The 144,179-nt window shown below is 40.3% G+C and overlaps 7 protein-coding genes, 1 long non-coding RNA gene and 1 pseudogene across 14 annotated transcripts; 2 read left to right on the top strand and 7 right to left on the bottom strand.

The window, feature by feature from the left end:
* The first annotated feature begins 4,819 nt into the window (after positions 1 to 4,819).
* On the top strand, positions 4,820 to 5,758 carry LOC123600452 (putative olfactory receptor 52P1). Its single transcript, XM_045482506.1, is given in 1 exon segment — positions 4,820 to 5,758. A coding segment is annotated over 1 exon segment (939 nt).
* Positions 5,759 to 12,127: 6,369 nt separating this feature from the next.
* On the bottom strand, positions 12,128 to 13,105 carry LOC123600451 (putative olfactory receptor 52P1). The gene has a single exon (XM_045482504.1). It carries the CDS (start codon positions 13,103 to 13,105, stop codon positions 12,128 to 12,130), a length of 978 nt encoding a protein of 325 aa, XP_045338460.1.
* Positions 13,106 to 26,665: 13,560 nt separating this feature from the next.
* LOC123602530 (putative olfactory receptor 52P1) lies at positions 26,666 to 27,761 on the bottom strand. Its single transcript, XM_045487016.1, has one exon. The coding sequence runs from the start codon at positions 27,678 to 27,680 to the stop codon at positions 26,703 to 26,705; it is 978 nt and encodes a 325-aa protein (XP_045342972.1). The 5' UTR covers positions 27,681 to 27,761; the 3' UTR covers positions 26,666 to 26,702.
* A 10,217-nt stretch (positions 27,762 to 37,978) lies between these two features.
* Positions 37,979 to 38,935, bottom strand: LOC123602529 (olfactory receptor 52D1-like). The gene has a single exon (XM_045487015.1). The coding sequence runs from the start codon at positions 38,927 to 38,929 to the stop codon at positions 37,979 to 37,981; it is 951 nt and encodes a 316-aa protein (XP_045342971.1). The 5' UTR covers positions 38,930 to 38,935.
* A 13,564-nt stretch (positions 38,936 to 52,499) lies between these two features.
* On the bottom strand, positions 52,500 to 53,749 carry LOC123602528 (olfactory receptor 52H1-like). Its single transcript, XM_045487014.1, has one exon. It carries the CDS (start codon positions 53,523 to 53,525, stop codon positions 52,500 to 52,502), a length of 1,026 nt encoding a protein of 341 aa, XP_045342970.1. The 5' UTR covers positions 53,526 to 53,749.
* An 8,197-nt stretch (positions 53,750 to 61,946) lies between these two features.
* On the bottom strand, positions 61,947 to 66,400 carry LOC123601261 (olfactory receptor 52H1-like). The gene has a single exon (XM_045484280.1). It carries the CDS (start codon positions 63,521 to 63,523, stop codon positions 62,582 to 62,584), a length of 942 nt encoding a protein of 313 aa, XP_045340236.1. The 5' UTR covers positions 63,524 to 66,400; the 3' UTR covers positions 61,947 to 62,581.
* A 12,831-nt stretch (positions 66,401 to 79,231) lies between these two features.
* On the bottom strand, positions 79,232 to 88,920 carry LOC123601259 (annotated as a pseudogene).
* On the bottom strand, positions 80,615 to 140,133 carry LOC123601256 (tripartite motif-containing protein 34-like). Of its 7 annotated transcripts, XM_045484267.1 has the most exons (19): positions 139,839 to 140,098; positions 132,982 to 133,463; positions 132,284 to 132,379; positions 131,243 to 131,473; positions 125,468 to 125,490; positions 123,906 to 124,006; positions 123,574 to 123,600; positions 110,497 to 110,969; positions 109,757 to 109,852; positions 108,886 to 109,116; positions 104,616 to 104,638; positions 103,473 to 103,576; positions 100,922 to 102,880; positions 96,704 to 96,826; positions 88,518 to 88,987; positions 86,976 to 87,933; positions 84,381 to 84,403; positions 83,041 to 83,141; positions 80,615 to 82,736 (listed from the first exon to the last, which is right to left on the bottom strand). In XM_045484267.1, the coding sequence occupies exons 2-13, from the start codon at positions 133,399 to 133,401 to the stop codon at positions 102,861 to 102,863; spliced, it is 1,845 nt and encodes a 614-aa protein (XP_045340223.1). In that variant the 5' UTR covers positions 133,402 to 133,463; positions 139,839 to 140,098; the 3' UTR covers positions 80,615 to 82,736; positions 83,041 to 83,141; positions 84,381 to 84,403; positions 86,976 to 87,933; positions 88,518 to 88,987; positions 96,704 to 96,826; positions 100,922 to 102,860. The 7 variants fall into 7 exon arrangements, with proteins under 7 accessions (XP_045340223.1, XP_045340221.1, XP_045340224.1 ...); XM_045484265.1 differs by having other exon boundaries at positions 80,615 to 83,141; positions 84,363 to 84,403; XM_045484268.1 differs by lacking the exon at positions 123,574 to 123,600 and having other exon boundaries at positions 80,615 to 83,141; positions 84,363 to 84,403.
* LOC123601260 lies at positions 103,044 to 108,590 on the top strand. The gene is made up of 4 exons (XR_006714028.1): positions 103,044 to 103,104; positions 104,980 to 105,110; positions 105,837 to 105,934; positions 108,480 to 108,590. It is a non-coding gene; the product is annotated as an uncharacterized LOC123601260 (long non-coding RNA).
* Positions 140,134 to 144,179: the final 4,046 nt, after the last annotated feature.

Below are 144,179 nucleotides of genomic sequence, written 5' to 3'. Positions count from 1 at the left end.
GAAAGACCAGTGAGTAGGTTATTTAAGTGGTCCAAAGGAAAACAGAATGTGTATTGGCTACAATGGTGGTGGTGTAAATGACAATAGTCAGAAGTCTCACTAGAAAAAGGGAAAGTCCATTGCCCGAAAGAGGAGTACAATTGCAGGAACAAGTTTTTGCATGAGGGAAAGGAAGTATGATTCGGTTCAGAAGCAGATGAGTAAACTCTAAATAGGAATGAGGCAGACATCCACTGTAGTAGGAAGGCACAACCTATGGGTACCAATGCAGTCTATTTTGTGGTGGGAAGAGTAAAGTATCATTGGGTTTCTTGTTTTTCTTACGAAAAAGAAAGATCATCTTCTGAATTTTGAGGAAGGAGGTATGCATATTGGGAGATTAATAATAAAAGCAATAAAATGTCTAACGGGATGAAGTACGAATAGAAATACATTATGGTTGCCTGGCTATACTGAGAACTCATCTAAGGACTGTGTAAACCAGAATCAATGATCATGCTGTGTGTTTTTTGAAAGTCATGTTCAGCTGCTCAGGTATAGATGTAAAACCAAGTTGGATTATTTTTTTAAATTTTTTAATGTTTATTCATTTTTGACAGAGAGAGAGAGACAGAGCATGAGTGGTGGGGGGGGGGGGGCAGAGAGAGAGGGAGACACAGAATCTGAAGCTCCAGGCTCCTGGCTGTCAGCACAGAGCCCGATGTGGGGCTTGAACTCACAGACGGCGAGATCATGACCTGAGCCAAAGTTGGACGCTCAACCGACTGAGCCACCCAGATGCCCCAAACCAAGTTGGATTTAACAAGGATTAATCTTTTATTATATTAGTACAATTAAGGGAATAAGAGCAAAGATGTGGAATATAAGCACAAGGAAGTGATTATAGTAATAGAAAGTGTTTTCTGACCTGTGAGGAGGTAAGATGGTGATAAGAAAACATGGTAGCTTTGATGGATTAGAAAGCCTAATATCAGAGGATTATAGAAGTGGAAGGCACTAGGGAGGGTCAACAGGAAAAATGTAAGCTTAGGTATAAGAGAATGGATCCTTAGAACAAGATTTTAAAGATGGCTATTCTTGGGGCAGCTGGGTGGTCAGTTGGTTAACTATCTGACTCTTGATTTTAGCTAAGGTCATGATCTCAGGGTCATGGGATCAAACCCTGTGTCAGGCTCTATTCTGAGCATGGGGCCTGCTTAGGATTCTCTCCCTCTCTCTCTCTCTGCCCCTCCCTGTTTGCTCTCTCTCTCTCTCTCTCCCTCCCTCTCAAAAAAATTAAAATATTAAAGATGGCTATTCTAGTGCTCTATTTATGATATTGTGAATGGCTGAAGTAGTGTAGACAAAACAACCATTGAGAATTGAGATCAAGAAATAAAAGACTAAGCTTTTTATCAGCTTGTCTATATGAACCAATTATAAGCAATCATTATGGCAGAAGTAGTAACAGAGGGAAAGGCAGTAAGAAAGGTACAAAACATAACTTGATAGGGAAGGAGGCTGAAGGTATAATAGGTAATTGCTAAGAGAGTAAGGAAAGGTAGTATGATCTGACAGCCTGAATTTCAAAGGGGCCTGTATTTTTCAAGTAGAAGGACAAAGATCTAGAAAGTACAATGAGGAATAATAGGGCTCTAACACATTCCTCATTTTCAGACTCTATAGTCTGTGAACAACAAAACTTATAAAAACAGCTTCCATTTGATGTGGCTGCACAGAATGTAATGTGCTCAGAACATAGTCTGGTTTCTGTTAGAAGAAGAAACTAAAGTGAATTTTCAAAAAAAAAGGGAAGCTTTTGACAATAATCTATAAATTCCAAAAAGTACAGTGTAAAGATTTGGGAAGTGATGAGTAGGTAGGGAGCTGAATATAATTAGGAGATGTCTTAACTATTTGGTAATTGAAATTCTGATCATAAAGACTGCGAAGGCTAAGTTGGCTTAAGATGACAATAGAAAACAGGAATGGGAACTATGATGAGATTTGTTCTGAAGGTATCTGAGGGGAAAATGGATGTTCAGATAGAATTTAATTATTTTGTTCAGATCTAATTTATTGTTTTAATGTTCATTTTGAGAGAGAAAGAAAGAGAGAGTAGAGGAGGGGCAGAGAGAGAGGGAAAGAGAGAATCCCAAGCAGACTTTGTGCTGTCAGTACAGAACCTTGCACGGGGTTTGATCCCACAAACTGTGAGATCATGACCTGAGCTGAAATCAAGAGTTGGACGCTGAACCAACTGAGCCACTCAGGTGCCTCAGATTCTTCTGTCTCTTTAATGGTACCTCCCACCTCTCTCTTCATATTTCCATTCTCATTCTGCCTCTGGGTCTTATTAGCTCTGGAATACATAGACACTAGTTAATGCCCAGTTATTCTCTCTTTTGAATACTTAGAAAACCAAACCTAGTCAAGTTTCAAGAATGTGGAAGAATCTAGCAACATAAATTTTGTGGAGTCTTTTTGTAGCAAATTTAACAAATTGATTTTGAGTGTCACATTTTAATTGAACTAAGTATGACTAAGAATAATTTGTAAAGGGTGTTGTTCTCTGAGTTTTAACTGTCGGATCATAAACATTTTAACTGTAGTAGTCAGTTAGGGTCAGATACCTATATGAAAATCAAAGGAAATTTTTAATCTTTTGTATTTGGCTGTATGAACGAGTTTATAAAATTGTATAAATGTATGCGACCTGTATAAATTTGATTGTATAAAAACAATAGTGATAATATGAATGAACCAAATCCTAGGAGGAGAATTAGAATGAGGCATGCCTATAGTTTTTTAAATCATGCACAAAATTCTTAGTATAAGCAAATTTAATTGTGTTCCTACTACATTTAGGAAAGTCCTGACGGTCCTGGTGTGTGGTACAGAACTTAAGTGCAGAGTGCATTTCAATAACACTGCAGATAACCTGAGACGTGTATTTCTGGAATCATATGTTCTAAAGGAGTACCTTAAGTATCCAGGCATTTCCCTGAATTGTGTAATAAAAATAATAACCTGTGATAGTATTAGTGACACAAATAATTCTCAGGATTTATCCTCTACAATTGACTTCTAACTAAGAAGCTCCTAGCCTTATGACTAGATAATTGTCTCTGTTTTCATCTTAACCTCTTCTCCTTGAATTGTACAGGATCTACAGACTCTCTTCAGCAAACCCCATCTGGGATGTTGCTTGATTGTATCAGAACTAGCTGTTGTCAGGGTCTGCACGGGCAAGAGTGCAAAGTCCTTTTAAGTTACACCCTCTATCACTACTTTCCAAGGAGGACTATTCCATCTAGTACATTCTACAAAATGCTAGTGACAGTGTTAACTTTATTTGGGCAAAGATTCTTCACTTTGTGTTATTGGTCCTGGTTGTCTTCCCCTCCCCCCACCACACACACACCTCTATTATAAAAATTAGCTTCTGAAGAGCCTAGATGGTTCAGTCAGTTGAGCATTCGACTCTTGATTTGGGCTCAGGTCATGATCACAGGGTCATGGGATAGAGTCCCACATCAAACTCTGTGCTGAGCATGGAGGCTGCTTAATAGTGTCTTTCTCTCCCTCTGCCCCTCTCCCCAGCCTGTGCTCTCTCTATATATATCTCTCTCTCAAAATAAAATAAAATAAAACGTTTTTTAAAAGTTAGCTTCCTTTTAGAAGGCTAAGTTTAAGACAAATTTCCACCATAATGCAAACATATGCATACCTACTTCTTATAGGAATCATAAATCATCTCCATGAGTGAAACTGCTATGAGGACTTTCTAAATATATTTTACATGATAATATTAAGTTCCCTAAAATGTGGGACTATGAGTAGTGGCTATAGGCACAAATTGGATTTGCATGACCTGAAAAATACATGAAATGGAAAACATGTGGAAGATGAAAAAAATAGATACAGTACAGGCAGGTATTTGTGAAAGGGGTTCTTGCTTTATTGCTTAGAGTGTCTATGGAAGGTCTTTGGAAGGAAAGAGAAATTCAGCTAATTCATGATAGGAACTGAAGAATGAAAGAGGACAGTGGGCTGATTTGAAATAAATCCCTCATGGTTAAAGGCAATTCAATCTATACATGAATGAGGGCTAGTTGAAAAGAAATAAATATGCTCAATTCATACAAAAAAACTGCAAAGGACTGTCCATCAAGTGCATTGATGGGAGCTAGTGGGAAGAAACCATCTGATGGTGTTCTTATTTGAACAATCTATCTTTCACATGTCTGAAAAGCAAAGAGACCCAGAAGGAGAAACAGGATCATAACCAGAGAGTGGATTCCTGGAAGATGGACAACACATGAAAGCAAAGAAACTCAAAGGAAATTTCCCCCAATAGCTAAGCCCTCTTACAACAAGGGGTGAGTAAGTATATTTCTTCTCTAACTGGGAAGCTTCCCAATGATATGATCATGGGTCTTGTATCAAAAATGTTCATCCTTTAATCAAGAATAAAAATATTTTCTCCTTTTCTAACTCAGAAGTCCAGAAAAATTGTTTGAAGTGTAGAGTTGCTGAACTGTGACAGGTGAGAGGAAAGGTCCACTACAACATCCTCTATCCAGAAAAGAAGCCTGAGGCTCACCTCACAAAGAAATGAGTGTGAAAACAATATAGATGTTTAGAGATAGATCTGAAGCCAGAATGAAGACTCCATTTCCCCAAAGAGGTATTTTTCCATCTTTCCCATCTCAGCAAGTCATTAAAAGCCAAACTGGTAAAAAAACAAAAAACAAAAAACAAAAAACAAAAAAACAACCACCATGCACGTCTCATTGACAGATGTCTAAATTTCACTTAACAACCACCAACAGTATCTATGAGGCTAATCTTCAACCATTCCAGCATCCTGAACTTCACTTTGATGGGCATACCAGGCTTAGAGTCACAGCACTTGTGGTTATTTCTTCCTTTCTCCTCCATGTTCTTGGCTGTCCTCATTGTCAATGGTGCTATTCTCTTTCTGGTGGCCACAGAGCCCACATTTCACATCCCAATGTACCTGCTCCTGGCCTTGCTGATGGCAGCTGACCTCATATCTACTCTGGCTCTATTGCCCAAGTTCCTTTGCCTCTTCTGGTTCAATGATGGGGATATAGCTGCCAATGCCTGTTTCACCCAGATGTTTTTCATCCATGGAACATCTGTGGTATGATCAGCCTTACTTGTCACAATGGCCTTTGACCACTTTGTGGCTGTATGTGAGCCGTTACGCTACAACACAATTCTGAGCCATTCCTTAGTTGGATGCCTAGGACTGATGGCTCTGGCCAAGGGTGTGATTCTTATCCTACCCATGCCACTTCTACTTCAAAGGTTGACATTCTGCCACATGGTCATTCCTCATACCTACTGTGACCACATGGCTTTGGTGAAAATGGCCTGTGACCATACCAGACCTAACCATATCTATGGGCTCTTTGTGATTCTGCTAGTGGTGGGACTTGATCTGCTGCTCATTGGCTTCTCTTATGGCTTCATTCTTCAGGCTGTGGTATGTCTCAACTCTCAAGATGCTACCTATAAAGCTCTCAACACCTGTTCAGCTCACCTCTTTGTCATTCTTGTCACTTATGTTCCTGCACTCTTTTCATCTCTCATGAACCGCATTGGTCACAATATCCTACCTCATGCTCGTGTTCTCCTTGCCAATCTCTACCTTCTTCTACCCTCAGTGCTCAACCCCATCATCTATGGTTCAAAAATGAAGGAAATATGGCACAAGGTGACCAAATGCCTTTGCAGAGGACCTGCATAGACTATGAGTGCTGACAATATACCTGTGAGTAAATAAACAGTGAGAACAACTGACAGTGCTTTGCCCAACCATCCAAGACCCAGTTATATCTTTAAATGGACTGTGGACCAAATCAGAAGGAACGTTTGTGTGTGGTGGTTTCCCACATTTTGGCTTGTTTGTTTGTTTGTTTGCTTTGTTTTGTTTTGGCTTGCATGAAGAAGTGATGTTTGTCCTTTCATTGAGCTATGAACTAAAAAAGGAAGAGGCCCAGACGGCTCTTTCTATGTCTGTTTAAACAGAAGCGCTCTTATGGCATGGGTCTCCTGATGACTTTCACATCTGTGTTCATGTTCATCAGCTACACACAAGATTTTTCTGTAGATGAGCCAAGATCATCTTTCCTTGTCTGGCTGGAAAGTTTATACTTACTTTGGCTTTCTATTTTCTAATTTTTAAATTCTGTGTCTGTTTCCAAAGAATGTCTTACTACTGAAAGCACCTAACATACTCACTATCTTTGGATACCACTTTAACACGGAAATTTGTCTTGTCACCAGGATTATTTCTAATGCAACAGCAGTGCAACATGTTCACGATATTAATTAGATGATTGTGATGATTATAACAAAAATGGATGAATTTGAAAATGACATATAGACACAGGTTGTGGGATTATTGAAATACATATCACAGGTTTCATTGCAAGGGAAAACGTGTCTAGATGCCTAATTCGAAAGACTTCTGTGACCAGGAAATTTACCTTAAAAAAAAAGATATATGTTAACAGGAAGCTACCTGTTCCATAAGTGATATTCCAGGGTAACTTGGATCATGAACAAAGACCAACTTATGTGATGAAGCTTTGCCACTTTGAAATATTTGAGTCATTGTAGTGCTTTCTATCTAATCATTTTAAGTACGTAGTCATCATAGGGTCAATTGCATAATGTAATAAGGCAAATACAAGATTGGATATTTAAGCAGAAATGACTCCATTTACAAAAAAAAATTTTTAATGAATCCATGAAATATAAGAACTACTAAAAAATAAGATAGTTACAGTTTTAAAGTTAAATAATTGTTATTATCGTAAACTCAGGAAAAAGAATCCTAAATTTTTAAATCCTTTTTAAATCTCTATCCTGTGCTTGAGATTCTTAAAAAGATAATGACACTGTGAGAAGGAGTTGTGCATGTACTTTTTATCCCTAGCCAGGACTTCTGACCAATCCTGACCTCCTCTCTACTCTGTTCAGCTCACCAGTCTATAAACCTTAAGAACATCCTCAATTCATGTGACTTTGACAGAGAGAGCCCTCTGTACTAAATACTCCTTTTCCTTCAGTTTCCACTGGTCTTGCGTAGCTTTCAGTGTAGGGGGATGCCTACAAAACGGGAGTGAATCATATTATCCACACAAGAAAAGAAAGAAACCATTATCTCTAGCCTGTTCTGCTATTTGACTCTCTTAGTAAAGAAATATCCTAACTCATTCTTAACTATGAAAGTATTTTTTTGTAGAGAGTGTGTTGGGGAAGTTTGGACTGAGGGGAAGGAAAAAGGGGAGAGTCAGATAACTAATCTATAAAGGCTTCCCTGGCCTTTTTGTGCTTCATAACCCAGATTTCCCATCGAAGGTTGGATCATAGAGAGAGGATTTATGCCTGATACTGACTTTCAGCCACCATCATGGTCAACATGTCAGAGTTTTAAAAAAGCAACAAAATAAAGGACTGAGTATTCTACTGTCACCAATATAATATCAGTGATGGAGAAGAATGATAACATTCAAACCTTGGATAAACATGTGAGGATACTGGGTAATAAGAAACCATAAAGTTCAGGGCAATAGCTAAGGTTGAGGTGGTTCTATCCTAGAATAGGAGTGAATGGAAGAGGCCTATCTTATGTTTCTCACATTCTATCAATTTCAGCAGAAATACCATCTGTTTAAGTGGCTCTGTGCCACTCGGCTAGTTATGCTGGGTTTTTTAATATATAATAGCTTAGGGAACCATTTCAACTTTAACTCGTTATGTAATAATATCCATTTTGCAGGTAAATTTACAGAAGTTCAATTTCTTTGTAATTTTCCCATAATTAAACAGGTAGTAAGTGATTGATCCTAAATTCTCTTTTTGATGATAAAATGTCTTCCCATGCTATTATGCCCATGTTGTCTCTTTAAAGATAACCAAGAAGTTGTGCAGCGAGACTAAGTGTAACATTGATCAAGAATGGTGTTAATCATAAAAACATGGCAACTATTATGTGCCTACCTCATTCCTAACACTCATAATTAAGTAAGAGTATGTACGTTGTAGAATAAACATTGCCACTATTTGGAAAACTGAAAATATCTTCCTTTTCTAGTTACACTGTTTTTAATGCCCCACCTCACCTCCATCCAATCTCCACTGTTATGATACACGTTGTACCCCTAGAAGTTGGCTTTGATGGGATGCATCAGCCAGTCACCATGACACCTGCCTTCTTTTTGGGTTTGCCCAAGAGAACTATGTTAGTCTGGGTCCTCAGAGAAGGAGACTCTATGACAAAATTAAACATGGAAGAATTTTATTAGTGGAAATACCTGTGTGGATGAAGCTAGGGAGACAGGGGAGACTGGGAAAATCATCAGACTACAATCCAAGTTTGACCATGAGTGAAGGAGGGAGAAAATATTGAGTGAAAGCAACCTGGATTTCTGTGCAGCAAAATCACTGGGAAGTCTTGAAGCTAAAGTCAGAAGACTTTTTTTTTCTTAACCTTCCAGGTGTGGCTCTGCCCTTAGTATCTCCAGGGTCAGTCCTAATCATTCCTGGAAGCAATCTCTGGTAGGCATGACTTTGGCAAGCAGAGGGGCCCTCATCTGGTTACTTTTTCTGTAGGATGAAGTCTGCAATCTACCTTCTCCTGGCTGCCATAATTTACCCTTTATACAGCTCAGCTCCACTCCCCAAGGGTTCAAGAAGTTCCCTTCTCCCCTGAGAGGAAACTCAGAAGACAATAGTGGGATGAATTCTGCAGTTGATCTCAGGGCTGCAACTAATGCTCATCATTGCCCTCCTCCACTCTCCAATCTGGATTTCCCTCACCATTGGCTATCTCCAAGGCAGGTGTTGTGACTTACCTGTGTGGCCCCAAACTTCATTCTGAAAGTGTCTAAACACTTGAGGGTCATATCTCCTTTTTAGTTCAGGATGTTTTCACATGTTCATTTAGTCTTATGATAGGGCAAGGGAGTACCAGTATGTACCCAAGTAAATCACCTGGTTTCACATGATTCCTTCCTGCTGACTTGAGAAAGAAGCCATACCTCTTCCTGCTAATTAGGTTCAAAGTGGAAAGAAGCCCTGAACCTTCAAAATTCTACTGGCAAGAAACAGGCTAAAAATTACTCAGCTGCAAACATATGTAACTATTCACGAAAAAGTAAGGATCACTAAGGGTGAAACCATGAACCAAGAAGATAGAACTAAGTTCCCCACAGGGGGGAGCCAAGAGTCCTAGAGAATTAGCTGTAAAACGTAAAACCTAGTCAAGGAAGTCCAGCTAGAGTTTGCTTGCTCAGCTTCTTCTGCCCCAATACCTGAGACTCCATTCAGATGTGTTGCCTCCCTCATAGTTTATGAGAAAATTGTTTATTTATAAGACCATTATTTATATGAACATTTGCATAGTTATAATTTGTTTTGAGAGACTTAGGACATCTCAAGGCAAAAATTCCTCAGTGGAGATAATGAAAATGAAGAGGACTTGGCATTAAATTAGCCTCCAAAGACTTGAAAGCCAAGCAGAGACTGATTTAAGCTTGACCAGGATATCAATCATATGAACATTGTTCTAATTTTTGCATGGCTAGGAACAATTCTATAGGCATGAAGGGTAAACTAGTCAGTTAACATATTTGTCATTAACAGCACTGCAACCGGTTTCAAGGGTTAATTGCTGCAAGCTAATGCACACCTTGTGTGCTGACATAAGTCCTTTGGTTGTAGCAGAACTCATTTGCTTTCCTTGACAATTGCAGACCACTAGCCTTGAGGAGTAAAGGGCCAGAAATTTCCCACATGATAAGGCCTAACTATACTCAAAACAGCCACCAGGGATGCCAGCAGGTCTGTTCAGGGTCATGTCTGCATACAACTAAATGCCTGGGTACCTGTTTCTCCTGCACATAGCCCCCCTACCTGCCCTATGCCTTCCTTTAAATCCCTCTAGTTATACCTGGACAGGAAAGACAGTCTCTGAGACATTAGTCCACCATCTTCCAGGGTGGCTGGCTTCTGGAATAAAGCAATCTTTCCTCACCCACCATCATTTATCTCTCCAGTGTTGATTTTTCAAGCAGCATGCAGCTGAACCGGAGTTCGGAACCAGTTCGTTGTCCAGTAATATCAACTGTCACATTTTCAGCAAGGCCACAGGAGAGAAGTCAAGGCCACAGGAGAGAAGACATACTGCAGTAAACACAATCAACCATAGATTAATAACACTTGTGAAGAAAGAAAAATACCAGTGAGAAAAGAAACACAGTCAGGCTTCCTTTCCATGCCTTCTCTGATTTTCAGTTTCCCAAGTTTTCACAGAACCAGGTGCTGCTGCCAATTTCCCAGTACATTTTCCCAAGGTGTGCTGTGTTCAGACCTTAATAAATCTTTAGCCCATAATTTCAGCAAAAAAAAAAAAAAAAAAAAAAAAAAAAAACCCAAAAACAAAACAAAATAAGGCTATTCATGTTTAGAGAATATCTCACCAAAACAAAACAAAAAAATGTTTACAGCATGTGGATTCCCTTCTGTATCTCAAATCCTTTCAAATAAGATTAAAAGAAAATCACTCTCTGATCTCAGCAACAACTAAGCCTCCTGTTATCACAGCTCTTCAGGCTAATGAATGCCTCAGTCCCCTTCACTACTGACATATATAGGTCATTTACATCATAAGCCATTGAGCTGAATAGTTTGGCTTTGGTTTGAATTTGGTCTGTTTTGTGGAGGATTAACTAACTGACCTTGGTCCTCTAACCAGACAGGCAGGACTCTTCCTCAAACCTACTGCTACTATTTCTTCCATTCATAGAAAAGGCACTTCCTGTTCAATCCTCATTTTTTTTCCGCCTCAAGCCTGTGCCCTTTATTTCAAGTTCTGAAATGTCCTAGCCCTTGGTATCCAACGGTTCAGCATACTGGAAACATTTGTTATTATTTCTTACCGCAGGCACGACACTCTGGAGAAGGTTCATTTCTTTCCCTCCTGGTAAACTATTGTAAGAGACTCATTTAAATAGTGGTCATGTGGCTATAACCATAGGCATCCTTTTTACTGAATTCTGCCTCATCTATTAGTTATACAATATGATGAACAACACTAGAGTCTTTCTGGTTTCAGCTTCATGAAATTTACACTATTCGCCATTATATCTACAATAACCTTCTAGAACGAGAAACGATATCCTCTGAATTAATGAATTCCCACACATGGGCACAAGACCAGAACTCCACAGCTGCCACGAGTACCTGTTCAGGACGTCCTCCTGGGCACCCATAGAAATTGCCTTACAGAGGTCTGCATTCAAAGGTTTCCAGTATAAAATCGATTTTTGTAGCTATAACTATTTGCAGGGCATTCTCAGACATTTTCTTTCTGGGAGAATCTTGTCAAACAGTGAATTCATTCGGAGGAGCAGAACAGTTGACTCTGGGAGTTTCTACGAGTAGGAAATTAGGTCCAATGCTTGTAAACCTTTACGGTCAGGAGCTTCTCCTTTTTCCTTTTCCTCTGAGAGCTGTCTGAGACTGGCAGCTCAGGTCTCCTGTGCATATTCCTTTGTTCTTCATGGAAATAACCAGTCTCTTACCCAAACGTAAGGTGAACTAGCGGAGAAAATAAAGCAGTGACTGTAAATATTAACTTACTCTTCCTTGTCCTTTCTCATTGCCCCCAATCTCCACCCCCCGTTTCCCCTGAAGCAAACAAATACAATGCATGCTCACACCCACATAATTCTTGCTCTTACATGGTAAAGTGGTGGGCCAGTTATTTTTGCTCAATGTTGTCTCCATATGGAAGCATCCTAACTTATTTTCTATGCACTCTTTGTGTGTTTTGTTGAAAGTGCTTTTAAAAACATGATCAATTTAATTTTCCCAACTGGCATGTCAAGAAAGGAGAGAATATGTCATTATTTTAACTTCATAGGGAATGATTCTTCCTTTAGACCTTTAGAGTTACTGAGAGCAAGGAGGTCTCCTGTGACATAGCCTCTCTGTCCAAGAGTGGGGCAGTCAACCTGCCCAATACGACATATCTCATCACTAGTAAATACTCCCAGGAACTGCCTCCACTAAACATTTTTTCCTCACACCCACTACTGCTGGATGATCAGACAGCCTTCTGGCCATGGTTTATGGTTACAGGGTCCTTCTTCCAGCACCCATATTTGGTCAATTTGTCCCGAAACTCTTTGGTTTTCACTGCGTAAATAATAGGATTGAGCATTGGAGGAACAAGGAAGTAGAGGTTCCCAAGAATGGTGTGTACATGGGGTGCAATTCCCCTACCAAAGCGGTGAGTGAGAAAAGAGAACAGCGAGGGAGTGTATGAGATAAGCATGACACAAATGTGTGTGGTGCAGGTGTTGACTGCTTTGTGGTGGGCTTCCTTAGAAGACAGTCGCAGTACAGCCCGGATGATAAGCACGTACGATGAAGCAATAGCTGAGATGTCCAGCCCGATAACCAACAAGGCCACCACCAGACCATATATCCTGTTGACTGTGGTGTCCACACACACCATCTTCACCACAGCCATGTGCTCACAGTAGGTGGTGGGGATGACGTGATTTACATGAAAGGGCATCTTCTGGAGGAGGACCGGCATGGGCAGAATGAAAAGAATGGCTCTCACTAAACTCACCAGGCCAATGAGCCCAATGCGACTATTGGAAAGGATGGTGGCATAACGCAGAGGTTCACAGATGGCTACATAGCGGTCAAAGGCCATGGTCATCAGGATGGCTGACTGCAACACAGATATGAAGTGGATGAAGAACATTTGGACCAGGCAGCCCACATAGCTGATCTCACTCTGGCCAAACCAGAAGATGCACAGCACCTTAGGAATGGTGGTAGTGGACATGCCCAGGTCTGTGAGGGCCAACATGCAGAGGAGCAGGAACATGGGTTTGTGCAGGGAGCGCTCTGTGCAGATGGTGAAGATGATGGTGCAGTTCCCAAGGATGGTGATGAAGTACATGGAAGAGAAGGGGACAGAGATCCATCTGTGCTTGTCCTCCATCCCAGGAATGCCTTGGAGAATGAAGAAAGGTGGGTGACCCAGGGACCCATTGCAAACGGTCATGGTGATTCTTTGGGGAAATACCTGAGAAGAACAATAAAAAAAACTTCATGAGCCTCAAATTCCAAAAGAGTCAATGTTTTCAAAATGGAAAACTAAAAAGGTGGAATGTGTAGACACTCAAAAAGGATTCTGGAATCAAGCTAACATATGTCATGTAGTATAGTAGAATGCTGTCATGTTAGAGTTATAATAATGTGGTGTAACATCTGACAAATACATATTTCATTTTGAATGTGTTATTCATGATGAACTGAATCATTATTCACACAAGACATCATTTTCACAAAAATTATTATGTGTAATGTTGAATGTGTATCCATTTAGAGAATGTCACTTGAAGCCTGTGCGGCAAATGTGGATAGAAATACCAACCACTGTGACAGAGTATTCAAAACCACTCTCAGTCCACTTAAGATGAAATAAGTCCACAAAAGAGCTGTTCAGTGAGGACCAAGAATGAAGCAAGTGACAGGGCTCTGGGAACCTGAGACCAGGATACCAGGATGGAAGTGCGAAGCCACCTCACCTGAACCACTTACCGGAATAGGAGGCAGGCAGAGTGTGGCAAGCTGGTCCTGGACACCTTCTTCAAATGTGTGTGTGTGAGTGTGTGTGGCTGTATGTTGCTATATCTACACATACATCCGTGTGGCTCGTGGGGAACACACTCTGTGCCCGGCATGTCTCCACTTGTCACTCTCAGCACGCACAATCCATGGTATGGCCCTTTAAGTAACCTAAGGAAAGTCCCCCTAGATGCCCAGAATTAGCTCTTTGCTACTACCTCCTTCCCAAAGGCATACTCTCAAGGCACCACTGCTATTTTGGATAAACTTGACCCTGGAGGTTTCCCTAAGCTCCCAGGGGATGAGGCTGGTTGACCCTAGCAGTTCTGGGCATGTTCCAGTCTTTGGCAGTCCTGGAGGAGCCTGAGAGGAGACAGTGAAATTAAAGCTAAATCTGGAAGTAGAGGAGGTCCTGGCTGCTTGTATTCCAAAGGCTCTCTTTCCCAGATATGTATAAGTGTGGGAAGCCGGTAGGACCTTACTCCATGACTGGGGTAGTCATGCTCCTGAAGGCGTCAGAGGTACAGCCCCTGTTGTTGGATACCCTGGTAAAATGTTAGCAGCTCTAGCTCCATCTATCCTTATTGTCTTCCAGGTTTTTTACTCTAACATGTTTCCTAGGCCAATGGCTTTACCATAGACGTTCCCTCAGGGTATGTTCTGCAATCCCACTTCTCATATCCCAGCAACCCCTCAGCTTCTGGGTCAAGATATAGCATATTTGTTTTTCATTACGTCAGAGGAAGAAAATTTGCCCGAAATAATCTAACACATCCATTGCATAATGCAAAGGACAGGTTCAACTACTCTCAAAATCATACAAAGACAATTCAGAAGTAAGACTCAAAGGGCTAGATTCTAAATTGTAATCTGTTGGGGCACCTGGGTGGCTCAGTCAGTTAATGATTGGACTTCAGCTTAGCTCATGATCTCGTGGTTCATGAGTTTGATCCCCACATGGGGCTCAATGCTGGCAGTTCAGAGCCTAGAGACTGTTTGGATTCTGTGTCTCCCTCTCTCTCTGCCCCTCCCCTGCTCATGCAATTTTTCTCTGTCTCCCTCAAAAATAAATAAACATTAAAATAGAATTTTAAATTGAGATATCTAAATTGTAGTGCAAGTTCTGCCTTAGCCTAGCCCTGTAGGGAAACTTGGTCAAAGTCAGGTGTCAGCAGGAGTAAAGCAGGGGCTGAGGGAAGGAGTGGCAGAATGAAGAGCCTGGAACAATCAATACATCAACAGAAAGAATCATCAACAAATGTGGACAAGCACCGGGGTACCTGATCATAGTCATATCCACACAGCTTTCCCTGCAGAGAGCTGTGCTCTGGTACCACATAAGAATCCTGCATCAGTCATTCTTTCTTCTCTGTCCCAGCGAGATCCTGATGGATGACAATGACAGGTAGCAACCAGAAAGAATCCTTTCTTCCTAGCCTTGCTTTCTCACTTTTACATCCATGGTCCGGTGAATTCCCTGCATAGAACCTCTAAAGAATCTCTTCTTGTAGAGTGTCCCCAAAGTCCTATCAAGTGCTGACATAGTACTGCATCCTTGACCTCTCTTTCACAACTTTTAATCTTGGTCTTTGGATAAGCACACTACCCAGGGAGAATAGCCCTGGTCTGATTTCTTCCAAAATCCTGTATCCCAGTCACTAGCATCATGCTTGGCATTAGTGGGCAGATTAGAAGAGTCAAATAAATGAATAAGTTAGTGAATAAGCAAACAAAATAATTTATTTTAAATATGAACTAATTATGTGTCATAATTTATGAGATCTTACATGGTTTTGTTTTCTAGTGTCATAAAAACCAAAAACAGAACTATATTTGAAGGCTATGCCTTCTCCTTCAAATGAATTCATAAATCAGTGCCAATCCAAACAAATTTCAATTATTCACTTTCCTTGTAATCTTGACAAAATAATTCTGAAATCCAACTGGAATAACAAATATCTGAAAATAATAATGATATAACACAGGGACTATTGTCCTACTAGATATTAAAATGTATCATAACATGGTTCTACTTTAAATAATTTATGGTACAGGCACCATACCATAAAAAAGGTATGGTACAGGCACAGGCAGATTATTTGAGCAGAATAGCATCAATACAAATGCCTAAGTCCATATACCATAAGTTACATAATAAAGACAGTATCTCCAAACCATGGAGAAAATATGGATTATAGATAATATAACTATATAGAAATAACTCTGTATATTTCATATAACTCATGATATTTTCAAGCCTGTCAATGATAATATGGGTTACTCTTATTTTCATCTGTTAGAAACAGAAAGGTTATACAGAATAATATAGGATGTATCCATATATTCACAATATAGATTAAGAAATGTTACATGGCAACACAAACAGACACTCAGATCAATGGAACAGAGTAGAGAATCCAGAAATGGACCCACAAATGTATGGCCAACTAATCTCCGACAAAGCATGAAAGAATATCCAGTGGAATAAAGGTAGTCTCTTCAGCAAGTGGTGCTGGGAAAACTGGACAGCAACATGCGGAAGAATGAACCTAGACCACTTTCTCACACCATACACAAAAATAAACTCAAAATGGATAAAAGACCTAAATGCAAGACAAGAATCCATCAAAATCCTAGAGGAGAAAGCAGGTAAAAACCTCTTTGACTTTGACCACAGCAACTTCTTACTCAACACGTCTCTGGAAGCAAGGGAAACAAAGGCAAAAAGGAACTTTGGGGACCTCATTAAAATAAAAAGCTTCTGCACAGCAAAAGAAACAATCAACAAAACTAAAAGGCAACTGACAGCATTGGAGAAGATATTGCAAATGACATATCAGATAAAGGGTTAGTATCCAAAATCTATAAAGAACTTATCAAACTTATCAAACTCAACAACCAAAAAACAAATAATCCAGTGAAGAAATGGGCAAAAGAAATGAATAGACAGTTTTCCAAAGAAGACATCCAGATGGGCAACAGACACATGAAAAAATTCTCAACGTCACTCATCATCAGGGAAATACAAATCAAAACCACAATGAGATACCACCTCACACCTGTCAGAATGGCGAACATTAACAACTCAGGCAACAGCAGATGTTGGTGAGGATGTGGAGAAAGAGGATCTCTTTTGCACTGCTGGTGAGAATGCAAACTGGTGCAGCCTCTCTGGAAAACAAGATGGAGTTTCCTCAAAAAATTAAAAATAGAACTACCCTACAACCCAACAATTGCAGTACTAGGTATTTATCTAAGGGATACAGGTGTGCTGTTTTGAAGGGGCACATGCCCTCCAATGTTTATAGCAGCACTATCAACAAGAGCCAAAGTATGGAAAAAGTCCAAATGTCCATCGATGGAAGAATGGATAAAGATGTGATATATATATATCTATATATATAATGGAGTATTACTTGGCAATCAAAAAGAATGAAATCTTGCCATTTGCAACTATGTGGATGGAACTAGAGTGAATTATGCTAAGCAAAATTAGTCAGAGAAAGACAAATACCATATGACTTTACTTATATGAGGAATTTAAGATACAAAACAGATGAACATAAAAGAAAGGAAGCAAAAATAATATAAAAACAGGGAGGGGAACAACACATAAGAGCCTCTCAAATATAGAGAACAAACAGAGGGTTACTGAGGGGTTGTAGAAGGGGGGATGGGCATTAAAGAATCTACTGCCGAAATCATTGTTGCACTATACGCTAACTTGGATGTAAATTAAACATTTAATTAATTAATTAATTAATTTAAAAAATAATAAATGTTACAAAAAGAGTAAGAGACTTGGGGCTCTTTACTTGTGGGGCAAGTAGTTTACTTGTGGAGTTTTTTTTATCTTTGAAAGATGAATTGTATCATTATAACTCCTTCAACATTTTATACTTCTTAAAAATATTTTTACCACATAAATGTGAATCCTAATTTAATGAATAACATTGTAACATATATTTTTGGAACATATATTTTTAAGCTCTTTGTAAATGGTGTTATGCCATGCCAGTTTACAAATCTTTATTTTTCTCAACGTTATATTTATGAGATACACTCATGTTTTGCATGTAGGTCTGGTGAAGTACTTATTACTTCTAAAATTGTATATTTATTATTACTCAATAGAGGTACTATGGGACATATACATTTTAATGAGTGAAGATACCACAATTAGTTATTATTATTTGAATGCAGATATTATACTTTATTCATTGATTCTTCTTTGCTGAATATTTAGTTGGTTTACAATTATTTATAATTATAATGTTGTTATTAATATTCTTATATAAAGCTGTCTTCCTGCTTTATTGATTGGCCACATCCTTTAGTTGAATTATAAAACTTAGCCATCTCAGTCTATTTTGTGTGCTTTAAATTATGACCGGTCAGGCCCAGAGTATGAAGTCTCTAAGTGAAGCGTGCCATGGGAATAGAAGAAAGCCATAGATCAGGGGTTTACAAGTGAGTAAACCAAGGGAGATTTCTGGGAGTGACTGGGCCATAGATTGAGATTATGCCCATAGCAAAAGAGAAAAGAGTAAAAGAGGCATCTCTTCCTGGAGCCATCTCACCTTGAGAGATCCTTATGAGTGAGGTCAGATTCATCATTCTTAACTTACTGAAGTCCAGTCTTGAGGACTCACAGACCCTCCTTTTTATTTATTTATTTTTTTAATGTTTATTTATTTTTTAGAGAGAGAGAGAAAGAGAGAGAGAGAGAGACATGAGCAGGGAAGGAGCAGAGAGAGAGGGAGACACAGAATCCGAAGTAGGCTCCAGCCTCTGAGCTGTCAGCACAAAGCCCAATGCAGGGCTCGAACTCATGAACAATGAGATCATGACCTTAGCCAAGTCTGATGCTTTACTGACTGAGCCACACAGGTGCCCCACAGACCCTCCTTTTTAGAGGGGACGTGAAGTTCACCCAATTGTTCTCACTTCAAAAGAATTTTAGAATTCTTACCTGAGATAAGATCCAAAAGTTCTGTAAAAATTCTGTAAAGATACCTAAGAATCAACCTAACTAAAGAGGTTTACTCTGAAAACTATAGAACACTTATGAAAGAAATTAAAGAGGTCACAAAAAAAAGGAAAAACATTTCATGCTCATGGATTAGAAGAACAATTCTAATTGCTTAAGACGTTAAGACATTGCTTAATGTCTATACTTCCCAAAACAATCTATACATTTAATGCAATCCCTATCAAAATACCACCAAGATTTTTCACAGACCTAGAACAAATAATTCTAAAATTTGTATGGAACCACAAAAGATCCCGAACGCCCAAAGCAATCCTGAAAAAAAAAAAGGAAACTGGAAGCATCAAGATTCCGAATGTTAAGCTATATTACAAAGATGTAATCACCAAGACAGTATAGTACTGGCATAAAAACAGACACATAGATCAATGGAACAGAATAGAAAACCCAGAAATGGTCAACGCATCTTCAACAAAGCAGGAAAAAATATCCAATAGAGAAAAAACTGTTTCTTCAACAAATGGTATTGGGAAAACTGGATGGTGACATGGAGAAGAATGAAACTGCACCACTTTCTTACAGTGTACAGAAAAATAAATTCAAAATGGATGAAAGACATGAATTTAAGACAGAAAATGATCAAAATCCTACAGAACAGAAGGAGCCATCTCTTTGACCTTGGTGGTAGCAACTTCCTATTAGACACATCAAGGAAAGCAAAAGAAACAAAAGCAAACATCAACTATAAAGACCTCCTCAAGATAAAAACTTCTGCACAGGGAAGGAAACAATCGACAAAACTAAAAGACAGTCTACAGAATGGGAGAAGATATTTTCAAATAACATATCAGATAAAGGGTTACTATCAAAAATCTATAAAGAACTTATCAAACTCAATACCCAAAAAATAACCCAGTTAAGAAATGGGCAGAAGATATGAATAGACACTTTTCCAAAGAAGACATCCAGATGGCCAACAGACACATGAAAAATGCTCAACATCACTCGTCATCGGGGAAAAACAAATTGAAACCACAATGAGATACCACTTTACACCAGTCAGAATGGCTAAAATTAACAACACAAGAAACAACAGGTATTGGTGAGAATGCAGAGAAAGGGGAACCCTCTTGCACTGCTGGTGGGAATGCAAACTGGTGCAGCCACTCTGGAGAACAGTATAGAGGTTCTGCAAGAAACGAAAACTAGAACTACCCTATCATCCAGGAATTGCACTACTAAGTATTTACCCAAAGGATACAACATTACATATTTGAAGGGGTACAAGCACCCCAGTGTTTATAGTAGCATTATCAACAATAGCCAATCTCTCTCTATGGATATATATATATATATATATATGCACACATATATATGCATATATATAATATTCCATTATATATAATAGAATATTACTCAGCCATCAAAAGAATGAAATCTTGCCATTCGCAATGACGTGGATGGAGTTAGAATGAATTATGCTAAGTGAAATAAGTCAATCAGAGAAAGACAAATTCCATATAATTTCACTCATATGTAAAATGTAAGAAACAAAATAGATGAACACATGGAAAAGGGGGAAAAGATAAGAGAGAGAAACAAACCACAAGAGACTCTTAATGATGGAGAAAAAACTATGGGTTGATGAAAGGAGGTAGGTGGGAGATGGGCTACATGGGTGATGAGTATTAAGGAAGCACTTGCGATGAGCACTGTGTTTTGTATGTAAGTGATGAGCCACTGAATTCTACTCCTAAAACTAATATTGTACTGTATATTAACTAACTAAAAATTTAAAAACATATAAAAAGAAAAAAAAGAAAAGAAAAAATAAAATAGTCTGACAAATGAATTCAGTAAGGTCATAGGCTACAAAATTAACGTTATAGAAATCTGTTGCATTTCTATACACAAATAATGCAGCAGCAGAAAAAGAATTTAAGAAAACAATCCCATTTACAGTTGCACCAAAAATAATAAAATACCTTGGAATAAACCTGACCAAGGAGATTAAAGACCTGTACTCCAAAAGTTATAAAACATTGGTGAAAGAAATTGAGGATGACACAAAAAATGGAAAGACATTCCATGTGCATGAATTGGAAGAATAATTGAGTTATTGAGCTCATAATGTTTGTGCTATTAAAATAATTTTAAAATAACCTTTTAGAATATCTAAATCCACAATTTATTGAATTTGCCCTAAATATTGGATTTAAGAAATTGGCAGACCCTTTGGCAGACCATTCAATAAAATGGGATCAAAGGAAGACTTGATTCAAATTGAAATCATTTACTTGTCACCTGAAAAACATTGCTTAAACTTTCTCTCACCAAATTCTAGGCAGGTAGCTCTGTAATCCAAAGTGGAACTTCCCTGGAATCAGACCACTTCTGAGACAGCTCTGCTACACATGATGGGTACCAACAGCCCACAGTTCCCATCGAAATCTACTGAGGTCGGATGCAGTTTCCTTCCATTGCAGTCAGCATGGTTTTGCATGACCTGCTTGACTGTATTTCCATTCTTTTATTAACTATTTGAATGAATATTTAAATACTCAATGTCTGTCCTTTGTCCTGTACACATTTGACAAAGTATCAAATCCGTAGCTTCTTCCATAGAACGATAACATATAAGCGCTAAGAACTTCCTAATAATCCCTAAAACAGTAAAAGCACTTTTTTTTTGTCATTGAGCTTTCTTAGTTTAAATAAACACGCAAGCAGTCAGTATCTGTCAAAAGCTGAAGAACTGACAACAGGAACACAAGACCCTCAGTTGGTGGCACATATTCAAGCTATTAATGTCTCAAATTTAAACACACACACGTGTGTGTGTGTGTGTGTGTGTGTGTGTATCTGTGTGCACATACATATAAATGTCTAAATCTCTTTCTCTCTCTCTCTCTCTCTCTCTATATATATATATATATATATACAGACATCATTGCCACAGAATCGAGTATTGACATGTTTGATACAGTTACTGGTATGTAAGACTCCAAGACCCAAGAACGTGATATTTTAAAAACACTAAGGCAAAATGCAACAAAGGATAGTGAATAAGTATCTTTGGTTTGCCGATGTGAATTCAATAAAGCTAAGAAGTTGTAAAGATGCTAGCATATTCTCAGGTGTATTGGTCTATTAAAACACCCACATGACTGAAGTTTTAAGAACAGAACCTCAAAGCAGTGGTATTTTAAGTAGAGGAAGAAAAAAACACTCCTGAAAACCCATTTTAAACACTGATAGTAGGTATGTTTGGAAAAAGCATTTTCAGCCTCAGAGTACCGAATTTTGTATCACACAAGCAGAAAGAAACTATTTAAAAATACAAACTAAATAAGCTCACAAAGCCACATTTGGCACTACAGATAAGAAGAAAAGAATACCACCAAGTTCCCCCCAGTGTCCACTCTTGTGCACACTCAGGAGAGGGTTGTAGTGGTGCTTTCACTTTTATCAAAATGGAGCATGAGCTCAACATGGGAAGTGTTCACAACCAAAGGAAAATGTAGAAAGCACTTTAGGAAAAGGAGTCTGCAGTGAGAGAAGAAACATGCTCTTTCCCAGAACTACAAGACAGTGACTTGGGGACATAGTGAGCAAAGGGAGGGACACCACCAGCTTCATTTGTCTCTATTTTTCACTTCTCCTAGGTCTGTTTTGTTACATTTGCACTGGAGAAGACTGCCCATGGGGAAGAAAGTGTGATTTACCAAAGAAATAAAGGAGAAACATCCAGGACTGAATGAGTCAAAAAAGAAAATACGGGGAGCCTGGGTGGCTTGGTTGGTTGAGCGTCTGACTCTTGGTCTAGGCTCAGGTCATGAGTTTAAGTTGGTGGGTTCGAGCCTCACGACAGGCTCTGTGCTGAGAGCATGCAGCCTGCTTGGGATTCTGTCTCCCTCTCTCTCTCTGCCCCTCCCCTACTCATTCTCTCTCTCCCTCCCTCTCTCTCTGTCTCTTTCTCCCTCTCTATCTCTCAAAATAAATAAATAAACTTTAAAAATAGTAATAAAAATAAAAGAAAAGAAAGAACATGTCCCTTGGCCCATGTCAAAGAACAGGAAAGAGAATTCATAACTGGCAACAGGGAGAAATTAAGAAAAAAAAAATGTTGCAAGTAAAAGATCAAAGCCAAATAAATGTCTAGGAATATGGATAGGAGAGTACAAATTGTGAGAGAGGGACTTATACCCACATGTTTGTTTATATGCGTTATTTTAAATATATAAGACAATTATGAGTACACCTAATACATGTGTAAGGGGTTGACTTCATGGACTGAGATCACGTAGAAGTAGAAAAACGATTTTTGTATATCCTACCACATTTGATTACTTTCCAAGTGCATGTATTATTTTAGCAGCAACAACAGAAAATACAGTACCAAACATAAATAATATTCTCATTCACTTCTATGTGAAAAAGAAAACTAAGAGAAAAATAAGGATTAAGGAGAACCATGCACATCTATAGGAGCTCTTTCTAGGAGCTCTTTTAAATATTTTTAATATTTTTATATTTTATTTTATTCATTTTTAAGTTTTTATTTTAATTCCATTTAGTTAACATACATTTGAGAATATCTTTATTATTTATTTTTTTAATGCTTATTTATTTTTGAAAGAGAGAGAGAGAGCACGCGTGAGTGAGCATGTGTGGGGGAAGGGCAGAGAGAGAGAGGGAAACACAGAATCCGAAGCAGGCTCCAGGCTCTGAGCTGTCAGTGCAGAGCCCTACATGGGGATGGAACTCGTGACCGCAAGATCAGGACCTGAGCTGAAGTCAGATGCTTAACTGACTGAGCTACCCAGGCACCCCGAGAATATTTTTAGACAATATCTGCCAAGGTTACCTGAGTTAGCTATAATTGTGGACACTGAATTATCATAATAAAGATAGAAAATTTTGTTATGAAAAGTTAGAAAATTAAAATCATAATTCTGTTGGATGGGCTCAAGGTATGAGCTCCCTGTTAATCTCAAAACAAGCCCACAGCCTACTGTGAGGCCTCTGTCATGTGGACTGTTTCAGTAGGTAATCCCCATGCCACTTCCTAATGCCCTGGGCCACACTTTCAATTCAGGCACTGGTGCTGTGACCAGTTCCAGGCAGGTGTAATCAGATAGTGGACATCAGGTCATACTCAGTACCTGGAGGTCCTTGCCATGGGCTTCCCCAACTCATGGCATGGGACACCCAGCCACCAGCTATGCTGTCATGGGTACACAACCCAGAAGGAAAGGGGTTGAGGACAGGCACCCCACAGGAGCCACTGGGCAGAATCTTCTCTCTCAGGGAGGACAATTCTGAAATGCATTTTCTAAGGCTCTTCAACTGGTCCACACAGGGTGGAAACCAGTCTGTGCTAGCCCTGTACAACTGGATAGAAAATCCCTGTACTGTTTTTTCTTCTTTCTTCATTTTACTCCACCTGTTTTGTGCACCCAGTCCCTGTGATCACTTTTCTAAATAAACTCCAATATGCAAGCTTTTATCATAGGTCCTCCTTCCTGGGGACACCAGGGTTACCTTCCCCAATGCTGAAAATTTTTCTGCCCCAATATCTGAGACTCCACTCAGAGATATTGCCTCCCTCATAGTTTCTGAGATACACTTTATTCATAAAACCATTATATAATCATTCATACAAATATTTATAATTTATTTATTTGACAGGACATCTCAAACCTCATGTTCTCTAAAACTTGAGATAAGGATAGTTAAGTGAAGTGGCCTATATTCAAATTCCAAATGCCTGATAGAAAGAAGAAAATGCTTTATACTTAACTAACATATCAAACGTATAAACATTTTTCTAGTTTTTCATGACTAGGTATCATTCTATAGATGTGAAAAGAAAACTAGGCAATTAACATGTGTGTCTCTGTCCCACTTACAGCAAGTCCACAAGAGACAAATCAAGGTCATCCTTCAGTAAAAACAATCAACCATAAATTAATACATTTGTGAAAAAGGAAAACAGCCCAGTGAGAAAGGCAGACACATTCAGGCATCCTTCTGGTGGCTTCTCTGACTTCCAGTTCCCCAAGTTTTCCTATTTTCAGCTGCTGCTGCCAGTGTCCCCTGTAAATTCTCCCAAGATGTCTTGTGTTAAGGTGTTAGTAAATTTTTAGCCTATTATTTCATTAAAGAGACCACTCAGGGAACCTGAGTGTCTAACTTGGTTAAGCAGACAAACCTTAATTTTGGCTCACGTCATGATCTCACAGTTCATGAGACTGAGTTCCACATCAAGCTCTGTTCTGAGAATGTAGACCCTGCTTGGGATTCTCTCTCTCTCTCTCTCTCTCTCTCTCTCTCTCCTCTCTCTCTCTTTCAATAAATAAATAAATAAACTAAAAAAAGTCTTTTCATGTTTACAGAACATTTCACCAAAACACAAAAGGAAAATGTTACATCATGTAGACACCTTTCTATACCTCACATCCATTCAAATCTGAAGAAAATCAATCTCAGAACCCAGCAAAAACGAAGCCTCCTACTACCACAGCTCCCCAGGCTAATGGGCCCCTCAGACCTGTTCACTCTCTGCTACTTATTTGTCAGTTACAATACTAATCATAAGACATTGTGCTGAGTCATTTAGTTTTGGTTTGAATTTTGTCTATGTTCTGTGGAGGATTAACTATCTGACCTTGGTCCTCTAACCAGACAGGCAGGACTCTTCCTCAAACCTACTGCTCCTATTTCTTCCATTCATAGAAAAGGCACTTCCTGTTCAATCCTCATTTTTTTTCCGCCTCAAGCCTGTGCCCTTTATTTCAAGTTCTGAAATGTCCTAGCCCTTGGTATCCAACGGTTCAGCATACTGGAAACATTTGTTATTATTTCTTACCGCAGGCACGACACTCTGGAGAAGGTTCATTTCTTTCCCTCCTGGTAAACTATTGTAAGAGACTCACTTAAATAGTGGTCATGTGGCTGTAACCATAGGCATCATTTTTACTGAATTCTGCCTCATATATTAGTTATACAATATGATGAACAACACTAGAATCTTTCTGGTTTCAGCTTCATGAAATTTACACTATTCGCCATTATATCTACAATAACCTTCTAGAACGAGAAACGATATCCTCTGAATTAATGAATTCCCACACGTGGGCACAAGACCTGAACTCCACAGCTGCCATGAGTACCTGTTCAGGACGTCCTCCTGGGCACCCATAGAAATTGCCTTACAGAGGTCTGCATTCAAAGGTTTCCAGTATAAAATCGATTTTTGTAGCTATAACTATTTGCAGGGCATTCTCAGACATTTTCTTTCTGGGAGAATCTTGTCAAACAGTGAATTCATTCGGAGGAGCAGAACAGTTGACTCTGGGAGTTTCTACAAGTAGGAAATTAGGTCCAATGCTTGTAAACCTTTACGGTCAGGAGCTTCTCCTTTTTCCTTTTCCTCTGAGAGCTGTCTGAGACTGGCAGCTCAGGTCTCCTGTGCATATTCCTTTGTTCTTCATGGAAATAACCAGTCTCTTACCCAAACGTAAGGTGAACTAGCGGAGAAAATAAAGCAGTGACTGTAAATATTAATTTACTCTTCCTTGTCCTTTCTCATTGCCCCCAATCTCCACCCCCCGTTTCCCCTGAAGCAAACAAATACAAATGCATGCTCACACCCACATAATTCTTGCTCTTACATGGTAAAGTGGTGGGCCAGTTATTTTTGCTCAATGTTGTCTCCATATGGAAGCATCCTAACTTATTTTCTATGCACTCTTTGTGTGTTTTGTTGAAAGTGCTTTTAAAAACATGATCAATTTAATTTTCCCAACTGGCATGTCAAGAAAGGAGAGAATATGTCATTATTTTAACTTCATAGGGAACGATTCTTCCTTTAGACCTTTAGAGTTACTGAGAGCAAGGAGGTCTCCTGTGACATAGCCTCTCTGTCCAAGAGTGGGGCAGTCAATCTGCCCAATATGACATATCTCATCACTAGTCAATACTCCCAGGAACTGCCTCCACTAAACGTTTTTTCCTCATACCCACTACTGCTGGATGATCAGACAGGCTTCTGGCCATGGTTTATGGTTACAGGGTCCTTCTTCCAGCACCCGTATTTGGTCAATTTGTCCCGAAACTCTTTGGTTTTCACTGCATAAATAATAGGATTGAGCATTGGAGGAACAAGGAAGTAGAGGTTCCCAAGAATGGTGTGCACATGGGGTGCAATTCCCCTACCAAAGCGGTGAGTGAGAAAAGAGAACAGCGAGGGAGTGTATGAGATAAGCATGACACAAATGTGTGTGGTGCAGGTGTTGACTGCTTTGTGGTGGGCTTCCTTAGAAGACAGTCGCAGTACAGCCCGGATGATAAGCACGTACGATGAAGCAATAGCTGAGATGTCCAGCCCAGCAACCAACAAGGCCACCACCAGACCATATATCCTGTTGACTGTGGTGTCCACACACACCATCTTCACCACAGCCATGTGCTCACAGTAGGTGGTGGGGATGACGTGATTTACACGAAAGGGCATCTTCTGGAGGAGGACCGGCATGGGCAGAATGAAAAGGATGGCTCTCACTAAACTCACCAGGCCAATGAGCCCAATGCGACTATTGGAAAGGATGGTGGCATAACGCAGAGGTTCACAGATGGCTACATAGCGGTCAAAGGCCATGGTCATCAGGATGGCTGACTGCAACGCTGATATGGAGTGGATGAAGAACATTTGGACCAGGCAGCCCACATAGCTGATCTCACTCTGGCCAAACCAGAAGATGCACAGCACCTTAGGAATGGTGGTAGTGGACATGCCCAGGTCTGTGAGGGCCAACATGCAGAGGAGCAGGAACATGGGCTTGTGCAGGGAGCGCTCGGTGCAGATGGTGAAGATGATGGTGCAGTTCCCAAGGATGGTGATGAAGTACATGGAAGAGAAGGGGACAGAGATCCATCTGTGCTTGTCCTCCATCCCAGGAATGCCTTGGAGAATGAAGAAAGGTGGGTGACCCAGGGACGCATTGCAAACGGTCATGGTGATTCTTTGGGGAAATACCTGAGAAGAACAATAAAAAAAACTTCATGAGCCTCAAATTCCAAAAGAGTCAATGTTTTCAAAATGGAAAACTAAAAAGGTGGAATGTGTAGACACTCAAAAAGGATTCTGGAATCAAGCTAACATATGTCATGTAGTATAGTAGAATGCTGTCATGTTAGAGTTATAATAATGTGGTGTAACATCTGACAAATACATATTTCATTTTGAATGTGTTATTCATGATGAACTGAATCATTATTCACACAAGACATCATTTTCACAAAAATTATTATGTGTAATGTTGAATGTGTATCCATTTAGAGAATGTCACTTGAAGCCTGTGCGGCAAACGTGGATAGAAATACCAACCACTGTGACAGAGTATTCAAAACCACTCTCAGTCCACTTAAGATGAAATAAGTCCACAAAAGAGCTGTTCAGTGAGGACCAAGAATGAAGCAAGTGACAGGGCTCTGGGAACCTGAGACCAGGATACCAGGATGGAAGTGCGAAGCCACCTCACCTGAACCACTTACCGGAATAGGAGGCAGGCAGAGTGTGGCGAGCTGGTCCTGGACACCTTCTTCAAATGTGTGTGTGTGAGTGTGTGTGGCTGTATGTTGCTATATCTACACATACATCCGTGTGGCTCGTGGGGAACACACTCTGTGCCCGGCATGTCTCCACTCGTCACTCTCGGCACGCACAATCCATGGTATGGCCCTTTAAGTAACCTAAGGAAAGTCCCCCTAGATGCCCAGAATTAGCTCTTTGCTACTACCTCCTTCCCAAACGCATACTCTCAAGGCACCACTGCTATTTTGGATAAACTTGACCCTGGAGGTTTCCCTAAGCTCCCAGGGGATAAGGCTGGTTGACCCTAGCAGTTCTGGGCATGTTCCAGTCTTTGGCAGTCCTGGAGGAGCCTGAGAGGAGACAGTGAAATTAAAGCTAAATCTGGAAGTAGAGGAAGTCCTGGCCGCTTGTATTCCAAAGGCTCTCTTTCCCAGATATGTATAAGTGTGGGAAGCCGGTAGGACCTTACTCCATGACTGGGGTAGTCATGCTCCTGAAGGCGTCAGAGGTACAGCCCCTGTTGTTGGATACCCTGGTAAAATGTTAGCAGCTCTAGCTCCATCTATCCTTATTGTCTTCCAGGTTTTTTACTCTAACGTGTTTCCTAGGCCAATGGCTTTACCCTAGATGTTCTCCCCAGGGTATTTTGTGAAATACCCTCTCATGTGTTATAGTATCCTCTCAACTTCTGGGTCCAGATATAGCATTTGTCTTTCTCATTAAGTCAAAAGAAGAAAGTTTGTCCAAAACAATCTTCCACATCCATTGCAGAATGCACAAGACAGTACTAACCACTCTCAAAGTCATGAAAGACCATTCATAAGTCGACTCAGATGGCTGGATTCTAAATTGTGATGTCCAAATGGTACTGCAAGTTGTGCCTACAGGACAGGTCCTGTAGGGAGACTTGTTCAAAGTCAGGTGTCAGCAGAAGGAAAGCAGGGGCTGAGGCAAGGAGTGGCAGAATGAAGGGCCTGGCACAATCAATACATCAACAGAAAGAATCATCAACAAATGTAGACAAGCATGGGGGTAACTGCTCATAGTCATATCCACACAGCCTTCCCTGCAGAACGCTGTGCTCTGGTACCACATCAGAATCCTGCATCAGTCATTCTTTTTTTCTGTCCCTGCGAGATCTTGATGGATGACAATGACAGGTAGCAACCAGAAAGAATCCTTTCTTTCTAGCCTTGCTTTCTCACACTTACATCTATGGTCCGGTGAATTCCCTGCATAGAACTTCTTTTTTTTTAATTATTATTTTTTTTAATTTTTTTAAAATATTTATTTATTTTTGACAGAGAGAGAGAGAGCATGATAGGGGCAGGGGCAAAGAGAGAGAGAGGGAGACACAGATCTGAAGCAGGCTCCAGGCTGTGAGCTGTCAGCACAGAGCCTGAAACGGGGCTCAGACTCACAGACCATGAGATCATGACCTGAGCCGAAGTGGGACGCTCAACCGACTGACCCACCCAGGCACCCCTCTGCATAGAACTTCTAAAGAATCTCTTCTTGTAGAGTGTCCCCAAAGTCCTATCAAGTGCTGCCATAGTACTGCACAGAATCCTTGACCTGTCACAACTTTTAAGCTTGTTCTTTGGATAATCACACTACTCATGGAGAATGGTGCTGGTCGGAATTCTCCACAAATCCTGTATCCCGATCACTAGCACCATGTTTGGCATGGTGGTCGGATTAGAAGAGTCAAATAAATGAATAAGTTAATCATAAATGAACCAAATAAGTTCTTTCTTGGGATTCCTGGGTGCTTCGTCGTTTCAGCCTCCAACTTCAGTTCAGGTCATGATCTCACGGATCATGAGTTCAAGCCCCGCGTTGGGCCCTGTGCTGAGAGTCCAGAGTCTAGAGCCTGCTTCAGATTCTGTGTCTCCCTCTCTCTCTCTCTCTGCCCCTCCCCTGCTCATGCTCTATCTCTCTCTCTCTCTCAAAAAAGGAATAAACAATAAAAAAATTTTAAGTTCTTTTAAATAGGAACTAATTATGTATCCTAGCTTATGAGATCTTACATGGTTTTGTGTTCTTGCATTAATAAAAACCAATAACCAACAATGTTTGAAGGCCATGCTTTTTCCATCAACGAATTCATAAAATCAAGGCCAATCCAAACAAATTTCAATGATTCATTATTAGAATCTTGACAAAATAATTCTGAAATTTAAGTGGAAGAACAAATCATTGAAAATGATATAACCAGGGACCCCTGCCCTACTAGAATTTAAAATGTATTATAAAATGTTGCAAAATATGAAGCTAATTGCAGGAAAAGACAGCTTATTTGAGCAGAATAGCATCATTACAAATGCCCAAGTATATATGCCATATATTATACAATAAAGACAATAACTTAAAACAGTGGAGAAAAGATAAATATTAAATAATATAATTATACAAAAATAAATAAATCTGTATATCTCACATCACTCAGGATGCATAATACATAACCAGAAGCCTTCAGTTCCTGGATGGTGATCTCTAGACCTCTGGAATGTCCTGTCTTACAAAAGTGTCTCCAATTTGCCTGGTGGCTTTGGCCACTGGACAGTCTATCAGTGTGATTTACGATGAGGGTTTTGGGTCACATCATATCAGTTCTGACCTCAACAATAGCTGAAGACTAGAGGTATAGCTTGACTTCCTGGAGGGACAGGAGAATAAAAGCCACCACATGAGCAATATGTAATCAAGCCCCAACAACAATTCTGGACACCAAATACTCAAATGAGCATCCCTGGTTGGCAGTAACACTGTGTAGTCACATATGGTGACCAAGAGGAGCTAACACCCATCCATGACTCCACAGGGAAAGGACAACCAGAAACTTCACACTTTGAACCCTTACTGGACTCTGCTCAATGCATCTCCTACTTCTGCTATTTTAATCTGTACCTTTTTGTGATAATAAAACTTTAATTCTGAGTATAGTGCTTTTCTGAATTTTGTAAATTTGTCTAATACATTATTGAACACAATGGTGATTGTGATGACCCCCCCCCCAAGTTTATAGCCAGCTATAAAATGGTGGAGGTCCTGGGACCCCTGAGTTCATTGGAAGCATCTGAAGTAAGGGTGGTCTCCTGGGGACTTTTCTCTCAGACCTTACAGTTTGACCAATGGAAGGTAATTCTAAGCATTGGGTAGAGATGCATTTTCTGAGTTTTATTAGATTGTTATTAATCATATAGAAAATTGTTTAAGTTAGACATTGTTCCAGCTTGATTAGGCTGTTTGTATAGCAAATCACTCCAGACTTAGTAGCTTAAACCAACATTATTTTGCTCACAAATGTGGAATTTTAGTCAGTGCTCAGTAAAGACAACTTGTTTCTCTTCTTCTAGCAGCTGGTGAAGACATCTTGACTACTGGCTCTACTTAACATCAGAGAAGGGGCTGGAATCATCTGGTACTGGCTTACTCCAGGGTGTGGGGCTGGGCCAGGAGAATTTAATAGCTAAAGGCTGGAACAGCCAGGAATCCTCATTAATCTCTCTTCATCTCTAGATGATATCATGGCAATTTCAAGAAAATTGGAATACTTACATGTGAATGAAAGAAAAGAAATAACCAGAAGGAGGGGAGAAGGAGGGCAAAGGTGAAAGGGCAGTGGAAAGGAGAGAGACAAGTCTGTATTTCTTTCCACAACCTGGCTTCAGAAGTAAGTCATATTCTATCACTTCCAACATATTCTTGTCACTGGAAGTGAGTCACTAAAGCCAGCTTTATGTGAAGGGAACATAGCTTGTATCTTTCATTGGAGTGTCAATATCATTTCATAAGAAGAGCATGCAGAATGGGATACATTGGTGTAATTATGTTTTTATCATATGCCATGGACATCATTAAATTTAAATTTTTTTCTAAGGCGAATTGGATACATAGTTATGAATATTTAGATATATATACACAGAGATTATGATATTCCCAATCCTGATTCAAACCATCTCCCTGATTCTTTGGTTTATTAAAGTATAATTCACATAGAAAACTGAGGGTTGATGGGGGGGCCATGGGGGAGAAGGGAAAATGGGTGATGGGCCTTGAGGACGTCACTTGTTGGGATTAGCAATGGGTATTATATGCAAGCGATGAATCACAGTAATCCAAAACCAAGAGCACCCTGCATACACTGTATGCTAGCCAACTTGACAATAAATTATATTTTTTAAAAAGTATAACTAACATACAATGTTATATATATTCCTTTCAGGTGTACAATATAATGATTCAACAATTCTATATATTTCTCAGTGCTCATCAAGATAAGTGTACTCTTAATCCTCTTTAGCTGCTTCACCCTTCCCCCACCACCTCCCCTCTAGAAACCAGCAGGTTGTTCTCTGTATTTAAGAGCATGTTTTTTTTATGTCACCTTGTTCATTTATTTTTGTTTCTTAAATTCCACATATGAGTAAAACAATGTAGTATTTGTCTTTCTCTGATTGACTTATTTCATTTAACATAATACCCTCTAGGTCCATCCATGTTGTTGCAAATGGCAAGATTTCATTCTTTTTATGACTGAGTAATATTTCATTATATACATATCTATATATATCTATATCTATCTATCTATCCATCTATCTGTCTATCTATATATACACACACACATCTTCTTTATCCATTCATCTATGGGTGGATATTTGGGTTGCTCCCATATCTTGGCTAAAGTAAATAATGTTGCAATAAACATTTTCAAATTATAATGTTGCAATAAACATTTTCAAATTACTGTGTCTGCTTTTTAGGGGGTAAGTATCCAATAGTAGAATTATTGAATTGTATAGTACTTCTATTTTTTAATTTTTGAGGAATGTCTATACTGTATTCCACTGTGCTACACCAATTTGCATTCCCACCAATAGAGCAAGAGGGTTCTTTTTTGTCCACATCCTGGCCAAAACCTGATATTTCTTCTTCTTTTTTTTTTTTTTTTTTTTATTTTAGCCATTCTGACAGTTGTGAGCCAATATCTCATTGTAGCTTTGATTTGCATTTCCCTGATGATGAGTGATGTTGAACATCTTTTCATGTATCTGTTTGCTATGTGGATGTCTTTGACAAAAGGCCTATTCAGGTCCCCTGCTTATTTTAATTGAATTATTTGCTTTTTTGGTATTGAGCTGTTGTGAGAAATAATCCTACTGGCCCAATGAAAGAAGGGATGAAGAAACTCTGAGCACAGTGAAGCGAGGCTCTAATTAACATTCTTGCAAGAGTGGGTGTCTGATGGAAAGGCACACTCAGGAAGGTTACAGCAGGCAATTAATCTTCTAGCGTGAAGTCCCTCCCCTGATTCCTCTTTGGCCGAGTACTACAGAGGTTACAGTGTTACTCAGAAGTCACCTATGCCCATGTATGGCCAAAAAGTAGTCTGATTGGAACAAATATACATTCCTTGAGGTGACACAGAGACTTCAGTTCTTTGGTGCATGCTCATTGCAAAGCCCACAAAAAGGAGAGGGGAAGAAGAATCAGGAAGTGAAGTGTCTAAAGGCTTGGGACTCCATTGTGGGAAGAGGAGGGGTTCATACATATTTCCAATAGTTTGTAAACCTATTGTTAACTAGATAGCACAGCTTTTATTTGGTATTTCTGAGAATCATCTCACTTACTTTTCACAACTCTATAAGTTCTTTACATAATCAAGGAAGTGAAAGACCTTTCCTCTGAAAATTATAAAAAATTGATGAAAGGAATTGATAACACAAACAAATGGAAAAATATTCCATACTCATGGGTTAGAAGAATTAATATTGTTAAACTGTCCATAACACCCCAAGCATTCTACAATTTAATGCAATCCATATCCAAACACCAACATTTTTTTCACAGAACTAGAATAAGTAATCCTAAAATTTGCATGGAACTACAAAAGACCCTAAATCTCTAAAGCAATCTTTAAAAAGAACAAAAGCTGGAGGTACCACAATCCGATTTCGAGATAGATTACAAATCTGTAGTAATCAAAACAGTATGGTATTGGCACAAAAACAGACACATAGATCAATAGAACATAAGAGAGAGTCCAGAAATAAACCCATGATTATATTGTGATAGAGGGTAGATCCCCTCCCTAAGGAATGTGATGGAGGCCTTCTCAGAACAAAGAAAGGCAAAGTGGCCCAATCAACTCCTATACACATTTGCATAACTCTAACACAACTCTGTAACTTTGTATCCAATCAGACTATATGTGTCACCATATATGGGAGACAAAGAAGTAGAAATTGCATAAAAGCCTATACCCTGCTCTGCTCAGCGTTCAGCCTTTTGAGTTTTAGCCCACTGAATCCCTGCTAGCGTGAATAAAGCTGCTTCCTGGGAAGAAAGGCCTTAATGTCCCATCCCTCTGTGCGAGAATCCTTCTACAATATGGCCAATCTACAACAATGGAAGCAAGAATACGCAATGGGTAAAGATGGTATCTTCAACAAATGTTGCTGGGAAAACTGGATAGCTACATGCAAAAGAATGAAACTAGAACCATCCTCTTACACCATATACAAACTAAACTCAAGATGGTTTAAAGACCTAAATATGAGACCTGAAACCATAAAACTCCTAGAAGATCACATATGATGAGGTTTTGGGGTGATGGTGAGGTTCATGGGTTTTGGAGCTGATGGCCAAAAAAGAATTCTTGAAGACATCTTTGGTGCAAAAAGGTGATTTTATTAAAACACAGGGACAGGACCTATGGGCAGGAAGAGCTGCACTGGGGTTGTGCAGAATGACTGGTTATATACTCTGGACTTGGAGAGAAGTTTCCAAAGAGGCTTTTATATGCTAAAGACTCACAGATTACTGAAGGCCTGACTATTATCAAGCTAAATTTGTTTTTCCCTCTAGCAAAGCATTAACATTAAGACAGTGGGGAATTCCTGGAGAAATGTTAAACTCTGTATTTGCCTCACATATTTGTCAATGGGCTACAGGTTATAAGGAAATTTACTTTTACCTGCCATTTCCTTCTTGCCTTTGTTCCCCATATCACTATGGAGAGGTGATGTGGGGCTCCAGGAAATAGAGTCTATAGGTTTTTGGAGATTAGACTATTGATAAGATTTTCTTTTTCTTGTAATTTACTAAGATATTTGTAAACTGATGGAGACTCTATCAGCTTAACCATTTATTTTCTGTCCTTTCCTTTGTCCTTGAGCAGCCAGGAGTGCCTGAGGAATGTCACACATATCCGACACATATCCCACCTGGGATGGGGGGTATGCTAGGTTGTATTTTGCCCTCAGCTTGCCTTATGGTCCCCCATCACATCAGTAATTTCTCTGACATAGAGAGTAGAAACATTTTTCTAGATAGGTTTCCTCAGTCAAGGGAAGCAAATGCAAAAAAAAAAAAAAAAAAAAAAAAAAAAAAAGTGGGACTTCTGTGGAGTTATTTCTAGAGAGTGTATTGTAAGCCCTGGGAAGGAGAATGGGATAATTGCTGAAACATCAGCGATGTTCTGGTCTCAAGGTTGTCGAATGTGATAGCATTATGAGAACAGAGCTCCATGATCCCCCAGGAGCCAGTTAAGAAACAGACCTGCCTGGTAGTCTTTGAAACTGCACATCTTCCCTGCACGCTTTCACGTAAACACCGGATGTGTGTCTGGTTGATATCTGGAGGCTCTTTGTGTTTTCTTTCCATGCTTTGACATTCTTTGATATCTATATCTTATGAAACATAAAATAAAGACTGTGCAGACCCCCGTTGCTGCTGCTCTCTTGCAGAGCCAGCCCTGTATGTCCGCTTAGTCTGGTGTCTGAGAACTTTTTCTTGAGTGCATGGCAACAGACGACATCAATCCAAAATCTTCTGCACAGCAAAGGAAACCATCAACAAAACAAAAAGGCAACGTGCTGAATAGGGGAAGATATTTGCAAATGATATACCCAGTAAGGAGTTAATACCCTTGATTCTTTTAAAAAATAATGTAGCACAAGTATAATTTACAAACCCAATAAGAATTTGTGATGGTTAATTTTATATGTCAACTTGACTGGGATAAGGGATGCCTCAATAGCTAGTAAAACATTATCTGTGGGATGTCTGCGAGAGTGTTTCAGAGGTGGGGGTGAGATTATCATTTGAACCAGTGGACTAAGTAAGGATAATAGTCACCAATGTGGGTGGGAAACATCCAATCCATTGAGGGACTGAACAGAACAAAAAGTCAGAGAAAAGGTGAATTTGCTCTCTTTGCTTGAGTTGGGACATCGGTTTTCTTCCCTTGAACATCAGCATCCCTAGTTCTCGGGTCTCAGATCTCATACTGAGCCTCACACCATTGGCTCCTTGGTTTTCAAGCCTTCATTCTCAGGCTGAATTACACCACTGGCTTTCCCAGGTCTCCACTTTACAGACAGAAGATTGTGGGACTTCACAGTCTCTAAAATTGTAGGAACAAATTTTTTTTAAGTAGACTTCATGCCCAGCATAGAACCTAACACAGGACTTGAACTTATGACCCCGAGATCAAGATCTGAACTGAGATCAAGAGTCAGATGCTCAACTGCCTGAATCACCCAGGTGTCCCAATTTTTTTTAACCTAACTTCTTCTCTCCCTACAGCATGAGTTTCCTAAAGTCACACACTGTGACTTATTCGCCTGTGAAATTCAATGCCCATTATACCTAGTACATAATTTATTCCACAATAAATCTCCTGTTTTATCATCTATGTATCTATCTATGTATCTATGTATCTATCTATCTACCTCTGTTATCATCTATCATCTATCTACCTCCTATCGGTCCTATTTCCCTGGAAAACCTGACTAATACAAAATTCTGTAGAGAAGCCTTACTCAATGCTCTAATATAAGCTGCACAAAAGTTAGCCATTGGAGGAAATTTTGATATGCACAAGATTTTTCATTTATAATGCACCTTAAAAAAAAGATAACAAACCTCAGCTCCTAGGGAAGGTAAGCCTGTGCTAGGGCATCAAGGCCAGCTATTTGGAGAAAGATACTTGTCAAGCCTGAGTAACCTGGGTTACCCTGGTGAGGATCAGCAGGAAACTCTGTGTCCTGGGAATTCGTATATACCCAAAGCATTATTGACTAAATGAGGTTAAACAAAAGGTCAGGCTACCTCCCCATAGTAGTCCACAAAATAATTTACATAGCAGTCATCTCCATCTGTTTAAATCTGATGCCAGATACAGAGGAACCTGGGCTACCATGGCCATCTTTGGTCTCGCATTGACACTCTTATTACAAACACTCTTGGTCTAAGAAAGTACTGACAATCAATCAATTAATCAATCAGTGGTGTGTGTGTGTGTGTGTGTGTGTGTGTGATTCTCAATTTCTTGAAGCTATAAGTAAGTGGATCTTTTTTTTTATCACTTTTCCTCTTTCCAGCCCTGAGTTTTCTGTACATAGAGTAATTTACTGGTTCTTACTATCAAAATTACTACAATGCCTCCTGACCTTTTTCTAGGAAGATTCAAAACCTACAGGCCAATTAATGAGCCACATAATAGCCTTACAGGAAAATAGTCTTCTATAGATTGAGCAAGTATAAATGTGTTGTTCTAAATACTTCAGAAACTTTCAGATAATACATGATACTGGTTTGCTAGAATTAGCAGAAACAGAAACCTCTAGTCCAAGGATAAGATGTACTAGAGAAGATGAAAGATTAATTATAAAACTTTTCCCATTGGTCCTTGGGGTATATAGAGAGTCTAGCTACCTCCTTCCCATAAAAAAGCCAAATATTCTTAGGCGGATTTGTTTGGTATTGATGCCATAGACCAGGGGGTTAAGAACAGGGGGCACGAGGAGATAGAGATTTGCAAGTACAATGTGGACATGAGGAGGTACTTGGTGGCCAAAGCGGTGGGTGAAAAATGAAAAGAAGGCAGGTACATAGAAAACCAGAATCACACAAATATGGGCTCCACAAGTGCTAAATGCTCGGAATTGGGCATCCTTGGAGGGCAGGCGCAGCACAGCCCGCAGGATCAAGCCGTAGGAGGTGGTGATGAGGACCACATCCATGCCAGTGACTGAAAGTGCCACAGTGAGTCCATAAATGGTGTTGGGCTTGATGCTGGCACAGGCGAGCTTGGCAATGCCCATGTGCTCACAGTAAGTGTGGGGGATGATGTGGTGTCCACAGAAGGGTAAACGTTTGATGAGGATGACGAAGGGGAAAACAAAGAGAAGGCCACGGACCACACATGCCAGACCAATCTTCCCAATCACTGTGGCATTGAGGATGGACGTATAATGAAGTGGATGGCAGATAGCCACATAGCGGTCAAAAGCCATGGCCAGTAGAACAGCCGACTCTGTGGCAAAAATAGTGTGAACAAAAAACATCTGGGTGAGGCAGCCATGGTAGGAAATTATGTGGGACCTAAACCAAAATATTGTTAGCATTTTGGGCAATGTGGTCGAACAGAGAACCAGGTCAGTGATAGAAAGCAGGCACAGGAAGAGGTACATTGGCTCATGTAGAGTTCTATTTGTCATGACGATGTAGAGGATGGTGCCATTGCCAACCAGAGCAAGGATATACATGGAGCAGAAGGGGATGGCAGCCCACACATGCTGATCTTGCATTCCAGGGATTCCAAGTAGAATAAATGTGGAAGGATGAAAGGCAGTGTTATTGATGACAGATGTGGACAGCATAATGATGAAGAGAACACAAGGCTTTATCTTCCTAAAAGTGGTTAGAAAATGAAATCAAGTCATCTTCGATGTCATTTATTTCCCCCACATATCCATTCAGTTTCTTGCCTCTCTTTCATTCCCATCAATTCGACTCCACTTCATGCTTTTCTCATTTCTTTCCTGGGGTATTAAAATAGCTCTGTAACTAATATGCCTACTTCTAGAATTTGCATCTTCCAGTGAAACCTCTACATTGCTGTAGAAATATTCTATCATGTGAAAATAATCAACAATAATACAAATATAACCTTTCTTAGTGTATGCTGTTCAGAATATCTTGTATTACCTTCCTCTGGTCTACCCTCCACCACTTTCCATCATGTTCTTTGTCCTGGGACACTGGACTACATCCAGAGACTTCCCTGCTCTCTCACTTCTGGTTGGATTTGACTATAGGAAACAGCAACAAAGGATTAAAGGCAGGTCAGGACTTTTTTTTCCTTTAGCTGCCTCCCAGCAGGGTTGCTGCAAACTGGCTTTATCTCCCTCTGGATTTGGTTTCTTCTTCTAACCATGTCCTCCTCTTAACCCTTCAGTACAAAGGACTGTAATAGTGCCCGCGGTCACTAATCCAGGAACTTCACACGACTTTGTGATTTCCCTACACTTGCCCACATCTTCGAAAATGCCCACATATTTCACTGTCTTGCGATGTCCTAATGTAGGTGTGTGCTGCATTTCCTGCTAGGATCTTGATACGATGTGCAAAGCTCTTCTTGCTTCTGTTCTTGCTCTTGCTCACCTATCTCATATTATTTACCATCACACTCCATCATGTATTTCATGTCCCAGCCATATCTGAGTGTTTCGAAATGTCCAAAAGCATGCTTTATCACATCTGCATGCTTTTTCATACACTGCTTTCTTGGGGGCACAGAATAGCTATTCCCATTGGTCACCTGGAAAGCTACTAATAGTCATTCAAAACCCACATGAGGGGTCCCTGGATGGCTCAGTCAGTTAAGCGTCCAACTTCGGCTCAGGTCAGGATCTCACAGATAATGAGTTCGAGCCCCACGTCGGGCTCTGTGCTGACAGCTCAGAGCCTGAAGCCTGCTTTGGATTCCATGTCTCCCTCCCTCTCTCTGCGCCTTCCCCACTTGTGCTCTGTCTCTCTGTCTCTCTCTCTCAAAAATAAATATTGAAAAAAATTTAAAAAAAAACATGAATATGTTGAAGCCCTTCTAGGGTCCTTGCTGCTGTGTTAAGGGCATCATACATCTTCAGCATACCTCCCTTAGGAAATATAAACTGTTCTATAATTATGTGTATGTCTCTTGCCCCATTACGCTATGAAAATTACATCTCATTTTTTTCTCTACAACCAGCATTAATGCTTTATATACACAGGACCAATAAATAATGTTTGATAGGCAAATAGATAAAGGATTGAACCCAGCAAATGAATTTTTTAACAGACTTTTATAAGTGACCATGTCTGAAGAATGGCATATCTTCTTGCAAGTCTTCCTTATGGATCAGACGAGATCTTCCCTCACCAGATCTATGATCCGCATCATGTTCTTTTCAGTCAATATACTGCAAGACATGATCTTATTTAGCTCTTCAGTACCTATGTAGTCTAACCTAATGTATCTATATAATAAATTTTTATCTCTTTTCTTGATTGGCCACGTGATTTAGTTGGATTATAAAATATATTGCCTTAGTCTGTTTTGTCTGCTTTACAGTATGAGCTCTGATATGATCAGTCAGACCAGAAGCACACAAGTATGTGTTCCCCTAAGTCTCCAAGTGAAGCATGCCATGGGAAGGGAAGTAGAAAGTCAGAGACCAGGGGTTTACAGGTGAGGTAAATCAGAGAAGGTTTCTGGCAGTGACTGGGCCATAGATTGAGATTATGCCAATAGGTAAGGAGAAAAGAGTAAAAGAGGCATCTTTCACTGGAGACATCTCACCATGAGAGATCCCTGTAGGTGAAGTCAAAGTCATCATTCTTACCTTATTGAATTCGAGTCTCAAAGACCCTCTTTTTTAGAAGGGACATTAACATTAATTTCATCCAATTGTTCTCACCTCAAAAGAATTTTAGAATGTGGAAACACCTAAGATAAGATAAAAAAGTTTTGTAATCATTAAAAAGAATATCCTTCCTTCAATCCCCTATTCACATCCACCTGTATTATTAAAAGACCAACTAATTTTGTTTGTTTTATTAATTGCAATATGCATTTCTCATATGCTACTGCAAGTTTATTACTTCGTGCTAACAATTACTACAGCTATAAATTGTATAGGTTATAATGTTATTATAAGTTTTAATTACTAATGAAATTGTTATTTTGCTTAAATTTTAAAGCCATAAAAGAGAATTTACCACGATTCTGTTGTAATTTTTTATACCCTTAAAAATTCAATAATCAAATTATAATGGCAAGTGACTATAAATATTTCAAAGTCCATCTTAGAAGGTATAAATATTTTATTTTTTACTTCTATCCTGGAAATATCTGTGGTTTTTAAACCATAGGAATTTGATCTTATCATCTATTTGAGAAATTAGTTACAAAGCATGTATAATTTAATAATGCTATGATGCTTGGCTCCCAAATGTAATATCCTGAAATGTGGTCACTTAGAAGTTGCTTGTACAAGTCTAGTGACAGAAAGCCTATACTCTCTGGAGGAAACCATTTTCCATTTCAGACCCTCCAAGTCTGAGACTACTTATCCTTTCCTTAGGTCAATGTCTGTAAACACAATCCACATCACACAAGCATTATTCCTCTGCAGTGTCTTAGGTTTTCAATTTTATGAAGTTAATATATCTTCTAAGTCTGCTCTTTCATCTTATTACTTTCTCAAAAAATACATTACTGACTGTCTGCTATGTACCAAGCCCTCATCTGGATGTCTTATATACACCAAAGAGTAAGAATATGCATGCTCCATGATATATGAAGCTAATGAGAAGTGCTAATGAAAAGACATGATCAATCAAATAACCTCCCATATATGTGTGGAAATGATATGTTGATGTATGCTATAAGGAAAAGGTATATAACCAGTTCTTACTCAGAGAGAGCTTTCCTAAGGAAATAAAATATAGTTTCCAAATCTAAGTCTTCCTCAAATGCTCCAAACATCTCTTGTACAACTCACTTCCTAGCATTATCACCTTCTCTGTGTGGTCTGGAAAGTAAGACATCAGAAACTAAATTCAGACTGCCTGGGTTCAAAATCTGGCCTGATTGCAGTTACTTGCTAATTGTCTTATTCCTCTCTCCTCAGTTTCCTAATATAAGATTTGGATGATAATTCTTACTTTGTAAGGTTGTCAGAGAATTGAGAAAAATCATGCAAAGTATATAATGCAGTCTCTGTAATTTAATAAGCATTGGTTACAATACTCACAGATATTTCTCATGCTTTTGCACATCTCTGAGTGCATTGAAATAACTAGGTACCTGCCTCTCAGAAGAGGAAACTTCATTTAATTCGTCAACTTGAAAGACATATTGGCTTTTCCTGAGTCTGTAATCCAAGGCTGAAGGCACTGAGTTTCATCCACTTTGAAATCGAGAAATATCTTCAGAGATATCCAAGACCACTTCTCAGTTAGCTAGGTTAGGTGGTGTCTCACGAGACCTGAGATGGAATGGCTCCTCAATGATCTCAGTCTCATTGATTTCCCCTCATTCATCTTCCTTGGGATTGAGAAACAGTTGTGATATGGGGAGTCCTTCAATACAACAGGAATGAGCTGCCACCAAGAGATAATAAAGATGAAGAAAAATGTGTATCTGATTTGAGTTAAAGGAAGAAATTTGATTAGGCTGTTCAATAAGACAGTCTCCTGATTTTTCCCCAGAAAAGATAACAAAACCTGGGGATACTGCAGCAGAGATTCATGGTTTAATGGGCTTCTAAGTTCCCTGCATATGAAATTACAGGACAGAATTAGAGAATTTGATTGGGATGGTGCCAGCTGTACTAGAACCCCGGTGAGATTGGAAATTAGATGAGTTTGTTGATCTCCTAGGTTTCCTGGGGTCACTGTGAGGGTTTTAGGTATGTAGAACAGGGCGACACTCTAATATATATGTACACACATATATATATATATATATATATGTACATATATATATATATATATGTGTGTGTGTGTGTGTATATATATATATATATATATACACACACATGCTTATCCACACACTTCTTCATTTCTGCCTTACTGCTGTGAGTGAGAACAAGACACAGCTATTGTCAAGAAATTCTGAATTCATCATTGCTTTAAGAAAGGCTTTTCCTAGAGTTCTATCTGACTGGTTTGTCTTGAGGCCATAAAGAACAGAGCAAGAGACTGAAATGTCTAACTGCAACAGAAAGGACTGAGGTGCAAAGAAAAAGACTTACTGAAAATACGTTTTTTTTTTATTTTTTTAACGTTTGTTTATTTTTGAGACAGAGAGAGACAGAGCATGAATGGGGGAGGGCCAGAGAGAGAGGGAGACACAGAATCTGAAACAGGCTCCAGGCTCTGAGCTGTCAGCACAGACCCCGACGCGGGGCTGGAACTCACAGAGCGCAAGATCATGACCTGAGCGAAGTCGGATGCTTAACTGACTGAGCTACCCCGGGGCCCCTGAAAATACATTTTGATATGCAATAAGGCTATGCAAACATCGGAGGGATTCAAGGAACTGCACCTCTCATAATGGAGAAGGGGACAATCTGATATGAACTCAAGAGTGGCCAAATACATCAATGTCTTGGTATGATTGTCATCCCTCTGTATCTTCCCCTGCTTCTGCCCCTGGCTTTATAGAACTGTCCTCAACCTTATTTTCTGTCCATCTCATCCATTTAACACTCACCCCCACTTCAGTCAGTAGTCAGCCATACTAGAGAAATCTTGATCCAGCACAAGTAGCATAACTTCTGGATCTATGATTTGGTCTCTTTTATTTCCACCCTCTGAAGGCTTTTTTGACCCAGTGAGGCTATGGTGTGGCTCAGAGCACCAATGGTCACAGCTGCTAAAAGGAAAGGTGAATTTGCAAATAAGATCCCTGAGGGGACACACCAGTCATATCAGAATCTTCTCTTAAAGCCTAAAGATTTTTTTAAGGCAGGAGAAGAGTCATCACTACCCTACAGTAAGTTACTGCCTGCTCATCTCTCAAGCCAAAAAAATAAATAAAATAAAATAAAATAAATGTAGTCAAACTGTGTCAAATAGTTAGGAAAAGAAATTCAGGGAAAAAGGTGACACGGAATGATAGACTGGGAAAAGATATACTTTGAGTTGGAATTTGCATGGCTTCCTTTGGTTGCCTAATTCAATACAACATATTACCTATTCTCAAGAAAATAATCTTTCTGCTTAATCTGAATTTCTGCACATTGACCTTGAGCTCAAGCCTTTATAGCCCTTTAACAGTCTGTGTCTTCATTAGGGTAATTCTTTGTCTTTTTTCCTTCAACTAGTTAGACCAGACTATAAACTTCTTTTTTTTTTTTAATTTTTTTTAATATTTATTTTATTTTTGAAGGAGAGAGAGACAGAGTGTGAGTGGGGGAGGGGCAGAGAGAGAGGGAAACACAGAATCTGAAGCAGGCTCCAGGCTCTGAGCTGTCAGCACAGAGTCCGACCCGGGGCTGGAACTCATGACCTGAGCCGAAGTCGGACGCTTAACCGACTGAGCCACTCAGGCGCCCCAGACTATAAACTTCTGATTCAAAGAACTGCTAGTTACAGTCCGGTGTAAGATACATTCTTCTCTTATAACGCACTGAGGGAATGACAGAGTGGTCCTTTGAAATATTTCTCTTTATTCACCCATCAAAGTCTCACTCGGGCCAAGTATCTAGGTCCCCTGGAATGAAGATACAAAATTATATGTTGAATTGATTGGGTCAGGAGAGATTCCCATAAATTAAGGCAACATGGAAAGTGTGTACTTGGGAAAGATGTGAAAGGGGATGATAGCATTTCCTCCCAGAACTGGATGTCATCTGGAATTATCCAAGACTAGGGTATATCTGAGCCATGGGAAGATACCTTTCCAAGGAAGAAGAATGGACAAGGTGGATTCAGACTCATTTCAGCTATACTCACCAGGCAGATCTCACAGAATTGTAAACATCTTAGTTATGTCTCTTCTTCCTCCCTCACTCCAGACCTAAGCATCTGACACATTGGTATTGAACTATAAATACATACAATATGTACACACAATAATATTTACAATTTGTCTATGACTTCTTTCATACAAGTTGATGTGTAAATTGGCTCAAGATTTTTAGAAAGTGATTTGAAAGTATAAAGAGACGTAAAAAGTGATTTCCCTTAATCAAGTACTACCACACAGAGAAATCTACTTTATAGGAAATAAAGCAAAATAAAATGAAAGAGATGTAGATTTGAATCCCAGCTCTGGCATATACTAGCCGAGAAATTCTGAATAGATTGTTTAATTTTTAGGAACTTGGTGCCTCATGTGTAAAATAGAGCTATTAATTATACCATAAGTCTTCTGGTTCCAAAACTTTATTGTACACTGGAACTTCCTGGGGCCTTTTGAAAAATTCTGATGCTTTCATCTTACCCACAGTCATGCCAACTTAACTGATACAGCATGAAACCTGGGCATGACAGAAGGTGGATTATCAAGGCCCTGAGGAGGAATGTACTTAGTGTAGATGAGAAGATTCAAGAGGACAAGTATGGCAAAAAGCAAATCAGTCAGGGAAATGTAGTAGTAGATGAGACCAGAATAGATGACAATAAGTCAAGGTCATGTTGGATTCTGTAATAGATTTCTCATTCTCATATCTATCTTGTTTTTCTCTCCTTTCTATATATAAAAGTATTCCTGATGTTTTTAGACCAGGGCCATGTGGCATTTTATGGCCAACAGTGAAAATAGAAGTGGCAAATGTCATGTCAGGCTAAAATATTTAAGAACAAATGTGTAGACTCTATGTTTTTTCTTCATCTGCTGTAGTGACAAGGAGGCCATGCTGCCATTGCTGAGCGGCAAGTTATAAGCAGCCTAGGTCCCCGAGTCACTGTATGGAGAAAAACTACCCTTGAGAATTATCAACTGTTGTAAGACTTTGTGGACATAAGAAATAAAACAACGTAAGTGTCCATGGATAGATGAATGGACAAAGAAATTGTGGTGTATATATAATAGAATATTATTCAGCAATAAAAAAGAATGAAATCTTGCCATTTGCAACAACATGGATAGAACAAGAGTGCATTATGCCAAATGAAATAACTCAGACAAAGACAAATACCATATGATCTTTCTCTCTCTTATATGTGGAATCAAAACAAAAAAAAGTTCATGGACACAGAGAACAGATGATTGGTGGTGGTTGGTGAGGGGGTGAAAAATGAGTAAAGAGGGTGAAAATGTGACATAGCTAGCTTTTTCGGATACTTTGAGCAGCTACTAGGCACGTTCCCTGCAGTTTTTCCTTCATCTCCATTTACAGATAACAGTTATAAGATTCAGAGGACCTCTGTCTGAGGCGACTTCAATGGTTTAAGTGTCTGGAGAACCCAGGAGGCCTCTCCTTCTGGCACCCCCACATCCTAAACCAATCTTCATGTTATATGCACACATTTTGCAAGTTCTTTTTTTAATTTAGAAGTCCAGTCTGATCTATTAACTGTTGGTTAAGAATGTCTATTCCAGCCTGCCCTGCCCATTTCTCAGATGAGATACCGAAGCTCAGAAAATGAGTAGCCAGCCAGTTGGGTGGCAGAAATTTCATGACGTCACTGGTCGTTTGGCAAAGGTACCAGAGCTTTCTGGAGGTGGCTGCAGGCCCTACCACTCACCATCACCAGCCCCTTTCCTGTCTCGTAGGGCCCTTGGGTGGGCAAAGGGTAGGGGAGCTTGCAGGAGGCCATGGCCAGAGGCATGGACGCTGAGGCAGCAAGGATGCTTCATGAACTGGTAGTGTGACAGCCGCAGGGCTCTGGGTTGGTGGGGATCTGTAGGTGTGGGTGGCCACGGCCTCAGGGTGTTCAGGTGGGCAGTCCTTTGTTACTGGGAGGTGGAAAATCCCAATGGCCATGCCAAGGAAAGCTAATGAGATCCACCTACACACACCTACACACACACACACACACACACACACACGCATGCACACACACACACCAGTGGCCAGGAAATATTTTTTCCAAGAAACTAAATTTAGTAAAGTTAAGAGAATGCGCATTTAAACTTAATCACACTCCTCCCTGTGCCTTTCCCGGGCATTAAGGTGTAGTAGTTAAGAATGTGGACTTTGAGATCAGATTATGTGGGTTAAAATCCCAACTCCTCCATTTTCTAGCTTTGTGAATTTAGGCAAAGTGATACTTTCTCTGGACCTCAGTTTCCTCATCTATAAAATGAGGATAATAATAGCCCCTCATTCATAGTTTCCTTAGGAGAATTAAATAGGACAGTTGTGTTTGACACTGGGCCTGGGAGGCCCTGGAGCATGAGGACACCATAACTCCAGGCAGTGAAAGGTGGCAACACCAAGCAGTGTACAGAGTCAGAAAACTGCCCAAGGCACTCACACAGCCCAGAGAAGCAGCTACCTGCCCCAAGGGACTGTAGAGTCTGAGGGGGAAAAAACCAACAACCCTAAAACAAAACCAAAAAATAAAAAAACAATATGAGAAGAAATAGAGAAATGTGATATAATTGCCATGAATTACAAAATTTAGGTGGCTATATATCCCAGCTTGCCCAAGAAAGTCTCAATTTAGGTCTGTTGTTGTCTAAGTGAAATTATGAATAGTTTCCCTGTCATTATCAAATTATTCATGGTCCCTTTATAACTAAAAACATTCTTAGTTTAGCAATGCTAAATTTAAAATATGGTGAATCAGCATATTTACAATTTTTATCCCACAGTCACAGGCATAGAGTGGACAGTTAGATTTAGAAAAAAACTTACTAGAAAAGCATAATAAAGTGTGTGTGTTTGTGTGTGTGGGTGTGTATGTGTGTTACAAAGGGAAGGAGGGTGAAAGAGGAGAACTAATTTGTATTCAACAGTAATCCTAAGAATGAATCAGAAAATTAAAGCTGGTGACAAGGAAGGAAAAATGAGGAAAAAGAGAAAAAGTGAAAAGGTAATAAGATCAAGTTATGGTACACTCATTGAAGAAGTTGAGAGATTATTTTCTGGGATTCAAGAGAAAGTGAATTGGAAAAACAGAAGGTGATAGATCAGGAACCGAATGCCTAAAATTTGGATTATTAACAATTTGCATATATTTATGGAAATACAAATTCTAAGGTGTTTCTAAGGAATTCAGTAGATGAGATAGGGTGGTCAAGATCTTTAGAGAAAAATTCAGAGTACTATAAGTCTAATTGTTCCAAATACTTATTATTGTATAACAAACCACCCCCAAAAGTACTGGTTTAAAACAATTTTATTAATCCATGATTCTGTAGATCTCCAAGGATGATGTGGGCAGTTGTCATTTGAGGTCTCTCCTTCTTTCTCTTTCTCTCATGTGGCTGCCATAAGATTTTGGATGGAGTTGGGGCGCCTGGGTGGCTCAGTCGGTTAAGCTGCCGACTTCGGCTCAGGTCATGATCTCACGGTCTGTGAGTTTGAGCCCCGCATCAGGCTCTGTGCTGACAGCTCAGAGCCTGGAGCCTGTTTCGGATTCTGTGTCTTCCTTTCTCTGACCCTCCCCTGTTCATGCTCTGTCTCTCTCTGTCTCAAAAATAAATAAACGTTAAAAAAATTTAAAAAAATAAAATAAAATAAAAGATTTTGGATGGGGTTATCTCTAAGTTTCATAAAAAGTGACAAAATTGATTCTGGCTATTAACTAGTAGTTCAGCTAGGCTGTTAACCACATGAGCTCTCCATGTGGTCTGGGATTCTCACAGTACTGTGGCTGTGTTCTTCGGAGAGTGTCCAAAAATGAAAATATCTATCTAAAGACACCAATGAGGAAGAGTTAAGGGTTCTTATAATCTAGACTTGGATATCCTGAAATGTCACGTCCATTACATTATTTTTTCAGGGAAGTCACTGAGGCCACCCCAGATAAGAGCGGAGTGGAATTACACTACACCTCTTGGAAGACTGGCAAGATCATATGGCAGAAAAGTAAATGATATTGTTTTGTATATAAAGATGTTGTTTTGGTCATCTTTGGAAAATAAAACCTGCACTAATGCACCCTAGGCCATAATATCACAGATCTCCCTTTACATACCAAATACATTCACAAAACAAAACAAAACAAAAACAAAATACATTCACCTCTTCCCTAGTTCAAAGTCTAGGATCTCAGCCTCTAAATCAGGACATAATGTGAATAGAGCTCCTTCGGTTCAGTTCTTTGTATACAGATCCTTGAATGCAGTTCCTTTCAATCTGAAGTTGTGTGAAGAAATGAGAAGGAAATCTATTTATACAGCCAACACACTATGGTGATACAGAGATGGGTAACTGTAATAGATACTCATATGCAAAATATTGGGAGAGTCATAATACAGTCACTAGGCCATTATAGTTTCTAAAATCCAGCCAGAGATTAGTATAACCAGTTTCTTAATAAGGATAAGATCCTTCTCCCTGGGAATAATTCTCCATGGCTTTTGTCTAACCTCTAGGCAATTGTTTCTGTATTCTGTGTCATCTTTGCTTTTTATTGAGTAGTAACCTGTGTTTACATCTGAGTTCTTTTCTTCATCTGTTTCCTGCCTAATAAAGTTGGAGACCTAAAGGCCTCTTTTCATTTTGCACTAACTCTGTCCCTTTTAGTCCAAGCTGATGGTGCTTACATCTGTTCATTTCTCTTAAAAATTGTGGAATTGTGGTTCTTGGGACACCTGGTGAATCAGTTGGTTGATCTTCTGGCTGTTGATTTTGGCTCAGGTCCTGGTCCCAGGGTTGTGGGAGCAAGCCCCGCATGAGGCTCTGTGCTGAGTGTGGAGTCTGCTTAGGATTCTCCCTTTCTCTCTCTCTCTCTCTCTCTCTCTCTCCCCCTCTCTCTCTCCCTCTGTCCCTCTCTCCCTCTGCCTCTCTCCCCTGTTGGTGCTCTCTCTCTCTCTCTTTAAAATAAAAAAAAAAATGTGGTTCTCTGTGAATCTTTTAGGGTTTACTCCATTAGACAAAAATCATACCCACAAATATCTTCCAGATTGCTCTCTGTCTGATTTTGCTTGAGAGTTAATGATTCTCTGGGGAAATATCCTTGAGATTCCTAGAAGATTCTTTGCCTAATTGAAAAGATTAATTACACATACCCTTAAGTATTTCTTACTCTTAGCAAAAGATTTTATAGTCTCATCCTAGAGATAATATTACACCCTAAGGACACTTTTTTTTCCTTTGAGAGTCTTTTGTAATTTGGAGAGGCTGGAAGGAAATTTCTTTTTTATTTGAATTCAGCCAGCCATGATTCCTTCGTATTTACTCTAAGTTATGCTTGAACACTGAATAATTTCATTTTAGCTTACATCTCTCTGTACCTTATGTGGCATAAAAATATGTGGCATAAAAATAATGTTGATATTTTCAGTGTTCTGCTTAAAAAATATCCTTGGCCAAACACATCAGTTAATTAGGTATATTTTCTACTTTCTAAGTTATGGTATCTCTGAACTCTCTACAGCTGCATAGCACTTATACCTTTTTCTCCAGCCCCCAATAATAATTCTCTCACTGTCTTTCAGGCCTCCATTAACAGTTCCTTCAAGGCACTTGCAGCTTCTATGTGCTGCCTGTTCCAAAACTAATGCTACATGTTTTAGGTTTTTGCTACATCAAGAAAGACCCCACTTCCTGTTACCAATTTCTGCATCATTTATCTATTGCTGCATAACTAACCATCCCCAAGTTTATTAGCTTAAAACAGCAAATTATTACTTCTTGTGGTTCTATGACTTGGCTTCAATCAGTTGAGTAGTTCTCTCTTGAGTCTCTTATACATTATAGAGAGATGTCAGTTGAGCCTACAGATACCTAAAGTCTCAACTAGACTGGATGTTTAAGATGGCTTACTAACATGACTGGTAGTTGCTGCTGACTCAGCTGGGATCTCAACTGGGGCTGTGCACCAGAATATTTAGACATGGCTTCTCCATTTGCTTGGGATACTCGTAGCTCAGTGTTTCAGTTTGAAGAAGGAGCATACCTAGATAAAGCATTTCAAGAGACCCAGGTGGAAACTGCAAAGATTTTTGTGGCTTAACCTCAGAAACCTCACAATATCACTTACCTTGAATTCCGTTGATTAAGGAATCCTTATGTTTAGCCCCAATTCAAGAGAAGTAGAATTAAACTCCAACTATAATGTGGGAATTGTAAGTTCACACTGCAGAAAAGCATGGGAGATGGAATATAGTATTGTGGCTATCTTTAGAGAATAAACCTATCACACCAAGTTATTAATGGGTCATCTCTGTGTTCATTAAGATCACCAATAATCATCACAAAAATTCTTTGTGCCAGAAGTGAACTCCTTAAAAGACTATAATAAGTAGAGATAATTGATAATATTTTTTGAATATATGAGACTTAGAGTTGTGGAATTTTAAGGTGGATCAATAATACCTGATCAAGAAGAAGTTATGGGGAGTATAAAAGAGAGCTATGTTACTTCCAAGCCAGGAAATTACTATAAGAATCAAGTCTATGGGTTTTTCAAAGGAGCAGGACTTTTCTGATTTGGAAGGATCCAAGATTTCTCAGGTCTCAGAATCACTTAGAGAACTGTTAAAGAACACTGAGTCCCATTAAAGTAGGATAGAGCCTGGGACTTTGCATTTTTACCAAATTGCCTAGGTGATTCTGATACTCACTAATGTTTAAGAACCCTGTTTGTAGATGACTAATTTTCCTTGGTGATTCTTTTTTTTTATAAGTTTTTTTTTTTTCAACGTTTATTTATTTTTGGGACAGAGAGAGACAGAGCATGAACGGGGGAGGGGCAGAGAGAGAGGGAGACACAGAATCGGAAACAGGCTCCAGGCTCTGAGCCATCAGCCCAGAGCCCGACGCGGGGCTCGAACTCACGGACCGCGAGATCGGGACCTGGCTGAAGTCGGACGCTTAACCGACTGCGCCACCCAGGCGCCCCATTCCTTGGTGATTCTTAAAGGAAGGTAGTCATTTGCTGTTAGCTTTGCCAACTGTCATCTGGAAAATATCTAACAGAGGTATCTTAAATTATTAGACACTTAGTCATCTCTTTTAACCTTTTTATTAAGAATAATATCTATCCACATTATATATGATCAGTATCTTATCCCATAAGTCTTGGAAATCTACCTCAAAATAAGACAGAAATTACCCTCTGATCTATTGTCTCAGGAAGACATATCTTCTTCAAGTTTCTTTGTCTTTCTTGATATCTACCTCCTTACTTTGTCTTATTGATTCCTATAACACATGGAAGACTTTTAAGATTTCATATGTATTTAAATCACCATTGTAGATATTTTAGCTGTAAAAAAATAAAATGCATTCCAAAATAAACATGGTTACCTGTTTCCTTTCCCAAGCTCTCAGTCTCATGTCAATGGTTCCCTTTAGGGAAGAATGGTAGGATGATTTTTTCCCGAATCTGCTTGGTCTTCACCCCATAGATGATTGGATTGAGTGCAGGAGGGATGGCCACGTAGAGGTTGGCAGTCAGTATGTGGAAGGAGTGAGGAATATTGTGACCAAAACGGTGGGTGAGGACAGAGAACATTGCTGGTGTGTAGAATATAAGAATGACACAAACATGGGAACCACATGTGTTGAGGGCTTTCTGGCGGGCATCTCGGGATGGAAGATTAAAGATGGCACGAAGGATGAGAGTGTAGGAGATGCCAATGAGGATCAGGTCTGATGTAACAGTCATTAAAGGCACAGCAAAGCCATACCAGATGTTGATGGAGATGTCCGCACAGGCAAGCTGGGCTATGCCTATGTGCTCACAGTACGTGTGGGGGATGATGAGTGTTCGGCAAAAAGGTAGTCGTTTTAATAGGAACACACATGGGAAGATGATGCAAAAGCTCCTGCTAACAATAGCCATTACAATTTTAGTAATAATTTGACGGGTAAGAATAGTGGTATATCTTAGGGGGAAGCAAACAGCAACATAGCGATCAAATGCCATGGCTAACAGGATGGCAGAATCCATGGCAAAGCTATAGTGGAGAAAGAACATTTGAGTAAGGCATCCAGAAAAGGTGATTTCCTGAGGACCTAGCCAGAAGATGCTGAATGTTTTGGGTACACATGTATTAGATAGGATGAGATCTGTAGCAGCCAGCATGGAGAGGAAAAAGAACATGGGCTGATGAAGGCTGCGTTCCATGGAAATAAGGTAGAGAAGGACACTGTTGCTTGCAAGGGCCACAAGGTAGATAATGAAAAAAGGAATCCCGATCCAGACATGGAACTCCTCCAGCCCTGGGATTCCCAGTAGGATGAAAGGGCCTGAATTGAAGCTGCTCAAGTTGAATGTGGTCATTATGGTCTTGGACTGGATGTGTCTCATAGACTGAAAATAAAAATTTTGTGGCTGATTGTTACAATGATCTACAGACATCCACCTCTGAGTCTTCTTCAATATTATCCCCTCACTTTCAGCTCTGTAAAGGGATAAGCTATCCTTTGCCTCTTCTCTTGACTAAAAATACTTGCCAAACTTTCAGTTACAATTTTAAGTCATAATAGAAGTGGGATCAAAATAATTTTTTCACAGAGATACAAATCACATAACTCCAGTCATACAATTTTAGTCCTGCCTCCTTACCAGGAACCCAAGAAGGTTTCTAGGAAAATATGTACACAAAACACTACTAGGCAGAGAAACAATGACTAGTTAGGAATTTGCAACAAAGTTCAATGTGAAGTTCCCACCCTAGTGAACTGGAATAATAACTGTAGGGTCCCAAGGGGCTAAACAAAGGCAGGCCCAATGTCCAACACCAAACTAGACCATGCAGTCTCTTTTCTTTTTTGCTCTTTCTCTGCAGTGGAGCATCTGCCCTCGTTCTCATCAATATTGTAGCAAAGTTCACCAACATAAAGAGGGGACAAAGAATATTCTTCCCTAGAATCTAAGGTTTAAGTGGTTTACTCTGCCTTTAGATATTACCAGGTTGGAAAAGTTTCCAAGAAAAGGTATTCTCCAATAACTCACTCTGTCACATTGGTCTCAAGGAAAGAATGGAACCCTGCTCTGAACCTTCACAGAAGACATTCCAGCAGAGGGAGCCCAGTCTCCGGGTAGAGTTATGCCACAGCATTAATGCCCCTGTCTAATCTATACAATGACTCATTCTTGTGAGACTTAATTGAAACAGCTGGGGCTTTCTTCCAAAACTCTTCTGTTTGTGACATGTTATACAAATCTTTTCTCCAACTTCAGTATTCACTCATTTTTCTTTCTACCTGGTCTTAGTTAGCATTCTGTAGTGCTCTATATATGTCTGCTGCTTTCTAGGTTAATAAACTCCACCTGGCTGATAACCCCAAATGCCATGAATTTGTGACTCCTATGTTGAAGATTCTGAATTTTTTAATTTTGAAGACAATCCTCTCTCCTTAGCTTTGGAATTAGTTACCCGATGTCTGCCATGTTAGAAATCCCATGCGCATCCAACTCAGCATGTTCAAATCTGTTTCTCCTATAATGTTTTCCAATTTAGCAAATGATAGTATAACACAGTTTGTCAATCTAGAAGCCTTGAAATTATCTTAATCATATCCTCTCACACACAATCATCTTATTCATCTTCCAAACAAGTATCATGTTACAGGTTTGTTCCCTAAATATCTCTGTATTACATCCACTTATTGCTACCCTTGTATTGGCTGTTCCATCCCATGTGCTGTCATCTGTCAGCAAGACCTCTGCATTCTAACTCAAATGTACCAGTTTTCCTTGAGAAATTAAAGGTACATGTGATGTAGAGTCTATCCCAACTAGAGAGGGGGAAAAAGATGGAAAGACTGTAATTCCAGATAGGAAGAAATAGCAAGTCTGGCAGTCAGCAGCAGTAAATATCTTCAGTACTCAAATCTAAGTGCAGTTCATTTCTTTAAAAATAGATTCAGTTACAGCAGAGGCTAATGCATAGACAAGACTGAGCTAGGTTTCAGGAGCTAAGATTTCAGTTCCCTATTCACTGCCACAAAGTTATATATAAGCCACCTTGCCTACATCCCACATCCCCTACCATATGTGTGTATATATACATACATATATATATATATACGTATATATATATACGTGTATATATATATATATATATATATATATATATACACACACATACACACACACACACACACAGATTGGAAACTGGAAGGACAAACTATTACAGAGAAATAATAATTAAACAGGAAGCAAAAAATTCCATGACAAATGCACTAATTCAAATGAAAAATATATAATTCCATTTAATACATTTATTTAAAGTATTCTTAGAGTCACTAAAGCAAAGCCCTTTAATCAAGTGGAAAAAGTGACAATGGATATGAATAATCAAGTCACATGAGAAGAAACTCTAATGTTTAATAAATATGTAGAAGATTTTCAGTCTCATAAGTAATTAAGTTAAATATAAAACATGAATGATGAGGTATATTATTTACCATTAATAAAGACTTAAAAAGATTGATGGTATGAGTGATAACAGCCAATTCTGTGAAGGGTCTGAGGAAATAAGAGCTGTTATAACTCTTTTAGAAGGCTTTACTGTGTAACATTCTTAGATACTAATTTGCCAATATGAATCAAAACATAAAGTGCACATATTCATTGTCCCAAAAGTTCAAAATATATGAATGCTTCCACAGATACAGTTATATAAATAAATAAGTGGCCTAATGATATTCACAGCAGCAACATTTATAATACAAAATTTGAGTGAAATTAAAATATCAAAAAATAAAAATTGAAAAGCTGGCACCATTTTAATTTTTAACGTGGGAATGATTTTAACATTTACTGTATATAACTTCTAAAAAGAATGAGGTAGAGCCCTGTGTATAGGAATCAAAAGACACCAAAATACTGCTGGCTTCCTTAGCACACATACTGAAGTTGGAAAGATACAGAGAAGATCAGCTGGTAATATAATTAATGGGTAACAAAACTTCAGAATATTTTTTTAAAAAGTAAAAAATATGTAGCGGCACCTGGGTGGCTGAGTTGGTTAAGCATCTGACTCTTGATTTCGGCTCAGGTCATGAACCCAGGCTCATGGGTTCAAGCTCCACATAGGGCCATAAAGCTCTTTCCCATGTCAAAAGTGAGATACCTTTAGTCCACGGAATGTGTCACCCCCCCCCCAATTTAAACTTCAGCTTTGGGGAATACTCTTGTCTGATTTCTTTTCCACCTACATTTGTTCTTGGAAGTTTTGTTAGCTTGGTCCATTTCTCTCTTTCTCTAGCTAACTTTCCCTGAACAATATCCAAAGCTAGCTTTCCTGAACAATATCCAAATTAGGTAATGTTCCCAGGTACACTCCTGGCACTCCACAGTAGCCATTCAGAGCACTTCTCACACTCTTCTTTTTACTTTACTTAGCTTTCTCACTTAACAAATGGTAAACTTGAAGAGGATAGATATCATGTCTGCTTATTTCACTGTTCTATCCCTAGAACAGTGTCTGCCACAGAATATTCAACAAGTTCTTGTTGAATAAATGAGTGGCAGAGGCCCATTGGACTTGATACTAATGAACTGGATCATCCAAATAGTGTTGTGAACACCCTGTCATTCACCCACCTCTCTCTCAAGTTTATATCCTCAAAGCCTACCGTAATAATATAATGTAGGTCCCTCCATTTAAACTCTGGAAAATTAAAGATCTGGAAAAGCATGAAAACTTGCTTTCCATATTAAATACTTCCATATTTAAATACTTTGGTGAGATGAAGACTCCCACCAAACAAATCTAGGGGATTCACAGTCACCACACACTACTGAAAGATGGCTTGGAAGGAAGGACGCAGCTAAATGTGGGAAATTAGTAGCACTTTCCTCACCTAGAGGTAAGTTCTAGATACATAAAAAGTTCTAGATACATAAAAAGAGGTCTGTGGCTTTACATTTCCATTCTTGAAACCTCCCTGGTGTTACTAACTATACATTCTCTTTAATCTATTAGTACTCTTTGATCACAGTCTCTTTGATTACAGCTTCCTGAATAGGATTTTGCATTTACTTTACTTACTTACTGGTCTCTGACTGACTGCTGAGCATTTTTCTCCTCTCTCCTAAGGCCAGGAATATAGGCTATATCTCTACATTCTCTGTCTCCTCCAGCACTAAACTAAACACAGGACAGGTCCTTCAGCAATACCTTGATCATGGAGTATTATAATCCATATCTTGCCTTTATTTCTCTTTTTTATGCTAAGTGTGTCTATGTGAGTATCTTTCTTCTGCCCCATTTTAGGGAGAGGAATATCCATGGTTGGTCCGTGGGTCACAAAAGGATTCTTTTGAGACCCATTCCAGAAAGCAGCTGTTCAACTCTATTTTGTATTTGTGTCTCTCTGTGGTGTGTAGGGTGGGTGGATTTTGCCCCTATCATCCTAAAAGAACAGGACATTCAGTGCATTCATAAATGCACTCACAAATACAAAGTCACGCTTACACATATAACCTAATAATCTCTGAGGTGGCATGCGGAATTTCAATCTCCATATGTCTGGCCCCAGCCTGAAATGGTCAGTTCTGAATGTATCATGATCACTCATTCTCTTTTTTTTATTTATTTTTACATCTGTAGCACTATATTTTTTTAATTCTTTTTTTTTTAATGTTTATTTTTTGAGGCAGAGATAGACAGAGCATGAACGGAGGAGAGGCAGAGGAAGAGGGAGACACGGAATCTGAAGCAGACTCCAGGCTCTGAGCTGTCAGCACAGAGCCCGACGCGGGGCTCAAACTCACGGACCGTGAAATCATGACCAGAGCTGAAGTTGGACGCTCAACCGACCGAGACACCCAGGAGCACCTACATCTGTAGCATTATAAATTTTGACCAGAAAAACCCAGAAACATTTGAGGAAAAACAGTGAGAGGGGCTCAGAATTAAACTCCTAATAGACACCTGTCTATCATACCATTCTCTTAGCATGAGTGTCAGCTTTATAATCTATATGCAGAATTGTAATCTTGTCTATTCCTCTTCCTCAAAGCCCTGTCTTTCCCCACTCTTCCCCTCCTCTTCACCAGCTCCTATTCTCATTGGCTCTGCTCCCTGCGATTACTTCCTAATAGTTCTGCTTTCCTCACCACCGGCTTATACCTTGTAGATCCTGGTCCCGGAACTACTTTGCAAAGGCAAGGTGATGATCAGAGAGTGCAGAAACACAGCAGGTAAAAATCAGACCAAAGAACAAAAGAAGCAGTTCCCGGGGCAGTAAGGATAGACATAAGATCATGCTCACAGTAGGGAAGAACCAACACAGAGCCCAGAGGAGTGGAGTGCAAATGTACGTCTCTTATGTCTCTGGGGATTTGAGACAAGTTAGAACAGAGGCTCTCTGAACCCAGGGGACCTATAAGCCTCAGGTCTGAAGGCCCCAAGTCAGTCTAGGCCATGAGCAAAGGTTCGACCAAATTAACACTTTCCCAGCTTAGGAACTTACACCTTTGTTCACATTAGTGTTGGCTTGGAAATTCTGGAATCCATGATAGCAGCACACCTGAGCCTCACCAGGGTCTTTATCTAGTTTGATCAGTAATTTGATAAAGAGTCATATCTACCATGTGTCGGCTCAGTATAGAACTCCTAAGACTTCTGGTGCAAGGACTGTTTCATTTTCTTGTGAATCCCTAGCAGAGAGTATTTCATAGTGGAAAATCCATAAATGTCTGAAATGCATCTACTTCTAGCCTTATATAACAAAACCCTGAAGCTATTTCTCACTGGGACTGCATCTCTCCAGATGTGAAGAGGCCTCTCTTTTTAGATACTTACTTCAATGTTCACTCTTGCTTGGCAATTCTGTCCATCTTCCCCCAGTGAAGAATCATTACTAATTTTGTGTTCAGTCAATTTTTAGACTATAGGCTACTAATCTATTTGTCTAGAGCAAACCTCTAACACAAAGCAGACACAAATCTGAAAATCATAGCTATCCAGCCAGGGTATGGTCTCAGCCTTCCAATAGAACCCTGTGTACAACTGCCCATCAGATCAAGAAGGAAATTTACTTTCAATGTCTTATGGCTAAAAATCTGGAATTTATCGCTTATTCCACTCATCCCTCCCTTGTGCTGTAACAAAGTACTTTAACTGTTCTAGAAATCAGTTTCTGCCTCTATAGTAAGGGAATGATAACTTGGAAATGCTTAATTTAAAGAAGAGCTCTGAGGAATAAGTGGGGAAACAACTATCACCTTTCTGTGGAAAAATTCTTTTTCCATGACTCTCCATAATTTTTCTTTGATTATTTAGAGTTATAAATCCAAGTAGACTCCCTCGAAGCAAATGGATTTCATTCATTAATTAAAACTTATACATTTCAACTCCTTTATTCAGCAAATGCTTATTGCATGCCTATTACAACCTAAGAGATTGTAAATGATAGGAATGCAATGGTAAACAAGGCAGGCAGGCGTGAACCTGGTCCTTGATGACACATAATGGGGGAATAGATATTAAACAACTAAGTGTACAAGCAATCATCTTATTAAAGTTGTAGTAAGTCTTGAAATAAAAAGTACCTTGTGCAGTGAGAATGTATATAAGAGGTACTAATCTAATATTATCTGAGGGGATTTGTAGTTGAAGCCTAAATAGGAATTGCCAAACAAAAATAAATAAAGAGAAAGCACAGGTAGAAGAGAAAAGGAGAAATCTGATGCATTTGCGAAGCTGAAAGCTGGCAAGTATGGTGATGTACCGTCTTAATATATTAACAGTAACATCAGTATATCTTGCACAGTCGTTTTATCCAGCTGCCCCAACATACAGAGCTAACTTCACTAAGATTCATTAAGATTCCTTTTTTTTTCAACTGAATATGTAAGGAGGACAGTTGAGTTTAGAACAAGTTGAGTTTAAGGTTAACAAGAAAATGACTGCTATTATATACTATGGAATCTAAACTGAATAGGGAAGAAAAGAAAAGTTAGGGATAATGGCAGAAAGGAAGCGGTTTCTGGTAAAGTTTGAAGGTGTATGAAACATTTATTGAGAACACATGTTATATCACATACTTTCATACCAAAGGGCATAAGAAGATGCTTAGGATTAAGTTTCAGCCTTCAAGGAGCTCATAATGTAGGTGTGGATAGATAAATTAAAGAGCAAATAAGTATGATGGTTTGTAACTGTGGCATGGATAAAGCAGCCCTGTCTGGGTATCTTCTGAGCTGCCTAAGAGCACTACAGACAGCAAAGAAAATGTCAACACACACACACACAGACACACATACACATAGACACACACACACACACATACACACACACACACAGAGGATCTTATCTCATTATGCCAATTTTACTCTTTACTTCTTACTCCCAAGTAATTTAAAATGCTCATCTTGATTAAATTTATGGCTTCTCTTTCAGTGAAGATTTTAGGAAATGAGTGTTTTTATCCTGGGACAGTTTCTTAAGAGAAACATAGATGAATCCTACCCAACTCCACTCAATACACTACTCACACCAAGTTGTTGTTGTTGTTTTATTTTTTAAATATTTATTTATTTGTTTTGAGAGAGAGAGAGAAAGGGAAAGAGTAGGGGAGGGGCAGAGAGAGATGGAGAGAGAGAATACCAAGCAGGCTCTGCACTGTCAGCATGGAGCCTGACATGGGGCTCAATCTCATGAACTGTGAAATCATGACCTGAGCTGAAATGAAATCAGATGCTTAGCTGACTGAGCCACCACGCACCCTGTGCTGTTGTTGTTGTTGTTGTTATTTTTGTTGTTGTTGTTGTTGTTTTAAATAATAGGACATTGAGTATGACACGCACAAAAAGAACATTGCTTCTGAAATTACTTGCTCAAAGAGTCAGGGATGTGCAAATTAAGCAAAATAAACATAAATGAACTGTAAATGAATGTAAATTACATGTAAGGCTTTGAGCTTCATGCAAGATTGCTCTTTTCATTAAATTCTTCCATTCCTTGCATTGATACCGAGAACAATATTATGCATGATCTTGAAGGCAATGGAATTATTGAAGAGATTCAAGGTACAAAGTGACACTATCATATGAATTGTAAAATGATCACTCTAGCTTTAACAGAGAGAGTGGATTGAATGGAGCTCCTATAAAAAGATGACTTTGAAATACTCTCAGAGGGACGAAAAATAGAAAGGGGCCCAGGTGAGTTCAATGGTCAGGGTAAAGGTTAGAATGTCATGTATATATCTACAGGTATGGCTTATAAGCACCTTCAAATCAAACATTTAACCCAAGTACTGAATTAATTTTGTTGGATGGTGATGTAAGACAAATCAAGGACAAGCCACAGATTTCTGGCTTGGGAACTCATGTTGGGGGTAGTGCCATTCACTGTAAAAGAAGACCAAAAAGGAAGGGCACTTTTTATGAAGGAAGTTAGTGAGCTTCCAGGTCAGTTTTGAAGAAATTAAGTCTGAGGAGTTTGTAAGCCATTCAAGTGAGTAGTACCCAGGAAGCAATTGGACAGAAAATTCTGAATCAGGCAGACCTGGGTTTGGATCCTAAGTCTACTGATTGTCTTTCTGTAATCTTTGTAGGTCTCCATTTCCTCATCTGTGAAATGAATGAACTAAGATTACCCTCTCATAATTATTTTTTATTAAAAAATATTTTTAATATTTTTATTTTTTGTTGTTTATTTTTGATAGAGAAACCAAGCAGGGGAAGGGCAGAGAGAGTGGGAGAGACAGAGAATCCCAGGCAGGCTCCACACTGTCAGCCCAGAGCCCGATGTGGGGCTCAAAATCACAAATTGTGAGATCATGACTTGAGCCGAAATCAAGAGTTGGATACTTAATCGACTGAACCATAACTGTTTTTCATTAAATTAATTAATATTTGTAAAATATGAGGTAGTGAAAATTTTCTTGGAGCGTGCAACTGAAGAAAACAGATACAAAAGAAAACGAGCTCCATGTAATTTGAGATGGGTAGGGGAAAAAGTAAAGCACGTACAGGACACGGGAGGAGGGATTACTCATGTACAGACTCAGGACTGAACTGCAAAGCATCAAGCTCAGTAGTTGTAGTAGACACACTTGATAGCTACTTAAAGAGGGAAGACAGGAGCCTTTGCCTTTAACTCAGGAACTCAGAAGCAAAGGGGTGAGTTGTATATTAGGAAATAAGTAGCCTTCAAATATCTCAAAATTAGCAATAGGAAAGAGGTAAACCTTAGTATTAATGCTCTTCTGTACCAATCATCACCTTCTTCATACAAGTGGTGAGAAAACTGAACCAAGAGAACCCTTGATTTTCTGGAAGTCTAGAAGGTTTTCTTTTTCCTTTTCCCCCACCTGTCCCTACTTTGCACACGGCTGGAACTCTAAAATTTCAAGCTATAGGAGTTACAGCTTTATTTTTATAGCTCCTATGTTACGCAAAATCTCATCTAATTAATTTACCTAACTTTCTCCATCAGTGGCCCTCCCCATTCAGTGTGTCCTCTTCAAAGAAAAGAGGAGAACAAATTTGTCCTGGATCTGCTTGGTCTTCACTCCATAGACCACAGGATTTAGGGCAGGGGGGATGGCCACATAGAGGTTGGCAAATAGGATGAGCACATTTCGAGGGACACTGTGCCCAAAGCGATGTGCAAGGATGGAGAAGAAGGCAGGTGTGTAAAACATGAGGATGACACTGACATGGGAACCACAGGTGCTGAGGGCCTTTTGGCGGGCACCCTGGGATGAGAGGTGAAAGACAGCATGGAGGATGAAGGTATAGGAAACAGCAATAAAGATCACATCTGAGATGACAGTCATGAGAGGGACAGAAAATCCATACCAGATGTTGATGGAGATGTCAGCAGAGGAAAGCCGAGCAACACCTATGTGCTCACAGTATGTGTGCGGTATGATGCGTGTCCCGCAGAAGGGTAACCGTTTCAGCAGAAAAACATCTGGCAAGATGACAGAGAAGCTCCTCACAACAATGCTCACCATCAGCTTGATGATCACCTGCCGAGTCAGGATGGTGGTGTACCTCAAAGGGAAGCAGATGGCCACATAGCGATCGAACGCCATGGCCAACAGGATGGCTGAGTCCACTACAAAGCTGAAGTGGAGGAAGAACATCTGGGTGAGACAGCCAGAGAAGGTTATTTCCTGGAAGCCCAGCCAGAGATTACTGAGCAGTTTGGGCACTGTGGCAGTGGACAGGATGAGGTCCGTGGTAGCCAGCATAGCTAGGAAGAAAAACATGGGCTCATGGAGGCTGTGCTCAGTTGCAATGAGGTAGAGGAGGATGAAGTTTCCCACAATAGCCAAAACATAGATGACACAAAAGGGAATCCCAATCCAGATGTGAAACTTGTCCAAGCCAGGTATTCCCACAAGGAGAAAGGAACTGGGATTGTAGCAGCTCAAATTATGCATGGTCCCTTTAGTCTAGGATCCACTGGCTTCTGAACCCTGAGGAGAAATCAGCTATCATAAGGGGCTGTGAAAGACACTTCTACTCTGCTACTGACCATGGTCGGGGACTGCAGCTGTCACATTCAGTGTTCCTGCTTGAGAAGCACCTCTGTTCCCTGGATGTTGGCACCTGTAGAATTGACTTGTTATTGCGCCTTTTCTTTGCCATTGGCCCCATTCATTTCCTTATACATTTATTAATAAACCTTAAAGAACGGTTATTTTTCTGGGTCAGCAATATCATATGCTGACTCTTTCTCACTGTAGATTATGTGGGATAGGCACAGGTTCAAATGGAAAAAAGAAAGCATAGTATATGTATATGAGGAGAAGAAGGCTTGTGTATGTAAGGGAGAGGGAAGGCAGGAGAGACAGAGAAGCAGGAAATATTAAAATTATGAAATGGGATGAGCTGTGAGTAATAGGCTTTTGTAGAGCAAATATTATGTTTCCAACAATGGTTTTGATAAAAAATAAACTGAAGAATTTCAATAAAGCAGTAGAAAAATAAGGAAAAAAGAAGGAAAAAAGACAAGTTCCAGGGCTGTGGGTAGTACAGGAGATTTGTTGCACAGGGATTGAAATATGGTTCCGATTAGGAGGGATGCTTCCTGGGATGTGAAAATAAGAGAATGCATCTACCAGAAAATGCCCAGGGACAGGTAAGCAGCATTCCCCCAACTCAGGCAAAGGGCAGTGAGGTCAGAGGATGATTTATGGCTTCAGGGGCGATGCCCTAAACCTTGGAGGATCTCTGCTCCCTAACTTAGGAGGGGAGACCACTCTACCCATTAGTGAGTCTGACAGTGCCTCTGTGACAGATACCAGCCAGTGTGATTGGCTTGGACAAAGTCAAGCTGAGCAGATTCTCACCTCCTAGAGATAAAATTAAGAGCAGTGCTGCCCTAATGTTTTCATTTCTGGTCTACAGGTTCGTGGACCCCATCTATGGGAATTGCTAGCTTTGTGCTGAATAGAGTCGGCCTTTGGAGGTGCCTTTTGCATTTTAGTTTTAACTCCACTCTATGATCTAGTTTATAAAGTACTTTTGAAAAGGGTGCCAGTAATGGTGATAAGCAGGGAGTGCAGCCATGGAAAGGCCAGAGCAACTGAGGCCCTCCTTCAACCAGTTTTGGAGAGGTTTAGTTCTTACCCTCTCTAACAAATCTACAAAGCCATTCAGAAAGCTTTGAGGGAAAGGGAGTGAATTTTGTGGGTAAGTCGTAGCAGTTCTATATTATTGTGTTTGGCAGGAATCTATAGTTTTGTGACAAGAAAGGGGGATTTTGTGACATCTCCGCCAGAGCCCCAGTCAAAACTTTACACAGTGAGGTTCTCTCACATAGGGGATGATTTTGTCACTGCCAGAGTCCTTAATTAGCCAAAGTGGACAAAACATCTACGTGGCTGGGAGGAATGTAACCAGTTACCACTGTCCAAAAGCAGCACCCCCACCCTTGCCCCAAACGCGACTCATCCTCCAAGCCCGCAAGAATGTGTGTTTAAAGTTTCATCTGCAGCTCTGATTTAGGTTAAATGCCTGTGGGCACTGAACTTATTCAAATAATGGTAACGACAGAATCTTCATAAAAATCATCCCTAAAAGGACAGCTACCTCGTCTCCTGTGGTATGAAAAGTAGATAGACTGAGAATGCCTCAAAATGTCTCTATAATTTAGGCTAGATTGCAACTGAGTCTCTTGAAACACAGACTCACTGCCTCTTGACAAAAAACACACTTCTTCGGGGTCACAGGGGATACATTTAAAGGGGAGAAAAATAAACCACTAATCATTAAAACCACAAAGGAGGTCAACAGAAAATATACAAACCACAGTTTGCTGCTTCAGCCTGAATCTCTCCTGACTTCACTTCTTTTACCCAAAGAGCTCTTCTTTCCTTCTGGATTCTCCGCTGTGTTACTGGTCACGTTAGTCAGTATGCACAAAAAATCAATCGTTTTCTGCCAGGAGCTGTCTCTTTATGGAATCACTGGTATCAGAAGGACTCCTTCCTCCCAGAGTCCTGTCCTCCAGGGCACAGGCCCTACTTGCACACAACACAAGGCTACATTATTTGATAAAGATCAAAGAGCCAGTGTAGCATTTTTCTCTTCCCTAATTGGCTGTAGTTTTCAACTCAACGAAATTCTCTTCTGTCTCTTGCTTTACAATAGTAGAAAGTATCTGTTTGGAAGGAAAACAAGGAAACAAGTAAAATTTTAACAGAGGAGAGGTGCCATAAAGGGTAAAAACAACCTTTTTATGCATTACCTTATATTCCCAGGAGATAGATGCATTACCTTATATTCCCAGGTTTATGGGTCCCACCATTGTTTCATCCCCAGACAAGGGAGGAGGTCAAACATATTAACTCCTTTCCCTTGAGATGGAATGTAAGTTGGTGATTTTAGTAGGGGTGGATATTAGATCCCTAGGAGATTCAGTTTAGACAATTTAGACACAGTAAGTTGAGACAGAATTCTCAGAGGCCTAACAATGTTCCTGTATATGTGGTATTCTTTAATTAGTCTATTTATATAAACTTGCACCAATATTATATAAATACAATTAAAGTTTTCTAGTCTTGATATTGGGATGTAAGACCTTTGACTTTCCCCCCCAAAATTTCTTAGCCATTATTTGCACTATGCATTGCCAAGAATTTTATAAGCAGTTTCTCAACTTATAAATACATGCGCGCACACACACACACACACACACACGCACACACACACACTCTTAGAGGTTTTGTTTTAATTACATTGAATCTGTACATTAATACAGAAATACCTGATATGTTTATAATATTGTATCTTTATATTGTAAATATGACATATTCCCCTATTAATGTAGTCATTTTTAATTTCACTAATAATGTGTTTAAAAAACTAATTTGAAAAGATATCCTCATGCCCATGTTCATTGAAGCATTATTTACAATAGCCAAGATATGGAAACATTCTAAGTGTCCATTCATGGAGGAATGAAAAAGAAAATGTGGTATAGATGTGGATTATACACATAGATAGATATATAGATATATATGGTGAAATATTAGTCAGCCATAAAAAACAGTGACATCTTCCCATTTGTGACAACAGAGATGGAATTTGAGGGCATTATGCTAAGTGAAATATGTCAGACAGAGAAAGACAGATATTATATGACTTATATGTGGAATCTTAAAAAACAAAACAAACAAAAAACAAGCTCATAAATACAGAGAACAGACTGGTGGTTACCAGAAGAGGGGAGTGAGTGGTGGGCAAAATGGGTGAAGGTAGTCAAAAGGTACAAGCTCCCAGTTATGAAATAAATAAGTCATGGAAAGATAATATACAGTATGGTGACTATAATTAATAATGGTGTATTATGTATTTGAAAGTTGTGAGAGAGCAGATCTTGAAAGTTCTCATCACAACAAAAAAAATATTTTGTAACTACGTATGGTGACAGATGTTAACTAGACTTATTGTGGTGATCATTTGGTAACATGTACAATTTTTTTAAGTTTATTTATTTTGAGAGAGAGAGAGAGAGTGAACGAGAGTGGGGGAGGGGCAGAGAGAGAGGGAGAAAGAGAATCCCAAGTAGGCTCTGTGCTATCATCACAGAGCCCAACGTGGGGCTCGAACTCATGAAACACAAGGTCATGACCTGAGTCGAAATCAAGAGTTGGAGGCTAGGGGCACCTCAGTGGCCCAGTCAGTTGTCTAACTTCAGCTCAGGTCATGATCTCACAGTTCATGAGTTTGATCCCCACGTCAGGCTCTGTGCTGACAGCTCAGAGCTTGGACTCTGCTTCAGAATCTGTGTCTCCCTCTCTCTCTCTGCCTCTCCCCCACTTACACTCTGTCTCCCTTGCTGTCTATCAAAAATAAATAAATGTTAAAACAAATTTTTAAAAAAGGAGTTGGAGGCTTAACCAGCTGAGCCACCCTGGTGCCCGAAAGTATACAAATATGAATCATTGTGTTGTGCACCTGAAACTAATATAATGTTGTATGTCAGTTATGCCTCAATTAAAAATACAAATATTCTTTTTTTGTGGGATGCAGAATATTTGTTTTCTATAGCTATTATAAAATATTACCACAGACTCCACAGCTTAAAATGCCAGAATTCGAGGTGCCTGGGTGACTCAGTTGGTGAAGCATCTGACTTCAGCTCAGGTCATGATCTCACAGCTCATGAGTTCAAGCCCCATGTCAGTCTCTGTGCTGACAGCTCAGAGCCTGGAGCCTGCTTCGGATTCTGTGTCTCCCTCTCTCTGCCCCCCCCCCCATTCACATTCTGTCTCTCTCTGTCTCTCAAAAATAAATACATGTTAAAAAGAAAAAAAAATCTCTGTGATTATATTTGAGCCAGCTAGATATTCCAGGAAAATCTCCCTAGTTTAAGGTGTACTGATTAGTTTCATCTGATAGTCGTCTTAATCCCCCTTTACCATCTAACCTAACATAATCACAGAGGTTTGCAATGGGGATGCCATTTGAGTGGCCATTATTCAGCCATTATTCTGCCTTGTGGTAGGCAGAATAAGTTTCAGAGTTTGTAAATGATGTTTGTCACACTCGCTATTCTTGATTAATTTAATCTCTAGATATACTGTCAATAATAGATGCATTTAAATGTCTCATTTTGTTATGCTCATTTCTCCTTGCTTCTTAATATTTCACATATTGAGGCTACATTGTAATACACATACATAATGTCTGTATGTATTCACAGATCCTGCTGGTTTTTTAACATGATTCTGAGTGGGAGATTCTCTCTGACTTTTCTCTTTCTTTTTTATTTCCTTCTTGTGCTCATTCTTCCAGTTACCCCAACCTGTTCTCCTAGACACTCTGTCTTGAATGAAAGCTTAGTGTGGTGGCTTCTGATCCTGATCCAGTGATGATTCCATGGACATCACAGATCTAGTTACTGAGATGGAAGGAAGATTGGTTCAGTTCCTTGGGGGCAGAATGTATCTCTATCTCCTTACATTTCTAGATAAGCCACTTTCCAGAAATGTAATTCTAGGAAGTGGTTTGATACCAGTTTTTTGGTGTGTGTGTGTGTGTGTGTGTGTGTGTTTAATTTACATTTTTGAACAGGAACCCTATCTCTCATTATTCTTGGTCTCAAGTAGTGACGTCAGTTTGGGTCTGCTACATGAAAGAACTTGTCAAAATCTTGCAGAAGCTATATTTCTTTCTAGGCTACTACCTTTTTCTAGATCTGGAACTCTGGATATTATGGATTTGTGAATCCCCTGACCCATGATCCTTGTTTTATTTTTTCCTTGATCCACAAAAACGTTGTTAGTATCTAGGTATCACAATCCTACAACATTTATTTTCCCAGAGACTAAAAACAAACTTCTAATCTATTTTCCCCATGTTTTATTAAAGTGAGAAAGTTTCATTTGTACCATTTACTTCTCATAAACACTAAAGACAAAGTACCTGTGTTCGTTGTTAAAATGACCGCTATCAATCATCTCAGATCCCCTTCCCCACAAGAATGGTGTCCTTAGATGCTGGGAATGCAGTAGAAAAAGAGTTAAAGTGTCCAGAAAAGTCTTCCCCTGCCTTCCAGCACATCGTATATGTGATATCACCTGCCAAATTCTCAGCATCCTACTGCTGTTTCCTCAGCCACTGAGGGTCTGCTTACATCTTCTCTGAAAACTACATCAGGTCAACATAAAATGTCAGGGTGTCTTAGTGTCAGAACATGGGACAAATTGGAGGCAGATATTATGTTTCTTCTGAATAGAATGTCATTGAAAGGTCCACAAGCAATGTGACTGCATGTCAAAATAAGTCATTACTCTTTAAGGAAAGTCAGTAAACCAGATATTAGATGTAAAAAATACAAATATAAAGTCTTTACTAGAAAGCAGAGGAGAACATTTTTACAGTCTTGAGTAGTTCAAGATGTTTAAAAAAAAAACCATTTAGGCCCAAGATGGAGCCACTTGTGCCCAGGGTGCCACATCAGCAAACAGAACTCAGGTAACTTTTGTGTTCCTGTAAGTGTTCCACTTGACCATACACACAGTATATCCACTGAGCCAACCCCCAAACGCCACTCCAACTCTGGGCCTTCTCACCCCACACAAAGCTGACTATGTGACCCCTGCCAATTGGATATTTTCTATTTGCCTCTCCCTTGTTCATTCTCTATCCTGTAGAAGTTTTCTGCTTTCAACCCAATTTTGCAGTTGTCTGACAGACTATCCACTTCATGAAGTATTAAAAAAGTTCATGTATATACCTAAAATGTTTTCTTCAATCATTTCTTCAACAAAGATTTTCTGGAAAGGAACCAGAAATAATAAACTTTTAAAAAATGATAAATCATGCAGGGAATATAGTCAATAATATTGTAATAACTTTGTGTGGTGGCAGAGGGTAACTACATTACCATGGTGAACATTTTGTAACACATATAATTGTTGAATCATGGTCCTGTATACCTGAAACTAATATAACATTACATGTCAACTATATTCCAATTCAAAATATTTTAAATGATAAACTACAAAAAAATTTAAAGTTCTTCTCAACCACAGACACCAGTAAAAAGACACCATATGTGGGCTGCTTGGGTGGCACAGTTAGTTAAGTGTCTGATTCTTGATTTTGGTTCAGGTCATGATCTCACAGTTTGTGAGATGGAGCTCCACGTTGAGCTCTGCACTGACAGCACAGAGCCTGCTTGGGATTCTCACTTTCCCTCTCTCTCTCTCTGCCCCTCCCATGCTCTCTCTCTCTCTCTCTCTCTCTCTCTCCCTCTCTATCTTAAAATGAATAAGTGAACATTTAAAAAAAAAAGACACCATATGCAAGCCAAAGTCAGAGAGAAAATAGTCCAATATTCACCCAACAAATATTTGACAAAGGACTTGTATCCAGAATCTATACAGAACTCCACAAATCAACAATAAAAAAGACAGAACAATCTAATTTTAAAATGAGCAAATGATTTGAACAGACATGTGATTCTAATTTTAAAATTAAGGAAGGATTTGGAAGTAAAGTTATGAGTGGCAAAGGTGCATATGGAAAAAAGTTCTTGCCATGATGAGTTCAGGAATATGCACATTAAAATCACAATGAAATAGCACTAAAAATCACTAAAGTGCTTAGAATTGCAATGACTTACAGACTCATATGTTGGCAAGGGTATGTAGCAATCTGAATCCTCATATGTTGTTGGTGGGTGTGTAAAATGGTACAAATTTGGGAGAAAATCTACCACTTGTCTTCAAGTGAAATATATATCTACCCTGTAACAAAGGAATTCAAATTTTATGTATAGTTTCAAGAAGAATTAAGCACATGTCCACCACAAGAAGACTTGTCTATACCTTTATTCATAAAACTAGTAATACCTTAATTCATAACATAAAAAAATTGAAGACACTTCAAATATATCTCAACAGGAGATTGGATACATAGATTGTGTATATTCATACAATGGAATGTTAATCACTAATAGAAGAGAACAAACCACTGGTAAATAAAACAATATGAATAAAGAACAAAAATGTTATGTGAAAGAAAGCTTATCCAATGGAGTTTATACTGTATGATTCCATTCATAAGAAGATCCAAACAGGCAAAATTTAGATTGAACTTCAAATAGGGGAGGAATTCATTCTATCAAAACAACCTTCCCATAGATAACTTCAAATCATATGGGTGGTGGGATGTAGGGAGGGAAGCAGGGAACAAGAATCTGAAGTCACTGTAAAATATTCAAAAACAGTCAGAAACCAGAAGGGAGTATGCCCTTAGTAAAAAGGAAATAACATTGGGTGAGTTTTCTGGTTTTGTATCTTTTCAGCTGAGAACAGACCCCAGTCAGCACAAAGTTACACAATTAACACTTGTAGAGAAGCTCAGTTTTGTTGACTAGAAAAGTAATTTAGAAAAGAAAATGCAAGTTTACCACATAACACCGGAAAGTGAAGAGAAATACCCACAATAGAAAGACTTTGAAAATTCTACATATAAATACTGCCAACATCTCTAAAGTACACATGTTTGAGGAAGACTCTATACAATTGAAGTAAAACTACAAGACCTGAGTAGGTAGTTTAGCTGCTACTTACTGCCGAGAAGACAAATGAAATTTGATATCAGCCAAGTAAACTGCCTGAAAAAAAATTTAATTCAGAAAACTGTAACAGAATCCAGGCATTTTTGCAACATATCTTTCACAATTTCCAGAGTATATTATACAATCTAAAATCACTAGACATATTTAAACATGACCCATGCTTTAAAAAAAAGAGAAAAAGATAGTCGTGGAGATTGACTCCAAGATGAGCCAGATGTTTGTGTTAGTGGACACAGACTTCAAAGCAACGGCCTTAACTATAATCAAGGACAAAGGGATAAATATGTTTCTAATGAGTGCACAAGTAGGAAATCTCAGCAGAAAAATAAAAATTATTTTAAAATAATGAAAACTCTGAAACTATGAAAACAATAACTGAAACTTTAAAACCACTATATGGGCTAAAAGAATGATTAGAGATGAGAGAAGAAAGAGTAAAGGAACTTAAGGATAGATTAATAATAATTATCCAAGAAGGAAAATAACATCCAACTTGAAAAACATATTTTAAAAACTGAAGTAAAAAAAAGAAGAGAACAGAATCTCAGTGCCTTGTGGAACAAAATAAAAGGAATAATATACATTTAATTGGGATTCCAGAATTAGAACAAAAGGAAAACAATACATATCTGAAAAATATTTAAAGAGATATTAGCCAAAAAAGCCCTGATTTTATGAAAGACATAGACCTGATTAGAATAAATACAAAGAAAATCAGTTTCAAGCATATTATAGTCAAAATTCTGAGAAAAATTTGACAGCAGCCAGACGAAGCAGCACAGTAAATACAGTGAGATGATTGTTGGCCTCTATTTAGAGACATCAAAGACCAGAAGGGAGTGGAATGATATTTTTTTAATTGAAGAAAAAAAAAAAATATATATATATATATCTGTCCACACTTCTGTATGAAGTGAAAATATTCTTAATAAAGGCAAATGAAGACATTTTATCAGATCAACAAAAACCATAACTATTTTTTATAGCCCAAAGTTGAGAAAAAAAATGGAAGTGTTTTGTTTTGTTTTGTTTTGTTTAATTTTTTATCCCAGGGGCACCTGGGTGGCTCAGTCAGTTAAGCGTTCTGACTCTTTGATTTCAGCTCAGGTCATGATCTCACAGTTTGTGAGACTGAGCCCCATAAAGGGCCCTGCACTGGCAGTGTGCTTGGGATTCTGTCTCTCTCTCTCTTTCTTGACCCCTACCCCACTCACATGCACTCTCTCTCTAAAAATAAATAAACAGTTAAAAAAGAAAATAAAATTATAAAATAAATTTTAAAAACTATTTAAAAAAATTCTTGTACTATACCTAATGAAGGTAGACAGAAACAAGGAGACTAAGATATATCTGTTCTTAGCAGTGCATGAGTTTCTTAGTGAACAGGAAGTCCTGGGACCATCGAGAACAAAGTGAGGGCACAGGTGCCCCTTGTGTCATCAGTTCATTCTAGTTTTGCTAGACTATATTAAATACCAAAAATATTTTATTTTATTTTATTTTATTTTATTTTATTTGTTTAAGTTTATTTATTTATTTTGAAAGAGGGAATGAGAGAGAGAGAGAGACCACATGCACATGAGTGTAAGAGCAGGGCAGGGGCAGAGAGAGAGGGAGAGAAAGAATCCCAAGCAGGCTCTCTGCTGTCAGCGCAGAGCCTGACACAGGGCTCAATCCCAGGAACTGTGAGTTCATGACCTGAGCTGATATCAAGAGTCAGAGGCCTAACCAACTAAGCCACCCAGGCCCCCCTGTTACACATTAAATATAAATGTTATAAAATTGTGTAAGTTTGTTGAAGATGACCGCTCAGCATAATGGCATGTTTGATAGAAAGAAAAATAACATTTATTTATCTGCTATGAGGATTTGTTTTCTCCATACCTTGAAAACAATATGGGTTATTGCTTTCCAATATTCTCAAAAACAAGTGAAAATACTTAGAGTCTATGAATGTACCTGTAGGGTTTTAGTAGCAAAGCACCTCTCAGTACAAAAATGAAGCCACACTTACCACCCCCAGCCTACTAGATGAGAGTCACCAGAGCTGAGGATGGAGGGGAGAGAGAGATAGGACAGAGAGAATGGCAGAGGGGGAGGGGCTTAGGCCTTTGGAGATTAAAAACAGATTTGGGGTTGGACAATTTAGAGAGATTAGGGGTCTGGATCAATTAGATTGTGCAGTATTATCCTTGAGCAAAAAGGAAACCATTGGAATCCCAAAACCATGGGGCAGTCCGCGTGCCAGTCTTCCAATAACAGCATCACAGGTCAGCACATTGAGAGATGTCTGATCACTTCTGGTGATGGTTCTAGGTACATTGTCGGTGGATAATCCTGAGAGCTGAAGACTTCTTATGCACTGAGATTCTCCTGAGCCCACCCAGACTTCCCACTGTGGTCACCCACCTTATTCATTAATGTCCCAGCAAAGTCCTAAAGATCCAGAAACACGAATAGTGTAATTACCACTCAAAATTCAGAGGTAGTGGGGAGGGAAAAGCCCCAGAACGGATACCTGGTCTCTGAGAGTGTCTGCAGCTCCGATGAACTAAGGAGGACTGAACAATCAGGCATCAGAGTAGCTGATTAAATTCAGCAAGCCAAAATGAAAGTAACAGTGAAGCTTTAAACATTTACTACAGGGGCATGTGGGTGGTTCTGTCAGTTACCACTTCAGCTCAGGTCATGGTCTCACCTTTCATGAGTTCCAGCTCCTAATGGGACATCTCTGCTGTCAGCGCAGATCCCACTTCAGATCCTCTGCTCCTCTCTGCCCCTTCCCTGCTCATGTTCTCTCTCTCTCTCTCTCTCAAGAATAAATAAAACATTAAAAATAAAAAGGATAAACATTTACTACAGTAGCATGAGGAAGAGGCTGGAACAGGGGAAAGTGCTGTATAAATAACAGAAATGAAACCGGTGAATTGCCAAAGTAGTAATTAGTAAGGGCTTATTATGCACACACCAGAAAATACAGTTTGCAAGCCAAGAGCACTCAGCCGAAAACACGGTATGAGGTGTGGGAGTATATAAAGCAGCTCATCTAGTGAGAAGGCAGTGATTGTTTATTCTTCACAATGATTGGTTATAATATTAGACTTTTCTTTAATGTTTATTTTTGAGAGAGAGAGAGAGAGAGAGAGAGAGAGAGAGAGCATGAGCAGAGGAGGGGCAGAGAGAGAGGGAGACACAGAATCTGAAGCAGGCTCCAGGCTCTGAGCTGTCAACACAGAGCCCGATGAGGGGCTCCAACTCATGAATCTCGAAATCATGACCTGAGCCTAAGTTGGCTGCGTAAGCAACTGAGCCACCCAGGTGCCCCAATATTAGAATTTTCTTATAAATGATAGGGAATTGGTCAGTGGTTACCTGATATCAACCTTGGGAAACAGTTCAAGTTTGCTTCTGATTTCCAAAGACACAAGCAAGAAATGACCCAGGTCAAGGTAGCCTTGCAAAATAAGTTAAATTAAACTTTATATATGACTAAACTGGTTTGTCTGCTTAGGAAAAGGCTGAGTGTCTGTTTATTATTGATTTTAACAGTGCCAACTTCCTCATTAGGTCTCCCCCTGTGGAAGAGTGCACAAGCTGAGGGTCAGATAGACCAGCACAGACCTGGGGGTTGTCTCATTGCCAAGGGAACCCTGAAAAAAAGGTTCCTACAGTTTTGTGAACCCTGGGGTCTGAAGGAGTTTGAGGAAGGAGGGCTAAGAGTGGAAAAGTATTGAGTGTTGAGCCAGAGTACAGTATCTTCCGGGTTTCCAAATAAGGACACCTCCAAGCAAAGGCTTCGGGCTAGCAGTAAAGGTGTGCACCAAAAGCATGGCCTGCCGGGGAGGTGGGGGGCCCGGGTCCTTGACCGCCACTCCCTTCCAAGACTGCCATGCATGGCTGTGTACCAAGTCTGGTGTGGGAGGAGGTTTTTGCCCTGTGACGTCCAGCCTATGAAGTGAAGCTTTTGTCACTGCCAGTAGAGGGGCCTAAGAAATTACACGTAGGATTTCAGCCTAGAGCTAAAATCCTCAATTTCACTCCCTGACTTTTCAGGACCTAAGCTGGAAACAGACGACATCATCATGAACTCTAATGGGTGAGACTTTGAGAAGTTATGTCAGAACTGGGTAATGAGTCTGACGCAACAGCGGACCAGGCAATGATCAAGATTATTCTGAGGAGGATGAAACCTGTCTGAAGAACTGAATATAACCATGAGTCTTCAGTTACCAAGTCAGAAAAAGAGGTCCCATACCCAGTAGGGCTTCCTTTAAAGAGCTAGAAAGCTTCCCCCTTAAGTTCCTTTTTATTTTAAATGTTTAATTACATATTTTGATAGAGACAGAGCACAAGCCAGGGAGGGGCAGAGAGAGAGGGAGAGAGCAAGCTCCACACTGTCAGTGCAGAGGCGGACACGGGGCTTGAACTCACAAACTGTGAGATCATGACCTGTGCCTAAATCAAGAGTTGGATGCTTAACCAACTGCATCACTGAGGTGTGAACCCCCCACACTAAGTTTCTATATGGATCTTGTCTTATCTGGTCCAAGACATTGATTCAAGCACAGCACAGCTTTGGCCACAGTACAGCTGAAGGCTACCCTGAAGCTTTCAGAGGAGCTGAGGCAGTGTCAGGATAGTCAGGGTTCACATGCAAGAAGGATAATCCCAGGGGGCAAATGTGGTCTCCCTAAAAACAGGGTTTACAATGTGAGGGCACCCCAAGGGGACAGATACTAATCTGGCTGCAAACTAACAGAGCTCCTGCCCTGGGGTTCCCAGTCCAGACAGAATAATTCAGTTTAGCCCTTGGTTTCAGAACTACCACAGATGGTTCGTTTCACTCTTATTTGTGTGTGATATCGGTTTATCAGCCTGGTGATGTGAATGACATCTGTGTGTGCTCTGTCGTGTGACTGCGGGATCAGCAGTCAATCTGGATCCAAAGCACTTACAGCAGCTCAGTAAGGCAACACCCCAAGGTTTTAATTCAAGAAGAAGGGGAAGCTTCCAGGGCTGATTCTAAAAGACCTGAAAGACCACTGATGTTTTTCCCTTCCCCCTTCCCCATGCCTCCCAAGGTACCAGAGTGTTACGATTCTTTTTTGTTTTTTGTTATTCATTTTCACATGTTGCTATCAGTATGTCTCTTTTACGTTTTTTAATTCTGTATTTTCATCTAAACCTTTTAGTCTAGAAGGACTATATGCAAGAAGGGCAAAAGCATTTATACAGGAAAACATTTTTGTACAACTTAATCAGAAAGACACATCATGTTGAAGAATTGATTAGCACAAAAATCTTGGATCTCTCATCCCTTGCTGTCATGTTAATCTCTTACTTATTTGAATCTTTAGAAAGGGGCTGACGGGCGCCTGGGTGGCTCAGTCAGTTAAGCGTCTGACTCTTGACTTTGGCTCAGGTCATGATCTCACAGTTCGTGAGTTTAAGCCTCATGTCAGGCTCTGCTCTCTCTCAAAACAAATAAATAAATTTTAGAAAGGGGTTGAAGGGATTAGAAAGCCTTTGCAAGGTCTTCCACAAATATTGAAATGTCAAAGTTATAAAAGACAGATGTACAATTGAAGGAAGGGAGCAGACATCCTGATCAAACATGAGGTGCAAGTGAGAATTGTCCTTTAGGGCAATCACTGCTTTGAGAACCCGGATTGTTTGTCTGGGATGTGTGGTCCAGGCTGGGGTTGTCTTATCTCTTCATCAGCTGCAAAATTCCATCCAGTAATTGTTCATTAAAATACTCAGTTTCCTTTGTGGCTTGAGTATGGCATGAAACATGAAGAGTCCACCATGTGTCCCATGATTAGGTCCACTGATTTGTAGCTTGGGCTGCTAATCCAGGGCCATTATCAGAGTCAAAGTGCTCAGGAAACCTAACAGGAAACAAATATGGCCTTGTAGGGCCTGGATACCATGGCTTGAGTCAGTGGAATGCATGGGAGTGCTAGGACAAATACAAAGAAAATGTCAACTGTAGACAGGGTTGAGTGAGAGCTCTGATGGGACAAAGGGTTTGGTGTTAGGCAGGATGTTCTACTGGCCAAGAATATATTTGGCCCTTGGGCAGTTTGGGGATTCTGTCCTTGGGCAGTGATTTTAGCCTTGACCAGAGTCAGGGACAAGCTTTTTATACTATTTCAGTATTTGCTTCTGACAGTGGCAGTCTGTGCATGTAGGCTTTTTCTAGATTTTCCAAGGCCATCCTCACCTGAATTCAAGAGAAGATTGGTCACAAACCTGTTTGCTTTGGGGTAGAAGACACTTTAGTCTCCACATTTAGTTGACAATCATGGTCTGCTCATTGACTGTTTCCTTGGCCAAGTGTAGGTCCTCTCTGCTGAGCATCCACATGGATCACAAACACTTATTAGGAGCAGAACTAATTTTTCTCCAACTGTTCCATCTCCACAGGGAAACTTGTTTTATATGCCAGGCTCAGGTTCTCTAGCAGCCCAATCAAATAGCCTGGCCATTTACTATTGCGCAGGAATCATGTTGGCTTACAGTCCTCCACATGCCCCACAAAAATATCCCTAACATGGCTCAGGGGCAAAGACTAGCAAAGGTGCACACAGACAATTTAACAATATCAATAATACCTTCAGCAGTGGGGGGCATCACAGTAGAAGTTTGTAGGGGCCCAGAGACACCTACCCATTGTCAGGTTTGGGCAAAGGCCTGGGTGCTGACAAAGATTCTCTCCTGAACTGAACTCAGGCCCCTTAGGATCCCATCTAGTAACCTCTGACCCTGTTCCTTGGCTCTACATCCCCACTTTTCTTTATTGTACTCAGAGTTGAGCCAATCTCTCTCCCCCACTACAAAACCCCACTGTAGCAGCCCCCCTAGAATAAAGTCCTCCTTACCTTACATCTTTAACAAGTGTCCTGAATAGTTTTTTCTTTAAATGGTGGTGGCTTCAGACCCCAAATCAGAGCATAGTGTCTGTTTTTCCATCATTTGGTGCCAGGGAATAAGGGATCACAGTAACCAGTGCACGGATGTATAAAATGCCTAAAAAGTGCGATTCTCTTTAATCTTCTCATTGAACTCTAACCTTGGCAAAGAGCATCTGGTCCCTACTAGAGACAGGGGTCTGCTTAATTCCTAGTCTTGTTTACATCTGAAAACAGTTTAGATAAGGCCACTTCCCTGCTCTCATCTGTATGTCAGCTGGCACGTTGAGCATATTCCGGTGAGACCCTAAAGGAGAGAACCCAGAAAAACTTTACCCAGACTCCTGATCCACAGAAACCATGACATAATAATTGGGTATTCTTTTAAGCCTAAAATCTAAACCTACCACTAAATTTATGATAGTTTGTTACATAGCAGGAGAAAATAAATACAATTTTGTGTAGTCTATTAAGTTAAAGAGGCCATTACAATTACAGGAGGTGATGAGAATGAAGTAATTTTTACAATAATGTAATATTTATTTTAAACGGATAGAAAAAAATTAAAACACTGATTCTTTACTCAAACTATCCTATTTCTTGAAAGCAAAGTTAATTATTTTAAAATGAATGAATGTGCTTTCTTAAAATCATTTATTTCAAGTCGGAAAATAAACCAATAAAAAGCATCAATAGGCACACTCTGGGTCAATGCTTACATGCTAGAAAACAGCAGATTATTACAATTAACCTATTATTTAATTTCTACAATATCCCCATCAGGAAAGTTTTACTATTTTTATTTGTTTTATACATGACAAATTGAATCCAATAAAAATTAATTTGATAAGGGCCACAAAGGGATTATATCATCATTACACAAAATTTGGTCTGTTTTCAGAGTCCAGCTTTGTAACTGTCCAATTATAGTGTTCACCGTCTACACTAAAAGGTGGAGACATTTTCTTCATGTCATCCACAGTGGCATGGTGGCCATGAAGAAGCTCAGCATAATATTATCTATGACCTACTACTGTCTCATTTGGGCTATATGGATTGAGCATATCAAATTGAATTTCATGGCACCTAAGGTTTGCCCTAAGATGGCCAGGCTCCTCCTGCAGACAGCATTTTCTGGCTCTCCCTCCTTCCCCATATCCCTGGGAGTCAAGTTGCTGCCTTGTCTGTGGTGTGGTGCAGAGGAGAGCACACAGGTGTAGGAGTAGCACACAGCTGGTACTAATCCTGCCTCTGTCACTCATTAGCCTTGAAACCTTAGGGAAAAATTCTAACAGCTTACAAACTTCTAGAATTTTTTTCTTCCGTTTGTAAACCCTTTTAATCTCCTGATATAAATTTCTTCCTCTTAGGATATTTGTAAAGACTAACCAGAATGATGTTAATATATATTCACGTATTTATACAAATGGTTACAGGTATATATACCCATAGGTGTACATGCGTGTGTATGCATGTGTGTATATAGACAGACATATAAATATTGATCCCGCGCCAGACACTTTCATTTTCATCCAGCATGGCCAAGGTATGCATCTTTCTCTAAAGTCCTGTGAATCTTGATTCAAATTTTGTACAGTGGCATAGTCTGCTCTATTTTATAATGCATGCTTCTCAAAGAGCAATCTGTGTCTTCACTATTCTAGGTAGTTCTATTCTTCATTTCATATTCTGACAAAGAAGAGGAAGAAGAAGAAAAAGAAGGAGAAGAAGGAGGAGGGAGAGGGAGGAAGAGAAAGAGGAGGAGGAAGAAGGGGGGGAGGAGATGGGCAGTGGGAAGAGAAGGGAGAGGAGGAGGAGGAGGAGGAGAAGGAGAAGAAGAGTGCATAGGGTGGTAAATGCAGAGGTATACTCAGATGTTTCACCACAAGGACAAGGACTGAACACCAGAAGGCTATCTTTCATATGCACAGCTGAGCCTAGACATGACCCTCTCTACAGGACACAACATGAAAACTCATATTGTCTGCAGTGGAGTTTTGGAATCTGGGAAATGAGACTTCAGTGAGCCAATTATCATTTTATTAAAGCAAAGCCAAACCAGAACAAAACAAAAAGTTGTTCCTTATTAATACAGCTTATATTTTTTCAGCAATAACAAATGTTTACTCTTTCATGTAAGACTCTTAGATAAGTGCTTCACATCTAATAAAATTTGGTTTCTCAAAGTGACCCTAGGAAGTAGGTACAATCTTTCACATGAATCTTTATTTTAGGAAAATGAGACCAAGAGGTGCTAAGTAACTTGTTCAAATTTACACAAATTGTAAGTAAAGACATGAGATTTGACCTCAGAAACTGAGCACCAAAAATCCACTCTTGGTAAATATTTTATTTGTGCACTTCTGCTTTAACTCCGTCATATAAAGGGGTGCCATTGTAAAGCAACACACTCTGAAGGATTCACTACCAAATGACAGATTCCTATGCACTGTCCTAAGTCCTATGTATAGGGGTAGAATTGATAAGTTTTCCTTGTTAATTCCATTAAACAGCAGAGGGAATGAGGAAAAGAGATGTCAGATGTGGTACAGCAATACTGGTCTTTCTACAGAAAGGATTACATGTGTTCCCTTTGCAAAGAAGCATCCTCTCCTCATAATAAACAAAAACGAACAAGAAAAAAAATATTCTTTCCTAGTGAGAACAAAATATTATGTAGAAAAAGGTTAAAGCTTTCGCTGCATGGCAAAGACATGCAAGAGACTGTTGAGTTGACTTGTGTTCCCCTTAAGTTCATATGTTACAATCCTAATCCCCAATATTTCAGTGTGATCTTTTGGAGAGAGGGTCTTTACAGGGGTGATTAAGTCAAATGATGTAATTAGGATGGGCCCTGCTCCAATCTGATTAGTGTCCTTAGAAAAGGGGAGATTTAGACACAGAGGCATGCAACAGTGGGAAGGTAATATGAATAGACACAGAGAGAAGACAGCCACCTACAATGCAAGGAACAGACCCTTCCCTCACAGCCCTCAGAAAAAAGCCAACTTTGCTGGCACCTTGGTGTTAGACTTCCAGCCTCCACAACTGCGAGACAAGAAATTTCTGTTGTTTAAGCCACCCACTCTGTGGTAATTTGTTACAGCAGTGCTAGCAGACTCTTCCAAAGACATTCTAAAATAAAAGATGGAGAAAAGAAGGAAGAGGTTTCAGAATGGTGCAGATGAGCTCAGGTGTAGGAGATGAGCCCCAAGGACAAGGAGCACTACACAAAAGTGAGGGGGGTGCCAAGAAGGTTCAGGAGCTTGGTGGGCACAGGATGATGGAGCCTGGACAATTCCAAGTATTAAAATATGGATAAGTAGTCTGAAAAAACTGACATCTAGAAAACTGGTAGATGAGTGACCCATGGTTTATGATATTGAAAAATGGAACAATGCCTGCTTCATAGTCTAGGAAAACCCCAATACGGGGAGGGACAGTCATGCAGAGTCAAGACCTTGGGATCAAAGGTGGAAGACTCCTCAAAAACCTTATAACTAGATTCATTCTGTAACCCAATAACCCAGTAGCCAAATTGAGGTTTGTGTCTGGAGTAAACATCTGGAAGATATACATTCGGGTCAAAAACAAACCCAGAACTCCCTTTTCTCTTGGGGCTTCTTGCTTTACTGTGCACCCCCAGGATCCAGGCAATCTTCTCAGACACATCTACTTCCCAGCAATACTTGCTTCAGGAGAAATGCTGGCAGCCCAAGACATCATAAAGATAGAAACCACATAGATGTATATTTTGAAGAGAGAAATCTTATATGCCTTTTACCTGTCTTTTACCTGTCTTTTATCCACAGAAATGGTAATATTCAAAATAGCATTGACCGGCTTCAGCATCACGTCCACTGTGGGAAAAATGACAGGGTTGGGTGAAGGATACAGAGCAGGTGTGTCTTGTGACATTTGAGGTGGAACATCAGGAACTGACTGGGAGGAACTCATGTTGATGGGTCAGAGATGAGTAGCACACTTAAGAACTGTGGTATGCATGCATGTTTGGGGAGGAGCACATGAAGCTAAGATCATGGGACCTGATAGTAACCACAACTTCTAAAAGGGATCAGAACATGGCAGTTTGAAGAACCTGTAACTCCTTCCCCCAGTAGCGTTGAACCTCTGTCAGCTCTGAAATGACAAAAGTTTCAATGACGTTGTTAAAAGCAAAGGGATAAAACACTGATACCTGGCTTCTCACTAGAATGGAAGCACGAGGCCCTGTGTGGCTATCAACTGGTGAATGAAATGATGAATCAGACACCTTGACCATTCCCCCTTAGATATGATCGCATCTTCCACACAATATATCTATCTCCGCTTGTCAGGCCTATGTCCTCTCTTTTATCCTCATCTAGAAACCACATCCTCTTCCCCATTTTGCCCCGATACTACAACAATTTGACACCCACACCCTTCCTCTGACTCTCCTTACCTTTAAACATTTGCAGCGTCCCTTTCAGATCTGGTATTTGGTATGTACTCTTTGGTTTCTTGGAAACAATATGTGGCTTCTTCAAAATCCAGGTCTCACTCCTAGAGAAGACAAAATTGGTCACCCCACATGTCTGACCTCTGCAAGACCACTGCTTCTCCCACTTTTCACTCCACTGATGTACTTGAATCCTCTCCACTGAAGGCCCTGAGGAGGGGGAATGTGGAGAGACCTGATGCTGCAACCAGAAGAAATATCTGCTCACATCTACCTTTCCATTTGCCCTCTGTGTGATCTTCAGAAGGGGTCTTCATCTCAATGAAGCTCATGTTCTTCCTTCTAAAATGGCGAAACTAACCCCATACTCTCTACCTCTTAAAATAATAAAACTATATAAAATAATGCTGCATTTAACAGGTATTTGATACCTCTAAAAAAAATCAAGTATTTGATACATGAAGAAGTCACTGCCACCCTAGGGGTTCCACCAGGGAGAGGCCAAAGATGTGAGTTCCCAGACAGGTGGTCAGTAAAGAAGCTCCAGAACCTGGCTACAGAGGGATTTAGGTTATCAAGTATGGAGCTCTATGTTAAGAGTCTGAAGGGTCTCCAAAGCCTGGTATCCCAGTACAGATGTCTAGAGAATAACATTTGAGGTTACATTCTCTGGGGAAACATTACACACATGTGGAAAAGGAGAAGTTATGACAACCAAATGAATAGTGGTTTGAATTTCACGTATTTGGGAAGACCTTGAAGCTGCCATGTGGATAGGCCACTTTAGACACAAAAAGGCCACATTTTCTATAAGATACTAAAGTGTGTAAGCAAGTAGAAATTAATTATTGGCACTAGGATCAAAGCCACTGTTCTCCAAGACAGGGGTTGGGTTTTTTTGTTTGTTTTGTTTTTTTGTTTTTTTGTTTTTTTCTGAAGCCCCGATGAAACCACTAGAAAGATCTTGTTTCTTCTGTCTTCAGGAAGAAAAATAAATGAAAGGAGCTGCCTTTGTGGAAAACTTGGGGGTCTGAAAGATAGAGGATAGGATCCTCCCTGAAATAAGACAGGTACCTATGAAATATGGAAACAAGCTGAGGCAGAGACTAAGGTTTGACTAAAATTAGTGAAATCATGCTCTTACTGGCCCTAACTCTGTGACCTCCCACCACCCAAATTCCGTTGAAAACTTTCACCTGTGATCAAAAATTTAAAATGATATAATATCCCAATTCCCCAGCTCTCTGGGTTTTTTTTAATTTCTTATTCATCCCAAGATAACTCTCATGGTTATAATTCTGTCTTCACATAAAAAAGGACCATACCTGGTCTCCCACACATACCTTCTCATGACATTAATTAAATCCTGTAGAAGAGAGAAAACATGAGTCAAGTACAGGATTGGTATACTTAGAAAATAAAAATGGATAGTTAAATTTTCATTTTAAGTAAAAATATACTTTAGCTTAAGCAAGACTCTTGCAATATTTAGGATATCCTTCTACTAAAAAAATGATTTATAATTTATCTGAAATTCAAATTTAATTATGCATCCTGGATTTGATCTGGCAACCCTCCAAGGAGTTATAAGCCCTCCTACCTTAAAAAGTTTTATCCACCTTAACCCCCTAACATCCCTTGCTAAGGTGTGAAAAAAGAAATGATCAGAATATGGAGGACAGAATATATGATAAGATCCAGATCAACCATCCTGAGGACTCATGTGAGGATGTTAGAAAGATGCTTCCAGTGCTTGGAGATGGGATATATTTTAAAGAAGAGAAGAGGCTTGACATTTTTAAACAAATACGTACATGAGAAGACCTCATTAATTCATTATGCTTTTATTTATTCCAGAGACAGATAAAGGTGAAACACATATGTGCCAGACATCATTCCAGGCTCTGGAGAGTCAAAGATGAATAATCAATAATAATAGTTCTCCAAAAGTATACTTTCTTTTGCTGCGGGTACATGCAAACAAACACTTCAAGTGAATGTTTCTCTGGCTTTCTTTCACTCATTCTATATACCTCCTCTCTGTTACTTATAGGTAATCTCATCAATATTTGAGCATGAAATAAGCCAGAGGAACCAGAACCTGAGAAAGTCTAAAATGTAATTTACTATTTCCCAACTGTTTATATTCTATTGCCCCAAATGATACCAATACATACTCGGTCACAGTCTTAGAAACTATAATATCTTACTCTGAATTTCAATATTGTATTGTCAATCCAGTCCATGGTCTCAAAATCTTTTAGCCATCTTTTTATTCCCATCATAGAACAGAATGTACCAATATATTTGGTTTCCCTCTTTCCAGCCCAACCCCTTTTATACCAATGAAGAGCTGGCCTTCAGTTGACTCTACATTCCAGATAAAGTTTTACTCTCTGAATTAGGCTTTTTCTTGTTATTGTATATGACAAAAACCCAAATAAAACTGGTTTAAATTTAAAAGAAAGATGAATAAATTCAGGGGCAGGTGTAAATTTCATCATAGGTGGTTTTTAAGTGAAAATATTGTCATCAGAATCTGTTATTCTCAAAATTCTAATTCTATTTTCTACTTGCAATATTGACTTTCTTTTTAGGCTCTGTGTGGCATCAACTTGAATCTCCTGGTTTAAATGATGATCCCTTATATACTACCTAGTGAAAAAGAGAATTTCTCTTTCCTAGTCATGACAGTAAAATTCAAAGGCATAAAAATCTTTGACCTGAATTGGGTCAGATTCATATGTCAAAATAATTACTGCATTATTGGTAAACATAAGAATCTGATATTCTGACTTACCTAGAATTTAGAGACACATCCCTAAAGCTACTGATTTTATCAACCCTAACCAACTACATAGACTGGGAGTAAGAATCGTTCTTCAAAGAGTAATTCAAGAAGTTCTAGAAAGAAAGGAAAGAAAGAAAGAAAGAAAGAAAGAAAGAAAGAAAGAAAGAAAGAGGGAGGTAATTGAATTGAGGTTGGACAAACAAAAGTCCTATACAGTCCATCCCTTCACTGATTGCCATCTCCTCATTCTTTTTACCAAATTATTTCCCCCCAAAATGGCTCAAAATAATACAATGGTTACAATACTATTAAACATAGATGACTTGCATCACATATAAATTATAAATCAAGATGAATTAAAGATCTAGACTTGAGATATACAACTATATAACTGTTAGAAGAAAACAAAGAGAAAAATATTCACAATATTAGATTTGGTAATGATTTCTTGGATATAACAACAACAACAAAAAAAAGCACAAGGAATAAAAGAAAAACCGCTAAGTTGAACTACACCAAAGTTAAAAATTTCTATGCAGCAAAGAACACTATGAAAAGACAATGCACAAAAAGGTAGATGATATTTGCAAATCATATATCTGATAAGGTATTAGTCACAGAATATACAACAAACTACAACAAGGCAACAACAACAAAAAGGCAATTCAAAAAATGGGGAAAAATTTGAATAGATACTTCTCCAAAGAAAATATACAAATGGACAATAAACCCATGAAAAGATGCACATTATTGGTCTATATTAGGGAAATGAAAATCAAAACTACAAATATTGCAGTCTAGTACTCAACAACAACAAGAAAATCAAATGTAAATAGAGATTTGTGTTATTTGACCAAACTTAAGAGATGCCTTACAAATGGTAGATCATAGATAAGGGGAGCTTATAAAGAATCTTGTCTTCAAATTTTTTGCACTGCCTTTTATGAATTGCTAACAATGGCAATTTTCTTTGCCATTCTTTGAATTATCCCTCCAAGCTTTGAAATGATAGAGAGGGGGTATGGAGGGGCCCAAGAGCCTTTCAATGTCACCATAAGGAAGAAAATGAAGGAATCCAGCAGGGAAGGAAATTTACTCTCTGTTTCCCCTAAATCTCATCATGTAAACGCTCCAACCGAAGCCTTACCTGCAGCATGTCTTCTGAGGACCCCCATATCAGATGCTCAATGTGTGAGATGAGCCCTCTCAAGTACTGCCTCTGCCAGTCCAGCTGGTCTCTGGCCACTACCAAGTTATCCAACACATTTACTTTGTCTTCCTCCAGCTTTTGCAACACCCTCTTCTCCTTGCTGTCCAGGAGGCCTTTCATTTCATTAAACTCTTTCAGAATCCTTTGTCTCTCAGTCTGCATATGATTCTTTGGGGATGGGAAGAGAAAGAGGCAGTCAGTCTGTATGGCCAAAGGCCTACTTTGTCTGGGCCTGGGAGCCAAGACAAGAATTATCTTCCTCAGGGACTTCTCAATGAGGTAGTGAGCAACTACTGAGAAAGCCATTTCCCCATGACTTTCCTTTGAGTTTCTTCCAAAGGAATATATTAAAGTCTACTTTAGCAGGGCCCACCCTCAGACACAATATGACACCTGGATGAGGCTTGGCTTGCAGATATCTGTCCTGGATAATCATGCCACACTGTATAGTAAGCCCTTCCACCCACACCTCCTAAATAGGGAACACTGGGCTTTTCTCAGTATGTTTTCTGGAAGTATTAGTGCCTCAAACTTGATGATGGATATGGAACATGAGATTCATTAGTCATTTTTACATGGCTTTCTCCTATGCCTTCACCTCCAAATTTTTGGTTTTATTTGTGATGTGTCTACCCTCTGGAACCCAATTCCAACAGGGAAGGAATGAAATGAGGACTAATCAAATATCTTCTGAACTCATAAATTGTGAGGTAACCAAGAGAAAGGGGCCTCCTTGTGACTGGACTAAGATGCTGCCTTGTTTCCTGCCTCAGAACTCCCTCAGGAAATATTTTCCTGCCTTCCAGGAATCTCTCTCCTCTCTGATGCCAACTTCAAGCTCTTCTACTTTCTGCTGCTCCTTCCTCAGCTTCTTCAGAATTGCCTGGAGTTTCTCCTATGAGGAAAAGAATCACCAGAGTCAAGTTATGAGCTTTCTTAGCACCTGGATAGAAGGAAGAAATGACTCATCACAGAAGAGACTAGGTTACGGAAATGAAACTGATGATTAGAATCTACTATGTAGACAAAAATCTGAAGAGGTTAATGTATTCTTTATCCCTGTGTGCTGCAAGTTATCACCCCTTGATCAAGAGTGACCTGATTCTCTCTTTTCCTAGAGGAAGAAGTGATCCTGCAGCAAGGAAATTCCTTTCCTCTCATTGACAGCATTCTCCACATCCAACCAGCCATGTTCCCCAAAAACCCTTCTGCTCAAAGCGGCTATCAGATTTTATCTTGGGAAGCATTTCTCCATTCATCCAACTTCTCTTTGCTAAGGGTCTCTAATCTAGACTCCTTCCTGATCAGATGAAAGAATGCACAGAAATATCCTTTAGGTCTCAGAAGCTGAGAAAAGGGTATGGAAAAGAGATTTCAGAGCTCAGTTTTATGATGGCAAGGGGAGGAAAATAGGCTTAAAAAGTGAAGAATTCACTTCAGGTATCATCCTGCCCCATCTTCTTTCACCCTTGAGCCTACCTGACATTCCTTGACCACCTTCTCTGTGAGGACTATATGATGACCGTGATACTCCTGAGACACTGCAGTGTGCTGGCAACCAGCCTTCCCATGCTCCTTACAGAAGACACAGAGTGTTTTTCCATGATTCTCACAGAACTTTTTCTTCTGTGGGCTCCTATTTTCCCTGACTCTCTCCACAATGCCGGCCAGAGGGTGGTTAGGTCAGAGATTCTGAAGCTGATATTTGCACTGGCACACAGGACAGTTGCTCTCCCCTCCTTGGTGAGTCCCTGTTCTTTGCAGTGATGCAATCTCAGCAGAAGGTGTGGCCACAGTCCAGGCTCAGGGCCTCTGTCAGAAGCTCCAGGCAGATGGGGTAGGTCAACTCCCTCTTAAAGTTTAGCTGTGCCAGAAAATCCATTGCAGTGCTCCCCTGGCTTCTTCCTTTCCTGACAACTGAGGCTCTTCTTGCTCAGACTCCTGTAGGGCTGGAATGTTGAAGGGGACATGATAAGAAAGGCAGAAATAGAAAGGATACTGATTATGCAGAGATTTGGAATTGGGCAAAACATTAATATTCAATATAGAGAAGAAAACGGACAAGAGAAGTGGGTCAGTAGCAGAATGAAAAGCACTCTTTGTAATAATTTGAAACACGTCACTCTCAGTTTTTGTAGCACGATAAATGTCACCCCATCAGGGCAAGCTTGCTAGTTTGTCTTCTTCTACTGGTAGACAGACAAACTGAAGCCCTTCCTACCAAGAACCTTGTGCAACCCATAAGTTTTTCCGGTCTTTACTTGCCCATCCCAAAACACATCCTTCCTGTTAAATACACTAAACCCACTGTGGCCCCTGGGCTTTTGCACTGCTCTTCTCCTGAGTGGAGTGATCCCACTCTTGGTATTTACATGACCTTTTTTAAAAAACAATTTTATCAAGCAATATTTCTATCAAATGCATTAATTTCAAGAGTACAATGCAATGATTCTAGTAAACTTATGGAACTGGATTACTAACACCACAGTCCAATTCTAGAACATTTCTATCACATGAAAACAAGCCTCATGCCATTAGTAGTCACCCCATTCTGAACTTGATCCTTAGGAAATCATCAATCTTGTGTTTTTATATTTTACAATCTTGTGTATTTATATTATAATGTATAATAAGAGTGGAATTATAATATATGATCTTTTGAGGCTGACTTCTTCACTTAGCATACTGGTTTTGAGCTTCATCCACCCTGCCTTTCTCTCCAGTTCCTCAATGTCAAAAGCACAGAAGTCACTGCTACCTCAGAAACTTTGCACTTGTTTGTCTCTCTGCATAGAATCACTCTCCCCCGACATCAGCATGACTCTTAGTTTTCATTCAGTCTCCTTTTATGCCTTCTCATCAGGACCTGCTTTGTTAACTTCTCTATAGCAAAACTGCTGATACTATCGTTTGCTGTACATTCGCTATATTTCTTTTATTTTTACTACATAATACAAAACATCTTTCTTTAAATATCTGCCTCTTCCTCCTAAAAAGTAACCCATAGATTTTGTTCACTGACGGATCCTCAGTACCTAGAACAGTACATCATACACAGGAACACAATATGTGATAAATATATAAAGTTAGAATCTCCTCATCTCTCCATAGATGATTAGATCTTTCTCATCAACTTTTCAGCTTTTTTCCTTTTTTTAATGTTTATTTATTTATGTTTATTTATTTTTGAGACAGAGAGAGATAGAGTGCAAGTGGGGGAGGGGCAGAGAGAGAGGGAGACACAGAATCTGAAACAGACAGAGCTGTCAGCACAGAGCCCGATGCGGGGCTCAAACCCACAAACGTGAGATCATGACCTGAGCCGAAGTCGGACGCTTAACCAACTGAGCCACCCATGCGCCCCAAATGTTTATTTATTTTTGAAAGAGATAGAAGGAGAGAGAGGAAGAAAGTGCACTAGCAAGTGGGGGAGGGGCAGACAGAGGAGGACAGGATTTGAAGCAGGCTCCATGCTGACAGCAGACAGCCTGCTGCAGGGCTCAGACTCATGAACTGTGAGATTATGACTTGAACCAACTGAGCCACCCAGGTACCCCATAAGCTTTTCTTCCTATCTATTAGTAGTTCTTTAATAACTGAGAAGAATTTATCTCCTAACACACCTGTCCCACATAGAGCCTTCCCCATGCCCTCAAATTCGTTCCCCAGAGACACCTACAGAAACAGCAAGGATCACAATAGGGAGGTAATTTTGTCACTAATGGTTTTATAACCAATTACCATTTACAAGTCACTCTGACCTATTTATTCCTTATATAAGAATCCCTGGGAAATAAGAGTGTACATAGAATCTTTCTTCACATGTGTACATAGAATCACATGGCTTCCAGATCATTCTATTTACAGACGTCATTCTATTATAAAAGGTAGAGTTGAGTGGACATACAATCCTCAGGATCCTCTTTCAGAATTCTCTCCATTACTGCACAGATGTTAACAAAGACAAACAGAGGGAAAGGCTGTATGAACTAGACAGCCACACAGTGCTCTGGGGGTATAGGAATAGAGACCTCAAGACCAGATGGGTGGTCTGGGGAGTCTTGTATTTGTAGATGGAATTTCACCTTGACCTGGACATACAACAAGGAGGTCGATGGGCACAGAAAGGAATATGTTTTTAGGGAGGAAAGAACAGGTACATATACTCATAGGGTCACACACATGACAGAGACTCAGGAAACATAAATTGCAATGAGGCAACCGTTGGTCATGGGAGAGAAGAATCAATATATAATGAAGGCCATAGATAGAAAGATAAAGTCTGTCCTGTTTCAAACACATTGAGTGCTATTATGGTTTGAATTATATTCCCCCAAAAGATGTCAAAGTCCTAACCCCCAGTATGTGTAGATGTAACTTTACTTGGAAATAGTGTCTTTGCAGATGATCAAGTTAATGTGAAGTCATTATGACGGGCCTTAATTCAACATGACTGCATCTTCATAAAATGGGGAAATTTGGGGACACAGATGGACATGCACACATAGAGAAGGCCACATAAAGACAAGAGCTGAGATCAGGGTGGTGCATCTACAGAGAACACCAAAGATTGCCAGAAAGCTTTCAAAAGCAAGCAGAGACATGGAACAGATCCTCTGTCACCACCCATGGAAGGAACCAACCCTGCCAACAAGTTGATCTTGTACTTTTAGCCTCCAGCACTGTGAGAAAATGAATTTCACCTAAGCCAACCATTTCTGGTGCATCTTTTTATGGCAGCCCCAGAAAACTAATATAAGTGCTTATGTTTCCTTATTCATGTGTTTTTTTAATGTTTATTTATTTTGCATGCACTCAAGAGAGAGAGAACTGGAAAGGAACAGAGAGAAAGGGAGACAGAGAATCCAAAGCAGGCTCCAGACTCTGAATTATCAGCACAAAGCCTGACACGGGGCTCAAAACAACGAACCGTGAGATCATGACCTGAGCCAAAACCAGGCGCTTAACCAACTGAGCACTCAGGCGTCCCTATTTCGTGTATTCTTTATTCTATCATTGAAGAAGTGTTACACCATTGAAAGTCTCTCCACCTTAAACAGACAGACAGATACAGAGCCCAAATGCATACTCCCCTTGGAGATGGTACAAATGTGGAGTTTTTACAGTAGGGTAAGGGCCAACTAGATCCTAAGTTTCCTTATCTCCCTACATCCTGATTGTATGGAGGCTTTCTGTGTCTGCACAGATGAAAAAAATGAAAAGTGTCTCCACAATAAGGGGAGAAAGTCCTATGAGGAATGTAGACATACTTGATCCTGCCCCTGTTCCTGAGTAGAAGAGCCTCCTTCTTCTACCACCCCTTAGAGTCCAGGGTTTAATCTGCCCCACATTAATGACACTGCCCCCAAGAGCTCAAGCTCTGAGGTCAACCTGTTTCAAAGTAGTCATTTTGTCACAGAAGTCCATGTCCATAAGGCTATGGCAGGCTCATCACTGTCTGTCACCATCGGTTCATCAGAAGGTCCTGTAAGCATTCTCTTCAAATTATGTCCCCTCCAACTGAGTCTTTTACCTGGATTCCAGAAGTAGCTTCTGCACCAGTCTCCCTGATACTGTCATCCATCTCATGCAGTCTGCTCTCATCACTGTTTACAACCCAGCAGGAATGATTTTTTTTTTAAAGCATCCATCAATCTTGCCATTCCTCTGCTCAAATACATGCCATTCAGCTGGAGTCAGTCTTTATCATGGTCGAGTTAGGTTGACGTGACACATCCCTTCCTATGCCTCATCTTCTCAGCCCAGCTCCTACTCCTCCCCAGCCTACACTGGCTGCTTTATATGTGCCTTGCTCACTCTTAGCAAAAATCCATCCTCAATCCATCACTTCCTTGAAAACTCAGCTCAAAATCACCTCTCCACACTGAGACCTAGCCCGAAATCTGTTCTAAATTGCAAATCCTTTTATCAAGGCACAGCGTAGATACCTAGCCCTGTGGTGGGACTTCTTATCTACTAGTGCTCTTGTTTCTTTGTTTTCATATTTTCTCAAACTGTGTTACTCTTTTACTGTTTACTTTCTCTCCATTCACCCAGAATATAATTTTTTGGAGATGCTTAATATCTACTGAATGTCCAATAGATGTTAATACATTTTTTTTCATCACAGCAATATGCTTTTGCCTTTGTGAATTAAATCAAAAATATTTTTAAAAAATTTTAAACCCATTTTCTCCCATCTATCGGACCCTGTGCTAGCCCTCTGAGTAAGCAATTAATATACACCAATTACAAACCTGGTCTAGATGTAAGACATAGAACAATGACTTCTGAAAAGTGATAGGAAAGGAAAGTGCACATCAAAATATTATATAACATAGAGATCAACGTACAAGGTATTCAGAGGTGAGATTAAGATGGAGTTCTTTCTGAAAAATTACCAACTCCTTTCCTTACTCTGAGCAGGGACAAAGGAGTTAGGAGTTGAGCTAAAAAGCAATGGAAAAGTGTGTCTAACAGGACAGAGTTCTGTCATGTTTTTTTTTTTTTTTTAATTAACAAAAAAATTTTTTGAGAGAGAGAGAGCAAGCAGGGGAGGGGCAAAGAGAGAGGGAGACACAGAATCCAAAGCAGAATCCCGGTTCCCAGCTGTAGAGATGAGCAGCAGATTGCTCATCCAGTCTGTCTCATCAGCCTGGCCAAAACTCTGGTGATTTATCAGGAATGTTGCAGACAATTTCCCAGAAGTTTCAAGGACAAGAAGTATAAAATGATGGGTTTCAAGAGGTCTTATCCTTGGCACAGCCCCTAAGATCCCTTTCCCTCCCACAAGTCTAGATAAGGGTCGTCATCTCTGCCAACTCTCTCCAGGAACTTGGGCTTTTATGAATAGGGAAAACAGGGCTCCATCTCACAGGTTTCTCTGGAGGAAAAGAGGAAGGGATTTTCTGTTTCTGAAAAAAAAAGTTATTCTGGCTCTCCTTGACAAAAAAAGTCAAAACTACAGAATAGAAAGAAGATGAGAGTAATTCAGCCTGGAGAAGTAATGATCCTTCCAAGAAAAAAAAACAAGGTTCTTTGCATTCTCAAGCCTCCCTTCTTTAGTGGTCATGCCTCCCCCACACTCAATGCACCTCTCTTCTGCAGAAAACCTACAAGCTGGCTCTTTGGTGAATTCAGAGCAGCTTCAGAACCACAAATTGAACTCATCCAAACACACTCAATCGATTCCTCCCAAACTTACTGCCCTTTGCCTTCACAGACTGCCCCACACACCTTCAGGCTGAAGTGGAGAAGTCTTGACTCAGCAGAGATCAGATGCAGGTATGGTCAATAATTCACTCAGCAAGTCAAAGCACTGGTCTTAGTGAGGGAGTTTCCCTCCAGGTGAGAAATGAAAGTCAAAATCTTAGACGGGGAAATGAAACAAAGGAAGCAGAACAGAAACTTGTAAGATAGTAACAGTGGGAGGGCACCGTGTGGGATGCCAGGGAAGGGTATGTCCTAGGACTTGCACCAGCTAAGCACCCAATCATAACATTCTTATTCCTCCTCCAGCTTATTCCAGCAAGAATATCTGAGTAAGAAAAAAAAATGTGAATTACAGTGATATAGCCTGAATATTCAACATTTCAATTCAATCCTATAATTATTTGTTGAGCTTATCCTATATTCAGGCCCTAAGCAAGTCACAAAGGATAAAATAATGATCCAGAAAGTCTTGGCACCTGAGCTTTTGTAATGCAGAGGGTGATGGGAAAGATAATCAGTTATAAAGCTCTGTAAATATGAGCAGACCTAGTAAGCATTAGCAGCCATTACTGTAAATGGCAAAAATAAAATCTAAAAGTTTCTTCAGTGTGCGCCTATGGAAAAAATCTTTCCAAAATATCATTGAAACCATTTCCTGTTTCTTATCCAGGCAGGCCAAAAACAGAAGGCTTCCAGAAATTAATCATGGTAGAACTGAGTCAGTGCCTTGTTACCTAATGAGTAGGAAGCAGATGAGAACATGGAGTTTAATAGATGGTGCTATTCAAGTATAATCTTCGATGTGAGGGTAATCTGCCTGTGACATCTCTCACGCCATTGATTGCCAGAATTGATTCGGCTGATCTGGCTGGCTAGGCAGGTGTCCCCTTCCTCCCTCACCGCTCCATGTGTGTCCCTCCAGAAGCTACAGCTGCGAGCTCAGTGGAAGAGGATGACCTTCCCCTATAATAGAGGAGGGCCATTCTTTGGTTAAGGGGACACAAGTATCTGCCCTCTCCTGCTAGGACCTCCAAGCAAGCTCTCAAGTATAATCTTTTTTTTTTTTAATGTGTGTTTATTTATTTATTTTTGAGAGAGAGGGAGTGAGCACAAGTGGGGAAGGGGCAGAGAGGCAGGGAGACAGAATGTGAAGCAGGCTCCAGGCTGTGAGCTGTCAGCACAGGGCCCAGCGCAGGGCTCAAACTCATGAACTGTGAGATCATGAGCTGAGCCAAAGTTGGTCGCTTACCAACTGAGCCACCCAGGCGCCCCTCAAGTATAATCTTTTACTGAGTAACACACCTTCATAATTTTTCCACCTTACCCCACTTCCTTTGGGAAAAATTTGGTCTTTTTTACACTATCAAAGGCAGATCTGAAATATTTTATACTTTGTACACATAGTTTCGTGCTTTGTTGTCTATCTTGTTCTTGTTCAGATTACATGCTCTTCATGGGGCAACTGCATGATGGTGGAAGCTCCATCACGGGTCCCTGACTGGCAGAACTGGAGAGCACAGTAAACTTCACACATTATATGATGTGAGGCATGTAGCATGACTCAGAAGCTGGTTTGTTGAACTAAGGCACAGATACTTTGTTATTGTCCATATCACACAGAAAAGTGAGCTAATCATGGCTTTTAAACACTGAATCAGGGGCACCTGGGTGGCTCAGTCGGTCATGATCTCAAGGTTCATTGGGGGATTGAGTCCCATATTGGGCTCTGTGCTGACAGCTCAGAGCCTGGCACCTGCTTTAGATTCTGCGTCCCTCTCTCTCTGCTCCTCCCCCACTCGTGCTCTGTCTCTCTCTCTCAAAAATAAGTAACCATTAAAAAAATAACCAAAAATATTAAAAATAAATAAACTCCTTGAATCACTTTTATCTATGAGGCAGGAACTGAAAATCATATAGGCATAATCACTAAGCCATACTGACAGTTTCACTTTCTTGGGTATGAAGTAAGTTTTTGCTAACAGCGAATAAATTGTATGATGCTTCTCAAGAACAATAATAATCATCTAAATTTTGTACACATTACATTTGGAGAGCTAGCATTTTTTATCACCTTTGTTATCATATGACACAATCAATGAGTATCCCTCCTCATGCAGCCCTGCACCAAACAACAGTAAGTTCTATGAAGACCGGAAGGAAACTTTTCTACCTTGTTCCTTCTTGCCTCAGATCTATTACAAAGTGTTGCATACAGGGAGTGACATTTAAACAGAAAGATATGTAGTTACCCAGCCATAGATACAATTTTAGTTGCATTGAGTGTGCTGACGATAATCGTGGTTCTGTTCATTTGTTGGTCTTGCAGTTAACACAATTGCTGTGCTGAATGTGAAGTTCTGGTATTAACATCTATATGAACTCCTTTGAAAAATGCGAACCAACAGGTTTTCTTATCTTCTCTGTGTCTTCCTAAGATTTACTCAGATACTTACCTCAATGCCTGTTGTTTAATCTTTCTGTACCAGTACACTTGAACCACATTACTTCCTGTGGCCTGTGGTTTTTTCAGGCTGAAAACATGGGCCCAGAGTGGGAGATCTTTCATTTGTATCCCTCTGCAACAGGAGATACAGGAATTGGAGGGAGACACAGAGCCCTAAGGAGGATTTATTATTCCCTGCTCCTTGGGAGCATAGTAAACTGGAAAGTGGATCACAGCAATGTGGTTAGCATCAGAGATAGACTTTGAGTGGCAGGAGGACCATGGCTCATTGAGCTTTCCTACCAGCCCATGTTTCCTTGTACCTGGCATGCTCAGATTTCCTCACTAGTTTTTCCCATCTTAAATCTGATGTCTCAGGGGATGTTCCCAGGGTATCAGTGCCATCTTCCCACCCTCCCACCCTCTCTTGGGCCTCTGATTCCCTCCCACATCTTCCACATAAGTTTTTTATTATCTCTTCTCAGACACACTCAAAAACATCAGGTTCTCTATTAACTGTAATTTTCTTTTAAAAAAAAACAACAGGGGCGCCTGGGTGGCGCAGTCGGTTAAGCGTCCGACTTCAGCCAGGTCACGATCTTGCAGTCCGTGAGTTCGAGCCCCGCGTCGGGCTCTGGGCTGATGGCTCAGAGCCTGGAGCCTGTTTCCGATTCTGTGTCTCCCTCTCTCTCTGCCCCTCCCCCATTCATGCTCTGTCTCTCTCTGTCCCAAAAATAAATAAACGTTGAAAATAAATAAATAAATAAATAAATAAATACAACAATCATTTATTATCTCACAATTTCTGCAGATCAGAAATTCAGGTACTGCTTAGCTCAGGGTCTCATAAGAGTGCAATGAAGGTATTGGTCAGGCTGCCTTCTCATTTGGTTCTTGGGTTCTTCTCTCAGTCTCAATCCTACAACTGGGAGAATTCAGTTCCTGTCCTTTATAGTTAACTGTAATTTTCAAATGACAGATTGATCCAAGGTTTTATAGCCCAAAGCTGCCCCATCAAAACTTCCTCAGATATGCATCATGGGTACTGGGATCTGTGTTTTGGAAGAAAGGGAGTTCTTGAAAGCTGAAGAGAAGGGATCCTGATTTAAAAGTCAGCTTTTAGACTCCCCCTACTGCCAAACATCACTTTCTTCACATTCCGGAAGCTCTTGTATTTCATACAAGCTTCTCACACAAAGTCTAGAGGGAACCCATTAGTCATCTGGGGCCCAGAATGTGGGATCAGATCAGAGATTCACAGGGAATAAAAGGATGGATACGGGACTTGTGGGAGGCAAGAGAAAGGAGAGTATTAGAGAAACAAGAGGCCCTTGGATAAAGGAACTCCTCTCCTTCAGTCCTCACAATTGACTCACCTTTACCTTGCCCCTGTTCACACCCCATAAACAAACCCACACACACACCCACACCAAACACACACACACAAAGCCCTGCACTCCCCTCCAATAGTCAGCAAGATATACAAAGCAAAAATAGACTATACCATATAGACTTCTCCATATCACTGTGGAAGGGTGATGTGGGACTACAAGTTTCTCGAGATTAGGCTATTGATAAGATTGCCTTTTTCTTGTAATTTACCAAGGTATTTGTAAACTGATGGAGACCCATGTCCTGTATGACTGCGATCTCTATCAGTTGGCCACTTCTTTTCTTTCCTTTCCTTTGTCCTTGGGCAGCCAGGAGTGCCTAAAGAATGTCACACACATCCCACCTTGTGGGGAGCGGGTGTGCCAGTTTGTACTTTGTCCTCTGCCCGCCCCATGCTACCTCATGAAAGGGAACCAGAAAAATAACAGACATCATTCTAGATGGCTGCTTATGTTAGGAGGCAGCAGCAATTATTAAAAATATTCTACTAATTTTCACAATAACTCATCAAGTAATTTTCATTACTTTTTTTTTTATAAATGAGAAAGAGTATCTCATTAAATTTACTTTATTTGATAAGGGCCAGTATGTGGCAACACCAGAATTATAATAAAAGTCCACCTGTGATATAGAAAGAGAAATACTGCATGATGTCACTTACATGGTGTAACATGTACATGGTACATGGTGTAACATGTAGGAAGTAGAGATTAGGATGGTGGTTGTCAGGGGCTGGGGGCGGGAGGAAATGGGGAAACACACACACACTCACACTCACACACACTGGTAACTATGTAGAGGTGATGAACAGGTTTATTAGCTTGCTCGTGGTGATCATTTCACAACATATACATGTATTCAAATATCAAGCTGTACAGCTTAAAAGTTTATAATGTTTATGTCAATAACATCTCACTATCTCAAAGCTGTTAAAAAACTGAAAACAAGTATGCCTATGAGGTGTGTGTGTGTGTGTGTGTGTGTGCGTGCGTGTATATCAAAGGCAGAACTGGAAGAGTCTTCTCAGTAGCGTTAAGAATCTGAAAAATGGGGGAATTGAGAAAAGTGTGTAAGGTATGTCTCTGGGTTATTTCTCACACCTGTATGTGAAGCTGCAGTTACCTTTCATTTAAAAAAAAAAAGTTGACAACTTTGGAAATTCTTCTCTAGGGTACAAGTTTTCCTTCCATTTTGTATCCTCAGCTGAGCTTTGCTTCCAGGTGGGCAGGGCCCAGGCAGAGGCACAAGTATCCAGAAATCTGTCGGTTTTTCCAGAGGACTGGGCACTGGGCTCAAGAGAGCTGGGTGAAGAGAGGAGAGATTGCAGAACTGGGCAGGGGCCCAGTCATCAAGCCTCCTTTATACAGGTAAAGAGAGTGATGTAGGGGAACAAAGGCAGAAGGAAATGACAGATAAAATAAAATTTCCTTATAACCTGCAGCCCATTGACAAACACGTGAGGCCCAGAGAGTACAATATTCCTCCAGAACTCCCTACTGCCTTAAGGTTAATGCTTGGCTAGAGGGAAAAACAAACCCTGAGCTTATTAGCCAGGCCTCCAGGATCCTATGAGTCTTCTTGAGCATATGAAAGTCCTTTTGGAAACTTCCCCCTGACTTTACCTCCCCCAACTGCCAAGTATATAATCAATCACTCCTCATAACTCCAGGGCAACTTTTTCTGCCCATAGTTTCTGTCTTTGTGCCTTACTTTTTGTTTAAAATTTTTAAATGTTTATTCTTGAGAGAGAGAGAGAGCATGAGCAGGGTAGGGGCAGAGAGAGAGAGAGGGAGGCACAGAATCCAAAGCAGGTGCCAGGCTCTAAGCTGTCAGCACAGAGCCCGATGCGGGGCTCAAACTCATGAACTGTGAGATCATGACCTGAGCTGAAGTCGGATGCTTAACCGACTGAGCCACCCAGGTGCCCCATGTCCCTGTACTTTAATAAAACCCCCTTTTTGCACCGAAGACATCTCAAGAATTCTTCCTTGACCTTGGGCTCTAAACCCCAACACATTTCCACATCAGAAAGCACTGAGAATTTCTCTAGAGGATCACAAACACACTATATAGTTACAAGTGTGAAGAGTAAGGGAGAGGAAGCAATTGGATTGGCTTTCCTAGATCCCTCTGGAAAAATGATAATGAGGTCTCCTCATTTCCTTTTCTGTCCTGAAGCGGGGCAGGGACATCATCTGCTGTCCCTGACTACAGAAGTGACCCAGATGAGGCTATCAAAAGGAGGATTGCCTGATACACTTTGGACACTTGTAATTTCATAATTTTGCACATACTTTCATTATTATGATCCTATGAGGTTTTCTGCTACTTCTAGAAGATATTTTTGTATTTCCCCAGATTACTCATTGTAGCAATAGGGTGACAGGAAAACAGAGGTCAAAGGGAAAATTTAGAATATCAATTTCCTCCAGTTTCCATGGATGAGTGCTGATAGAGATGTGTGAATGCACGCGCACACACACACACACACACACACACACACAGGTTCTAGAAATATTCACCTTGGAATCCCTTGTGTTGTCAAAGGTCATCCAGAGATGAAGCAGATGGGGATTTTGTGGACAAGCAGAAATGAGAGCAGATCCTGTTTAACCAACAGCCCACTTTTTCTCTCTGTAGCTCTGAACGGAGTTAAGAAAGAGTTGGAAATGAAAATGCTAAAAGACACAGGGATCCCACCAAGCCTCAAATGGACATCCACTGCAGAGATAACTCCCCTCCTATCTCACCGAAGGAGGAAAGCAGGATCTCCCTCTTCCTGAGAACTTTCAAGTCACTGCAAAAGGAAAGCTGACCAGGCAAGCAAAACACTTACCTACACCATTGCTAAGAAATCCCATGATTGTACTTCTTGTACGGCATCACTGTGAATAGTAACTTTTAAAGCTGGGCCAACATCTCAAATGAATATTTAACTTCAATGAAACAGAATTACTGCAGAAAAAATTAAAAAAAAAAGACTAGGTATCTATGCAAAAAAAATTAATTTATTTTACAATCAGCTAAAATTTAAAGAAAGCTGAAATTCTTTAATGAAGTTATTTTATTTCTTAAAACAAAATGAAGGTACTAATGTTGAAAGAAAGCTAATATGTATTCTTAAGATCATTTATTTTGGTCACAGTGAGAAGGAACCAAAAAATGAATAGACACCTTATTGGATCCTGCTTATGTACTAGAAAACATTCTGTTTGTTAATTTTCACAATTCTACATCAGGTACTTTTTTTTTTCTTTTCTTTTTACAAATGAGAAAACTGAATCCCACAGAATTTCATGAGACACTGACAGAGCTTATATTTTTTAGGAATTAGTAGAGCACTTATTTATAATATTTATTAATAATTTGAGACACTTAGATGCTTTATTTTTATTTTTTAATGTTTTATTTATTTATTTTTAATTTTTTTTGAGAGAGAGGGAGACACAGAATCTGAAGCAGGCTCTAGGCTCTGAGCTGTCAGCACAGCGCCCGACGAAGGGCTCAAACCCACGAACTGCAACATCATGACCTGAGCCAAAGTCGGACGCTTAACCAACTGAGCCACCCAGGTGCCCCTAGATGCTTTATTTTTAATGACATTTATTTTCTCACAATGATCCTAAGTACAGTGCAGTTTTTACACCAAGCTTATTTTAAGAAAATAAACACAACATTAATGTATGTTATTCAAGGTTGCATTTGCTATGTGTGGAGACAGGACAGGAACTTAGACACGCTGAACATAAACTTTCATTCTTACTATTTATGATATTTTCTCATTTTCTCCCGAACTCTTTGATAAGTAAGAGGCATCATGAGAACACTGACACACCACTAAGGGTTCAGTCTTTAGTGAATAATTCCTACACTTAGGTCTTTGATAATACATCAAAATTGTTGAAAAGCTTTCCTTCATCTTTTTAGTCATGACAGAGGAAATGGATTGTAACAATTTGGCAGAGTCATTCCCTCAATAATGATCTTTATGAGGCATCAGCCCTTTTTTTTTTTTTCCGTTGGGACTATGGAAAATTATGAACAGGGATTCTTTCCTAATGCAAACATCATACTGGGAAAAACATTATTCAAGGCAAATTGTACACCCTGCTGATGAATGAAGGTGTTCACGTAGAGAAAAGGAAGGCAGCAAGGGACACACGGTGAGACAGACTCAATGCATTAGGTGTACCTAAGGCAAGCGCAACTACAAAGAAATAAGTAGGGGTGTAAGAAGGTTCAAGAGCTTGGCGAGCACAGAGTCATGGGGGTCAGTATATTTCGCAGGGTTGAAATACAGAAAAGCTTTCTGAGAAAAGGAACATGAAGAGAATTTATAGATGAGAAACCTATGGTTTGTGACATTGAAAAAGGAGACGGTGCCAGCCTTGTAGTCTAGGAAAACTCCAACACAATGGGGAGGAACAGGAAAGGCCAGGATTAAGACGAAGGGGTCAGAGAAGGAGGACTCCTCAAAAGCATCATATTCAAGTTGATTCTGTAACCCTTTAACGCAGTAGCCATATTAGGTTGATACCCAAAGTAAACATGTTGGTAATTTTAAGTACGTCTAACATGAAATATCGTATTGGATTCTGGGCATGTTCTATCATATACCCCCCAAGATCAAACTCCCAGTAATGTTTCCCCGAACTGATAACCAGGGAGCCCGGGACACCATAATCGCTGTTACATGCATTATTTGATTTCCACCAGCACATATATCTCACTGGTCTTCGTCCCGTAGAAATGCCAAAATACGTCGTATTTTGGGGTCAGTGTGGAATCACGTGAGCTGCAAAAAAAGTACAGGGTTGGGTGAGGGATATGACGTAGCTTTATTTGTGACCCTGTGAGAGGGATCTGATCTTGGGAATAACTGGAGTGGGAACTATGAAAAATCTGTCTTCGGGGAGAGGTATAACACTGAAGAAGCACAATATGTACGTTACGTGTTACAGGGGAAAATATGGGTCTCGGAACATAAGACCTACGAGGAATGAAAAACTCTGAAAGGTGGTAAGTACAAGGTGGTTTGATGATACTGATATCTCCTTACCTTGCTAGTGCTAAACATGTGTCGGCTCTCAAAAAACAAAACAAAACAAAACAAAACAAAACCCCACAATCAACATAAGCAAGGGAGGCAGCCCTGAAATCTCTTTCCCCTGAAGATCAGGGGAAAGACTGGGGATGATGGTGAGACAGTGAACTGGTGAAGGAGAGTATGAACCAGACACCCAATGAAATATGACCATATCATCAGCACAGGACATCCAGTCTCCTTTGTCTTCTCTCTCCATACCCAGAAATTGTGCCCTTTTCCCCATTTAGCCCCTGCCATCACAAGACTCCCACAGCCACCCACTTGCTCTAACACTCCTCACCTTTTTTAAAGGCTTGTATTATCTCTTTCAGATCAAGAACTCGGAATGTGTTCCTTTGTCCCTTGAGAAAAGTTTTTGGTTTCTTCAGACTCAAGACCCTGCTCCTAGGGATGACAAAAATTGAACCCCACACTTCTGACTTTTTGTCCCTCCACACAACTTTTTATCTTCACCCCACTGAAGCGCTTGAACCCTGAAAACCCTGAGAAAGAACAGGAGACTTGGGACCTTAGAGTCAGGGAAAAGTGTTCACACCTACCCTCTCTCAGTTGCCTGCTGTGTGACCTTAGGAAGGTCTTGACCTCTCAGAGGCACAGTTTCCAAAATTAAATCATGAATCTCTAAATCCTAGAAATCATATAAAATTACATGAAATAATGGATATAACAAAACAAAACTTTGGTACCTTTAAAAAAATCTTAAACTCTGCTTCCCAGCAGGAAAGCCCTCAGAATAACATCTGAGCTTTCAGGTTTTCTGGGAAAGTTTGCAAACACTTGGAACTTGAGCACCAAACTAACGATGGCCTGAATTTCCTGTGTTAGGAAAAAACTCGATGCTGTCACATAGGTGTGCAAAATTGAGACACAAGGATGCCACCTTTCCAATCTGGCTTCCAATGTATGAGATCAAGATGGATCACTTGTGTATACTAGGGCCAAAATATTTCTTGAGATTCGAGTCTGTTTTTGGAAATCTAAGAGCTGCACAGAAGGTCTCTTCCATTCCAAGGGCAGAAATTTAAATATAAGGGAGCTGTCTCCAACTCTGGGTGCTTGGCAGATAAAGAAGATATGACATTCCCAGGATAAGCCAAGCGCCTAAGAAATATGAGAACCTGAGTTAGATATGGGCATGCAAAGTGAATAAAAGCTATCATGTCACAAGGGTCTGCCACGCCTTAGCCTTGATACTGCTACTGACCCAAACTGTGTGACTTCCCACCACCCAAATTCTCTACCACAGAGCCTGGTCTATTCTCAACAGTTACAGAACACTCAAACCACAATTTGTGAACAGAAATTTCACATAAAACTATGCATCCAAATTGTCCGGCCCTGAGAAATGTTTTATTCTAACTGACCACCACAGAACTCTAATGCCTTTAAACCTCTTTCACCATCTCTGATCCCCCACACATACCTTTCCATGAGGTGATTCACATCCTAGGGAGAAAAGGGAAAACATGAGTCAAGAGGTAACAGGCCCTCCCCACTTACAAAGCATCATCACATCCCCACCAACCCTACGGTGGGAATAAAGATGGTCCCAATGTGAGAGCAAATAAGTAACGATAAGACCCAGGCTAATCATTCCAGAAGACTCCTGTGAGGTTGTCAGATTTCCTAAAAGGTAGAAACAGCTTTGAGCCTTGTGGAAGTAAAACATGAAGCTTCTAGTATCTGGAGTGGAGACATATTTACGAGGAAAACAACAGTTCCATAATTTTTTCCCCAAGTGCATGAGATGATATGAATAATGCATGGCTCTTTCATTTATTCAATAGAAACATAAAGGGATTTGCTATTATTTGCCAAACATCAGGACAGGCTTTGGAGAATCAAAGATGAGTAAATAATCATAATATCCCTCAAGAGGCTTCCATGCCTTTGCTGAGGATACGAGCAATATATGAAGGTAGGCATTTTTCAAGTCTCTCTTCTCATTACACGCTATCTGTAAGTGACCTTGTCCACTCCCTTAAGTTCAACACACACCCATGTCCACTTAATTTCCAACCCTATGTTTTTACTCAGTTTTGTCTCTTAAACGCAGGTTAATGATTTCAGTAGTAAACAGGCCACAGAAACAAGTAGGTTAGGATGTCTAATATGTAACTTACCATTCACCAACCAAACCGTCTCCTCCCTTACACTCCATTGTTCATAAGGTTGCCAATATCCATTCAGTCACTGTCCTAAACATTACAATATTTACAACGCACTTCAGTCTCCACCAAGCAATTCAGTCCACATCCTTTGCCTAATTTTTTAAAGTTTTTATTTAATTATTTTTAATTTTTTAAATGTTTTTGAGAGAGGGAGAGAGAGAGAGTACAGGAGAAAGGCAGAAAGAGGGAGAGAGAGAATCCCAAGGAGGCTCCATGCTGTCAGTGGAGAGCCTGACATGGGGCTCGATCTCACAAACTGAGATCATGACCTGATCTGAAATCAAGAGCTGGACACTTAACCAACTGAGCCACTGAGGCGCCCCAAGTTTTTATTTAAAATTCCATTTGGTTAACATACATACATAATACATACTCATAATACATACATACATACATAACTCATATATAGTATGAGTTCAGTTTAGTCCACTTTCTTAAAGTTTTTAGCCATCTGATTTTCTTTATCATCACAGATATTGCTTCATTTGTTCGAACAAATATCTACCAGTATATTTGATGTCCTCTACCTCAGACTTCACGTCCCTCATGTCACCAAAAACTAGGCCAACGGGTGGATCTACAAAGGCCATTAAAAATAAATGCTCTCTGTATTAGGGCTTTTGTGTTGTATATGACAAAAATCAAAACTAGATTAAGTAGAGAAAAGGATCTGGGGGCAGCTATAACTTTAATGAAAGCTTAATTTTGAAGCTCAAACCCTGTCATCAGGACCCTATGTCTTTCTCCAAATTCTACTTATTCCCTCTTAATTGACTTTATTCTCAGTTCATAAAGGAAACATGAATCTCCTGATATACACTCCAGAAGAAAAAAGAACTTCTCTTCCCAATTAAAACAAAAAAAAACCTCTTATGGCTGCATGGCACTGCCCTGCATTGGATCAGGTGCCCATATTAAAAGTATCACTGTAGGGGCGCCTGGGTGGCTCAGTCGGTTAAGCGTCTGACTTTGGCTCAGGTCATGATCTTGTGGTTTGTGGGTTCAAGCCCCGCGTTGGGATCTGTGCTGACAGCTCAAAGCCTGGAGCCTGCTTCAGATTCTGTGCCTCCCTCTCTCTGCCCCTCCCATGTTCGTGCTCTGTCTCTCTCTGTCTCTCAATAATAAATAAACATTAAAAAAAAATTAAAAGTATCACTGTATTGTAGCAAGAAAGGAAATGAGGCAATGTTGGATCAAAGTTCCCATATCTTACTGGAATTAATTTAGTATTAATCTGAGGTAGATGATGATAGGGTAAGAGGCATGCTGTAATCACTCAAATAACTACTACGGGGAAAAAAAACTAACACTGAAACAAAACAAAACAAAACAAAACCCCCACAGAAATAGGAAAATTTTAAATTAAACTTAAAATATTTGTTTAACTCAAACAAAGCTAGTCAAGGGAAAACAGAACAATGAAAACTACAGGCAACATATGGAAAGAAAATAGCAATATGATAAATTTAAATACAACAACACCAATAATTGCATTAAATGTTATTGTTTTAACATCCCAATTAAAAGGCAATGATTATACGGGTGCTTGGTGGCTCAGTTGGTTGAGCATCCAACTTTGGCTCAGGTCATGATCCATATTTTGGATCCAAAGACACAAATACAGTAAAAAGATAGAAAAATATATACCATGCAAGCAGTAATCACAAGATAGCTCAAGTATTTATATTAATACTAGACAAAATAGACTTTAAGACAATAAATATTATGAGAGAATGAGAGGGAAGTTTCAGAATGATAAAAGGTTCAGTATGTCAAGAAAGGATATAACAATTATAAACGTATGTGTACCTAACAGCAGAGCTTCAAAATACACAAAGCAAAACTGAAAGGATTAAACAAAAATAGACAATTTAGTAGTTGTAGATTTTAATAGCTCACTCTCAATAACTGACAGAATAACTTGTATGAAAATCTGCAGATACAGAAGACATGGATGATACTATCAACCAACTTGACCTAACTGACATCTATAGACTATTATATCTAACAAATGCAGAATATACGTTCTTCTCAAATTCATATAGAAAAAGTTTGTGGACATACACTATTTTAGTCCACGAGACAAGTATCAATACATTCAAATACTGAAATAATAAAATATGTGTTTTCTGACTGCAAAGAAATTAAATTTGAAATCTGCGGCAGAAGAAAAAGTGAGAAATCAAGTATTATTAAATTAAACGCACACTTTCTAGGGATTTACCCAAAGAATACAAAAATACAAATTCAAAGGGATACATGCACCCTAATGTAGCATTAGAGCTGCATTATCTACAATAGCCAAATGATTGTAACAGCACAAGTGTCCACTGACTGATGAATGGATAAAGATGTGATATCTACATATAACGGGATATTACTCAGCCATAAAAAAAATGAAATCTTGTCATTTGCAACAACATGGATGGAACTAGAGAGTATTATGCTAAACGAAATAAATGCAGTGCATTTATATCATTAAATACTATTATCAGAAAAGATGGTCTCAAATAAGTAAAGAATGTTTCTACTTTAAGAAACTAGAAAAAGGATGGCAAACTAAACCCAACACACACATACTCGCATGCATGCGTGCATACACATACATACACAAAGGAAACAATAAAGATAAAAGCAGACACAAAAGACACAGAAAGGTTAAAAAAAAAACCTAAAGTCAATGAAATAATAGTTGATTCTTGAAGAAAATCAAGAAAGACAAATTGACCAAAGACAACTAAACTGACCAAAAAAAAAAAAGAAAGAAAGAAAAAGAAAAAAGCACACCACCAAAATCAGGAATCAAAGAGGGGACATTACTGTGAGTGTTGGAAAAGCTAGAGGTATTATAAGTGATTATTATGACCACCTTTATGTCTATATATCAGGCAACTTAGAGTGGAATGATCCCTACAAAGACATATATTACAAAAACTGACTTAAGAACTTCAACAAAATGTAAATAAACCTAATACATATTTTTAAATATTATTTTAAGTCTTTTACAAAAGAAAAGCCCAGAATGAGATGGCTTCACTGGGTGAATTCTATTGAATGTTTTAAGAATAAATAATACTAGTCCTTCACCACTTACTTTTTGTTTGTTTGTTTTTCAGAAACTAAAAAAGGAGGGAGAAGAAAAATCTTAGTTCATTCTATGAGGGAAGAACAAGTCTCAGGATGTGAAGTTCATTTGTCTGTGACCAAGCTGAATCGGGAAGAGGTACCAGATAAGTCCTTAGCACTAGATCACAGATAACAGAGGCCCATAGACTATCCCTGGATACGAAGCAAATTCTCTCCACAGTCAGATTTCTGCACTGCACTTTATAAATAAATATGCAATTGTTCCTTGCTATTTATTCCTATAAGCTCTGACAGAGATGCAGGAAAGGGGTACTCTGCAGGGCCAAAGGAACCTTAGAGTCACCACCAGGAAGAGCAAAGCAACACGGGAGAGAAGGAAACTTGGTCTTCATTTTTCTCAAATCTCAGGTGCTGGCACTTCTTCCCGAGTCTTACCTGCAGCATGTCCATCGTTGACCCCTGCAGCCGATGTTCCAGATCCGAGATGAGGCCGGTCAACAGCTGGCTGTGCTGGGCCAGTTCATCCTCAGCTTCAGCCAGGCTGCCAAGAACAGCTTTCTCCTCGTTTTCCAAATTCTGCAGCTCCCTCAGCTCCTCATACTCCAGGATGTCCTTCAGTTTTTTAAACTGTGCCTGGATACTTTGTCTCTCAGTTTGCATTTGTTTCTTCAGGAATGAGAAAGAGAGAGAGGTACCTGGGCTATCAGGCCGAGACTAAGAACCAGAAAGAGAACTCCTTTCTTTGGAAAGTTCTCACAGGGAAATGAAATAGAAGCCAGGGAGCAATTCTTGGGAAAGCTGACTTTTCCTATCATCTTTTCTCCATCACATTCCAAAATAATGGCCTCAAGTTTGCATTATTGAGGCTAGCCCTGAGCCCCAATGGGATCCCTGGGTGTGGCTTAGCTTTCACACAGCTGTCCAGGACAACCAAGTCTCCTCATATTATTCTTGACCCCCACCCCTTCACCCTTGGCTGAAAACTGAACGGTGCGGACAGAACCATGAGTCATTGCTAAATGTCTTCCCCTAGAAAGATCAAAGACTCAAAATCACAACAGGAATGTAGCACAGAATTCACTAGCCATCTTCTATGTGAATACCTGCTTCTAAACATCTGTGTTCATTTATAATAGGTTCACTTCTCAGCCCCAACCCTTATCAGGGAAAGGATAAAGAAGAGGACCAATCAAATGACTTTTGGACATAGAAACTATCAGGGAACAAAAAGGAAGGAGGCTCTTTGTTAGTAAAGCCCAAGGTCCTGTCTAGATTTTTGTCAAACTCCCTCAGAAACATCTCCTACCTTCCAGGAAGTTCTCTCTTCTCCGATACCAGCTTCCAACATCCTAGCTTCCTGCTGGTCTTCCCTCAGCTTCCATAGAGCTTCCTGGAGCTTCTCCTATGAGACAGGAATCACACCATAGTCAAGCTATGAGATTCCTCAGCATTAGCATAGGGGATAAATGAGGGGAAAAATCAGGCTGATCTCCAAAGAGACAAGAGTTTACAGAACCGGTGAAAACAGCAATTAGAATCCGTGACTTGGAAGAAAACTTGAGGTGGTGGTGAATGTGTTCTTTAAGACTCAGGTGATGGACATCACCATCCCCTTGTCAAAAGAGAGTGACTGATTCTCTTTGTATCAGAAGAACAAGCTGAATCCTGCAGCCAGGAAAGAAATTACATCTCAATCTACCCTACTGTTCAACGGAGTGATGAGAGCCTCTCTTGGGCACGAAATCTCCACCCATCTAGTGCAAGGTACAAAAGTATCTACTTTTGGTTAAACCTGTGTGGTAGGGTTACAAAAAGTTGCAATTGAGTGGAATGGCCAAAAATGTTCTTTAGGCAAAAAACAAAAACAAACAAACAAAAAAACTGTCTTTCAGGTCTTGGAAGGTGAGAATAGAAAGACAAAATCACAGACTTGGGGACAGCCCAAGGGGGTCTATGGTGACAAGGGAATGAAAGTTGAATACAAAGTGGAGATTGCTCATCAAGTACCGTTTTCTGCCCTGTATTTCCTCCATCCTGGTCTCTTACCTGGTAGTCCTGGGCAATTTCCTCCACGAGGACAGTGTGGTGACCGCGGTGCTCCTGAGACCGTTCGCAAAGCCAGCAAATGACCTTCCCATCCGTCTTACAGAAAAGCAGGAGTTTCTCTTCATGGCGCTCACAGAGATTTATCTTCTGCCCCTCCTCGGGGCTCACCTTGACCTCTCTGAGCCTCTCCACTATGTTGGCCACATGCCAGTTAGGACGCAGCTCCCCAGGACAGTATCTGATTCGGCACACAGGGCATCTGCTCTCCCCTCCTTGGTTTGTCGTGGACTCCTTGGTCTTTGCAGTGATGCAGGCCTGGCAGAAGCTGTGGCCACAGTCTAGGCTCAGGGGCTGTGTCAGGATGTCCAGGCAGATGGGGCAGGTCACTTCCTCCTGTAAGCATTTCAGGAGTTCAGAAGCCATAGCAGCTGCTCCCTGTCCCGACGTCTGTGGCTCTTCTTGCTCACAGATCCCTGCATGATTGGGAAGGTTAAAAGAGGGCAGAATAAGAAAGGTAGGAATAAAATTACCCTAATTGCGCAGAAATCGAGGACAGGCCAAAATCGTAACATTGAAGGACAAGAAAGAAAAGGTGGAGAAACAAGAAAGGAGCGTGGGGACCTGGTAAACAGGACTTTTCTTAATAATTTCAAGTGCATTACTCCTGGTTCATGTGACAGGACAAATCCCATCTTTATCTGCGACGACTATTATTTTCCTTTTATTTTACTAAACAAAAAGATGACCTGAGGCCTCCTCTACCAAGACCCTTGTGTGACCTACCATCTCTCTTGCTTTTTCTTTGCCATCTCCAAAACACAGCCCCACTGTAAAAAGCACCCATCCACATATGCCTTTGGGTTTTTATACCTGTCTTTCACTCAGCATGGATACTGCCCCTGACATCGGTATGACTCACTCTTACACTTCAGTAAACTCTCAACAAGTTCTCTTATCAAAAAATCCTGCTCTAACTTACAGTGTAACCATTGACATCACTTACGAGAAGTTTGCAATGATTTCTCTTATCATGACATAATATATGACAGTATGTTTGTGTACACGGTAAAAGCAAACCCTTCATCAGACGTGTGAACAGAGGTGGTAAGTGACTTACAAAGATCATTTATCTCCAATACAGAGTTGGGATCAACTTAACGTATTCAAAGCCCTCCTACAGAGGTCTGTCCCCTATCCCAATGAGCTAATCAAAGGCAAACAAAAGGACCCAATTAACACCCAGAACAATGGAAGGTGTGGGGATGAAGAGATCCAGACCAGCTGAGAGGTTCTGGGAAGTCCAGTGTTTATAACCAGTGAGATTTCAGCATGGCCAGGAAATAAACCAGGGACATTAACAGGAACCTAAAGGTGTGTATGTAGGGGGACAGTAGGGGAGATGGTATATACTCATAGGATCATATAAGTCAAATACCTGAAAAAAAAATAGAAACACAGATGAAATGTTAGTCTTGACAAAGAAGTCTCAAAATATTGGGCAAGTTTATTCAATTAATTATCATTAATGATGAATTAAATGCCAGCAACTTGACTAATACCCATAAACACCAAAACAAGTCTAAACAGAGGGTTGAAACCCAAACGAGCAGGAGGGGGGGGGGGGAGAGAAAGAGAGAGAGAGAGAGAGAGAGAGAGAGAAAGACTGAGAGAGAGAGAGAAAAATCAAGAAACAGACTCTTAACTATAGAGAACAAACTGATGGTTACCAGAGGGGATGTGAGTGGGGGATGGGTTAAATAGGCAAGGAGGATTAAGGAGGGCACTTGCTGTGATGAGCATAATGTGTCGTATGAAGCGCTGAATCACTATATTGTACACCTGAAACTAATATAACACTATACGTGAACCATATTGGAATTAAAATTTTTAAAAACAGAGGGTTTAAACCACTATGGACTTGGCATTCATAAATTAAATATTAGACCACACACACATACACACACACACACATACACACACACACACATACACAGCGTGTGCAAGAAGATGTGGAAAACACTACTAGAGAGATGCACATACTGTTGGGAAAACAAATAATGGGGTAAATAAAGGGTTATCCAAGAATTCCAACTTGAAAACAGAAGGGTTGAATTGAAAGCTGAAGAAAATGAAGGAAAGATGGGATGAGACAGGGGACACAATGTACTGGGTAGAAGAAGTGATCTGGTCACAGAAAACATGTCACCTTGTATGAGTTTTAACGTTTACTTATTTTTGAGAGAGAGAGAGAGAGACAGAGCATGAGCAAGCAAGGGTCAGAGAGAGAGGGAGACACAGAATCCGAAGCATGCTCCAGGCTCCGAGTTGTCAGCACAGAGCCCGACGCGGGGCTCGAACTCACAAACTGTGAGATCATGACCTGAGCAAAGTTGGGCGCTTAACTGACTGAGCCACCCAGGTGGCAGAGTTTTAAAAGGTCAGTGTGGCTGGGGTGCAGAAAATTGCTGGGACTTTGACATCACATGAGCCTTCAGCAGCCATCAAATAGAACACTCCCCAAATTACACAACGTTTAGGGAATCTTTTCCAAGAGCAGGGAGAAATTATCAAGGTTTTCTCGTCAGAGAAGAGTAGGAGCATATTTAGCTCTGCACTCAGGCTGTGTGACAGATTAGGTGGATCCGGTGTGGAACTGGGAAGGTCAGGTGGGATGCCCACACAGCAACTCGGAGAAGGAGGATGATAGCTCAAGGGACAAGTTGATGAAGGAAATGGAGGGCAGCAGATAAGAGTGAGAGATAAGATGAGGTAAAAGGATAGGGTTGGGAGTTGGGAACAAGGGGTTAACATCAGGCTTGGGATCCTTCTTCTGGTAAAGGTAACACTGGTTTACTCTTCTGGCGGGTAGTTTCTTGTTCGTTTTTCTGGGAAACCTACCAGGTTACAATGAAGTGGAAGGTCAGCTGTCTTGCAAGGCCACAATATTAACAGCAAAAATGGCTTGATGTGTGAAGTGCATTGGGACTAGGAAGACTTGATACAGACCTTAAATGCTGGCTGGTAAGCAAAGACTCGCTTTTCACAAGCAGATTGTGACTCTTAGGGCCAAATAGGTCTTGTTTAGGCCCCTGGAAGCTGTACTCATGCGATTTCACCAGGTAATCAGCCCTTTGTAGCGCGAGGCTTATGGATGGCAGGTTCACCCACATCTACCTAGTCTGGTTTCTTAAGAAGCTGAGATACCAGGGATAAAATACCTCCTGTATCACTGTAAGGGCCATCACTGATGGCTCACCTGAAGCAGCCATGCCAGCATGCTGTGTCTCCGGTCCTCTAGCCCCCAGATAAGCTAAATGAACCTGGAGGTTTGCATCTTGTCAGGTTGCATGGATGGAAATGGTGACCCAAAGTGGAAACTATTGCCAGTGGTCAGTCACCACAACTGCAGCTGGTGGGTGTCCCACAGTGGTAGCACAATGACACTCATTCTCTGATGGCCCTGTGGCCACAGTCTAGATTCAAGGGTTCTGTCAGGAGCTCCAGGCAAACAGGGGTATGTGGCAAAAAACAGAGAAAGGGAAGATCTCAGTAATGATTAAGGTTTTGATGGCTGCCAAGGTTTGATGGTAAAGAACGATCTCCAGTATGAGACAACCGATAAGGTTTCCCTTTGCTCCACACAAGGGAGGGGAAAGCTATGAAGGCAGCATGGAGATCAATTTAAATCTACTAAAACTGTCCACTCATGCCACGTTCATCATTCATAAAGGAAACCTGATGAGAATAAGGCAGCCATGCACTGCAAATATAATCCAGCTAATGGTAAAGATACTGAAAATAGTTCAAAGACCATATGAAGTAAGCCCCCAGCTGGAGAGACCATGGGTCAGATGAGGCTCTGACAAACAGGAAGATGAGAGGTAGGTATCTTATCAGAGGTAGATATTATATTATATGTACCTATTACACGATAAAATCTACCCCTATTACATGATAATATCTAGCCAAGCTATGTTATGAACATGGAGTGAGGCCTCCAATTATTTCTCATCCCATTCAAGATACAACCAGTGCAGAGAAGCGTCAAGAGCCTTCTATGGGAGGGAGCAACAGCGAATGCATCCTGCTGTAGGGCTGTGGGGTTTATTTTCACACTAGGGCTATGAGGAGCTAATGACAAAGCAGCTGCTGTCACCACTGACACAGGAGGAGGAATGGGCAAAGGGGCTGGAGTTGCCATACATGGGGGAGGAGCTCACTGCTACTTAAGCCGTGACCCAAGGGCTCTGTGGCAATCTGGGAGATAGATACGGGAACATGAGTGGTATCTGCCTGACAGAACTCCCGGGTCAGCTGGCTGCCACAGGTGTCAGGACCCTACTCATGGGTCTTCTCCATACATCTGAGCTCGTGAGAATGCAAACTCGACATGTTCCAGAGGCGAGAGCTAAGGACAAGCAAAAGGACATAAAAAGACAATTAACTATGTAAAAGTCCAAACAGTAAAGATACACACAAAATTTGATTCTTTTGTGACTAAACCAAACTGTTTCTCTAAGTATGATGAAGCCACAAGTTATGGACATATATGGGAAAGAGTCACTTTGCCTAAGTAGAATGGGAAAAGAAAATTGTGCTGTTTCATTTGCCAGGTAGTCATCTAATACTATTTAATATGAACTCCTTATAAAACTAGCAAAAATAAAAGGAAGCAGAAAAGTAAACAAATCGATTCTAAAACCCTGTGATCATTGGCATGACAAGAGGTGTACTATTTGAGTTCAGAAGTCAGGTGCCAGTCACTGACCAGTGGCTGAGAGGGGCACAAGGAATATGCAGCGGAGGTAATAACCTCCAAAATCAGCTTTGATAAAGTGACGTTTGGTCAGATGAAGTAAAGTCAGGCAGGGTGGGAGAAGAGATCTGATGTGACGGGTGTCCCCCATCCCGCTATAAGGGGGATGCAGCTGTACCTCCTATGGGAAGGGGGTGGAGTAAACAGAGGCTCCCCTGCTGTAAACTCCCTTCCCTCCTGGCTCTCAGGATTCTGTAACATACTTCTTCCCACATCGTTTTACATCGTTAACAACAATCAAACTCATTTTGTTTATTAAAAGTTAGAAAAGACCCCACGTCTGGAGAATGCTCCCCTCACTCCTGATCTCTCGGGCAACCTGTTTCCGAGGCAGATATGGCCTGGGAGAAAGATGAGTAAGGTTGGTCATTCTTAAGGACCTTCTAGACGAGTTCACAGATGAAGGCTGCAGGGCCTGCCGGTTATCACCCCACCAAGCTCGTAGGCACAGACAGGCCGAGGTGGTGAAAATTTATCTAGAGTCATGCAGAAATACTTTATTGTTAAGCGACAGGCATTCAAACGTTAGGATTCAAAGATCCTTCTGCCTTCGCTCTTGCTGTGGAGAGCAGGAACTTTCTACCTCTGAAAAATGGAGGATTCTGGCTTGTCCTCAGCAAGGTGCAATTCACACTTGCAGAATGGGAAGGAGAATCTCCAGGGTAGACTCTGCCTGGAGAAATGAAGGTTCCTTCCAAGAAAGAACAAAGCCCTTCCATTCCAGTCTTCACAGCTCCCTTCTTTGAGGACTGCGCCTCCTCCAGCCGGCCTTCCCCACCCTCCCCGCCCCCTACTTGCACCCCTACCGGGCACTCTCAGCAGGAAGGCTGCAAGCTGGGCGTTGCCCCGCCCTTCACAGCAGCTGCGAGACCCCACGTTAGACTCACCCCAAAATTCGGTTCTTCTCCCCACCGCTGCCCTCCGCAAACTACTGCACACAGCTTCCGACACCAGGGGAGAAGTCGTGCCTCCCCGAAGAAGAGTAGAGGCAGACGTGTTCGGGATCCTGTCCCCAAACCAGGCGCTAATCTCCGCTGAGACCCGGAGGAGCAAAGTGAAAACGGAAGTTGAATTCTTGGGGGAAGGCAGGACAGGAGGAGAGGCCACCGACCAATGGGAGGCCTCCGCATAGGACCCCCCCCCCGTCCCCCCCCTCCCGCCCCCCAGGAAAATGACCAGGTTTCCGAGCCGCCGCCGGATGGGCCCGGGATTGCGCTCATGCTGCTCGCGTGCTTTATCAGGGTTAAGGCGGCCTTTGGAGAAGGAGGCTTACCCGAGCAGTGTAACTTCACACACACCCGCCTTGCCTTTTTCCGCTACAAATGAGCTGTCATGGGGAGGGAATAAAATTCCTCCTTTCCCACAAGGAGGACCCGCACTTGAGGCTGGCCTGGGGCGGCCACATGGGCAGGCTGTCTACAGTTCCGCATCCCCCCGCTGGGGTCTGTGAATCTGACCGGTGTGTGTCCTCATCGGCGTGTGAGAGGGCAGGACTGTGCAAATCTGGCGTTACCTCATTCAGGTGGTCAGTCAGGGGCTGTCACAGAGTGGTAGCACAGCGAAGCTGACCTTCAGATTGTGGATTCAAGACGGCCAAAAATGACGCTTTTTCTACGGAGGCTGGGAAGATGGAGCTGTTTCAAGTGTCACGTTGGGCAACGCATCTAATACTTTTCAGCATATAATCTCTAAAATCCTAGCATAATAAAAACGAAGCAGGAAAATAATCAAGGTTAATGTCATGTGTCAACTTGACTGGCCCCGAGGTGCCCAGATTAAACATTTCTGGGTCTGTCTGGGAAGTGGTTGTTTCTAGATGAGATTATCATTCAAATCTGTCGACTCAGGTTGTCTTCACCAGTGTTGTTGGGCATCATTTAATTTGTTGCGGGGCCTGAGAAGAAAAAGGGATTCATCCCTTTTATTTCCTGCCTGCCTGCTTGAGCCGGGATACAGGTCCTCTCCTGTCCTTGGACTGGAATTTACACCATTACCCACCCCAGTTCTCAAGCCTTTGGTCTCGGACTGAATTACACCACCAGCTTTCCTAGGTCTCCACTTCGCAGCCACCAGATCCTGGAACTTCTCAGCCCAATAATCATGTGAGCCAATTCCTCATAATAAATCTCCTTCATATTGGTTCTGTTTCTCTGGAGAACCCTGACTAACAATTCTAAAATTCTATGTCAAGTGGCATTGGTGAAGTGTGATAATGACAATGATAACAAAACAGGGGAGCTGTGCAGTTTCAAAGAATGCATGCCAAACAGTGATGTAGGAGAGCCAACTGTACAAGGAGGGTGTTGTAAGGGTGATAATGTTTAACATTTTTTTGTTGTTGTTGTTTATTTTTAAAGGAGAGAGAGACAGAGTGCAAGCGGAGGAGGGGCAGAGAGAGAGGGAGACACAGAATCTAAAGCAGGCTCCAGGCTCTGAACTGTCAGCACAGAGGCAGAGGCAGACAGAAGGCTCGAACCCAGGAATGATGAGATCATGACCTGAGCTGAAGTCAGACGCTTAGCTGACTGAGCCATCAGGTGCCCCTGATAATGTTTAAAAAGTCAACTTTAATCCCAAAAGACCTGGTCAGATAAGAGGACGTCACTGTAAAAAAAAAAAAAAAAAAAAAAAAAAAGGAGTTTTTTTTTTTTTTTTTCAACATTTATTTATTTTTGGGACAGAGAGAGACAGAGCATGAACGGGGGAGGGGCAGAGAGAGAGGGAGACACAGAATCGGAAACAGGCTCCAGGCTCTGAGCCATCAGCCCAGAGCCTGACGCGGGGCTCGAACTCACGGACCGCGAGATCGTGACCTGGCTGAAGTCGGACGCTTAACCGACTGCGCCACCCAGGCGCCCCAAAAAAGGAGTTTTGATGAGATCTGCAGTCTGAATGAGTCAGTCTGGAGTGTAGCTATCATTCACAGGAGGAAAGGTAGTTAAAATAAAGAAGCTTTCCTACTCTCTCTTTTCTCATGGGTCTTAGGATATTATTAACATGCCCCTTCTTCTGATGTCCTTTCATATTATTTAACACCAAACAAGCATCTCATTTTGTTTTATTAACAGTCGTCAAGATGCCCCTTATGGAAATCCTTCCTATGTGCTCTGGCTGATCTCCCAGGTGAGCTCAGTTTCTGGGTGGCAGCAATGATCCAAGGAGAAGGATGAGCAAAGTTAGTAATTTTGTGTGTGTGAGCTGCTGGAGATCCCGGAGTTTGAATTTGGAAAACTTGTAGGACTAGAAAACACCAAAGGAGCTGTAGAGGGACTGTCACACCATTAAGGTTCCCAGACCTGGGGACAGGGTGTTAGGAATTTATGTGGAGAGCACTGCAGAAATCCTACATGATTAATACTGACAGGCGTTAAATTGTTAAGCTTCAAAGAACTTTCTGACTTTACCCTACTGTCTTCCTCATAGCATCTTTTGCATCCCTGAGCAAAACCAGGCCATTCTCTCTCTTCTGTTGCACTCAGTGCACAACTGGTCCAGAGTCCTGAGCCATGGCCCACAGAGATGCCATAAGTTCTTTATCTAGGGCTTCCTTTGCTTGAATTTCTCTCTGGCAGTCCTTGCTGAAACAAGGTTACTCCTGGAGGTGAGGATTCAGCCACTATACCTTGAGTTAGAAAATGAATATGCAGGGCGCCTGGGTGGATCAGTCAGGTGAGCGCTGATTTCAAGGTTCATGGGTTTGAGCCAGGCATTGGGCTCTGTGCTGACAGCTCGGAGCCCGGAGCCCGCTTCGGATTCTGTGTCTCCCTCTGTCTCTCTATCCCTGCCCCGCTTGTGCTCTCTCTCTGTCTCTCAAAAATAAACATTAAAAAATTAGGGGAGCCCGGGTGGCTCAGTAGGTTAAGCATCAGACTTCAGCTTGGGCCATGATCTCATGGTCTGTGACTTTGAGCCTCGCATCAGGCTCTATGCTGACAGCTCAAAACCTGGAGCCTGCTTTGGATTCTGTCCTCTCTCTCTCTCTCTCTCTCTGCCCCTCCCCAGCTTGTGCTCTGTTTCTCTATCAAAAATAAATAAACATTAAAAAAATTTAATTGAATATGCAGAAGTGCAAAGCAACAGAGAGAAATGCAGCAGGAAACCTACTGTATTACTGATATTATCAGTGGCAATATCAGTGGCCACCCCCAACTTCAAGGTTCATGAGGTTAGGCAGGGACTTTCCCTATTTTGTTGCTTATTGCCTCAGATCTATTAGAAGTCATTTCATATAAAGAATGATAAATAGATAGATACACAGATATATAATTTTAAAAATATTTTTAATTGAATGGAACATCTTGATGATAAATCATGCTTCTATACACTGTTCTTGCTCTGAACACAGTTGCTGCCACATCATAGAATTCAGTTACTCTTCTGGTATCGATAACATATATTGGATTCCCCTTTGATCATTTTTTATTGAAGTATAATTGACATACATTATATTAGTTTAGGTGTACAACATAATGTTTCAACATTTGTACACATTGTGAAATGTTCACCACAATAAATCAAGTTCCTATCTATCACCATAGGGAATCAAGAAAATGTTTTCTTTCCTGTGATGAGAACGTTTAAGATTTACTTTTGTAGCAACTTTCAAATTTGCAACACAGTATTATTTGCTATAGTCATCAGGCTGTATGTTACATGAGTTACTTTATAAGTGGAAGTCTTTACCTCTTGATCCCCTTCATCCATTTTGCCCACCTCCAAACCCCCATCTCTAGCAACCACCAATCTGATCTCTGTATCTATGATTTTTGTTTTATTTGCTTGTTTTGTTTTTTAGATTACACATATAAGTGAAAACATATGGTATTTGTCTTTCTCTAAATTCACTTAGCATTACACCCTCAAGGCCCATCTGTGTTGTTGAATGTTAAGATTGCATTCTTTTTTATGGCTGAGTAGTATTCCACTGCATATATCTCACATCTTTTTTATCCATTCATCCATTAATGGGCTCTGGGTTTGTTTCCACATTTGACAAATTTTAATCAATTTTTCACATCTCCTCTTTTCTTCCTACGGTTTACGTGGATTGGTGTTTTATCTGTTTCCACCGATATACTTTAACCACGTTGACTTTTGCTTTATTTACCCTAAGATTTTCTCAAATGCAAAAAGTATTAAAAATCCACGGGCCAAAGGGGGAAATATTTCATTAGATTCCTCTGCAAGCAGGAGATGTAATGACTGGAGGGGATATACAGAGCCCTAAGAAAGATTTCTTTTTCCCGGTAACACAGAAGATAATAAGCTGGAATGTGGAACATAGACACGTACTCCGCTCTGGTGAGAAAATATGTTTGGTGAGAGAAGCGTAGTAAATTCAGATGTTCTGCTTGCCCAAGTTTTCAGGTATCTTGACAGGACCTGACTTCCCCACTGATTTCTCTCAGCTGCAAAGCTAATGTTTCCTAAGAATGTCCCAAGATACTGACCATGGATGTGGGGTCATTTCAGAGATTCAGATGAAGAGGAGTAAAACCATGGATATTGGATCTGTGCAAGGATTGGCAAAGGAAGAAGTACTGGGTAGAGAAGAGGTCCTTGGGTGAGGAAGCTCATTTCTTGTGAACACTGCAATCAATACCACTAAGCTGCACTCGTCACACAGCGAGACTCTGAGCTCTCCAGTCCCCTCCAGTTTTAACCAGATATACCTAAAAACACATCTATTCCTACTATGTCTGCATTAACCATCCTACTCCATCCCATTATTCCCTTTCTGAAATATGTGGGAATGCAAAATGGTATAACCACTTTGAACAAAATCTGGAAGTTTGTATAAAAAAGAAAAAAAATACTAAAATTCAACAATTGAACTTATAGCTTAGGATACCCAGGACAAACAAAACTTGTTCTGTTTCCACAAACAGAGGTATTTATTCTAACAAAAGTACCCGTTACCTATACATCAACACTATTAACCTTGAACAATTGTAAGAACAAAACAAAAAACATGAAGGCACTAGAGAGTGACAAAACACTAGAATCTACAGTGTAATCGACCATGGGAAGAAGGGAATACTACTGGAGGAGTTTCCTGGTTTTGTGGGTTTTTATTTGAAAGCAAACCTCAATTAGTAGTAAGTAGGACATTAAAACTCAGCAACATACAGACTTATTAACTTGAAGAGCAAGAAGAATAATTTGAGGATGTACCTGCAGCTGAAAAATGGCAAAAGAATGTCTGTGAAAGAGAGATCCAGAGAAGGAAATCCCAAACTGTATGTACACACTCAGCAACAATCAGAACTACACATGTTTGAGACAGACACCAAGTAGCCCAGATAGAGCTACAAGAACTGACTAGAGATTTCACCTGCTGCAAAATGCAGGGGAGAACTTAGGATTTGAGTTCAACCAAGTTAACTAACTGAAGAAAAAAATATTCTTCAGAAAAATTAACGGAATCCAGAGTCTTTACATCCCATTCACAATTCCCCCAGGGGAATTTTAGGTACATGTTAAAATTGTTTAACATACAAAGAAAATAGAAAACATGGTCCATACTCAAGAGCAAAAGCAATCAATAGAGATCAACTCCAAGATAATCCAGATATCATATTTACAAGGATTTACAACAAAAAAAGACAAGGACTTAACAGCAGCCCTCAAATCTAAGGTTAAAGTTATGAAAGAAAATATGGTTATACTAATGAGCAAATAGGAAATGTCAAAAGACAAATAAAAATAGTTTTGTTAATTGAAATTCTAAAACTAAAAACCACAATCACTCAAAAAATAATGTAGGAGTGGCTTAAGAGAAATTCAGGATCACAAAAGAAAGACTAAGTGAACTTCAAAGTAGATTAATACAAATTATCCAATATGAAAACAATGAACAGAGCCTCAATAATCTGTGAAAAAAAATATCAAGGTACTGACATAGGCTTAAACCACAGAACAACTACTAAAATACAACAATAACAAAACTATAAAGGTAGTTGAATTAAATGAGAAACAAAAAGGTAAAAAGTGCACATTCATTTTACATACATGCAGAAAAGCATGCACAAAGACATTCTAAAATAAAAGGAGAAAGGATGGAAGCGGGTAAGCTCAGGTGTAGATGAGCCCAGGACAAGAGGTGCCACACAGAAGTGGATGAGAGACTAAGAAGGGTCAGGAGCTCGGTGGGCACAGGGTGATGGGGCCTGGACAGTTCAAAGGATTAAAATATGGATAAGCAGTCTGAGAAAAGCAACATTTAGAAAATTTGTAGATGAGTGACCCATGGTTTGTGACATTGAAAAATGAGACAATGCCTGCTTCATAGTCTAGGAAAACCCCAACATGACAGGGAGGAACAGCCATGGAAAGAGTCAAGACCTTGGGATCAGATGTGTAAGACTCCTCAAAGGCTTTATACTCAAATTTATTCTGTAACCCAATAACCCAGTAGCCAAATTGAGGTTTGTATCTGGAGAGGACATTTTGATGATCTGTGCCTTGTCTAACAGCATATTTTATATTACGGAAACATGTTCTACAGTATACTCCTAGGATCCAAGCAGTCTTCTTGGACACATCTATTTCCCAGTAATGTTTCCCTGAAGAGAAGTTTTGGGAGCCCAAGATACCATAATTATAAGATTTAACAGGCCAAATTGGCATAGGCATCACTTGTCTCTGATCTTCTGAAAGGACAAGGTTTAAATTTAGGTTGATTGGATTCAATGTGATGTCCACTGTAGGGAAAAAAAATGATAAGATCAGGTAAGATATATGAGATAGGTTTATCTAGTGAAGAGGGACCATGGGAAGAGACCAGGTAAAGCTTGTATTATGGGTTGGGGAAGGGGGCAAAACACTGGAGAAATGTATTTATATATATATATATATATATAGAGAGAGAGAGAGAGAGAGAGAGAGAGAGAGAGAGAGAAATATATAATATTATATATATTATACTAAATATATACAGAAATATATAATATTATATATATTATACTAAATATATATAGAGAAATATATAATATTATATATATTATACACATATATAATATATATAAACACATGGGGCTAAGATCATGAGATCTCTGAAATCACAAAAAAATTCTTTAAAGTAAGCTTCACACCCAGCACAGAGCCCAACATGGGACTTGAACTCACGACCCTGAGATCAAGACCTGAGCTGAGATTAAGAGTTGGACGCTTAACTGACTGAGCCACCCAGGTGCCCTGAAATCACAAATTTCTGAAAGGGGATCAGAACCCAGGGATTTGAAGAACCAGTAACTTCTTACCCCAGTAGCACTGGACATGTGTTAGCTCTGAAATGATAAAAGATTCAATGATGTTGATTAGAAGCAAATGATTAAGCACCAATACCTATCTCTTCTCCAAAGAAGAGCCAGCAGACGGGAGCCCTGGTAGACCACAAACTGGTAATTGAGATGATGAACTGGACACCTAGCTATTCCCCCTTAGATATAACCACATCTCCTAAAGCAATATCCCTCGTTCTCTGAAAACCCTCCTCCTTTCTATCCTCTCTTTGAAACTATACCAGCTCCCCAGTTAAGTCCCTGACACCACAGGGCTCCCATACCCGCCCTCCTGTCCTGGCTCTCCTCACCTCTATGTATGCGCAGCATTGCCCTCAGATCTGGAGCATGGAATGAACTCTTCAGTCTTCTTGAAACAGTTTTTGGCTTCCTTAGTGTCCAGATCTCACTCCTAGGCATGACAAAAAAATGTTCCTGTATCTCTTTCCTTGTATCCTAACAACACAGCTGCCTTCCTCTCTCCTTCCATGCCACTGATGCACTTGATCCCTCCTCCCTCAGAAGCCTGACCTGGGGGTTAGGGAGAATCCTGATGCTGGAGCCAGAAGCAATGTGCTCATGTCTCCCTTCCCATTTGCCATCTGTGTGACCTTGGGAAGGTTTTCATCTCAAAGAAACAGTTTCTTCTTCTAAAAATGGAATAATTAACCCTTTTCTTGATACCTTGTGGACATAATAGAAAATTTGATGAAATAATGTTTAGAAAAAGCCTTAGCTACCTCTAAAAAAGGTATGCAATATGTCGGAAATTCATCACGGTGGGTCTTTCATGGAGAGTTCATAGATGTGTGCTCCCAGGCAGATAGATCAGTAGTGAGGCTGAGGATCCTATCTATGATGTGAGATCCATAGGTCTCTTTTTGAGAGCCTGTGAACTTGTGCCTTAGTCCAAAGCCTGAACCCCAGTGGTATGACCCACAAATAACATTGGAGATTTCCGGTGTTCTGAAAAAAGTTAAAAACCCTCGGTAAAGGAGAAGTATGACCACCAAACTACAAAGGTTAGTATTTCATGTGTTTGTAAGGAATTTAATGCTGTCAGGTGGGTTGGCAACTTAAGCCACAAGAAATACACTTTCCCATATAAGCTTCTAATGTGTGTGAACGGGAAAAAATTAATTATATCACTAAGGTCAAAGTCACTAACCCTGGGGCTCATGTTTGTTTTTGGAAATCTAAAGAGAACCTTGTAAAATGACCTAATCTTTTATTTAAAAATTTTTTTTAATGTTTATTTATTTTTGAGAGAGAGACAGAGAGAACATGAGCAGAGGAGGGACAGAGAGAGACAGAGACAGAATCCGAAGCAGGCTCCAGGCTCTGAGCTGTCAGCACAGAGCCCAATGTGGGGCTCAAACCACAAACCGTGAGATTGTGACCTGAGCCAAAGTTGGACGCTTAACCAATTGAGCCACCCAGGCTCCCCAAATGACCTAATCTTTTATATTCCCATGTAAGCAAAGTAACTGTAAAGGAACTGCCCTTATAACCTATTTTAGGACTTGATGAAGCCCTCCATGTGATAGGACAAGCACCTGTGGAGTACAGGAAGAAGAGCAAGGACAAAGTGAAGTCACAGGACTCTAATAGTGAAATCCCTGATCCTTATCACCCTTACTGGCCCTACCTCTGTGACCTCCAGCCACTGAATTCACTAGCATAGAATCTCGTCTATTCTCAATAGATAAGGAACACTTAAATCCTTGTCTATGACCAGCAATTTTAAAAATACTACATCCAAATTTCCCTGATTTGGAAGATTTTTCATTCTGATTGACCACCAGATCACTCTTAATGGCTACAAACCTTTCTTCAGAACACAAAAGTACAACTCCTGGTCACCCATACGCACCATTTCATGATTCCACTCATGTCCTAGGGAGAAGAAAGAAAACATGAGTCAAGGAGTATAAAGAGTAATGCAGGATTAATGAAAGAAAAAATAGAAAAACACTAGAGAAAATCAGGGAAATCAAAAGTGAACTATTTAAAAATATCAACAAATTTGACAGATTAGACATACCATGAAAAAAGAGGAGAAATTATTAAAATCAGGAATAAAAGGGAAGACATCACTACTGACTTTTGCAAAAATTAATAAGAATATAAAGGCTATGAACAATTATATGCCAACAACTCATATAATCTAGATGAAATGGACAAATTCCTAAAAACACAGAAACTACCAATACTGATTCAAGAAATAGAAAATCTGAATAGACCTAACACATGTAGTGGTTAGATTGGAAATCAAGAACTTCCTACAAAGAAGTCAGGCCCAGATGGTTCCAGTGGTGAATTCTAATAAAGGTTTAAAGAAATAATAAAAAAAAAAAAAATACGTCACAAATTCTTCCAAAAAATAGAAAAAAAGGGAACAATTCCCAACTCATTCTATGAAGCCAGTACTACTATGATACTAAAATGAAACAAACATCAAAATTAAAGTGAACTACAGGCCAGCATTTCTTATGAGTATAGATGTAAACTTCACCAAAATACTAAAAAACTGAATCCAGCAAAATATGGAAAATTATCTATACACCATGGCCAAGTAGGATTTATCCCCGAAATGCAAAGTTGATTTCACATAAGAAAAACAATTAATGTAATTCATTATATTAATAGAATAAAAGTAAAAGCCACATGAATAGACACAAGGAAAAAAACATTTGACAAAATTCAATATCCCTTCATGAAAAAAAAAAAAAAAAAGAATAGTAACAGCCCACTAGAAATAGTGGGGGAACTTCCTCAGCCTGACAAAGGGAGTCTATGAAAAACTCAAAATTAATGAAGAACTAAATGCTTTTTCCCTGAAATTAGGCGCAAGAATGTCTACTCTTACTACTTCTATTTAAAGTGGTACTAGAGGGACTCCTGAGTGGTTCAGTCAGCTGATCTTGAACAGCTCAAGTCAGGCTCTCACGGTTGATAGGATTGAGCCCCACATCAGGCTCTATGCTGACAGCACGGGATTCTCTCTCTCTGCCCCTCCCCCACTCTGTCTCTCAAAAAAAAATTTTTTTTTTAAACAGCAAAAAAAAAAAAAAAAAAAAAAAAAGCCTATAACACTATGGTACTAGAGGTTCTAGTCAAGGCAATTAGCCAATAAAAACAGAAAAAAAGCATTTATGTTGGAAAGAAGTAAAACTAGCTCTATCTGCAGAATACATAGTTCATATACAGCAAAACTCTGTTCCATACACTGCTTATTGGTAACCTCTTCCACTTCTTAAATTTCAGCTCACATGCAGGTGTCACTGATCCCAAACTTTATATAATCTGATCATGGCCTATTGTCTATAATCATGTATACAGGATAATACATCACACAATGAAGAAGAAACAGGTACTAGAATCTCAAAGTATCTAAAATATAACCTACTATTCACCAACTAATTGTTTTCTCTCTTATGTCCATTTGTCAAATACGGTACCAATATTCATTCAGTCCCTGTCCCAAACACTAAAACACCCTACCAAGCCAGTGCATTCCACATCCTTAACTTCTTTCAACTAATTTGCATTTCCACATCATCACCACTATGGATTTGTTTTCAGCAATATATACCAATATATTTGGCCTTACCTTTAAATGCCACCAGCTGGGTTTACAACGAAATCAGAGGAATAGTTTTGCTTCTCTGTATTAGTATAGTTTGGTCGTACATGACAAAGAAGCCAACTAACATTGTCTTAAACTCCTCGCCCCACCCCACTCCCCCAAAAAAAAGATGTGGCCAGAGAGGTACTATTTCAGTCACAGATGGATCTTGAAGCTCAAATACTATCATGTATCTAGTCTTTCTGTGTCTCATAATTCTCTTTCTTCTCTGTCTGTTGACTTTATTCTCAGACTATAATTGATAGCAACTTTAAAATCTCCTGGTTTACATTCGTTTCAGTGATATAATTCCCATGCAAAAGGACAACTTTCTTCACTGTGACAATACATTCTGATGCTCCAAGCCACTGACCAAAATTGGGTCATATGCTCAACTGCATGGTTTGTGGGAATATAGGAATTAGATAAACTAATTTAGGTAAGATTAACCCATCCATCCTTGATAATGTTGATTTTCTCAGTCCCAAACAAGTAGATGTACAAAAATAGACATATTGGTGTGTCATCAGAAAAAAAAAAATCCCAGGTGTTGTTATGAGAAAAAGGGGAAAGGATACTAAGCAGATAAAATAATAAGTGCCATCTTTACTCCATCATTTAATTGCCTATCATCATTCATACATGTGTAATTCTACAAAATTTCTAAAACGAAAATGACCCAATATAATAACTATGACAAAAACATTAAGAAGTACCTCCTTTCCTAAGGGAAAGAACCTAAAATCTCATCTAATTTTTCATCCATTTTCAAATACAGCATGTCTCTGTTAGCTCATTCTTCCCAGTCAGTATTGAATGTAGCCCTCATGCAAACAACAGCCCCTCTAGCAAACAATAGACATATAATGTCCAAAGAACAACAATGAAGATCTGGATAAAAAGAGCTGTTATAAGAACTTTCAGTAGACAGGTTATGAGGGGACAGCACCACAATCAATAGTATGTATCTTAACATTTTGGAAAAGAACATCCAAATTCCCTAATCTAGTAAAAGAGTAAGTTCCTTGGTTGGCCCATTTGTCATTCTTTGAAGATTTTATCTAAATATGGGATGTTAGTCCCACAAAATTTATAATGTTTATCTACTGAGTATTGTTTTTATTACAAGTAAACAGATACAACTTAAGCTAGCTTAAGTGAAACAAATGCCTGGACAAGTAACATAAACACAATAGTTGTGTGAAGTTGTAAACTGAAAGAGTTGTGAAGAGCTTGTGGATGAATTATCAACAAGGGAAAGGAATAAATAAGCCTACAAAGTTTTTGGTTTTACTCAGATGTAATTAAAATACCATAAAATTCATCTTTTATAGTGCACAATTTAGTAGGGTTTAGTCCATTTATAATGTATATCTACCATCACCACTATTTAATTCCAGAACAATTTCATTATTGCAACTGTACACTCACTAGCAACCATTTCATAATTGCCTCCTCTCCAGAGCCCCCTGACAACCAGTAATCTAATTTTTATGTCTTTGGATTTGTCAACTACAGACTTTATATAAACAGAATCCTACAATAGGGAACTTTTGGGTCTGCCTTCTTTCACTTATGTTTTCAAGGTACATCCATGTTGTAGCATCCGCTAGTGCTTAATTTCTTTTTAGAGCCAAATAATTCCATTGTTTGGATATAACACATTTTGCTTGTGCATTCTTCGCTTAATGGACAATTGGGTTGTTTCCACTTTTCAGCTATTACGAACAGTGCTGCCATGAACTTCTGTATACAGGTTTAGTTGTGGACATAGGTTTTCATTTCATAGGTATGTACCTAGGAATGGAATTGCTGAGCCATATGGTAACTATCTTTAACCTTTTGAGGAACTGACAAGCAGTTTTCCAAAAGTAGCTTCACTATTTTACATCTTCACTAGCAATGTATAAAAGTTCCAATTTCTCCACATGTGTCCATTCTTTTTTTTTTTTTGGTGGTATTATCATTGTGGTTTTGAGTTTACATTTCCTTGATGGCTAATGATATCAATCATCTTTTCATGTGCTTATTGACTATTTATATCTCTTTTTTGGAGAAATATCTATTCAAGCCCTTTATCCATTTTTAAATTGGGTTGTCTTTTGATTATTGAGCTGTTAGAGGTTTTTTATACATCATGAATACTAGGCCTTATCAGATCCATGATTTGAAAATATTTTCTCCCATTCTGTGGGATATTTTTTCACTTTCTACATGGTGTCCTTTAAAACACAACAGTTTTTAATTTTGATGAACTACAATTTATTTTATCTTTGGCTGTTTCTATTTTGGGTGCCATATCTGTGAAGCTATTGCCTAGTAAAAAGTCACAAAGATTTATACCTATGTTTTCTTCTAAGAGTCTTATAATTTGTGCCCTTACATTTAGATTTTTGATCTGCTTTGAGTTAATTTTTGTATATGGTGTGAAGTAAGAGTTTAACTTCATTTTTTTGCATGTGGATATTCTATTTTCCCAGCCCAACTTATTAAAAAGACCTATTGAAGTTTTTACCAAAATTTGTTTGGTATCATAATCACTTAGAGAACCTGGTAAAAAATGCAAAAGTTATCTTACTACAATGGGCCTGAGGAGCTAAGGTTTTTTTTATTTTTTTATTTTTATTATTATTTTTTTTTTTTTTTACTTTTATTTATAGCACTCTAGGTGATTCTGATACAAAAAAAAAAAAAAAAAAAAAGGTATGATGCAAGCATCAGAGACAAAGGAAACCAGCCAACACATGAAAATCAACTATCCTTCTGCTTGATATCAAGAATAAAACAAAAGAAGTGTTTGGAAATCCAGCAAAGAAAGGCAAGAAGATATACAGGAAGTCAAGCAAAAATATGAAAAGTCTGTAATTCCCTGAATGACCATCATACTTCATGCTCAGGACCATAGTCAGACTATTAATGCTTAAAAAAAAAAAAAAAACCTGTCTAAATTTTAACATTAGTTCAAATTGTTCCCTCAAGTCTGTAGATATATAGTAGGGGGTGCCTGGGTGGCTCAGTCTGTTAAGCATCAGACTCTTGATTTCGGCTCAGATCATGATCTCCAGTGGTTTCATGCACCACGTCGGGCTTTGAGCTGACAGCACAGGGCCTGCTTAGGATTCTGTCTCTCCTCTCTCTCTGCCCCTCCCCCACTTGTGCTTTCTCAGTCTTTCTCAAAATAAATAAATACACTTTTTTTAATTTAAAAAAAAAGTGGGGTGCCTGGGTGGCTCAGTCGGTTAAGTGTCCCACTTCAGCTCAGGTCATGATCTCACCGCTCTTAAGTTCAGCCGTGTGATGGACTCTGGCTGACAGCTCAGAACCTGGAGCCTGCCTCAGAGTCTGTGTCTCCCTCTCCCTCTGCGCCTCTCCTGCTCACACTGTCTCTTTCTCTCTCTCAAAAATAAACATTAAAAAAATTTTTTTAATTAAAAAAATAATAAAGATTTGCACCAGCATGCTTTCCTGACACCAGCAACCTTTCCTGGCACAGACACATTCACACTTGCACAGAGATTCACACGACTCAAGTATAACACTTTCTATGCATATGTGTGCCGATCCTCACAAGAAAAGGCTCAGTATTCTATCTCTTTGTGTTAAAAAAAAATCTAACAAGAGAAGTTTGTGATAATAAATACACACTTTTTAATTAAAAAAAGGATATATTTCTTAAAGCTGAAAATACATGTATTTGCCTGTGGCTAAGATGAATGAAAAGAACTAGACAAATGTCCAACACTAGATCAAAGATAATAGGAGCCTAGAGAATATCACTGGATACCATAGATCTTCTCTCCAAGGTCAAATGTATTCCCTTACTTCATAAAATAATAAAGCAGGACACTCCCCTGGAATGCTTATATTCAACTGCCCATGATATATATCTCCAATGGAGAAGGGCTCCAGAAGACCAAAGGAACCTTTTAGTGTCAACACCAGGATTAGAGCCCAAGGACACAGAAAAGAAGGTAACTTAGACTATGTTTGAAGAATTCCAGACTGAGGGATTCTTCTTACCTGCAGCAGGTCCACTGTTGGCCATTCACTGCGATGCTCCAGATCTGAGATAAGTTCTTTCACCAGTTGGTTCTGCTGAGCCAGATCATCCTCAGCCTCAGCCAAGTTATCCAGTATTCTCTTCTCCTCTTCTTCCAATTTTTGCAGTTCTCTCTGCTCTTCACTGTCCAGGATGCTTCTAAGCTGATTAAATTCTGTTCTTATCCTTTGTCTCTCAGTCTGTATCTGGTACTGCAAGGTTGGACACACAAGAGAGGTAAAGAGTCTATTAGCCTGAAAGCCTACCATGGAAGGGATTAGAAGCCAGTAAAAGAAATAGTTTTCATTGAGTTCTAACCGATAGGAGAATAAGGGCACAGGGGCAAATTTTGAGAAAGCTGGGTATTTTTCCTGCTATCTGCCTTTCAGTACATACCAAAACAGGCCTCAGACTGTCTTATCTAGGCCAACCCTGGGATGAAATGCAAAACCCAAGTGAGTTTTTACATTTAGGAGAGCCCGGGCGGCTCACTGGGTTAAAGTGTCCAACTCTTGATCTAAGTTCAGATCTTGATCTCAGGGCTGTGAGTTCAAGACCCAAATCGGGCTTCGTGCCGAGCATGCAGCCTACTTAAAAAACAAAAACAAAAACACTAAATGAGGTTTTTGTTGTAGACAGCTGTACTGAACACTCATGCCTCCCTGCATTACCATGTTCCCAAGTTTGAACCTGGGGGAAAATCTTGGTCCTTTGCCTAGTGTCTTCCACTGGAAGTGTTGGAGCCTCATTGGAAAAGAGGAATTGAAGACAGAATTTTCCACCCTTCCTTGCCAAAGAGTCTGTCTTTGTGCTCAATTCCAAATACCTGTGTGTACTTGTAACATATCCACTCTCCAGCCCTCAACTGCAACAGAGACAGGACAAAAAGGAGAACTAATTAAATGGCTTCTGGATGCATTCTGTGCCAGGGAACAAAGAGGAAGGGTCTTCCTTGTGATTTGAACTGAAGGTCCTGCCAAGATTCTTTTGTCCAAAACCTCTCAGAAAGAGTCTCCTCATACCTTCCAGGAAGTTCTCTCTTCTCTGATGTCAGCTTCCAGCTTCTCAACTTTCTGCTGCTCTGTCTTCAACCTCTCCAGAGCAGCCTGGAGCTTCTCCTATGAGGAAAAAGTCACATCAAAGTCAACCTATGAGTTTTCTCAGCAAAGAATAAATGGGGAAGAAATCAGGCTGATCTCAGAAGAGACCAGGTTACAGAAATTGTGATTAGAATGGAGGATATGGGAGAAAAGCTAAGGAGAATACATCCTTTGTTCCTGGGCGACAGAAGTCACCATTCCTCACCACAAGTAGCCTGATACTCTCTTTTCATAAGAGATCGACTGTGCTGCGGCAGGAAAAATCCTACACTTACTGGCACTCTTTCTACATCCAATCCACGGTGTTAAATAGCAACCATCCTGCTGAGGGGGGAAATGAGAGCCAAGCTTGCGAAAGGAATTCCCCATCCATATAACAAAAGGGCAAAAAGGAAAACCTCCCACTCATGGCCAAGGGTCTAGGCTCTAGAGTCTAGGCTTATTCTTTACGTAAGTGTAAGGAATACACAGAAATGTCCTTCAAGCATTGGAAGCTGAGCACAGTGTAAGAGATACACGTGGAAAGAGATTACGGGGTGCCAAGGTGAGTAAAGAAGGACCGAAGGGTGACATTTCCCAAGTACCATCTTCTACCTCTCTGCCTCCGTCCTGGGGCCTACCTGACATTCCTTGACTACTTCCTCCACGAGGAATGTGTGGTGACCACGGTGCTCCTGAGACCGCTCGCAAAGCCAACAAATGATCTTCCTATCTTCCTTACAGAAGAGCAGGAGTTTCTCTTCATGGCGCACACAGAGGTCTCTCTTCAGCTCCTCCTCTGGGTTCAACTGGACCTTTCTGATTTTCTCCACTATGTTAGCCAGATGCTGATTAGGCCATAGGTTTTCAAGGGAGTATCTGACACCACATACAGGACAGCTGTTTTCCCCTTCTAGTCTGATCTCTGCCTCCTTGGTGTTTGCAGTGATGCAAGCTTGACAGAAGCTGTGGCCACAGTCTAGGCTCAGGGATTCTGTCAAAAGCTCCAGGCAGATGGGACAGAACACCTCGTCTTGTATGTTCAGGATTTTTAAAGCCATAGTACGTGTCCCCTGGCTTCTTCCTGTCCTTACTCCCGAGGCTCTTCTTGCTTAAAAGACTCCTGGATGGCTGAGCAGATCGAAAGGGGATGAGGTAAGAATGGCATGAATAGCAAAGATTCTAATTGTGCAGATATTAGGGATCGGCCAAGACTAAAATATTAAAGGACAAAAAAGAAGAGGGGAAAAATAAAACAGAAATGAAATTCAGTAGCCTGGGTAAGCTGCTAACACTTCAGGCTTCTGCATTTGTTCTCCTTTCAGCCTGGAACTGACCTCCCCTTGATTTTTGCATGACTTCCTCTTAATACTTCATTCAACGCCCTCTTTAAATATCATCTCATCAGAAGGACCTAATATGATTACTTTATCTACAGAATAATTACCAATATATTATCTGTTGTACATTTGCCATCTTTTTCTTATTATCACTATATAATATATAATATCTTTTCCTTAAATATCCTACTCCAAAAATATCATCTGCACATAGATCCAACACTTTGTTTTTGTTCACTCACTGCCGTATCCCTAGTGCCTAGAACACAGGAACGTAACCTTTGATCAGTACATAAAGACCCTCCTCATTTCTCCATAGATGATTAGAACTTTTCTTTTTCTTTCTTTTTTTTATCAGCACTTTGTCTTTTTGTTTCATTGATTCTCTGTTCTCCAATGGGTAAACTTTGGGACCACAGATATGGTTTCAACATAAGTGCTTACCTCCAAATGTACCTGTCCCATTCAGAACCCCTCCATTCCCTCATATTCACTCCCAGAGACACTTACAGAAACTGCGAGGGCTATGACAGAGAAGACATTTTACAACTAAGAATTTTAGAACCAGTTACAATTTGTAAATCACATGACCTATTTATTCTTTATACCAAAGTCCTTGAGAAATCAGAGTACTTTCTTTATCGAAATGTGTAAATTGAATGAAGTAGCTTATGAAGATTATTTCATCCAGTAAGTTGATTTGGGGTGAATACAATTCCTCAGGATCTTCTTTCAGAGGTCTGGAAAGTATGATAAACACTACCACCCACAGGGGCATGTTTTGGGGGAACTAATAATTTCCCAAATAGAAGAATATCAAAGATATCTCCCCTTAAATAAGCAAAGGTTGACCTAAAAGGTGTGAGAAGGGATATGGAATGAGAAAGAGGAAAAATATATTTTAGAGAGAAGAAGTCACTTATATGAATACCTTGTTGATGGAAGATACATCTTCTATAGCTTTTAAAATGCCTATGGGGCAGCTGGGTGGCTCTGTCGGTTAAGCGTCTGGCTTCAACTCAGGTCATGATCTCATGGTTTGTGAGTTCGAGTCCCACGTCAGGCTCTCTGCTGTTAGCACAGAGCCCACTTCGGATCCTCTGTCTCCCTCCCTCTCTGCCCCTCCCCTGCTTGCACTGTCTCTTTCAAAATAAATAAATAAACTTAAAAAAAATTTTAAATGCTTATATGGCTTGGGGCCTGAGTGGCTCAGTCAGTTACATGTCTGATTCATGATTTCAGCTCAATTCGTGACCTCAAGGTTCATGAGATTGAGCCCTGCATCAGGCTCTGCACTGACAGCATGAAGCCTGCTTGGGATTCCTTCTCCCTCCCTCCTTCCCTCCCTCCCTCCCTCCCTCTCTCTCTTCTTCCCCTGCTCATGGTCCTCTCTCAAAATAAACAAGTAAACCAAAAAAAAAAAAAAAATAGGGATGCCTGGGTGGCTCAGTCAGTTAAGCATCCAACTTCGGCTCAGGTCATGATCTCACAGTTCATGGGTTCAAGCCCCACATCGGGCTCTGTACTGTCAGCTCAGAGCATGGAGCCTCCTTCAGATTCTGTGTCTCTCTTTTTCTCTTTCCCTCCCCCAGCTCATGTTCTGTCTCTTTCTGTCTCTCAAAAATGAATAAACATTAAAAAAAATTTTAATAAAAAAATAAAAATAAAATAAAATGCCTGTATGGCTGGTGTGCAGAGGGTTTCTAGGCTTTTGGCATTAATATGCCTGCAGGGACCAAAAATGTGACTTCCTAAATGATGTAAAAGAGACAGCTTATTTCCAAAGATCAGGGATCAGTGAGGAAAGGCTGCTAGAGGAAATAGAGAACAGATGAGGGTGAGAGAAAAGGTAAGATAAAAGGGACAAGACTGGGGGGTTGGGTTGAATGTATGGGAACAAAGGGTCATCGTCAGGCTTAAGTCCTTTCTTCTCATAAAAGGACATTGGCATTACCTTCTCCGAGCACTTTGTTTTGTTTTATTTTTCACTTATTTTCAGTAAGCACAGACCTCAGCTTCCACAAGTGGGTTGTGACTCTTGTAATGAAATTTGTGCTGGTTGGGGCCTGGAAGCTATGCTCAAGGCTCTTACAAGGCAATCAGCTTATGGGACCAAGACACAGCTACGCTATGTTAGTTTCAAACATATCCACCAGATCTTACAAATGACCTGATGAAGGGGATACGGTACCGCCTGCAGCACTGTACAGACCCTCATTGAGAGCTCACCTGAGGCAGCCATGCTGATATGCTGTTGTCTCCTGTCCTGTATGCCCCAGCTAAGCTAAGTGAACCTGACTGCTTTATGTCCTGCCAAGTCACATGAGTGGGAATGGCAAACCAAGCCAAAACTATTGCTGGTTGTCGGTCAGAAGGCATCTCACAGAGTGGTGGCATGGGGATGTTGCTGATTCTTAGAACCTGGACTCATTCTAGACAAGGAACTATGAGGCAAAAAAAAAAAAAAAAAACAGAAAAAAGAAAAGAAAAGAAAAGAAAAGAAAAAGAAAAAGGAAGATCTCAGTAGCTATTTTTGTCATGATACTTGTTCTCATAGATTGAATTGTATCCCCCACGCTGATGTCACTGGTGTGAATGTAATCTTGTTTGGGAAATAAGCCTCTGCAGATGTAATCAAATTCAGATGAGGTAATACTAAATAGGGTGGGTTCTAAATCCAATGACCAGCGTCCTTTAATAAGAGAGGGCATACCACACACAGGGAAGACAGCCATTTGACAATGGCAGCAGAGACCAGAGCAATGCAGCAACAAGGCAAAGAATGCCAAGGATTGCTGGAAACCACCAGAAGCTAGGTGAGAGACGTAGAAGAGGTTCTCCCTCAATACCTACAGAAGAAACCAACTCTGCGAACACCTTGATTTTGGACTTCTGGCCTCCTGAACTGTGAAAGAATAAATTATTCCAGCCATAATTTGTTACAACAGCCTTCGGAAAATAATTTGGAAAGGTTTGATGACGAGGTTTATAACAAACTATAATCTTCCCTTTGCTCTAAAAAGAGAGAATAAGGGCATAATGAAAGCTGTGTGGAGATAAATTTAGATCTAGAAATATACTCACTTCTCCAATCATCCATAAAGTGAAACAGAAAGCTAACTGTGGGCTGACCAATGTAATCTAGCCAATGGTACAGATACTGAAAATTGTCCAAAGACCATATGCTTTTAGCTCCTAGCTCCAGTGACAATGGTCAGATCAAGGCTCTAATGACTGGCAAGACCAGAGGTTTACACAACATAATGTCCACCCCTGCTTGCAACTGAAGCTATTAGCCAAAATGGGGCTAATAGGAGTGGGGTTCTCTGCTATCTTTCACAGTATCCAATCAATGCTGAGAAATACCTAGAGTCTACAGGGGTGTGGACCATGCATTCTACCATGGGGCTATAAACCTTCTTTTCACAGTGGGGTTATAAGAAGTTGATATCAAAGCAGTTGCCACCACACTGGCCACAGAAGGAGGAAAAGCCCCCATGCATAGGCAGGGACCTCTCCAATGTCCAAGAGTGATCTGAGAGCCCAGCAGCAATCAGGGAGATAAGAAGGGAGTACAAGTAGTATCTGCCTGATGGAAGTCCCAGGTCAGCTGACTGCCACAAGTGTCAGATGATCGTATCCTACACTTGATTCTTCTAACATCTGGACTCTGATAATGCAACTCTGCACCTCTTTGCAGGTTGTATAGTAAAATAAAATATCTCCAAGAAGTGGAATGCAGGGAAAGATGTTCCTTAAAGTTTCCAGATGGCATCCTAGACACTTCCCTTGGTTTCCTAGGCCAGAAACTGCCAGTGGGCAAAGCAGGACCTGTTTTTGACATGGAGAGACCTGGGCAACTCAGGTTGCATATAATGCAATCCCCTCTCCCCATTCCTCTGTATTCAGAGTTCCTACTTCAGGAACTCCATAGAATCCAGAACTAAATATGCCACCAATCCACACTATTCATGACCCTCTCTTCAAGAGCTCTAGCTCTCTGGTAAATATGTTTTTGAAAAATCATATTTTTAAAAAGTCTTTTTGTAGCATAGGACCACTTTTTATAAAATTGCTTCTGGCCTCATTAGTTCATCAGAAGTTGCTAAGAGTGGGGCGCCTGGGTGGCTCAGTTGGTTAAGTGTCCGGCTTCAGCTCAGATCATGATATCACGGTTCATGAGTTCAAGCCCTGCGTGGGGCTCTGTTCTGACAGCTCAGAGCCTGGAACCTGCTTTGGATTCTGTGTCTCCCTCTCTCTCTCTCTGCCCTTCCCTTGCTCACGCTCTCTCTCTTTCTCTCTCTCAAAAATGAAATGAACATTAACAAAAATTTAAAACAAAAGTTGCTAAGAGTGTTTTCTTCAAGTTAGTTCCAATCATTTCCACTGCCACCATCCTGGAAAGAGCCATCTGTGTCTCCTGCCTGAATTCTGGAAAATCGTTCTCCCTGAAACTATCATTGATTGCCCTTCTTCAGTGTGCTGCCATGGCTGTTCTTATGTCATGGACCAGAGTGCCCTTCAAAGCAGACACCAGTCCTGTCTATTCAAATGCATGTTGTCCAGTATCAGCTGGTCATCATTATGCTCTAGGTAAGGCCATATTAGACACCTCCTCCTACTGTCCTACTCTTTCCCAAAGCCACCTCCTTCTCTTCCCCCTGCATACTCCACCCCAGCCCACACTGGCCTCCTTTCAATCCCAGGAAGAAACCCATGCTAAACCCTTTAAATCCCTCACATTCTTAAGATTCTACTCAAATATCTCCTCACAATGAAGCCTTCATGAAAACTACTTAAATTTGCAAGGCCTTTACCATGTCACTACATTCAACACTTAAAAACTGTTCCCCAGTAATATTAGTCACCTTCTTGTGTACATATCAGTTATCTGTTTGTTTACAATCTCTCCCCAACCAGACTGTAAGTTCTTATATGTATTTAACATTTACTGCAAGTTGAATGCATATTCATTGCACTTTTTTTTTTTACAACAGCAGCGTTGGTTCCTATGAATTAACTGTTTAAGTGAATAAATAAATAAATCCATTTCATCCTATGGATTGAGCCTTGTTTTGGACCCTGGAGAGACAATCAGTGTCTGGGCAAAAATGGACCCATTTCAGGAGCAAAGCATAGGCTCCCAGGAAGACCATAACCATGACTCCTGAAAAGTGGGAATACAGGACAGAGTGGGTGTGTCAGAAGGTATGTAACAAATCCATCAGTGTGCAAATTGCTCACAGGTGAGCTCAAGGTGGGACACAGTCACCATCAGTCATGGAGCAAATTTCTTAGCAAGACCATTGGATCTCTGGGCTCCTTCTGAGCAATAATCAGCTCCTGTTAATTAGCTCTGAGCAAAGAACAATAGTGAGAATTGAGGTAAGCATGCAAAGGTGTGTCTTCAGAGAAGAATGAGGAAGAAAGAGCTCTCAGACAGGTAAGGATGTGGGGTCAGTGGACTACTGGAAGGAAGTGTACGCTCTTCAGGGAAGCGCCAGGAGACTCCTGAGACTGAACTTCAAAGGACACGGGATAAAAGGGGGCCACAGAGGCAGGTGGCACGCCAACAGCTGAGATTCAGGAAGGCCACAGACCACCCCGCAGCTGGTTCTCCGTAAGGGAGTGAGAGAATCCTCCTCTTCAATATTATCCCAGCCATGTCCCCAAAACTCCATTCTGTCTCCTGCCCCACTCACTCTAGGAGCTTGGGTTTCTATACGTTTGGAAAACAGGGACCTCTTTTGCCAGCTTTTCTTCAAGGAGGTAGTGGTGGGCAGAGGAGAAGACACTTTCTATTCATCTTGGAGAAAGAGAGAGAAAGGGAGAAGATTCCAAATCTCTTCAGCAAGGTAGACAATTAAAATTATAGAATAGAAAAGGGACGAGTGAGGATGGACACAGCCCAGAGAAAGAAGGGCCGCTCCAGGAAAGAAACAATGCCCTCCGCCTCTTGAGAACTCCTTTCTCTCCAGGCCGTCCGTCTCCAGAATCTTGGCTTCCGTCTGTCTGCGCTCAGAGCAGGAAGCCTGAAGACTGGCTTTTCTTCCTTTCAGAGCAAGTCTGAGCCACATACTGAACTCACACACCTTTGCGTAGCACCTTCCTTCTGGCGTCTCCCACCCTCTGCCCCTCCCCCCAACCTCCCCACGCACCTTGAGGCCCCAGCGGAGAAGTCTTGACTCCTGATTTTAGTGGCGAAGCAAAGCCAGGGCGGGCGTGGTCAGCATTTACTGACTGAACAGGGAACAGGCGCTGGGCCTGCATGTAGCAGCTCCTGACCAGCCGGCTGGGAAGTGAAAGTGAAACCTCAGGGCTGGCAGGAAGAAGGAAGGGGAAGGAGCTTCTGGGCCCAAGGGGCTACAGTCCTGTAGGGCCACTGGGTATGAAATGTTTTACCTCAGTGGTTCTCTAGTGGGGGAGGGAGGGTTTGCCCTAAGGGACATTTAACCAACTCAGAGGACAAATTTGGCTGTCATAACTGGGGGATGCTACTGCCATCTAGTGGGTAGAGGCCAGAGGCACTGCTAACCACTCTGCAATGCACTAGAAAGCTCCCACAGCAAAGAAACATCCAGTCCAAAATGTCTACAGTGTGAGGCTGAGAGTCTGTTTTAACCCTCTCTGCTTCCTGGGCCAGCTAGGAACCAAGGGTCTCCTACCCCTTTCATGGTTGTGCACAGGCCCTCAGTTTGGCCTTCCAATTTGAACTATCCCTTCAGGTACCATGTTCCATTTGCCCCCAAAGAGCACACCACCACCTCCTAGGAAATGGATGGGACTTGGGCAGACGAGGGATGGAGGGTTCTGGAAGAGTTGGTTACAAAGGACCAGAAGAGCTTTTTGGAGTATTAGAAATTCTCTGAAGTCTATTTGTGTAGTAGTCACACAGGTGTAGAACTTTGTCAAAACTAATCAAACTGCATACTCTATATATTTTTTTAATGTTTATTTACTTTTGAGAGACAGAGTGTGAGTGGGGGAGGGGCAGAGAGAGAGAGAAAGACAGAATCCGAAGAGGCTCCAGGCTCTGAGCTGTCAGCACAGAGCCCAACGCGGGGCTGGAACTCACAAGCCGTGAGATCATGACCTGAGCCGAAGTCGGAAGCTTAAGCGACTGAGCCACCCAGGCGCCCCTCAAATTGCATACTCTAAAAGGGTGTATGTTATACCCATAACACATACCCCAACAACATTGATTTCAAAAGAAAATTGTTTTCTGTTTCATTATTTTTTTGATTTTTTAATTTTTATTTTAATTCCAGTTAGTTAATATACAGTGTAATATTAGTTTCAGGTGTACAATATAGTGACTCAACAATACCATACATCACCCAGTGCTCATCCCAACAAGTGCACTCCTTAATCTCCATCACCTATTTAACCCATCCCCACCTTGGATGGAAGGAGGAGCAAGTTTGGTGTGTTTGGGAATCTCCAAATAGTTTCATGGGACTGTACTTGGAGCTCTAGGTAAGCAGAAGAAAGGCCACAAGATGTGGACAAGCGTCACGTCGTCAAGACTCATTTCCACAGGCAGGGAGAGAGATGGGGAGTTATCTGAAGGAGGATGACAGCCACCACCTAGATCCCAGTGCGGGAGTAAAGTGTCAGCTTGCCCAGGTCCCCTGACTTCCCTCTCATCGTGCCCACAGTACCCACACCGTCCCACGGCAGGGCCCAGCGGGGCTCTCTGCTCTTCGAGCTTGCACTCACAGAAGGAAGTCAGAAGCCTGGGTCTCTTCAAATATCAGCATGCATGAGGCCCAATGCACATGGAGGATAATTGTGTACATCTTGTAATTTTTATTTTCTTATAAAGCTTTTCCGTTTTTTTTTAATAGACTTTTTTCACAGAATTCTAAAGCTTATTAGTATAGAATTATGTATTTTTTTTACTATTTTTAATTATCTGTAATGAACTACTTTCATCCACACTTTCATTAGTTTGGGCTACCTTTTGCCTTGTTAGTTTGTGTAAAATGATCACCTAATTCTTTCTACAGAAATTTAGTTTCATATATTTTATATGCTAATATACTCTTTCAAAAGCAAATTTCCCTGGGTGAGGGAAGATGGAGGTTTGCAGACAGGAAGGGGCTGGGACAGCTCTCTAAAACTGGAACCCTCGGGGCGCCCGCGTGATTCAGTCAGTTAAGCGGCTGACTTCAGCTCAGGTCATGATCTCCCAGTTTGTGAATTCGAGCCCTGCATCAGGCTCTGTGCTGACAGCTCCGATCCTGGAGCCTGCTTCAGATTCTGTGTCTCCCTCTTTCTTTCCCCCTCCCCGACTCGTCCTCTGTCTCTCTGTCTCTCTCTCTCTCTCTTCCTCTCTCTCAAAAGTAAATAAACATTAAAAAAAAAGCTTTTTAAAACTGGAATCCTTGGCCCAGCTTTACAGAACACCCTGTGCTGTTGCATTTGCCTCCAGTTGTGGTCCTTTGAGAGCGAATGATTCAGAAGGGAAGGGGCAGGAGATAGGACACTGCTGATACCAACCAGCACAGCACAGTGCAGACGCGCAGACTCCTGGGCCCCAGCTCCACGGACACAGCTCCAGCCCATCTCCAGGAGACATTTCAGAACGTTTGTATTCGTCAGTGCCAAGTGGCACATTCACCGAATGAAGAGTAAAAGCCAAGGTCTCTGAGAATATGTGAGGGACCACAGATACCATCTGCAAAATGTGATGTTTGCTTCAGCTTTCGTACAACACAATAGAAAGGTATTCAGGGGTGACTGACAGCTCAGAGCCTGGAACCTGCTTCAGATTATGTGTTCCCATCTCTCTCTGCCCCTCCCCTGCTGGCACTGTCTCAAACTCTCTCTCAAAAATAAATCAACATTAAAAAAAAGGTACTCATATCCCACATTAAATAGAAATATTCTAAAATTGTCTGAGTGTGTTCAAGATGACTACGTGACATAACAGCATTTCTGGTAGAAAGATAATTAACACTTATTTATGTACTATGAGGTGTCCCCCCACCCCCCAACCAAATAACTTGGAGACAATTATGACCATGCTTCTTAAGTCTCCAATATTCTCAAGAACAACTTAAAACATTTAGGAGATAGTACCTCACCTGTAGGGTCTCAGCTACAAAGCAACCCTGAGGAGAAAAACAATTCCTCTTTCCTACCCGAGGGGGACTAGATGAGTCACCTGCATTGGGTGGTGCACAGCCTGGGAGAGGCACTGCAGAGGGGGGAAGGTTGAAGGTGCTGAGATTAACAAAAACAAAATAGATCTGGGGGGCAGTCAGGATCAAGAGATTGCCCAGCATCATCCTCAGATGAAATGGAAAATCTCTAGAATCTCACACAATTGAGTGCAGATCCTATGTTTATTCCAGTGAGGGTCTCAGGTTCCCAGGGTTGAAAAACTTCTGATCGCCATTTGGTGATGGCTCTGTATACTGTCCATGAACAGCCTTGTAGGGCCTGAACAGTCCATGAACAGTCTTGCAGATTGAAGGTTCCTTATGCCCTGAGATTCTCCTGAGCCCACCCAAACTTTCCATGGTGGATACCACATCCCTAATTATGACCCAGCATAGTCCTAAGGCCCCAGAAATAAAAGATGGCCTTATAACCACATATACTTTCAGAGATGATAGGAAAGAGAAATCCCTAGGATGGATTCATGGATGGTGAGAATCCACACTTGATACCCACTGGATTGTGTATTTTGAATTCAGGTTCCTTCTCTGGTCTTTTCTTCAAAATGGAAATTTTAGAAGCAGCTCACAGCAGAGGGCGCCATTTCTTGGGCCAGGATGCTCTGTGAAAAGATCATGGCCCTTAGCCTGGAGATTTCTTTGTTGGGGTTTGCTAACAAGCCCCCCCCCTTTCCCCCCATAACCACTTTCTCATCTTGAACTCGGGACTAGGAATTTCAGAGGATGAAAGACCTGAATATCCCTGGAGAGTTGCCTGTCAATAATTCAAGAGAGTGTAGGATGTTCCTAGTGAGCCAGAGCCTCATTGTTGCAATATACTGACTGATATGCAGGGGTCTAACAGAAATAGACAGAAGCTGATTTCTGCCAGTTTCCATGGATGAGTGCTGGAAATAAGGGTGTGTGTCCATACTCAGAAAGGCTGGATGTATCTGAGTTGATATCCCTTCCCTCACCAAAGGTCACCAGGAGATGGAGGGGTTGAAAACTCCCTGGCAAAGAAGGGACCAGAGCAGAAACTGCTTGGCCAAATAGCCCATTAATTCTATTTGTCTCATTTTAGGTGTTGGTAAAAGGATAGTTGTCAATGAAAATGCCCAAGACCTAGGGATATTACCAAGTATGACAACACCATTTGACCTTCTCTGTCGCTGGAGACTCAGAACAGGCCTTTCTTCATTCCTGCCAGGAAAGAGTGAGGCTCATCAGGAGAGGAGAAACACTGACCCACTTACACCACTGCTGAGGGCACCCGTGCGTCCCAGCACTCCGGAGTCTTCCTGTGTCACTGGAAGTCCTAATGTGAACAAGCCA

The sequence above is a fragment of the Leopardus geoffroyi genome, chromosome D1, assembly GCF_018350155.1.
Source record: "Leopardus geoffroyi isolate Oge1 chromosome D1, O.geoffroyi_Oge1_pat1.0, whole genome shotgun sequence".
NCBI lineage: Eukaryota > Metazoa > Chordata > Mammalia > Carnivora > Felidae > Leopardus > Leopardus geoffroyi.
This window is presented reverse-complemented; position numbering and strand designations above follow the sequence as displayed.

Coding starts and splice junctions, on each gene's coding strand:
- LOC123601261 (XM_045484280.1), bottom strand. CDS start 63,523: ATGCATAATTTGAGCTGCTACAATCCCAGTTCCTTTCTCCTTGTGGGA.
- LOC123602528 (XM_045487014.1), bottom strand. CDS start 53,525: ATGTCTGTAGATCATTGTAACAATCAGCCACAAAATTTTTATTTTCAG.
- LOC123600451 (XM_045482504.1), bottom strand. CDS start 13,105: ATGACCGTTTGCAATGGGTCCCTGGGTCACCCACCTTTCTTCATTCTC.
- LOC123602529 (XM_045487015.1), bottom strand. CDS start 38,929: ATGCTGTCCACATCTGTCATCAATAACACTGCCTTTCATCCTTCCACA.
- LOC123601256 (XM_045484265.1), bottom strand. CDS start 133,401: ATGGCTTTAAAAATCCTGAACATACAAGACGAGGTGTTCTGTCCCATC. Junction 123,601..123,905: donor AATGCTGCGCATACATAGAG/GTGAGGAGAGCC, acceptor TTATCATTTCAG/AGCTAACACATGTCCAGTGC. Junction 109,117..109,756: donor AAGAGAGAACTTCCTGGAAG/GTAGGAGATGTT, acceptor TCATTCCTGAAG/AAACAAATGCAAACTGAGAG.
- LOC123602530 (XM_045487016.1), bottom strand. CDS start 27,680: ATGACCGTTTGCAATGCGTCCCTGGGTCACCCACCTTTCTTCATTCTC.